The 119,816-nt window shown below is 43.2% G+C and overlaps 1 protein-coding gene across 3 annotated transcripts; it reads right to left on the bottom strand.

The window, feature by feature from the left end:
- Positions 1-33,913: 33,913 nt before the first annotated feature.
- Positions 33,914-118,899, bottom strand: CTDSPL (CTD small phosphatase like). Of its 3 annotated transcripts, XM_082479959.1 has the most exons (9): positions 118,757-118,899; positions 67,854-68,008; positions 60,340-60,372; positions 56,627-56,680; positions 53,416-53,517; positions 48,377-48,433; positions 40,987-41,079; positions 39,187-39,372; positions 33,914-37,247 (listed from the first exon to the last, which is right to left on the bottom strand). In XM_082479959.1, the coding sequence occupies exons 1-9, from the start codon at positions 118,830-118,832 to the stop codon at positions 37,122-37,124; spliced, it is 882 nt and encodes a 293-aa protein (XP_082336085.1). In that variant the 5' UTR covers positions 118,833-118,899; the 3' UTR covers positions 33,914-37,121. The 3 variants fall into 3 exon arrangements, with proteins under 3 accessions (XP_082336085.1, XP_082336086.1, XP_082336087.1); XM_082479960.1 differs by lacking the exon at positions 56,627-56,680 and having other exon boundaries at positions 118,757-118,896; XM_082479961.1 differs by lacking the exons at positions 56,627-56,680; positions 60,340-60,372 and having other exon boundaries at positions 118,757-118,895.
- Between the last annotated feature and the right edge of the window lie 917 nt (positions 118,900-119,816).

Below are 119,816 nucleotides of genomic sequence, written 5' to 3'. Positions count from 1 at the left end.
TGAAGGAGCAAAAGAACAAAAATGGGTGATCCCCTGCCAGGAGGTGTGTTTATTGTTCGTGTTATGAGAGCACGGAGAGACGTGCTGCACTTGGCACCATAAAGCCTGAACACAGATATATCTGAAGGACTGTGGAAGACTGAGTCCATGTGGCCTCACGTACCTACCAGGAGCACATTCAGTAACCTTCAGCTCCCTTTTAGTTCCTCCAGGTACCTTCCAGGCAAGAAGACAAGCAGCAAGGAGAAAAAAAAAGGCACTTTTCGTCTCAATTCCCAGAGAGGTAATTGAAACCTACACAGATTAAAAGCCAGATCCAGGAAGATATTTCAGTGTCTACAGAGGATCTAGACACTTTTCTGAATGGGGTCCTGACTCATCCATGATAAAGTCCATGGCTATCAGGAACTGAAGCCAAAAACCATGATCCCAGTTCAGATCTTTAACCAAAAGGCCTTTCCTTTCCTTTTAATATGACATTTGAAAAGTCCCTATCAAAGAAAAAAACAAATAAAACCTCCTTCCCTCAGCTATCTTTTTTATCTAGGGTTTTTCTTTCCAGCATCAAAACAGGAACAACTTGAAAATAAAGCCAATAAAGATGTTCGTATGGGAGGGAGAATTCGGGGGGTGGTGGTGTATATGAATCATTTTAGCAAAACTGACACTGCTCCCTGTGGAAGGCAGCAGGGGTCTTGCTCGCCTGCTAACAGCGCAGGAAACCGGCAGCTGGCCAGCTGTGAGACACAGCTGGCTCCCTGCTTCTCCCACCATCCCAACCTCTCCAGTTGGAAAAGTTAACCCAAAGGATGCTGAGATTCCTCCAAGCACAGGCAGCTGGGTTGGACAAAACCCTCCGAAAACCACCAACACTCTACTGATTCCCACCCGAACCTCTTTGACTCAAAAATGGGGATTTTGGATCTCGTCTGATCCTGGGGGTCCTTTCTCCATCTCAAACCCTCCCATTAGCACTGGTCTCCACTTTTCTGGGAAATGCTGTCCCTCCCTCCCTCCTTAGTCATTAAACTGGGGGAAGTGTAAAGCACAGAGAAGGTTGGCTGTTTCTTTGGACTCCAGCTTCTTTCAGCTGGTGGCCAAGTTAGAAATAATAGGAATATGACTTATATAATCAGACAGCTCATTTCATTAATGATTTAATGTGGGTTTTTAATCAGATGATCCCATAATTCAACTCCTGCCCAGACACAAAATCCAGTATTTATGGAGTGAAAACCTCCCATCTGTGCTGAAATCAGGAAGGGCAGAAACTTTTCTAATTTAAAAAGGAAAAACAAAAAGGGATGTTAAGAGGCTTGGGTTCACTGTGGGGTTTAATCAGCAGTGCCTGGGTCAGTTCCTATCTAAATCAAACCAGCTTTGCCCAGCGCTAGGTGAAACAAATTGGCAAGAAGCATGAATCAACTGCCTCTGGGGCAACAATTCAATGGGGAAAAAAACTGGTTGTGGGGATGGACGTTTGCTTCCTTGTACACAGCCACAGCTTTGCCTGCAAAAGGGGAAGAGAGACACGAAAGCAGCTGTTGCTCCCCTCTTTGCCTCCACATTAGTAACATGCAACTACCCATCACCCACCTCCAGGGCCAGCTACCTCATTTTCCACCATTTCCAGGGACTCTCACAACCGTGGAAAGACAAGTTCACACCATGAGCATGGGCTGAGAGGCAGCCACTGCGTAGCAAAGATGACTGCTGGCTTGGACCTGCTCTGCTGGGTCATCACCACTTGGTTAAGATAATATAAATTAAACCGCAAAGAGCAAATGCTGCTGTCGGGTGAGGACAGAGAACCTGGAAACCAAATGTCAGTGCCTGGCCTCTTGGCTGAATGTCACCGCCAGGACAACCTGGAGCCTCCAGAGGTAAAAGCAAAGCCTTCCCTAACGCGATCTCGGTAACAAAGCTGGTAGGTGAGGGTGGATGGGTCTCTGCTACACGCGCTGCCAAAATCGCAGCAACACTCCTGCTTGCTAAATGTGATCTCCCTTCCCTCTGCAACCAGCACAGTGTGGGGAAAAGCTTTGCCTTCAGGAAGGACTAGATGACTAATTAAGTGTCAAGGTCACTCCCAAGATTGGTTAATGAATAACAGTTGGGGTGGAAGTGCCAGCAATCACTACTTCATTTTGGTCAACCTGGTACGTGTTGAGAAAGCAGACCTAGGAGGACATTTCTTCAGGCAGACTCAGGCTGTTTGGGTGGGGAGGGAAAACGAGGACTCAGAAGGGGGATAGGAGACAATTTCAAACTCCTGAGGTTCGTTCTGAATTAAGCCTGATTTGGCTTGTCTGGGTTTTGGCGGCAAACTTACTCGGCTGTAGTCGTGGTAATAAAAAAACCCCAGTGAAATGACTAATGCTCTGTACAGCTTCGGGAAAATAGGAAGCAGCTGTGGCTCCAGCCTTTCCAGGCTGAAAGGCCTAATTATTGGGAATACTTGGACTGGCATTAGATGAGGTAAACCAGGGCTGTTGAATTGCTTTCATTGTCTCCATTATAGCTGGGCATCTGGGCCCAAGTAGGTGCCATTTTTTGTTTGCAGAGAGGACAGCAGTTAACTCTTATTTTGCCCAGAGGAATGAAATTCGATGTTGAGTTACCTTGTGTGGCTCATCAGCTACTGCCTGGGACTGTTGCTTTGAACAGTGACTGTCCCTAGCGAGTGAATGCCCAAAAGCACAGCATTCAACCAGTATAAACTGACATTTATTTTCCTGTTGCAGGAGGAGAAAACGAGGCTTTTATATCACATGGAAATGATGGTAGGGAGGTCCAGCAATGGGGTTTGTCTTCTCTCTCATGTTGTCACACACTCAGGAACATAATATCCTCCTCCTTTTTTTTGGCAGGAAGGCAAAGTTTGTATGGTTGAGAGCACATGCGACATACATCTCCATACGTGTGTGTGTGTGTTGGTGACAGCTCCTGTCCTCTTGCACACTCACAGGAAGGGTTGCAATCAGAGAAGCTGAATCGCATCACCCCTGTTGGATGTGCTGGGACTTGATGATGAGGCAGGGGATGGGTTATGTGCTTTGGGGGGTGGCAAAGGAAGAAGTGCAGCATAGCTCACCCTCCTCCTATGGGTTCCGTGAGGTCCAGGTTCAGGAGCTCGGTGTGGCCAGTGTGCCAAGGAGAGGACTCTGCGCAGATGCGCCCGGCTGACCACAGAGAGCACTTTAGTCTTCTTGGAAAGAGCTGTTGCCTGGCAGCTAAAATTACATAAACCAGGCCTTGAAATAAGATGCTATTTCTGATCACGGTGGGCAATTAAATATTGGATCAGCTTATTAGGGAAGCTGGCAGGTTCGCCTTTACTTAATGTCTTTGAAATGAGATGGCTAAATGGCCAGGATGTGCTCTCCGCGTTTGGGTGCTGGAGGGTCCATGACCATGAACCCCTGTCCAGGTCCTGTGCTTTCAGCAAGCTGCGCCTTCCCATCGATTTGGCATTGAAGCAATAACATGGATTGCTCCTCATGCTTCAGGGCTTCACCCAGCCAGGCCCATGGGTCAGAAAAGATCCCCTATCCCTGCTACCAAATCATCTGAGAGGATCATGAAAAGGGTTGAAGGGCTTTTTTAGTCTTCTCCTACGTAGAGATGGATCGAAACTCAAGATGGGGCATTGGACAGGATGAACTAAGATTGTGAAGAAGCTTCTTGTGCACTTTCTCAGGGTCAATAGCTCTGGAGCTAAGAAGGGACTTCACTGGGTTCAGATGGGCAGATTTTTCCTTTCTCCACGAATGGCTGCCAGGGGTCATCAGACCATGTCTTGTCCAAACAGCTACCTGCCGCCACAGGCAGCTGGTCGTTTCTGTTCTTTGTTCATGGGACAGGGGCTGGGATGCTGAGGACTCATATGCTGAAGTCTGTTCAGCGTTAATGTGAGTGAAGACTTAAGGGCCTGGGACAAAGAAGGGAATCGCTGAGATTCCCCTATGGCAGGGGAGTTGGAACTCGATGATCTTCAAGGTCCCTTCCAACCTAAACCATTCTATGATCCTATGATTTTATGTTCTTGATGGCCTCTCAAGATGGAAATGCTCTATACCCCAGGCGAGATATGAATTCCCTGTTCAGTAAATTCAAAGGATGCACAAACCTGGCTCCACCTAGCCAAGTAATTTCTCAGGTCCTGCATGAGCAATAACCAGTTTGCCCTGCCTGACAAAAGCTGACCAGGCTCCTCAGGACCCCCTTGCTGTACTTCTTGAACCCTTCAAATTCACCCCACCTCCAGCCCCTCCCCAGGCACTATCAAGAAGCAGATCTTCAGCTTAGCGTGTCTTCCTATAACCCGTGCCTTCACCCTCTGTTCGTTTCTGGCATCTCTGACTTAGTAGCTTACACACAGTCTTTCCAAGAAACCCATGGATGCTGTGAGCCTTTACCTTCCAGTCCCTTGTGAGCCACATGCAGATGGGCTTTAAATTAATTCTCCAAACCTACCATTGTTCCTTACTTAAAAGAAAGGAGCCCAAGGAAATACCAGATTACTGGGAAATAACCACCTTCCCAGTTGCAACAGCCCTCATTCTGTATCATCTCATCTGTCTCTTCAAATTCCTTAGAGGACATCTGATTTAGAACGGCAGGCAACTCATGATTTATCTTCTCTGATTTTGACTAGTCCCTGCAGCTGCCTCATTTCCACCTGCTGTAAATTCTAGTTCAACACCTCCCTCCATCCAGAAAATCCTGCTCGTCTCTCTGCACCTCTCTCTATGACCTCCTTTGTCCTCCCTATTTATCTCACTGCTGGTAGCTTTCCAGCAGTCTGATCTCCAAGCAGATGGTCTTGGGAAACTGATTTGTGAAACGGATTTTTCCCAAACTGCTGCTATTTCGGAATCCTCCCTCTAAAATTTTAACAACTGACTTTTTCCTGGGAACAGCAGAGCTGTATTGTCCCAGCAAAGTCCTCAACCACGTAAGAACAATGCACTGACAATTAAATCAGAAAGATTTAACTCCCAAGTCATGCGGTCTGAGTTTCCACATTCATCACGCCAGAGGCAGAGCCCGGTGCTCAGCAGTGACTGGCGCTGGGGAAGGGAGAGCAAATCGGCTGACGGCGGAGGCTGGCAGTCCTTGCCTTGGTGTCCTATAGAGAAGGTCAGGGCACCCACGCAGCGCTTGACTGACTGTTTTCCTGGGAAGTCCTTCTTCCCTGGGATGTCTTTGAAAGCAGCAGGCTCTCCCAGGCAGGTAGCATCTCTGCAGGGTGAGGGCAGCTCTATTAGACTGAAAGCTTTCAGCAGCAGCAGAAGAGTCTGAGCTGCAGTAACTTCCCCCTGAGATCAGTCCCAGTGACCGGCAACAAACTCTTTCGGCGCAGAACCACCTCTCCCTCAGGATCCGTGAGAGAAAACAGTGGCAGAAGAGGCTGTTAAAAGCCTTCTGCGTGCAAGCGCCCTGCAGCAGCGTTGCCCCTGGTATGGTGCCAGGTGCATTATTTTCAAATAATAAAATGCAGCTTGGCGCACACCTACTTCAGAGGTATCCATTCCACCTCCGGCTCCTCGTCGTGAGGTTATTGAGTCAGTAACGGTACAGAGCCCTCCCAAGGGAAAGGCGAGCATCTAGTCTGCCAATTCGTTACGAACAAATCTCTCCTTTCTTTCAGCTCTTTCTACCCTGGTGAAAGGGAGAGACCACTGGCTCGAGACCAACACTGAGTCCGAAGGCAGGGCTTCGTGCCACAGTGAGGGCAGGAGGTGCACGTAGAAGGAAAACAAAGCCGGAGCCATTTTAATTCCTCTTCCTGGTTTCCAGGGAAGTGGTTCAGGTTGGAAACGTTCTCAGAAACTAACTTCTAATTACTCACCACCTCCAGGAAAAAAAAAAATTATGATTGTCTCGCGCATCAGCGTTGTAACGGAGCGATATTTAACCTAATGACTGCAGGGAAGTAAAACCAGAGCCGAGACATCATGGAGGAGAGCGCGTGTGTTTGGTCATGGGTACAAAGCTTCCTGAGCCCTGGGGAGCACCTGCACTTCAAAAGCTTATGGGAAGGGTGTGATGGCTGGAAGTTGAGGAGAGACCCTCAAAAGAAGGCATTTTCCCAGCTGAAACTGAGGAAAGCCCACTGCTTCCTATGAGGGTTAAAAGAGCCTGGAGGAAGGCTGGGAGAGGGGGTTAGAGACTGTGATTCAACCACCCTCACTCGGATGTCTCAGTTTTAGGTGCTTAAGTCTGAGGAGGACTCTCGCTGGGTGGTTCCCCTCATCCTGACATTGGGTCTAGGGCAGATCTGGTGATTCTTGGTCAGGAAGGATTACTGTCCCCTCGGCCTATGGGGAAAACCCCTGGGAGGAGAGCCCAGCTTGCCACGCTGCCCTGCACCTCTTTCAGAGCGTGGGAGCTTAGTCTCATCCACCATGCCAGATGTGTCATCATGAGCTGAGATAAATACCACAAACAAACGGCAGTTAAAACCCAAGCACCAGTGCCCACCTGGCCCATCCTTTTCAAAGAACAATTCTAAGAGTTCTGACTTTGGCTACTGCATATAACATCTTTATATTTATTGTAAGAATGCGCGTATGCATATATGTGCACACGTGTGTGTGTGCAAGATAAAGAGCACGTTTTCCATGGTCCACTGTTTCACTAGAGCAGTTGAATAAGCCCTTGCCATCAGGACCTTTGTTTGATGGTGATGGAGCAGGTGTGCTGCTCTGGGTCCACCTCAGACCAGCTGGAGAACTCGTTGCCACAGCATTGACTTCTCAGTGGAAAGAGGCGAGATTAATATTGACTATCAAAAGGAAGAAACCGTTCCAATTTTGCTTCAGTGCAGACCTGCAAACATCACATCAAACTTGGGGAGAGAAACTCAGAACTCCTGGAAAAAAAACAGGTTTACATTTTGGATTCCAAATGAAATGACCCGGACCTAAGCATGGTGCTCCGTAGATACCTGTGTATTTCCATTGCTGGCCCAACAAAATGCAACGGATTTATTCAGGGGGAAGGTTTGTTTCTTGAGCTGCAAAGGAAAGCTCACCCTTTGTGTATGTTGGCTGACACAACTCTGCTGAAAGACACCTAAATTGTGTCAAAATAAGTAGGTAGCAACCAACCCAACCCAGGTTTCCACTGGGACAGGGTGCTAAGCCAAGGTATGAGTTGCCTTGTATTGAGCTTCAAGGTCTTTGAAACAGAGCCAGACCTTCACAAAATCTTCTCTCAAGAGAACACCAGCAAGACAGGCCGTTTTGGTAGCAGTCACCCATACCAGTGTTATCCTCTCGGCTTGCGTTCAGCACCACATACATGGTGTGTTTATCACTGTTTCATCCATCCCTTCCAACCCAGGGTGGGCTGCAAGGTCACTCTGTGTCCTCCTGTGACTTTGTAGGTGCCACACGGTTGTCACCTGTGTCTCCACACTTTAAGTGATTGTTCCTTGAGGAGCACTATCCCACCTTCAAGAGACCCTGTGGTTGTGTCTCCTTCCCAAGATGGCTTTTGGTGGCAATTCTCTGTTGTGGTAGGAAAAGGGTCCAGGTAGACAATGGGGCAAATGGAGATGGGGTGGATTACTGGGAATGAGTGGCAGAGGGACACGGGGCAACAAGGAGGAGTAACTTTGCCCCTGTGGTATCACGTGCTGTATGGTGGATGGTGTTGGTGCATCATGATTTTGTGAGCTAAACCCCATGCTGCCCAGCTCTGGGGCTCCTGCCCAGAATCCCAGAATGGTCAGGGTTGGAAGGGCCCTCTGGAGCTCATCCAGTCCAACCCCCCTGCCAGAGCAGGGGCACCTACAGCAGTTGCACAGGACAGCGTCCAGACAGGTTTTGAATGTCTCCAGTGTGGGAGACTCCACCACCTCTCTGGGCAGCCTGTGCCAGTGCTCTGCCACCCTCACAGGAAAGAAGTTCTTCCTCATGTTAAGATGGAACTTCCTATGTTCAAGTTTGTGCCCGTTACCTCTTGTCCTATCACTGGGCACCACTGAAAAAAAGACTGTTCCCATCCCCCTGGCACCCTCCCTTTAAGTATTTATAAGCATTGATAAGATCCCCCCTCAGCCTTCTTTTCTCTAGACTAAAAAGACCCAATTCCCTCAGCCTTTCAGTCCCCGTGCCCGCCTGAGCACAGCTCTCCACTGACACAGCACAGCAAAGAGCAAAGCCCCAGCCCACGGGGCCGCGTGTCTGGCTCTCACTTGGCATAAAAATTGAAAGCCATCCCACGCAGGACCACAGCATGCGAAGGCGAGAAGAGCGTGCAATCCCCTCTTGGCAGAAATGAAGGCCGGCTTTGAGAGAGGAGCACGTCAGCTGCACATGGACAAAACATCCCTGCAAATCCTGCAAACAGCTTTAGAAAGAGCCATTCATCGGGGTCCGCCTTTTGCACCCAGAGCTGCCAACGGGAGTTTTGTCTGAGCACAGGGAAAGGATTCAGGCATCTGAAAGACTGGGATGGGTGGGATTTGCTCAGACCCTGACACCTATCTCATAGAAAGCACCAAAGTACAATAATTTAGGCTCAAGCACCCTCCCAAAGGGAAGGCGGGTATCTAGATAGTCTCTGTCACCCAAAAAAGAATACGTTTTCCAGTGCTGCCTATTTCTTACCCTGTTCAGCTGTTTTTGTAAGAGCAGTTTTAAATAAAGGGCCATCCAGAAACCTATTCTTTCATCCCAGGGCATGGCAACAGGACATTTTTAGGTGGGAGAGGTCGGCTGCTCTGAATAGCTCATTCCACAGGAACTGCCCAGGATGGAGGTCAACCATGCAATTTAGCAGCCCCTATGTCTCGTGTGTTTGACGTGGATATAAGGTAATAACAAGTTTCGCCGTTACTCTAACCAGCACTGCCTCAGATAAGCACGAACAGGCTCAGATAAAGACAGACAACAAATGGTAGGGTTTCTTTTCTGGTAGGGTTTCTTTTTCAAGCAGAAGTCCTTGGAAATCAAGGCAACTGAAGCAAAGGCACATCATCTGATGTTGGAAATTAACGTTACATCTGAGAGGACTTTTTGGACTGAAGGATACTGAAGACTTAGTGACAATATTCAACCCTTCCTGCATTCTATCTACAGCCAGAATGGGTGGAAATGTATGATCATCCAGGATAAATCATAATTAGGCCCATTTCCAGGGTTGTATTATGTGGAAAGGTAGAGCATGAGAGGAGAGGTTTTAATGAGTCGCAGGAGCATGTATCTCCTTGTGACTGTATGATCCTTTTCTCTGAGGGGCCAACAGAAGCTGAAGTATGTATGTGAGTAAACAAAGAGCTGGAGCAGAGATATTTTGGGTGTGGTGCGTCCACATTGGAGTCCTTCCTTGTGGAGCTGGATATTTCTTACACAGAAAGCCCAACCCATGGATTTGTGTTAGTCCCAGAGCAAATTTCAGAAGGCTGCAAAAGAGCCTATTCCCTGTGACGAAGGATGGACCTTGAGGAGAGGTGGTGGCACCTCTGTTGCCCAGGGGTGGCTAAAACAGAGCTGGGCCAGGTAGCCCAAAGGCTTTCACTGTGCTCCGAGCTCCTCTTCACTGCATGGGGCATTTAAAGGGCTCTGATTCCAAGTGGGCTACCATGTATTTAGCTCTATTGAAATTGATGGAAGGCTTTTGGTCCAGCAGGACCTACCCAGCACAGAGCAAAGCCCCAGCATCTTCCAAGCATGGGGCAGGTGTCTGAGCCGGTCTCCTCCTCGGCTGGGGACGAATGACTGCAGCGTGGATGGTGCTGGAGAAGCAAGCTGCAGGACAGACCCAGCCTGAAGTCACAGAGTCCATGGTACATCTCATAGAATCATAGAATCGTAGAATGGTTTAGGTTGGAAAGGACCTTGAAGATCTTTGAGTTCCAACCCCCCTGCCATAGGCAGGGACACCTCCCACTAGACCAGGTTGCCCAAGGCCACGTCCAACCTGGCCTTGAACACCTCCAGGGATGGGGCCTCAACAACCTCTCTGGGCAACCTGTTCCAGTGCCTTACCACCCTCAGAGTGAAAAACTTCTTCCTAATATTTAATCTGAACCTGCCTTCTTCTGGTTTAAAGCCGTTCCCCCTCGTCCTATCGCTACATGCCCTAGTAAAAAGTCCTTCCCCAGGTCTCCTGTAGGCCCCCTTTAGGTACTGGAAGGCCGCAATAAGATCTCCCCGGAGCCTTCTCTTCTCCAGGCTGAACAGCCTCAACTCTCTCATCTCCTCCATGTCACATGTCCCACACCTCCCCGGGGGCTCCAGAGCAGGAAAGGGAACAACTTCCATACTTAAAGTCCAGAAAACTTGCACAGCTCCACGGAAAAGATCAGGAGACACCATGAGGGTCTTCAGCATCTTTGGCCATGCAAGAGCAGGGATTTATTGTCTCAGCCTAACCACAGCCCCAAGATACGTGGGGAAGGCAGGAGACCAGGGTGACACCACTTGTGGCCACAGCATGAAACCTTTGCTCCCAGCTGGGAGACCTTGGCAACTGTTGCCACAAAGTCCTGCCTAGGACATAACGTCATGAGACCTATGTGACCGCGGGTGGGAAGGGAGTTGGAAGAGGAAAAGGGCAGCCTGTTCGCTCAGGGCGGAAGAGGAGGGGAGGTTCACCTGGCTCTGCTGGAAGGCAGGCGAGGGAAGGAGGTCAGGGCTTTCCTGATCTGCACGACGCTGGCTGGAGGCCAACCATACCTTCCCTTCCACCCAGCATCTCAGCCCACGTAGCGGGGAATGGTGAAACCCCACCGAAAAGGAAGGCCGATGCTCTCTGATTGTCTAATCTCTGTTTCGCAGGCTCTAATCTGCCCATTTAGCAGCGGTGTGTAAAGAGCACCTGGACGGATGATTCACCAGCCAAGTGCTGCTCTTGTGGGGCCAGTTTGCTTCAGCTGCTGTGAAGTTTGTTTACATCTGTGCTAGGGTAGCCTTGAATAAGTGCGAACCTCCCGCAGACGCTAATTCATATCGGTTCCCCTTTGTGTTAAATATTTATGTTGTTAAAAGGCACGCCTAAGGAAAATACTGGCAAGTCAGCCTGCAGCTCAACTCCATTACAACTCAATTTTATCTCGGCGCAATTTGCATCTCAAACGAACAGGCTGAGAAAACACTCGGTACTCATAGAGCAACCCAGCCCAGCAGTTCAGCCATTAGCAGATCTATCGATTAGGTGACAACCAGACCTATCGATGAGAACTTACAATGACTTTTTCTCCCTGCCTGGACCCCTAACGGCGTTGCAAAGGCAGGCGAACCTTAAGCAAATCCCCACAGCAGCAAAGCATAAAACAAACCAGGCCAAACCGAAACGCCGTTAGTTGCTCGTTGCATGAAATCAAAGCCAGCCTGTGCAGAGAGCTGAATGAAAAGCGTGTGTCCTCGGAGCTGATATGGAGCCCAGCCGCGTTCCCGGGGAGCTGAGATAGCTGCTGGTTCCAGCCCCAAAGGGGGCTGATCAGGATGGGCTCATTGCTTTCAGTAAAGACATCCTGGCTTGCACCACATGAGCAATTTTTTTAAAAAAAATATGAAATCTATTAATTTTTTTTTTTTGGCTTGTTTCTTGCTATCCCCCAGAACATGTCATCAAACGGTTCTGGTCTTTGGAAATAAACCCAAGCGGGGTGCAGGGGAGCTGCTTACCTTGCCGGAAAGCGCGCGGTGTCCTCGCAGGTCTCTCTTCTCTGCTGAACCCGGCACTTTTCTCTCCTCTTTGGTGAGCAGAGTTTCGAGGCACTTTTGTTTGCTCTTCTGCTACCTTGTCAGCTCGGGAACAGCAGTGTTCAGTAATTCAATCCTCTACTTAACCGCAGAGACACTCCTACTCGGAGATCACACCCATTCCCAGGCTCACAGAGGGACAAAGAAGGAGCCGGTGTGAGAGTTTCAACCAACTCACTGTTTGCATCAAATATCCTCCAGCCCTGCATTCACCGAGCAGTAATGATTAAGTGCTGCTTTAATTAGAAACCTGTTTTGTCCAGATTTAAAAGGACAGGGGAGGGTGGTTTTTCTCCCCCGCACCCCCCTTTTCTCTACCTCTGCTGGACAAAGCAAGGTGTGGTGCTGCTCAGTGCCACGTTAACACTCGGGCCCCAGAGTCCCAGCTCCAGTCCCCAACTCTGACTCTCCCAAATTTTGGCACCACTGGTCGGAGGTCAGAGGTGCTGGGGGCAGGCACACTGCTCCTGCGCCGGGTCCCCCTGTGAGCCCTGGCTGTGCGCGCGGCCCCGGGCGATGGGGAGCAGGGGTGAGGATTGCCGTCAGGGTTACTGGCTGAAACGGGGACGTAATGGAGCACTGGGGCATGCAACCGGGCTGCCCTCCCAGGAGAAAAGTAATGATAAACCAGAAAACCCCAGCGAAGCTGACAGTGTTTGCCTTGGCCACCTTCTGCAGCAGAAAGCTGTGTCCGTGGGTACTCATTGCAATATCGTTAAGAAAAAAGTGTATGCAAAGGGTGACTGTAATATACAGTTACCCCCTCTGGAAGCTGCCCCAATGCCACTGGCTGTGGGTGACCTGAAGTCAAACCTTGTCTTCTCAGTCCCAACAGCTCCTGCCCAACATCTGCATAGTGCTGCTCGTCGCCGGCGGAGGGAACATCCCTCGCTGGAGAGCAGTGGAGGCACCACTTCTTACCCTGTCGTCACCGGGCAGCTCTGCCTTTGGGGCACCCAGGACTGTGTCCAGCTGGGTTTTGAGTATCTCCAAGGATGGAGGCTGCACAACCTCTCTGGACTGCGAACCATCCAAGTCCTTCCCTTTCTACACATAAAGTTACTCTTGCCATTTCCTTAATTTGTTAGATTAACCCACACAAACTGAAAATAGATATGGATCAGCTTACCAGCTAAATCAGGTATAGGTTTAAACCAACAGTTTCCACAGATCTAGTACATTGACCCCAAGGGACATCTAATGGGAAGAGCACCCAAAATACTCGTGACATCAGCTACAGACCAGTATACCACTAATCACAGATAGCTGCAAATCAGGGCACGGGTTGAACCTGCTCATTCAGTCTGGGTGTGCCCGTATCTGAGAGGAACACTTCAGAGATCTTGGTTTTATGGTTGAAGATGCAAAACTGACTCTTAGCAAGCGATTTATCCCTTAATGTCAGCAGGTTACAGCTCACAAAACCCATAACAGCCTTCACCTTTCATTTCCTCATGCTGAGTGTCTTCCACTCTTGCAGGGAACAGAGGAGCCATGTTTTGTGTCTTTGTCCAGCCCACAGGAGATGGGGACTTGTGGCAGGACCTGCTTTTATCTTTGGAGTCAACCCCAAGCCCAGTGCTGGCTCAGCAGCGCGGGTCGTACACCAGCAGCTCTGGTGGGAAGTGTTAGAAGCCGGGGCGAGGACACCTGGAGACCTCAGAGGGTCACCAAACTCTATCGTGCTTCGGTTCCCCTTTTGCCACATGAAGTCATTAACCCCCGCACCAAGGGTTTCCGTAATCGCTGCTGTGTGTCTGGGTCCTGTTCAGTGCTGATATATGCTGATGTAAACCAGCCCGTTTCCATGGCTGCAGCCACATGAATTTGAGCTCTGGGACGAAGCACATCATTCCTATACCCACAACTTTGGCAATGCTCATCAGCCTCGTGCACAGGTGATGTTTGAGCTGTTTGTCCCCACTCCTTTCTGTCGCCACTGTGAAAAAGTAGTAAATAATTCTGCTGAGCTTTTAAGGAGCCCAAATCTGTAGAAATATATGTAAAGCAGATTAGAACAGCCAATGCTGAGGAAAAAGAAAATGTTTGTCATAAAACATGGGTTCATTTCATGCTGAGCTGTACGTGCTTTTGCTTCCTGCTAATTCTGGTCATGCCGTGGGGTTATAGAGCAGAAAACATTATTTCCAAGCAGTTTAACTCAGTACTGGTGGAAAATAGAATAGCCCGACTTTCATAACTGAAACATGATCTGAGATGTTCCCGTTCCAGCTATTTTTCCCATGCGCACGACCTGATGCACTCACGTTCTGGTCCTAAGCCTTGACTCAGAATTCCCAGAGCTGAAAGACCTTGTGGCTTAAAGGTTTTTTTTCCTGTGTACACATGGCAGATGAGGCTGTTTTCAGTGTCCCAATGCAAGCCTAAGACACTGAAGACATTGTCACAGGTTGATGCTGGGGTAAGTTAGAAGCTGCTAGGAGGAAGACTCTGCCGAAGTTTGGCAGTGTAATGGCCCACATCTGCCTCAGCCTTGAGCGTCCCACATGCCCGTGGACAAAGTTAACATTGTGCATGGGGAAACAGGCTCTGCCAAGGATGTATTTGTAAAATGACACGTTGCAAAGGTATTTCCACCCTGCTTTTGGGTACAGAGCTCCGGGAGGAAGAGGGAAGGGCCAAACCGTGCAGATGAGATAACACGGCAGGGGCCTCACGCTTTGGAAAAGCAAGGGAAGGAGACAAAAAAAAAACCCCACAAGCTGCTCAAGACACCAGTGCAAAGACCCATCACTACTTATGTGAGGTTAAATGTCCTGAATTATAGCAGCCAAAGCATTGCATGAATTTCTGAGAATGTTTCAGGAGAGTTTTCCTTGATCCACAACGAAAGCACGTGATGTTTTACTACACATTCCTCACGTAGCCTCGCTCAGGCTCTGCAAAAATCATTGCTCTGCCCTATAAAATCATCCTACAAAATTTATATAGTGCCTCTTATTTGCAAATTCCTTATGGATCTAATATAGGAGGATTGTAGCCATAACTCACTGCGGTGCTCCTGGATATGGGGATAAAGATGCAAAGCAATATGGATGCACGTATATTGACCATAATACATGCAAGGACCTCACTTATTGGGGCTTATAACTTGCTAAAGCAAAAGGCTCCCCAGAAGTACAACTCAGCCAGCTACAGCATCTAACCTGTGAGCAAGGCGGGGATGACTGGTAGCCGTGAGGGACTGAGCACCAGCCTCAGGATTTGGCCCAGCTGCCTGCAAGGGGGGTTTCGATATGGGAAAATGAACGCAGCTTTGCTCTTTGACCCGACGGGTTTGGACCAGTGGAGGTCGGGGCTTCGTGGGGGTTTTGTAGGGCGGTGCTCTGTGAGCACCAGCTGACCGGGCAGCACAGAGCCGCCTCTTTCAGGTAACAGTGTCCTGGTTAATGGTTAATGGCAGAAAATGGAAATGTCTTGGGACAGGGGAAGGTGCCCCGGCACCGGGAGTGCTCCTGCGCCGCAGTGCCATGGTGCACAGCGGTGCTGCACCGACCGAGACAGCGTCGTCTTGAGCTGCAGGGGGTCGTTGCATCCTCCTCTGGTCGGCTCATGTCAGCCGACAGCTCTCAGCACACAGAGGTGCCTCCATCCTGCAAACGAGCCCTTTTGGCACAGCTCTTGGGCATCGCTGCCCTGGGAGCTGTGCGAACGGCGGGTCTCGGGGCAGCAGGGGCAGGACGGGTCACATCCTCTTCTCCCCATTCAGAAGAAAAGGAGTGGCCTTGGCAAGCCAAGGGCACAAGGGTAAATGCTGATTTTGGGCAGGAATAGCTTCGGCGAGAGCTCTAGAGATGCAGTTTGCCTCCCTGGAGCCAACAGCTTGCAGCAGGTTAAGACAGGAGCAGTTTCTCTGGCACAGTGGTTACAACACTGAGGCAGAAGAAACCTGTACCTGTTGCTCTGATTTATTGGTTGGAAATCTCAGTGTAAAACCCATTTTAAGCCAGCTACACTGAACTGTGAACTGGGCATATGACGCTCATGTTTCCTCAGGCTTATGAGAAAAAGTACAAAAGAAAAGGAGAGAGGGGTCAGAGGTGATGACACCTTGTAGCATCACGGCAAGGTCTGCAGGGCTTCTGGTCAGTCTTGAACCCCTCTTCGATGCCCTAAAACATCTATGTCTATGTCCCATCCTCGAAAGTGGGAGGCACAACTCTAAGTCTCTGCTAGCAGGGAGAAATACCTCAGTGAATATAACAGCACTGGACTATAACAATGGGACGTAACAACACCGATGGAAATGGCCATACCATGCCAGACTTCCCCTGGTCTTTCTGCACGAGCTCTGGCTGCTACTGAAGGCTTTGCAGAGTGATATACTGCAGCATGTTTTCTTTCCAAAAATTACACTGGGGAGAATGTGGAGGAGAATCCTCAGGGATTTCTTCCAGCCTCCCGCTGGTGAAGGACTCCTGCCTTGAAGCAAAAGAGATACCGTCACCTTTTGGAGGTTAATCTGCAACTGGCCCGGGCGCAGGGTGAGCCGGGGAGGTGGCAATCTCCGGGGGTGGCTGGCCGTGCCTGTGTGCACTGCGGGCGTGGGTTGCTCTGCACCTCTCTCCGTTTGCTCTTGCGCTCCGCTGCAGGTGCACTGAGAAAACAGGATAGCCGAGGTGGGACCATGACGTGGCACGGGCAAACAGAAGCTCTGGCTGCCTTCCAGCCGGAGGAGGAATGCAGCAGAGGGCCCCCAGTTCATATCCAGATGTATTCAGACCGTTGTTTTATCTGGGGAGACTTCCAGAAGGACCCGAGTCCCCCAGACCCATCACCCCAAGGTCACCATCAAACCCTACTCTTAATGCTGATGCCGGAGTTTGGGCACCTGATGTTCTTTGGGTTATTGGCTGACTATCTGCTAGGATGAATGAGAGTTAGGCTAGAAAAGCTTAGATTTGCTACTGCTTCAGAAAATTAGCCTGCTTTTCCCAAACGCCAAAAAGCTTTAGGGAAGTGCTTGGTGGCAATGAAGACTCAGCAGGATTTGGCCCTGAAGGCAAAGAGATGGAGAGTCTAATGGGGTGAGCTTTAAGGCAATGTGGTGGACTTCACTGAGTCTAACCAGAGGGGAGTGATGTGCAGGAGAACAAAACTATTGTGTTCCTGAGTGTTTTTCTCATTTTTACATAAGCCACAACCAGCTCGGCTGAGGATCCGGAGTATCAGCTGCTGATTACTGTTATTAAATTACAATCTTCTTCTAGAGATCTTAAATCCTGCTTCAGCCCTTTGCAAAGCAAATGTAGGTGACTTACAGACTTAATGGCAGGGTAAGGCATCATGGGAGACTTGCACTGAGGTGTTTACCTGTCTCATGTCTGTCTTAAGATGGTAGCAGGGATTATCTGTTGCTGTTATAGGGATGATACCAGGGAGTGAGCAGGGATGCAGACGGATAAGGTTTCCCAACCAGTATCACTGCAGGAACTGGGCAGTAAAGACAAAACCAAACCCACATCATCCAAGCACCAGCCTGGCAACTTGATAATGAAGACCAACCTCCTCCTGAGCATCCTGTTGACACCCTGTCCTCAGTCCTCAGCCCTCAGCCATGGCACGGAGCAGATGTTTTCCCTAGGTAGAGCAGCGCGTCTACCTTGAAGAGGAAGACAATGAGGAGAGGAAGATAAAAAACAGAGACGATCAGTAAAAACAAACATGCCCACAAATGGGGTGGTTTTGCAAATTGCTGTACGGATAGTTTAGGAGTTTCACAAAACCTCGGGGGCTCTCTCTCAGCCCTAATGAAAACCTTATGAAACCCAGCAAATTCCAGCGTGCTTTGGTCAGGGTCATCAAGCAGAGCCTCTGCGATTTCCAGCGTCAGCAGAATCCGGCAGAAAGGAGACATTTGGCAGCAGAGGCTGCTCAGGCAGGGGAGGCTCAGCCGCGCCGGCACTGGTTAATGGGTGTGCGAGCTTGGCAAAGGTTATCCCACAGCATCCCCGGGGGCGGTGGAGGAGTAACTGGCTCCTGCCACGGCAGTGACACCCCCTGAGGTCCAGGCTCCTTGGGACTGTCCTTTCATGGGAATCACACTGCCAGCAAAGCGAGATGAGGGATTAATGTCTTGTTTTCACGTGGGAGCTCAAGCGAATGGAGGTTATTTATGCTTTTTTGGCCAAGACTACATAGGATGTCCGCACAAGAACCAGAAAGTCAACTCAGGTCCCCAACAGCTCACCCCCACCCTGCAGGAGAAGTGACCCAGGTTTCTCTCCTGTGCGGTACAAGGCTGGTCCTTCAGTAGCCAGTGAAACCAGCTGGTCCCAATGGTTTTAATGGGAGTTAGGATCGCTGCATGCTGAAAGGTGTAGTTGCAGGACGCACCGGCTTCAGCGGCGAAGGCTGCTGGAGCTCTCACCCTCACTATTTATTTATTTTTAGCATTCAGGCAGACCAGTAGTTTTCACAACTGTGGGAAACCTGATTGCTCGTGTTGGTGACCATACCTGAGTGCTCACAGAATAACTCCATCCTCCCTCCGCAAACTTAATTTTTAACCCGTCTCGTTTCAGTGAACCGGCTGCACGTGTGACTACACATAGTCACTCTGCCAAGGGCTGGGGTGGGGGGGTGAAATCCTGAAGCCCTGCCCTGCTGCCACCGCACACCAGCCTCCCCCACGAAATCAGTGTCGCAGCAGTTGCCAGGCTGCGGTGCCCAGACATGGAGTGTGGGGGACGTCCACGTACCATGTCAGATGGGAACTATGTCCTGGCAGAGGATCTGGATTGTTCTCAGGGACTTTGGGGTTTGCTCCCCAGGTCTTTTTTTTTTTTTTGAAAGAGAGTAAAAATTTCCTCAGGCAGCTGAGCTGATTTTAACCACTCCTGTTGTTCACATCTGCTAAACAGAGCTAATGAAGTTTGAATCTTAGAAGGTGAAGGGATGCGAGGACGAACGCAAGCTGCTGAGCCCCGGCACCTGCAGGCAGAGCCAAGATGTCACCTGCCGGACTCAGGGTACAGCAGGTAGCCGGGGCTGGGACCAGCCTGGTGGCGAGCTATTGTTTGCAGGAATGCAGCCCTGCCCGTGCCAACCAGGAAGGAGTAAGAAAAATCAATCACCCTAAAGGCTGAGAAATTGTCATCCTGCGCTAAATGTCGCCCCTCCCTGTTTTTCATGGTCCCCAAAGGGCGCAGAGCACCCTCTGTGCCTGACGTGGGCGCTTGGTCCATTACCCCCACGCATCAGACCCACTGCCGTGAGCACGAGGAGGGCACAGATACTCATCACTGCCTTGGGTCAGCTGATGAAGGAACATCAGGTGCTTTGCTGCGTGCTGTGTGCACTTCTTCATGTGGCCTATGGCCTTCTGCATGTCATCTCCACCTACCTCTTGTAGACCAGCCCAAGGATCACGCGTAGGAGATGGCACGTAGGGTGGGCTGGGTCAGGGTGGGTTAACTGGGACCCATAGAGCTTCTCTGAGAATGAAAGATGAAGGGCTATTTGAGGGAAACCACTTGTTTTTTGTTACCACAGATGTTTCAATGATTGAAGAATTCATGCAGCCACTTTTTAGGCAACATCACAGGCCAGAGAGTTAAGGTGCCTTATCAGAAATGATTTTCAGAAAGTCAAAGCCAGAGCTGAAACCCAGGTCTCCCGTATCCCCTGTATTACCCACTGGGCCATATGTCACTACCGTGTTGCATTTAGACCTAAAAAGCTGCTACAAGCTTGGGTACCAACAAGAATTGGTGTCCCCCAGCTGCCATCAAGCACTGCGTGACAGGCCGGTGAGGAACGGTGGTGCTCCCCGAAACTCTCTCATTTGCAGGAAGAACCTCACCCTGAGGCTGATACACCCAATTCCTCCCAAGAGCCTTTTGGTGCAAACACCAACACCACCCGCTGTTAACGGGTCAGAGCAATGACACCAATGAGGCACTCACGGGAGCTTGAGCGCCTTTTCCTGGGCAGTTCTGGTTACCGTGTTTGAACACTAAACAAGAAAACCCGCGTTATTTCTGTGTGGGACGGGACTCTTTCTAATACAAGCGAGAGGTCGTGCTCGGAGTATCCTCCTGCTGGTCCCCAACAGAATTTGGCCAGTTTAGTGTTTCTCCTTCCTGTGATTCCTGGCTTTTCTGAACAGTGGCACTCACGTAAAGAGCCCGTTCTGCAAAGGGCACGATTATCTTAGCATTTTTTGGCATGAAGGCGAAGCATTGGAAGTCACAGAACTACGCCCAGGGCTTGGCTTATTTGGATTAAACACATTCTCCAATGGAGCGAATGGGCACCATCACTCTCGGTAGGCGTCCACACAGCTCAACGAGCAGTTCCACTTCTTACCAAAACTGCTCAGGGACAGACCATGATGAGATGGCAGGGTCATCGCTGCGCACGTGATGGCATCGATGTGCACTCAGCCATGGGCTTTCCGACCGTCTTTGCAGGGCTTTTGCCTCGCCTGGAGTCAGAAGCATCGCTCCCTTTGCAAACAGGGAGGAGGAGGAGGGTGATACTGCGGCTCACCAGCTGTGGGGGGAGGAAAGGGCAGGGGCACTCGCCCCTCGAGCAGGTCCTGGGGGTGGATCTGCTGCACCTGCCTTCTGTTTTAGGATGTTTTCTCTCCCCAGAGAGGATCTGGATGAGACCATGAGTCGAGGATCTGGATGAGACGGGGACTCAACTCCTCTTTGCTCAGAGATTTACTGGGGAGGACTTTTCCAGACCACATTCCTTCCACACAGAAATCCAGCTCCAGAAGAGCATTTTGGGAGAGGACCACAAACGATGCCTCCAGGGTTGCATTCCTGGGCTGGTGGATGAATCATTTTTCCAGTCCCACAAGGGAAAAGCCCATCTCTAATGAACTGAAGGGAAGGCCAAGAACTGGGAGGGGATTTGAACAGGACAGACTGGTTTCCGAGTTTCAGGCGGTGGGAGTGAAGCTGAAGGAGAGCAGTTCCCACCAAGCAATGAGTGTGTTTGCACATCTCTGCTGGTGGTGGCAGCTGCTGCCTTTGCCAGGTTTCCTGCTGCACGGGGACGGGGCTCTGGTCACCTGCCTGGGGAGCAAAGGACCTGCCATCTGAAAGGGGCTGCACTTTGCGTGTAGGAAGCGCATGGTCCAGAGTTGCTTTTTTGCATGAACAACTGACAATTTAGAGATTTCAGAGGAACATTTCCACTTTACCCAGAATGTGACGATTATTCAGTAAAAACCCATACCCCAGCTCTCAGCCAAACTCCAAAACGCTTCAAATCTCCGATGATGCAGGCTTGAAGCTATTTCCTTCCATCCCCTTTCTCCTCTCCTTAACCAGCTTTCCCAGCAGGATTATGTTTCCCAAAGACACCTCTAACGCTGCTTCACCAGGGTGCTTTGCACCTCATGCTCCCCAAAAGCAAAGCAGCAGCAGATGAGCATCCTGCCCGGCCATTGGGAGCTTTCACAACACTTGTTTTTGAAGATGAGTCCAGATGAGTTCGTGCCAGAAAATCCCAGATGCAGATGTGTACCTACAGAAACACGCGGTGCCTCATGGTCCCAGAGGCTCTGGGGTGGTCAAGAGAAAGAAGTGTCACCTGCAGCCGTGGTGATGGTGGCAAGGTGCTCGCTTTGTTTGTCCAGGTGAGGGGTGTCCCCACTTACACAAGGGAAATATGAAGGGTGAAGGAACTTGAAGAGGCCACACAACTCATGCCTGGCCATGTTTGGAGTCTGCAGAGTTGTACGTGGCCAGAGTCCGGTGGGTGGATTTGTTGTTCAATACCTCCACTAAAGCGAGTTCACAGCTCCTCCAGTTATCTTGCCTCAGTGTTGAGGAGAGGAGAAGAGAGGAGAGGAGAGGAGAGGAGAGGAGAGGAGAGGAGAGGAGAGGAGAGGAGAGGAGAGGAGAGGAGAGGAGAGGAGAGGAGAGGAGAGGAGAGGAGAGGAGAAGAGAAGAGAAGAGAAGAGAAGAGAAGAGAAGAGAAGAGAAGAGAAGAGAAGAGAAGAGAAGAGAAGAGAAGAGAAGAGAAGAGAAGAGAAGAGAAGAGAAAAGAGAAGAGAAGAGAGAAGAGAAGAGAGAAGAGAAGAGAAGAGAAGAGAAAAGAGAGAAGATTTCAGTTGGAAGGGACCTACAACGATCATCTAGTCCAACTGCACCATGCGCCCTTACAGCTAGGACATAGCTGTATGGTAGTCCTAATACATCGCTGAAATATTCTTTTTTGTTGAAAATTAAGCTGTCTTCTAGACGTGACATAAATATGACATCCTGCTGAAAACTAGGCATTTATCCTGACAACCACCTTCTCTCTCTTCTAGAAGAACCTCTCCGTGAGTGGCTTTTCTATGGGCCACGCTTTCCATACTCTCCCTCCCGTGGCTCTGCCAGCCCACTTTATCTGTAATTTCTGCCTTAGAGCGCACTGGCACTGACCACAGCTCTGATCAAAGTCTCTCTGGCATCCAGTAGAGCAGCAGCAATTATTTCCCAGATTTTACATAACTCTCCTTTTGAACATATTCCTCGAATGAGACTTTTTTTTTTTTTTCCCCTTTCCTTGGCAGTGGTATGTTTTTTTAAACTTGTGGTTGTTTTTCCTTCAGAAGCACGGTGTAAGTGATCCAGACCTTGTCATCCACCGCATCTCCCCACTCTCCCTCTGCAGCATGGCTCCCTATAATGCAGTCTTCTGGTCTTTATTCATATATTTGATCTGCATGGATTTGTCATGCAGGGAGTTCTCCCTGCTCACATCTCTAATTTTAGGAAATCATCATCACCAGGAAAACTCACCTCTACTCCTTGCGGTGTTTGAACCGCAGATCGCTTCTCCATGGCTTCAGAGACCCATCACCTACACCCCTTCTCTGGTTTGCCTGGGATACCATCAGTCTGGTGTGACTGTATCCACAGCCCCACTGACAGCAGCGTAATTTTGCATGGAGCTTCCCTAAAATAACAGTGGTGTTTAAAATAGTGCCTCTCTCTCATCTTTCTCTAGCACAATAATTCGATTCGCTCAAGGCAGTAACCAAAACCATGTGGGAAAGGGTTCTCCCTGGGGCAAAACATATTAAGAAATCATCTTTGGAAAGCCCCACCAAGCTCAGCGAGCTTAAGTAGATGACTTTGAGACAGGAGGGTTTAGTTCTTTCCATGGGGCTTTGGGCATGACTAAAGCAATTTTTGCCCAAATTTCCTGTAAGCAATGCGCTTGGGATCAGGTCGGGGGAGCTGAAGGATGAACAAAGCCACATTACATACCTCCGGGCAGGCAACTAATGGAGGCAAACATCACCTGGAGCCAATAACAGCAGGGAAAACACCAACCTCAAGAGGGTAGGACTTTTTGGCCATTGTCACCCAATGACTTGGGCTGACCGTGATGGAGGAGACTTCTCCCACAACCATTTTCCCCAGGAAAATGCAGCTGGTGTTATTTTTCCCCATCGTACATGTTTTCCAATTCAGACAGCTAGCGTTTTGTTGAAGTACTTCAAAGTTGCTGCCTCTGCTGTAGAACTGCAAGGCAGCTCCAGTATCTGAGAGCTTGCGCTTCCCATCCTCCCACCTACCTTAGCCAGATCAAGCCATTCTCCCCGCCTAGTGTGCCACTCCGCGTGTTTAAATAGAGCATCAGGATAAGCTCTGAGCAGACACGTAGGAAAACAGGACCGTGCCTTCACCTAATTTATAGGCTTGGACTGAGACCATCTAGAGATCAGCATCTCTCTCCACTTTTCCTTGAATAGTGGTTTAGGGTAGCTGCAAGTTAAAATTGACTGTTTAGAGGACAAGCAGAGCTCACCGGGACTGCAGCCTTGTACAGAAAACCCTTGTTTTCCCATAGCTGTGTTTCTTTCCTTACAGTAGCGTAGCTTATTTATAAGAGCCCTTAGATCAGGCTGTTAGAAGATAAAATTAATTAGGCTATAACTGCTGCCCATTTAAGGAAAAAAATGGGAAATAATAATCACCAAACTGTTTTGAACTTTGAGAACGCCATTAAAAAATTTGACATTTTTTCATTGCTCTACAGCTGGCTGTAAAGCAGGAGAGGTGAGCAGAAAGTTCATAGGGATTGATGACTTTGCGATTCGTTTTGATAAAAGATTGGCCTTTAAAAAAGCAACTCGGAGCACTTTCACCCAGCTCTAATTGCCATCGTTATGGAAGAACCAGCTCTCCAGCGCATGGAGAACAGCGATGGGAAGACAGCACAGAAAATCCTGCTCGGCGCCACACCTTTCCTGGCAGGGGTTCTCAGCAGTGCTGTGGCAGGAGGGATCTCTTCTCCTACAGTGAAACCTCTGAGGTCCCTGAATGAAGTTAGAAGTCTCGAGGAGCAAACATGCATCCTCCCTCCACCAGAGCGACCTGCTAGTGCTCACGATGAACTTCTTAGTCCTCTCCTCTTGCAGGACAGATGCCTCCCCACAGCAAGTCTCACCTTAACTCTCATAGAATCATAGAATGGTTTAGGTTGGAAAGGACCTTGAAGATCATCTAGTTCCAACCCCCCTGCCATAGGCAGGGACATCTCTCACTAGACCAGGTTGCCCAAGGCCACGTCCAGCCTGGCCTTGAACACCTCCAGGGATGGGGCCTCAACAACCTCTCTGAGCAACCTGTTCCAGTGCCTCACCACCCTCAAAGTGAAAAACTTCTTCCTAATGTTTAATCTGAACCTGCCCTCTTCCAGTTTAAAGCCGTTCCCCCCCTCGTCCTATCGCTACATGCCCTAGTAAAAAGTCCTTCCCCAGCTCTCCTGTAGGCCCCCTTCAGGTACTGGAAGGCCACAGTAAGATCTCCTCAGAGCCTTCTCTTCTCCAGGCTGAACAGCCCCAACTCTCTGAGCCTTTCAATATCATATTGCATCAAGACAATTTTATAAGCTGATGCTCAATCATGACCTGAGTTCACTCCAGACGTTGCACTGCTGTTCCAGATCACCGGATTCTGCTGAAAACAATTCATCAGGAGCAAGCTCCTACCATGAGGCGAGAGAGGTTTGTAAAGAGAGGTTTGGCCCTGGTGGATGGGCCACCTGGAGGTGATGTGCTGCGTCTGGAGTCAATACCTGTGGGGAAGCAGAGACAGGAGATGGTTTGTGGTTTCATACCAGGATGCAAAGAATTTATTTTGATCAGTGAACCCAAGTTGTTCTAGCACTTGGATGTTACGTGAGCACAGCCTGGGTGACTCAGACTCAGATCCAAACCAAAGCTGACGCAAGGGCAGAATACAGAGACACAAGCAAGATTAGGCTTTTAAGAATACTCTTCCCTCTTCTGTCCTTCAGCTTTACCAAGGCAAAGGCCGCTGCGTTGGATGTGGTCTCTGGTAGCCAGCCTGGCCCCACACCACAGCGAACATTACGGGGGCTGGAGAGGTGTGCCGCAGGGCCGAGAGGGTGATGCTTTCCTATGGAGATGAGGAAGGGTTGGAGGTGTCCTTCCTTCCCCAGCCAGGGTTAGGGGGTTTGGGCCACAAGCCTTTATGGACTGGTAAATCAAACATGCCTCAGTCCAGTAAAGTCTGACAGTATTTCATCACCCACAGCCCTTGCAGCTGCGAGTACCCGGGTGGTGAGTGTGTGGGTTCACAAGGTACCTGGGGGGACAACATTGTGAACCATGGAGTGGGACATAGAGGACCAAGAGCCAATGTCTAAGCTGTGCCACAGGTCACCCATGTGATCTGGGATGGCCTCTCCTCTTCCCTCCTACACTTCCACTTCCCATCTGTAAAATGGGTACGTGTCCCCTCCATGGAGCATTCCCCCTTCTGCCATCACGTTTCTTACAAGGCTGCTGAGGAACATGCAACGGTGACTAGTTTCTTCTGCTCTGAAGATGAAGAGACCTATAAACTACTTTGATTTCTCATCCCACCTACCATCTCGGCAGCTAACCTGTGTTTCGCTTCCCTCTGGGTTAAGTTTCATCGGATCCCGAACCACTTCATTTGCTGGAGCACTTCTATACATTTATCAAACCGCTTGTCTGGCTGGAGGATAAGCTGCCATTCTCTTTAATTACGGAGGTTCATAACGATCTGATTCCTGCTTTACTAATATCAAGCAATAGTTCTCGGGGGATGTCTGCTCTAAAGCTGAAAAAGTTATTAGGGAAGGGAACTTGCTGTTACGACTAATTAGCCGCTTTGCTTTGACACTTTTAACTCTCTCCAGGATGGAGCTGATACCTGTTTCGGTGGTGAGAGCCCTAAAAATGGGTGAGACCATACAAAACCGGTGACTGTACAATCCCGCCTGTCAGAGAGCACATCGAATTCAGTGTTTTAAAAACATACCAAGAAAGCATCAGAGCTGACAACCTGGTTACGAAGAAGTTAAAAGAAGAACTTGATTCTCTGAAAAGCTGAAATTTAGAAAATCTAAAGGAGCCAGAAAAACTGGTTCCCTTTGCTGCCTGTAGCTGACTCACCGCAGGCAGATGAAAAGCATTTATCCCCCAGCTCCCAAAGCTTCGGCTTTCAGGAGAGCCAGAGTGATACGGAATCAAATGAGACGAGGCTGCAGCTTTTACAGAAGATATAAGAAAACATATTAGTTGTAGATTTTTTTTTACCCCACGGACGATGGGAACTCAGCAAATTTCCTTCCTCTCCTTTGGAGGGAAGGTGAGAAGTGCCTCTACCCCAACAGCATCCAAGCAACTGAAATGATTCACAGAGAAACGGGATCTGGGAGAGATCAGAGCCACGTATAACATCAACTTATGATGTTATACGTGTTATGAACACATAACTATGAAGTTATGTGTTACCTGGAGACTGACCTTTTCCCCGGCACGCAGTATTCACTGGAAAGGTCGGGAGACGCCTCTCAAGGAATTTCTCTCCTTTTAATTCATATTCTCCATATTGGCAGGGTTACGGTAATGGAGTTGCGCCTTCATTCTGCATCTCGTGAGGAATATGCAGTCACAGCTAATCTGTTTCTTGGTGCGCAGAGAACATCTTCGTTTTGCTAAGAGGGGTACAGGCGTTATTTGCAGGAGCACCCCCTTTCCCCAGCAGCCCCAGGGCTCCCTGCAGCTGGAGCCTGCCCACGACAGGCCAAGCTGTCACCTAAGAAAAACAGGAATTTGGCCCAGGCGTGGATCCCAGCCTGGGATTTAACTTTTCAAGGCAGCCCCCCCCTCACCACGAGAAGGCAGGAAAACCTGCGGTGCTTATTTAAATCCACAAGAATGACCTTTTCTGCTCTTTGCAAGGGCAGCTTATATTAACAAACACACCGATTCGAGGCTGGAGCTGTGCCTCGTCGAAATATTCGGACAGCTATACAGGGATGAATGAACCTTCAAGTTAAACACAAGCAATTTGCCCTGCGATGCACCATGTTCCCCGGTGAAGCCAGACGGGGTTTGCTTCTCCCGCACGCATCTGGAAAGACCCATCACCATCTCTTGGCCCCACGTTGTCTCATCTTCCCTTCCAGTAGCGCCGTTTCCCTAAATAGAACAATGGTACATGCAAAATAAAAAATATTCTGACTAAGAAGAGCATCTTTGCTCCCCAGAATTAACAGGGACCACGATTGCAAAGGGTTCAGTGCGACTCCCAGTCCAGATGTTTTGCACTTGGAGAATTCAAACAACCAACGCTCAGGTAGATCTGTTCATTCTTCTAAAAGAAAGGGGAACAACCAAGCCAGAAGCAAGCAGCGTGTCCAAGGTAAGCTGGAGGGTTTGTGGCAGGGCTGAGGTGATACCCTGGTTGGATGAATCCTCATCGGCTGCTGGACCTGCAGAGCTCTCCTCCTTCACCGGGAAAGGTGGCCACCCTGTTTCTGGGGACAGCCAGCCAAGAGGTGGGAGATGACATGTGGGAATCGTAGAATCACAGAACAGCCCAGGTTGGAAGAGTCCTCAAAAGATCATCCGGTCCAACGTTTCGTGGGAAGGGGAGCCTAGATGAGGTTATCTACTGCCCTGTTCAATCTCATCTTGAAAACCTCCAGCGATGGTGACTTCACCACGTCCCTGGGGAGGTTGTTCCAGTGATTGGTGGTTCTCACTGTAAAAAACACCTTTCTTATGTCAGGATAAAACCCCTCCCAGTGCAACTTGTACCCATGGCCCCTTGTCTTCAGGATTCCTTATGAAGAGGAAGCCTCTGTCCTCTTTGTAGCCACATTTTAAGTACTGGAATACTTTGAGGTCCACTCTGAGACTTCTCTTCTCCAGGGAGGAAAGACCAAACTCCTTCAGTTTTCCTCACAGGGCAGGTTCTCCAGGTTCTTCCAGGTGGGAAGGAGCACGCAACTGAAACTGCAAAGGGGGCAGAAAGCCAGGGAGATGGGCTGCAAAAGGGGTTTACCGCCTTCTTGCAGCAAACTGAGCACTGGGCAGGTGAAACCAGACGATATACCAATGGGGAGACACAGCCCTGCAAGTGTGGTCCATTCCCTGGCAGATGCTGCCTTTCTGACCTGGCCTCAAACCCTCCCCTCGCCCGACCGCCATCCCCCTCCTCCCCGTGCTGGCTCGGGTCTCGGCTGCGCCGTGGGCATCCGCACTCATGCCGGCGGGGAAGTGGAAGAGGTGTGGGGAGCGATGCCTCATTACACACCTGCCAGTTTGGCATCTGATTTCTTTGTTCTTCCCCCTTCTCCTCCTGGAGACTTTGACATTTGTCCACAGCTCTAGTGATGTACTTCAGCCAAACGCCAAACAAATATAAATGGTGTTGCTTTAGAAAGAAAGAAAAAGGTTAGCATCAAAGCTTTCGGAGGAAAAGAAGGTGTACCACACATCGTTTTGAACTCAACAATTTGAGAAATGGTGATTTCTCTCTCTTTTTCACGCGCTGATCATGCGAGTCTGTGTTTTCATGGAACTAAAAAAAATAAATCAGTAACTAAAACGAACGTCTCAATACTTACCTGTCCTGTATTCAGTTGAGGAGACACCAGTTCCTTTTGCAAAGGAAACTCAGCATTCATTGGGCAAATGAAGACATCGCCACTGAAATACTAAGAGAGATTTTTAGCTGAAGGAAGATGTTATTGGCGGACCTGTGGAGTGCAACCCTGGCAGGACAGACGGCTACCAAAGCTGTGGTGATGCTTTTACTTGAGATAATGTCTTTTAAATTTCCTTTACGGCGCCTTTAAAAGCCAATGCTGCACAGCTGCACCATCTCGTGGTGTGACCAAGCCCTGCACGGCCCAAACCTTTAAAACCCTCTTTGTTTTCACAAGACTTTGATCAGGGATGCATAGAAGCCAAGTGCCCCCACCGCCAGACCATGCTGCAGCTTGGCCCACCGCAGTCCGGCCCCACAATGTCACCCCGGACCTCCCCCAGCTCCCGGCCTCTCTGCCTGCCCATCCTCCTCTCCGGGATGCAACGGTCCAACCATTTCCCAACCCCAACCATCACCATCCCAAATATTTCTTCGCATCCCTCCAGTTATTATTTTGAGATCTATTCAGCCGATGAGAGATCGGGAGTAGTGAGCCATTGTTCATCCGAACCTGCCTCAACTGAGCGACTAAGATGTGTTGCAGAGGATTCAGACGAGATCAAGGCTCCCACGTGCTATTTAGAGAAAATATTAAAAGGAAGATTAAGGGTCACAGAGCTGCGTACCCCCATGAGCAGAGCCAAGGGCAGGACCTCAAATGCTCGGTCTTAGCCCTACTCTTACACAGCACATGGCCCTAAGCTAGACATGGGCTCAGGTCTCGACAAAAATCTCCCCCTCTTCTTCTCATAAATGCATTTGCTCATGAAGGAACAAAATGGCCCAAGACACAAGATATTACACCCCAAAATGTCAGGTGCTGAAAAATTTTACACGTATCTACGGTTCTCAACATCTCATGGTACGACATACAGTAACCAGGACATTAGGTAGATATCAGGAAAAAAAAAAATCCTGAACACATTTATGAAATGATTTTCCTATTAAAAACACATGAAAACACATCAGACTCTCATATTTCTGTGGGCTGACCTGCTAACACGTACTTAATTTTCACCAAACTTCTTCAGCATGTTGCTTACTTACATGCTACAGTCTGAAGACCTAACTCGGAGACATGTGCCAGGAGAAAAGCAGCTTCACATGGTCACCTTGAACCAGTTCAACTCAAGCAAAAGGCAGTTGCCCCGGTTCCCTCCAGTTTACTCTAGGGTATAAATGCTGTTTGACCATAGACTGGTTGTCACTGGTTAACCCAAGACCAGTATCAGGTTTCCTGCTCAAAATCCCCACAGATGGAGGTGCTCACACCAGGCACTGCCACGTGCTACGGAGCCAGATGCCACTGTAGCCTGGGAGAAAATGGAGTGACACGGCTCCTCATCAACACTCAGGCCACCCCTGACCCATGTAACCCAAGGGCAGGTAGGTGAGGAACCAACCTTCTGCTTCATAGGGTGTCCTCCAAGGCAGTACAAGGGATGCTGCACGCAGAGACGCAAACAGAGTTGTATGGGAACCCCCACTGGTCCGCATCATCCATTTTCTCCCAGCACCTTATCCCTCCCATCCCCGAATTCTTCCTCATCTCCAGGCTTCGGTGGCTTTGGAAGCAGCAAGAGTGTTTAATTCAAATCTCAGCAGGTTAACAAAGAAGAACAGGAACAGAACCTGCCTGCCAAATGCACTGCTAGAGGAGGAAGCCCTTGATGCTCAGCAGTCAGGGCTTTAATATTTATTAAAGCCCAGCCATCCCAAAGAGCCGGGACAGGAACGGAATGAGAATTTTTGCCCTGATTCCATCCAGTCTTTGCTTTCCCTCCTCCCCCCCCCCACCCCCATATTTCACCCCCGGAGAATGGGACGGAGGGGAGAGGGGGGTTTCTGGGGGCAGACCTCAACTATATGCATTATCAGACATGGAGAAGATGAAAAAAATAACACAGATAGTTTATTTTCAAACTGAATCAAAGCATGATGAAAAAAAATAATCACAAAGTTACACTGTAAAGAAATTTGGTTTTTATCACAAAAGCTCATTAAAATCTGATAAAGAAAACAACCCATTGTCAAGCCAGTAACTTCTCCAACAACCCTCGGACTCTTCAAGCGCAACATCTATTGAAACGCTGGGAACTCATAGGGGTGTACATTGCATTTGTATGAACAAAACCATCCACCCTCAGTGTCTGGAAGAACAGTGGTTCTCAGAGGGGGTGACAGGTTTCCGGCTTAACGGTGACCCCTCTGTTGGCCTTCAAGTAGCAACAGCCTTGTCCTAGCTGGAGTCTGGCCCGCAACGACGGCTAAGGCTGACGGGGACCAGCTGCCTCTCATTTCTTCGTCCAGCATTTTCCACATCCCGATCAGACGCGTCTCCATCACTAGATTAAAAGGCGGTTGCAAAGCGAAAGGATGGCAGTCGCACGGATAAGAGCGGCGGGAGGTACGATCGCAGCACGGCGTCCACCGAGGTCTGGGGGACACAGCGAAGCTGAAACAGCCAGAACCTCAGAAATTCATTTTGCTGCCGATTTAAGCGATGACCAAATCTAACCTTTTCAAACTGCTTAGGTGGGAAGGTGCGTAATTGCAGATGCGGACCTACTTTTACTGAGTCAAATCAATCTCTATTAAGTCCAAGATGTTAACGTACCTCCTGTGCTTCAGAAATGCCGATTAACGTGGCATCGGGCAATTACAGCACAACCTGCTCCTCAGCACAGCTCCCTTCCCAATAGCACTTGAGAAGGCTTTTAAACAAAACACGCCTGGAAGCTTTTCAAGTTTGAGTTTGCCAACCTGTCCAAACCAATCTATTACCCAAAGCTCATTGATTTTTTTCCAGTAGCTCCAGCAGAACCAACAGAGGAGTCCAGGAGAACTTTGCCTGGTCTCCTGCCAGCGTAGCTGGGTTGGTTGGTAGGAAGTCTGGACGGCGAAGGTCGCTTGCCAGGACAACTGCTGGAGACTGCAGGATCCCCTGGAGCTGTAGCCCACCTGGAAGAGCCCTAGCCCATCTTGCGGGGAATTTCAGAGCGGTTGGCTTTCCTTCTGAGTCAGAACACAAGAAAAAGGGGGGTAAAAAGAAAAAAAAAAAAAAAAAAAAAAAAAAGAGATATCGGAAGGCATATGCATAGAGGTACATTTATAGACTATGGTGTATTCAATTTTGCGAACGCTTTCAATCAGCTAGGATAGAACAACAGTAATCTTTTGCACCACTATAAATGAGCTATTTTATGAATTTTGACATACTCGTTTTACTGAGTGAAAGGCATCTTTATCCTAACTAGCAGCTAAAATGATTGGTAAAACTAAAAAAAAAAAAAAACCAAACCACCGAAAACCCTAAAAAAAAAAAAAAAAAAATAAATCAATCAATCAAAACCCCCAACCCTCCGGTATAAAGTAAAGGCAGTCTAAGTCATTTCAACTGATCACAGGAATAATTAAAAAATATTTTTATTTGCAACTAATGTGCTAACTCGAGCCAGCTGCTTATTCTAACAGGCCTGAGGTTTTCTGCTCATAAAGCCCTAATAATATGTGCCTTTTCCTAGAAAGGAAGGCTCTGCCTAAGTCTTACTGTGTCAGATAAAAAGTCCCAAAATAGACTTTTTAACCAAATAAAGTGTTTTATTCAGATATTCATTTGGATATGGCAGTGATGTTAAGAACAGCCATTCAAGTAGCTGAAGTAAGCCCTTCAAAAGGAGTCACGCAGCTTTGAGACTCGAACAAATTATTGTATGATCTCATCCAAGAGATCTAAATAGCCGGAACATCTGCCAGAGTCGCCACCGATTTCTTTAGCCGAGTTCATCAGCAGTTCATCAGCTCTGTTTGCACAAGCAGGTGCCGGGGCAGGCGACGAGGAGCCCTCTGCGTGACTTAAGGAGAGGAGAGGGGGGGCGGGGGGGGGGGGGGAAGAGAGGGGCGTGATTTTACTAACACGGCTCTGCATTGGCAGGAATAAAGTCCCTGTCAAATTAGGGCAGTGACTATTACTAAAGGAGAAGTGCAGAAATTCTTTTTTTTTTTTTTTCCCAGAGAAGTATTACATGCACAAGTAACTATATTGTTAAAATGTTTTTATTTGTGACAGTAAAGAAACCATTCAATACCTGATTGACAACACTTCTCTCTCCTGAAAACACTCATATGGTATCTGTAGTGTTTCTCAAGTATCGCTGGATTGTTCATTGCATTAAAGTGTAAACAGCTCCATTATTAGAAAAAGAAAAAAAAAAAAAAAGAAAAAAAAAAAGAAAGAAACATTTCCATTGCTTACTCCTCTGTTAAGAAGCTCCCAATAGATCTTTAACAAGAGAGAAAAGAAGTCAGCTGGATTTTTTACAATATAACGTGAAACAGAAACCCGACAGCTGGTTTTGCATAGTTAGCCCAGAGATTTTTAAGCAATTGCCCCACGCAAGTCTCACCTGCCCTCCGCGCCCCACAAAGGCATAACATCACAGCACCTTGGAAATCAGAGGCACAAACTTGTTTTTGTTTTACAAATAGGGCTGTGCGGTACTGTGGTTTATTAGTTTAAAAAGAATCTGTAAAACATAGGATTACGTGTTTGTAAATTATATAGCTACAGATTATTATTATTATTATTTTTTTTTTTTACACTGAAATTTCAAAAGCTGCAACATCAGTACACACCAGTGTCATTTAGATACTTTATTGTCCCCAACCAGTCTAATCAAAATCATGCTGTGATAAAGTGATTGCATACACCGATAACCAAATCTCTTCAGGTGTCGAGCTTCTTCCATGTATAGATTTGCTGTTTAAAAGAGATTAAAGGGCAAAACAAATAGACAAATTCTTCTTCCAAAGCTACCTAAATGAACACAGCAATATTGTACATTCGCTACGATCTTCCATTCCAAACCTGCCACGCTTCCTGGTGGTGAGCGAGTATCCTGCGCACAGCCCTAGTTTACAAATGGCAATTTAATCGTTAACACTTCAGTTGAATTTCAAGAATCTAAGGCATTCTGCCTTACAGCTTAATTTAAAAATACCTATACAGGCAAAAAACCTTTTTTAACCCGACATAAAAAGGACAACAGAACTTCAGGCCAGGCAGCATTTCTTTAGCTGAACCGAATGACCAACCGGAAAAGACTTTTTAATACTTCTATAATATCCAGAAATAGAATTGAAAAACAAGGTTTATAACAGCCCCGGTGAGCCGCATGCATTAACCGCACTTCAAAATATGCAAGAAATTTAGGAAACAAGTATTTTTTTCCTATTTTAATTTTTAAAATCTTGTATTTAAAATACAATCAAATACCCGTATTGCAGATTTTACAAACATTCCACTCATTATCTGACTTTACGGACAGAACTATATTGCTTTGTTAAAATCTAGAAACTAACTATATAGCGTATGTATATTCACGCAAACTAAACACTTGAAATTTCAAGTACGATGACAGTGTCAAAATAAACAACTACGACAGTTTGATCCCTTTGGCCAAATCTGAATGCCCAGGGAAGTCCAAACCTGACCGCAGAGCACTCCAAGTTTTATTTCAATGGGAATGAGCTAAAGAAAAGAAATTAATTTTCTCCAACAGTTATAGAAAACACTTTTAAGATACTGGCAGAGATTAAAACTGTTGTTAATTTTTTTGCCTTTGTGTTGTCAGCAAGTGTCATTTTAACGCTGTACTAAGTGAAAATAAGTTGGTTTTTTTTTTTTTTTTCCTTTTGAAATTTGTGGATCTCAAGAGCCCAAATAAACAATACAGAACAAGTATGGTAGTACAGAACATCATCAAAACCGTTCCTCCGGAAGCTGGTGCAGAAGTTCAGTTGTCCATTATATGCGGATTTTAGAACAATACAAGACACTTCAATAATCAACATTCATTCACAGACTTAAGGCAACTGGTTCATGAAATCGCTGCTTTCATAAATGCAAACTAATGACACGGTTCGTCTCACGTACAACAGGTCACAACCGTTACATGGCAATGTCTCGGTGGGGTTATTTATTGTCTAATTGGAAGATTGTTTGGTCTAATGCTAGCGAGAAAGTCTTTGAATTTTTTCAGCCATTCCTATCATACCTGCACAACTAACTACAACCTGAATACTTCCCTGCAAACCGCATTTGAAGCCGATGAGCTACAAACACAGTTGAAAATACTGCTCAGAGAACAAATTTTTGGCAGCTTACAGTTTCATTACTCTGAAGTCAAATACAAAATTAAACAATCTTAGACTGAAAGTAAACGTTAATGGACTAACCAGAATCCATACGTCTTTTTTTTTTTTTTTTCTTCATTTTTTGAACAACGTAGGTTTGGTTTTGGTGGTTTTTTTTTTATGTTTTTTTTTTTTTTTTTTTTTTAAATTTGACAGTTTTGTCTTTTGTTGTGGCACAGAATTATACAGTACTAAGGTAATGCCAACTGGTAAGAAAAACGAAACGGTGATGCCGTACAGACTCACGAGCGTCACAGGACTGCCTCTACCATCCCTCGCTACGAGACAGAGCGAGCAGCTGGAGCACAGCTGCACTGCAAGGGGGCAAGTCGTCTTTCAGTTTGATACTGCACCTACGACGATCTACTCACTGCCTGCCCTTCTATGAATGAATTTGTTAAGCTGCTTCACCAGTGCTTTAGACAAGGACGACAATCCCAGTCCAGCGCAAAAATTTTTTTCCAAGTCCTCGAGACTTTTCAAGAAAAAACAGAAAAGGCAAAGGGGGTCTAAGTCTTCAGAATTTAGCACTAGGCTAATTAGAAGCACCAACTACTCCATTTAGTTTTCTCTGATGACAGCCAAATGTGGCTGTGATTTTTGCGTTTGTAGATTTCTGGTGCGGAAAATAATTAAAAGGTGACACTGGAAAGGAAAAAAAAAAAAAAAAAAAAAAAAGGTGTGCCTCGCTCTTCAAAGGCTTAAAATATTTAAAAGTTATTCTTTTAAAAGGGCACCAATGACACTGCAGAAGGTGCTAAGCAGGTTCTCAGAGTCAGAGACGAGACTTACTCAACTCCAAAGCCAGAGGACCACTCTTAGTCCTGGCCAGTAACATCTGCCCTTCTAGCACGACTCAATAAAGCTCCCAATCTGTGCCTTGCACCTTGAGGGAGAAGAAAAACAAATCGGAGATGTGGGAAAAATACTTTTTGCATTTTTTTTATGCCAAGAAAGGAGAGGGCTTCATGCCAATTTAAAAAAAAAAAATAAAAAATTTTCCTTTGCAGGTCACCTTTAACTGAGTTCTCCGGTATATCAAATACCATAGGATTAATAGGTAGGGGTGGGTTATGAAGCCTGCATTTTATTTATTGCCCAAGTTTGCAGCTTACAGAAAATGTTTCATAGCACAGGCACAGTGGCAAAAACAGTATAACAGCCGATGGTCAACTCCATTTGGTGAGTATACAGTAGCAGCAATTAAAAGAAAAAAGTACTCCAAACAGCTCAATACAGATCCAGCTTACCCAGATGGGTTGGTTTTTTTTTTTTTTTAAAGAAAAGAATCTTAAACTAATAAATAGATCTCCTCCACATTCTCCCAAGATAACGGTTTTCTAAAAAACAAGAGGCATGGCAGTTGTGCGTAAGCAGAGACAATAGAACTTAATCTGTCTAGAATAAAAGGTGCTTTAGATCTATCAGCCACCTTATTTTCTGAATGCCATCATTCCCTAATATTCAAACAACTGCAGATATGTTCAAAACCGTGCCCAAAATCATATCAGTGAAACAACCATGTAATTAACCCAAATCACCCCTCCCACAAACGCTTAAACCTTCTGAGCATGACAAAATGTAATACATCTTAATGTCACTGTGGAGACAGGAACCCAGCATCTTTGTTTCAACTTTTTCCTTTGTTATATATTACAGTGCTCTATAAAATTTTTTCCTTTTTCCTTTTAAAGCATTTAGACAATACAAGACTAAAAGATGTCTGGAAATACGTCTTATACAAAAATGAATTTTTATCTTAAAATAACATTCAAAAAGGCACTTCATTCTGTAAGAAAAAATTCAGAGTCAGGTCAACTGCTCTAAGCAGGGGGGTAAAATTGTCTGCATAGTGGGAGGGGAAGAAAGGGAGAGAAATTCAACTGCTGAAATACAAGCTTCTTTTTTGGCATGTTTTAAGAAAAGCTGATCCAGTAAAAGATGTCCATTTATGAAATTCATTAAAAGAGTCCCATTTAAAATAGCTTCTTTTTTTTTTTTTTTTTTTCTCCTTTAAAAAAGTAGTCTGAACACATGACCTTAGGAGTCAGGCTTCTGAAGGCTTAATAGCATCACTCATGATTGTCCTTCGTGTCCAATGTAACAGGAAGATCAAGAGTAGCACTTCTGACAGGGGTGACCTCCCCAAAGCTTACATTTGAAAGAGCTGAAAAAGATGGAGACGGCCTCTAGCAACTGCAATCTAGTAGCAGAAGTCAGTCAAAGTTAAGGGCTACCTGTTGCAGAGTTTATGAAGCATACTGTAAACTTCTTCCTCTTTGCTTAGTCCTTCAAAGAAAGGAATAAGATCTAGCAGCTCTGTGTCTGTCATGTCATCAAACCAGGACTGCACAGGCACCTGAAACAAAGCGACCAGTAAATATTACTATGACTTTACGATGTGGAGAAGGGGTGAGTTTTGCCTACGGGGAAGTCCTGTAATACTCATCGCCATCACAGTAAGGCAAATCACATTAAGTAAGTCATTAGCATTCAAGCAGAGTACCAGGTTCAAGTCCAACATCAACCCCAAACCTAACTACAAAACAGTTGGCCTTCCAAAAAGAGTTGACATGTGCCTGACCTTCTCCTGCACATCCAGGTAACCTGCACGAGCCAACATGGAGCAGCTCGATTTGCTTTGCCTCCTTGATACTCAGAATAGACGGGAAGGAAGATGCAGGTTATAAAGCTGTACTGACACTTTATTTACGGGCAAATCTTTTTTTCTCCCCCTCTAAGTATTAAGAGTGTGAGTCACTAAACACAGGCATGCAGCAACAACCCCTTCTGGCACGAGGTTGCGGAGGAAATATTTAAACAGCAACTACAGAACACTTCTCTGATTAATATATAAGACCTTGAGAATGGGTTCAGAAAATAATGCATATAATAAAAATTCTTAAATCTGTGGGCTGGATTCGGGGAAGGAGGTCTGTGTATCTTCACTCTGGAAGTACACTGAGGTCTTTTAAAGACTACCTTGGATCTCATCGCAAGCGCTGCTTTCCGCAGAGACTCGGATATCAGTTAGCTAACAGCACTTTTCTATCCATGATTAAACCACTCTGACAAGGCCCTTAATTTCACCTCCCAAATTTCTACAGCTCATTATTTTCTTGGCAGTGAATTCCGAGATACCAAATGACGATCTGTATCAGGTTTTTAATTTTAACTATGAACATAAAATTAGAGCTACAGCTCCTGGTCATTATAAATAGCAACTTTAAACCATGTGTGGCACCAACCAGAAAAATGTTTTCACCCAATCATTTAGGGCATCACAGTATTAGGATCTGAACTTAAAAGCTGATTGCTGCAAGATAATAGCTCGTGTTAAAAAAAAAAAAAAAAAAAAAAAGAAAAAAGTAAGTAGAGGTAGGACCATGCAAAACAGCGTCCCTACTAAAAATTTCCTACAGTAATTTCAACAGTTCACAAAAAAGGAAGCCTAAAAACATCAAAGAAAGCACTGCACAGCCTGGTTGTTTAAAAGTCAGTATATCTAAGAGGAGTTCCAGCTTGCTACCCTGGCAGCTACAAAACAGATGTGAGCATCTGTACTGATTGCAGCAATGGAGGGAGCAAGTGCCAGACCATTCCATCACAGCTTCTGGAGCAGATACGAAAACACACAGTGAAAATTAGGAGCAATGCACATTTATCTCCCCTGAAGTACCGTCGCCTGCCTTTTGTCCTTATTCCTAAAACTTAATGAACTTGTTAACTAACATTTCTAATTATGAAGTGAGTTATCAAAAAAATACTTGGAGAAGTGTAACACAACAGGATCTTGATTTTTTTTTTTCCTCCCCCTCAGCCACAAATACAGAACTCAGATTGTAACCAGTAAAACATTAATTATCTTGTCTAATAAAATATTTTCATTCACACAGTGAAAAAAGATGGAGCACCCAAAGCAGTTCAAGTAAACCAGCTTTTCTGTAATCACCACTCCAAAGAACAAAAACTATGCTGGAGGGCAGCTTCGCTTTGTAGAGCGAGGTTAGCTACGCAGGGTCTATACCGCTCGCTCGGGATTTCTCAAAACTGGTGGGCTTCATGCCAAAAGCTAAAACCGAAAGCAGATGAACAGTCATGACTATGACACGCTGTCAAGATCAGTTTGCCGTAGTCACCATTCGGCAGTGAATGCTAGAACCTACCTGCAGCCTACGAAAACACAGAAACTAGCACAGTTAGCATTCTAAGAGGGCTGTTTTCTGAATCCTAAAGGCTGGGCAAGGACCAGAACGACAGCGTTACGCTTGAGTACTTCAAATACTAAGAACACTTACTGCATTTTCAGGATGGAAGATGTAAGATGCAGGAGAATTATCTACTATAATAACTTTACTCAGCTCACGTCCCAGTCGACTCAGATCCTTCACATAATTTCCTCGGTGGAAAACACAGGATTCTCTAAAGAGCCTCGCCCTGAACACACCCCAGCGATCCAGTAAGTCGGCTACTGGGTCTGCATACTTAAAAACAGAAGTTAGAAACATGAAGTTAGCAACGTGGAAATAAGGCTAATTCACAGAACCATACAAAGAAGGGGCACAAAGTCGTTTCAGATAAACTGCCCTTTCTTCATTTTCCTCCTGCTCCTTGTTAATTAACGTACATGCCTGCAAACCTGAAGTGATTAATAGACAGAGAACACAAAACTAGGACGGTTATCTTTCTAAGGAAGGCTAACTTGCACGCTAATGTTTTCTGCAATTTATCAATTAGGTTTTATTCTTAGGGCCAACTTGTAGGTACCCCAGAAGGTGATGGATCCAGAGATCTCACCTAACATTCCCATAAAACCAACCAACGCCAACAGAAAATCTATATGAAGCCATTTCCACAGCTGATTCATCTCCATGTGCCTCTGAAAATAAACTGCAATGAAGGCATCTGAGCTTGATGCAGCTTTTTCAAATGATGCCCATGGAGCCACAGAATTAAGAATCTTAAGATTACCAAATTGCATAATTGAGCCATAAAAGATCAGACAAAGATGTTATTAGGAAAAATGCCCATGTACAATACTAGGAAATTCTCATTTTATATATAAGATGATACTTTGAATGAGGCACAGCTTAGATCCCCACCATTGATATAAACCGTCCAAGGAAAGGTATCCAAATAAACCAGACCATGAAATAGGCATGTACTTGAAAATGGCAGTTACAGGTTATTTTTGCAGGACAGGAGTTACTATTTCCTATATTTTAAACTGAGAAACAAAGCTGATGTTGGCATCAAACATCTCTTGACTATGAAAACTGCTAGACACCTAACTGCTCCGTTATTTAGGATTTTCACAATGTGACCGAACAGAACACAGCAAACAGAGTGCAGGGGAGGACCCTCTGGTAAGGCAGCACTGTATCAGATCAAAGAGGGTCCTGCCCCCTTCCACCGTCTCTACATTAGGTCGGAGTACCTTACTATGCTAGAGCATTACTTAGAAACCATCAATATAATTTTACAAACAAGACACCACAATTACAATACATCAAAAGAAGCGAAGAACTTAAGATGTCTACTACTGTAACGTCTACCACAAAACTACCTACGAGGTACTACTGCTACTGGAGACCAGAGGGCACAAAATATTCCCGTTCGCGTTTCAAGCGTTACAGTGTCCGATTTGCTAACTCCAGATTGCAACTGCACCTCGACAGAACAAAAACACGTTCCTAATTTTCATATGCGGTAAATTTCTGAATCACTGGTTGATCATGTAGATAGCGTTAAAATACAGTCTATTTTATTTCATGCCCAGCTTTAATATACTGCTTTACTTGCAGGCTATTTGTTCTAATTTCTCACGATAACCATGGTAACTTGTAAGCCTTTCATATTGGCATTATGAGCAATGCATGGAGGCTACATTATGAGACGAGCCCATATGTGATGGTGTTACCATGGAAACACTTACCCACACACTAGCAGACAAAGTACACACTGTCAGACAAAGAAGCAGAAAAGAAGGGGAAAAATTAAGATAGTACCAACTGTGGAAATAATTATCCATAGAAAACCCAACCAAAAGTCCACAGACCAGCACGGTAAGGGCTAACATGATGAAGAGAGGAACAAACCTTGGCTAGACTGGCTGTGAAGAGTACACATTCAAAGAGCTCTCCCATCCTCTGAAGAAACTCATCCACATGTGGTCGTTTCAATACATAAACCTGGAATGACAATGACTATTTAGGTCAAATGGTGTTGAAGGTAAAAGGAGAGGAAAAAAACCCCAACCCCCGAACACTCCTGTAACACTTGAAGAAACAAAAGTTAGCACGGAAGCAGTTCAAATGAAATGTTGAAAGAAAAAAAAAAAAAAGGGTATACAAGATAAAAGTAGACATGCAATAATGAGAAATTTGAATGCACGGGCTGCCAAGACCCATGCTGATTATGCAATTGCAAATACTGTGCATCTCTGGAGTGATGCTTCTCGAAAAAAATCTCATTAAAGGCAAAGCGAGACACTAGGACTTCTCAAGAAGCAAGGATTTGGGTCTCTCAACTGAAACGATTTTGGTGCTGGTGTCTTCAGTCCTGAAGAGCTTTACAGAAGGAATAAATCTGATGAAACCTCTACGATGACAAGAATTGCACAATGGGGAACTGTTTTCTTCCTGTGGCTAATTCTTTCATTTTTTAAATTCCAGGCGCTAAGTACCGTATCTCACTAGGGATAGTTATCAGTCATCCGGCTCTGCAGAGAGCTTTCACCACAAACCTTCATAGCACCATGCAGAACGTCTAGCCAACGCCGCTTGCAAAATCTGGTGGCAAAGTCTACAGCATCTTCTGCGACCCTGCCATAAAGACGGCGGATACTCAGCGTCTCTCTCCTCTTGAGCAGCTTAGTTTCAGCCGCGCTATCTTGCCTTTTTGCACTGACAACCATCCAGGCAGCTCGGCTGCCTACTGTCAACAACCTGATGAATAGATATTAGAGTCTCCTCCTTGCCTCTCTTTTCAGGGCAAGCAAGACGATTTGCGTTCACAGAAAATACCGAGATAAGTTAACTGCTGCTCAGAAAGCTCACAAGTAGTTCACAATATACTGGGAAGCTGAAGAGGGGAGTCTGCTTGAAAAATATTTATCTGTCTTGTTTGCAGTTAGATTACAAGTTTGAGAGAAAACACTGGCAGCATTTTATCTCCTTCGTTTGGCAAATAATCCTTAATACTGGAAATTTCAAGTGGAGAAGCCTGGCGTAGAACTGAATTCAGGAAGGATTGCCAGACTGATGCAATTTCAGGAATTTGTTTCTCCGATATGGAAAACTAGATTAATTGTATGTATTTTACTAGATTCATATTAATAAAGAGGTAAAAAAAAAAACCATAAGGCACCCAGAGAAAAAGGCTGAAAGAGACAAATATGGAAACGCCAGCTTGAACTGAAGTGTAACAATGAAAGCCTTTAGCAAAAGAAGAAAAAAAAAAAGTTGCATAATAGGGACTTGAAATTGAAAACCTAAACCTGAAAGCAGTGTTTTATTAAAAACATATATGGAGCTGTACTTTAATGACTGACGCAGAAGTGTTAATTACTTTTCCACTTTATGCAGCATATAGCTCATAGGAAGAGCACTTCATCTGCTTTAAGTTATGTCTATGAAGTTTACCTAAACTATTTCTGGCCCCTCAAATTCAAACAATACAGTCAAACTTTGATACAGATAACAATTTACAACCCAGATTTATTTTTTATTTTTCAAAACAACCACAGCAGCACCTAACCAAGCAAATAAATGTGACGCTTCATGAATTAAAGACAGTTAACAGATGTACTTCAACGCTGCTCTCCTTCCAGATAATTAATTACAGCAAAGCTTCCTCTATGTCACTAGGCATAAGCCAAGTAATTTCCTCTCCCGTAACAATGCAATTAATTTTTCACTTAAATCTTACTACACAAAGTTGTTCTGTAGTATTTTCTTTCCAAAGTATACCTTTATAAAAATAGGAAGATGGAGGTAGAAAGACAGTTGCAGTCCCTCTGCCTTTGGGTACCCAGGAAGAGACTGACTCGCCAGTTGTAAGAGGAAAGACAGCAGCATGCGAGTTACTCCTTAACTCTACAGCTCCTAATGAAGTTCTTAATTCTTTAGCCTTATATTACATCCCTACACTTATTTTTGAGGACAGAAAAGGGACACCCCAGAGTCTTACAGCCGTTCTTGGATAGAAAGTGCTGGAATTTAATATTAATTTCCCTTTGAAAACCTCGTGGTTTTCAGCCGCAGCAAAAGAAGTCTCCTCTTTGCTCTCTCTATCCCTACCTATGTCCGTGTCGGTGAAGTATTTCCACTTGGAATGTAATTACAAACTCCAAGCCAAGGATACGAACTTTGCTGCTTGCAACATAACCCACCTCCCCCATAACGAGAGCCTACAGTAAATCAACCCAGCAGCTACAGCCCGAGAGCTCCTTCACCACGGGCTGGCGGGCAGGAGGGGGCTTATAAAAGCAAGTATTTGCAATATGCGCTCTTTTGGCAGTTTGTAGCTCTCCTAATACTGCAACTAGTCAGTATTAGCTGTAAGTACTCCGCATTTTAAGTGGTATCGTCTCCCTTCTGCAGTTTAGATCTCCCGATCCACTACGGAGCGCCCTCAACCTCCTCTACTTGAGTTTCTCTTGCTCTTTTGCTTCAAATCTTACTTATTGGGCTCTGGCCAACAGATTTGCTCCTCACGTTAAATGCCGTATTAATAATAAATGTGATCTCTTAGGATGAGATCTCACCAAATGTTTCCCTTAATTCTCTCCCTCTCTAAAAAGCCCCAACTCCTTCACATTTTTTTTTTTTTAAGTTTTTTTTTTTTTTTGGCAAAACAACCTATTTTAATACTCTGCATGATTATTCCCCTTGAAGTTTTTTTTTGTTGTTGTTGTTTGTTTTTTTTTTGAGAAGTCCTACTTAGATCCTGGAAGCAACTGCAAGTGTACTGGTATCCTGGGCTACAAAATCTTTTTTGGTTTACTTCCCATGAAACGCTTTCTTCAGCTGACAGTGCAGCTCTTTTCTCCTCTTCCTCCTCGCTTGGAATTTTTTCCCCTTTACTTTGTCAGTGGCTGGACTCGCATCTCAATGCCGCATGGTTATTTGTGGCTTGGCTTTTTCCTCCGTTGCCTGATGTCTTCGGTTTAAGGCTCTAGACTAACTGGCTCCTGGCATTTTTCTGAGATTTATATACTGTCTTCAGGGTATTAAAAAAAGAAACCCTCCAGTTTTTCTGTATTGTATGCTCACTAATTTCTTCCTTATCACAGTAAGAATTTAGGGGACTAGAGTCTTTTTTTTTTAATTATTATTATTTAAAATGAACCTTACTCTTAAAATGTTAAGGCACAAATCAGGCACTAGGCATGTTTTCACAGGATTCTGTACTTACAGCTACTGATGTCAGAACACAAGTAATTATCTTTAATTGTTTTCAAGCATTTGGTATTTCCACATACATTTTCTATACCTCAAAGCAGTCTCAACCTAGAAAGGCTCGGTATTTGTAAACCAAAAGAGAAACCCAGCTCAATTTTAATCAATTAAATAGGACACAAAGAGTTGCCTTTCAAAACCAGCTTTACAATAACGACATCTTCAAGTAACGACACAGAAATGTGCCCATGACAACGCAAGCTCCCCGTTCGCGGGCGGGATGCATCTTCTTTACCGTGAGCAGAAAATAACACTCATCCTTGAGCCTCGTCTTTCTGGTTCGCGCAGTTGTGGCTGCCTCCCAGTGCAAGTAACCAAGAATAGGCCAACTAGAAGGGATACAGCCTATCCTGGATTACTTGAACCAGGCCACAGCCTTCCGTAGGAGAATTAAGGAATTTAGTCCTTTATAGGAAGAAAGTTTTTTATTTGAACAGGGTTTTCCCCGACCAATAAAAAAACATTTTGTACATTAAAGTATACATGCTAACACTTTCTTTGCTTTCAACAACTAAAAATAAGCAATTTAATTAAAAGAAAAAACCCAAACACTTAAAAACTTGTTTCACTCGACACACAAACGACATTCAAGAATGAAATGCCAAGTAACACCAAAACAAACTGGCTGTCCTCTTTACGCTTTGACACCGCCAACAAGGCACGGAGGCATTGCAAGCCAATTTGGATAAAAAGCTAAAGGACCACCATACCCTAAAAATCTTTACCCGTTGGGGATTAAAGCTATATTTAACGCACGGTTTCTAATCGGGGGCTTGTGATAGTTCTGCGCTTGTTAAGTGGATAGCACGCTCCAAAAGAAAGGACGTGTTCTTGCAGAAGTTATTTCAAGGGTACCAAACAGGTTGAACATCTTTTCTCCAGCCACTGCTTTCATGCTGCATAGACTTCCTCTAAAGTGCGCTCTCAGTTGCGACACATTCCACTGGATTTCCCCATTTCTCACTTACAATGTGCTAGAGCAGGGGACCAGCTCCGATTTCCTTTTATTCAGAGAAGCAGAGAGAAATGAGAGAACGGACCAGAAGAGTGTCAGCTTGCGTTAGAACTGCCCTTTTGTATCTGTGCCATCGTTTCCAACACAAAGCGTGGGATTCATCTCCCGTAACTTTAGCTGCCCTGTACACGGGCACGGTCTCTGCAGGCGTCTAAGACCCACAACAGAAGGAAAGAGAGGTACCTCCACACACGAGTTATTTCCTTAAAAAACGACAACTCCTTTCTAAAGACAAGGGAAATTAAACTAAAGGAAGATGGGAGAGGGACAAAGGGTGTTGAGAAAAAGCTATTTTATAATCTAGGGAAGCTGGTTTGCCCACGCAGCCTTTAAGATGATGATTTGAATTGTCCTCCCTATAGAAGAACAAGAGTCTCTCTGACCTTTGGATTAGAAATGACATAAGAGAAAATAAATTCCCCAAACTAAAGACAGCCTTTTTTGAATACCTCTGTTGCACAACAAAAACATTACAACATTTACCACGAACAAAACTCGTTAGATAAGTCAGTCTCAAAACTCTTTCAAGCGCAGAGCAATTGAATTTGCCACAGCTTGTAGTTTTGGTATATGAGATCCAAAGAATCTCATGTGATTTCAAATTTCTTCCTGAATGGGCACTTCTGAACTGGCAGAGCTCTCCGTTTGTTTTCCACGGGGCTCAAAGGCAGAGCTCAAGTACATCAATACTCTGTCAGACAATCTCCTGCTCGATAAGATACCAGGCTTACTGGGAAAGCAGGTTGGGATACACGCTATGGACCATGTGGTTCCACAACAATTCACATATCCTGTGATATTTTTAACAGGTGGCATTATTTCCCAATGCCAACGATTAATCTTTGAGTACATAAACTGCTTAAGAAAATGGACAGGCATTACACAGATGACAAATTCTGAGAGGTAAAAATTGCTGATACTTGTTCAGTTTATGCTTTAAATGAATAAAAAATTACAGGTTTGAAGTGGAAACTGGCTGTCAAAGCTCTACAGCCTGTGTTAACACTCAGACTAAGCCAGAACGTCCGCTTTCGCCCTTCAGGTTATCACAGTTAAATAAAAAAGACTGCTGGACGCTGGTACGTTACTCCGCCTGCAGGAGCCCCAGACTGCCTGTTCTGCATACCGTATAAACGACCTTTATTTCAAAGATTACAAACTCCTTACAATTAACTTCATTTCAACCACCCAGATCCAACTCAGATTTTTACCTATTTTAGAGATTAAAAACTTGAAATACAAAGAGATTAAGCAATTTCCTTGAAGATGACTCAGGAGCAAAGCACAGAGACTGACTTCACTTGACCTTCTCCATCAAGAGCATCCTTCCTCCTGTTCACGTTTAGGCTCTGGACAAATCCACTCCCCTTGAACCAGCTGTTTGGGGTTTTTTTTTCCTCCCCACACCCAGTCATCTTGAGTGCCTATCTGCATTACATTTGGTGGTGAATCTGGAAGCCTGCAGCGGGCAACGGAAAAGCAACAGGCTTTTGAAGTGCCTGCCTGTAAAGCCCAAATAGTCTTTTATTCGGTTTTGTTTCAAAATGTAAACATATAATCTTGACAAGCTAAGTGATCACAATCCTAAACCATTTAAAATTGTTAGGCAACCTATTTTATTTCCTTTCAAAAGCATTCAAGAAAGTTTTAGGACAGAAAATGTCTGCATTACAGCACCAAACACAATCAAAGCCCACATCAAACGAAGACAGACAATATCACAATATAAATCTCCCAAAACGTCCCTTACGTGTTTTAAGCATTCAGCTCTGGTGAACATTACAGGTTTCAGTACCCCAGATACTGAATTCTTCTACAGAAAACAGGGACGTTGTAGAAGCTGTCAAACAATCGTCACTTTAAAATATGTTTCAGTCCGCTGACATATTTAGTAATTTTTTATAGAGTGACAATCACATGGATTGTTTCATAACAGGAAATCAAACAAAACCATGAACTGACTTTACGATCTATCAATTGTTCCAAGGTCAAAATGTGAACCTGTTTGTCCAAGTAAAAAAAATCCATATGAAAGACAATATTTAAAAAAATTGAAGTATTTAGAATCACCATTAAATTACACGCAGAGAAGATGTGCCACTCAATAACTGCATTACCTTTAACCTACAACAACCAACAAAAGAAGTTTCAGATCATTTGCAAGATTCCTACACCAGAAAGGCTCAACTTCACATTAACCAGAAAATCCCATCTCCAGCAAGAACTTTAATATATGTCTGAAGAGGAAAATTTACGGCACTGTAATTTATTTCGTTTAACATTTTCAGAAATTACTACTGATTAAAGACACCAAGCTAAGATACATGAAGGGGACTGATTTTCAAATTATGGGTGTTTTGCATTTACTGGAAACCATTTCACAGAGTCTTAAGTGAAGTTCTTAAAGAATAAGACATAAAAATTAGTCTCCTTGCAATTTTGTCCAGACCTTTTAAAGACGCTGAAGTGTATAAAAAAGTCCTATCAGAGGAACTTAAATTACTTACAGAAAGAAAAGAGGACAGAACTTAAAACACAGATGGCCACAAAAACTGAAGAAACGTTTGTTCTTCCTTAATACTTTTATAAAGCTTTGTCATTATGAACTACCAACAGACATTAGAGTCAACTTATGTCCTGTTTGTCTGCGGAGGGAATGAGAAACGCAGTATTCAAATAGGTTTTTCTGGGCCCAGCAATGTTTGAAACCCCATCCTTAGATCCTGTTTGAAAATGTTTTGGAATTGACAGAGAGACAAGTACTGAAGCACCGAGAGAGAGAGAGATTGCGGAGAACTGAAAAAGTTAAAATCGAGACTTAATTGTTAGAAACTACGTACCCGGTCAAACAGGGACAGCTGTCTGGATGGTCCACGCCAGAGCACACAGCTTTTGTATTTTGCAAAAGGAGAAGTTATCGAATGTAAAGCAGCAAATGGAGAAGGATAACGCTCTGGGACACTGAGGACCGTTCCACTACCAGAACAACGCTAAAGGAACACCAGCGCTTACCTGATGTATGGTTCCATCAATTTCAACAGGAACGATGAAATCAGCATTGCTAATTGGCTGGAAGGAATGACAAGGAAATAAATCAACGTTAAAAATACCATCGTTAGAGGTAAAATTTCAGAGGTGTAAAAGAGAAGACTACTTCTCAGGAACAAGTTAATAAGCATTGTTAATTACACAAATCCAGTCTGCACATGTGCCCGTTACACACACAAGTCAGAAGCCTTATGAGGCCACACTCACCAGATACTGCGTTTCCCTCTTCCCTCATCTTATTAAGCTTCATACAACGTAATATGCTTCACTGCCTGAATAACCCCCACTACCAGGATAAAAATCTATTTGGATAACTCTTTCATCGAGTCTGTGTGGATGATGACAAAGAAATTCAGCTATGTGCTTCAATTATTCTGCTCTGGGTCACCAATTAATAATTAATTAAAAATAAAGACAGCAGTAAAAGTAATAGGTAAAGGTCATATTTGAATCGGGAGCTGCAACAAGACAAGTCATACAGTTAAATGATTCTCAAGACGTGATACCTCAAAAGAACATGCTATACCAATCAAATTAATCATGTAAAACTGCATTTCAATTCAAAAGGGAAGAGCAGGCACACCCTGGCCAAGGCCTTGAATCGGTTTTTCCAGCCTGCTGAATACAACTTATTTCTTTACTGGGGGAAACTGCTGGTCAGGTAAAATTGTTTTGGAAAGCAGAAACGTCCTTGTAGGCATAGTCGAATCTTGGCTAGGCAGTAGTAGTGGTAGTTGGGGAACACACTGCTAACAATGTTCACAAGTTCAAATGGACATCAAACTTGGCAGAATCCTTTGGTACGGCTCATGCCTTACGTCCCAGATGAAAAAAAAAAATAAAAAAAAAAAATCATGTAAACATGCGCAGCTGAAGTTTGTAACTCACCCGATGATGTGCAGCTTGGAAATGGCTGAGACACAGAGCTGCCAAATATAGTTTTAACGGGACTGATGAACAGACAATATGCTTCGTGGCTAACTGCCTAAAACGAAGGCTGGGAGTAGTTTGGCTGGTAACTGGTACGGCATAACTAAGGCTGGAAAACATCTTCACTCAGCTCTGTCAGACTTGCACAGACTTTCCCACTTGGTTTTCTGCATCAGCCAACAGACTGATCTCAGGTACCACCGAGGAGGTGCCCCTGAAGAACCTGCGAGACTAGAAACAGTCTTCAAATCCTTTCGGGGGGACGAGAAAGCAGAGAAGCAGCCAAGGGAAAGAGACTGAGAAGCAGAGCACAAACTGCTATGCTTAAACAGGTGCTCTGTGAGAAATGGTACGAAAAGAGAATCCTGCAGTATTAACCTGACAGCATCACTTTGATCCCATTCTCTGGAAAAATGCCTTTCTAATTCCACTGTCAAACGACTTTCCTATGAGGAGAGCAAAGCGACCATAGGAATTTATACGGAGGGCAGCACCCTCTCTGAGGAGTGAAGTCATTAATAAGGAAAATGGTTTGATCTGACGTCTGCAAGTGCTGTGCCAGAGGGCAAGTGAGAAGCTACACTGAATCCACTCATCCTGACCAACCAGTACCGGCAACCAAACCTCCAGAGCAGCCGATGCTGGAAAACTCCATCCTGTTGACGACCACTGTGCTAAAGAATTCCTCAAGTACCCACAGATATGATCTAGATTTTTTTTTTTTTTTTTTTTAAGCTGAAATCAAGCAATTTCCGAGATATATCCCCCTTTCTGCTTCTGAAAAAGACAAGATGGGATGCTCCCATCTGTCACCTGCATGAAGCCCTCAGACAGAGAAGACACTGCAGCATCTCTAATAGCCACCCAACAGGTACACAAAAACGTTCTGAAGCTTCACCTTAAAAGAAACCCAAATGAACTGTCAATAAGACTCAGCCACCAAAGTTTTCAAGTGGGTGCCAGCTCCGTGCATACTTTGAAGAGACTTGCACGCACTTGAAGAATTTATATATGCATGACTCCCTTAAGCAAGGTAAATATTCTGCAGCAGCAGAAAAAGACTAGGTCACTGCAAGCTGCAAAGGTTTTGAAGCCCACTGATAAAAACAGCTATTACTGAACTTTTTCAACAGGAGAAGCACCAACCAGATGTCAGAGAAAACCACATTCTGTTTAGACAACCTAATTTTTGCTAACACATAAAACTCACGCTTAGACTTTGTTACACTAAACAAACTACTCTTAACTGTGTACTTGCTTCCCCCACTTGTATTTTAGGCGCTATGTAGTTTTCTTGTTGGCACAAGCGATAAGGAAGAGAGCTTGGACGGGGGTTCTGTGTTTCATCACGATGGGAAGACAGGAGAAAAGCCTGCAACGCTTTGCTGGATGAAGGTTTCTGGGGTTGCACACGTGAAGCACGTACACGCCTCGAGTGGGAACCGCAGACAGAGCGTGAAAGACGACGATGTATTTCCATTGAAAATCTTTACTTCGATTTGAACTGTTTCTGTTTAATAGAACGCTTCAGTTTTACACGTTCTAAAAAAGTTTCACAGGCAGTTTTGGATATGACTACATTCCAGACTTGCATGTGGTTTAATTCATTTTATATAAAACCGTGTTTACATGTCTTTGATTTAATAATTTATGATTTTTGCTTCTATTATTGTTTTATGATGGGAATGATAACTATAACGTCTATCTATTCCTTTTTTACTCTTGCCAAAGCACCCCAAATTTATTCCTTTAATATGCACTTAACATGAAAGACTAGTACCTCCTTAAAGCCTCAAAAATACGCAGGGGCATAAAAAGACAAGAATTACCTTCCTTCAGATGTTGCTGCTTTCATAAAAGACCACTTTAAATACTCTGCCTCTCTGGTTGTGTTAAAAAAAAAGTTATCTGCATTTGAAATATGAAGCCTATTTCATAACAGAATTATGAATTCTAAAACATCATGTGGTTTAAATAAAGCCTTTTGTACTAAAAATCACAAATTTTATGTATGCTTTTACAGCTTTAAAGTGGGGACTTGCCTGGTAGAGCAGACATGTTTTAAAAGAGACAGCAAAAGTAACTTGATTATTCAGGCAGAGCAGAGTGCATATAGGTACTGAAGCCCCTGGTCTTCTGGGAATCCATCATATTTTCGATGACCACAACAGCCTTAACTTCAGCTGAAGTATCTCCCTTTGTGAAACAAAATCCAGGCGGACCACTGGACAGTGCCAGGCACTAAACAGCTAAAAGCCACTTCCTCCAACACTCGGTCGTCTCTTACACACTCCCATTAACAGGGCTTCACACTAAAATAATGCCATCGTAGCTGTCAGACTCCAATACTGCAGAAATTTCAACGTTTGCCTCACGCTCTTCACAGAAAAGAGGACCAGTTTACTTTTCCTAACACAAAACATTATTCAGTGTTCAAGACTACGTAGAATAACCTTTTGATTTTTCTGAAGTATCTGTTTAACATCATTTAAATACCCATTAAATGTGATCTCAATAAACAGGATGATTAAAATGAGCCCACTGCGAAAGGAGTCTGCAATAAAAGCAAACCTCAATCCTACAAGAAAGGACTTACACTATGTCAACCATCAAACATGTATTTCTTGAAAATGGTTTAAAAAAAAATTAATAACCACCTAAATTGAATCTCATTTTGTTTCAAAAACCCAGAAAAATCACAGTACAAAGTTACCAACAGCACTCAGAAAACAAACTTTTATTTTTACACTTCAGGCAACACTAAGCCTAACACCTCATCTTTTTGATGTAAATTTAGACTTTTCAATTCAGCTTTCCCTTCCTATTTTTGACTTTCATTTAATTAGGGAGGCATGGTCCCTCCCTTCCCAATTCAGCTGTGTTTCCAGCCCCCCTGAAAAATTCTCCAGCGCAAGTTCAGTCTGGGTAGAGAAGCCAAGGATCTGGCACGGAGGTGAAGAGGTTCCTGTACGCCACCACAAATTGTTATACACCATTAGGCACAATAAAGACAGAGCAGAATCTCAATTTCAGTTTGAGGCACAGGAATATTTGTTCTAGTATCTCCATATAAGGTCTTCTTTAAGTCAACAAAGACAGGCCCTTGCCAAATTCTAACCACAACATGAATTATGGTTTGCATATTTAAATGCTGGCAACTAAATATTGCAGGATTAAAACGCTGAGTTTATGCTAGCAGTGAAAAATGGAGTGCAACCAAAACTAGAAGACTATAAAGCTGGTGGTAACTCTTGCCTGCTGCTATTAAGGAAACATACTATTGAGCCTTATAAATTCCCCAGTATCAAAGTATAAAACTAGCAGATGCTTTATCACGCCTGACATTTGCTGAACAGAAATACTACCAGTACTCTGAGCCAATGTAGGTTATTTGTGTTTCTGAATGCTCCTATTCTAACTTTAGCCCTACTTAACAATAGAAAAATACCACTACTTCCACCACATGCTGAATTCTGAAGGGTTATAAAAGTTGCTTCTACAAGATAACTGACTCATCAGCAACAGCTAAATGCCATTTGCTTTCCTGTTGTGAAAGCTAAATACTTAAAAATAGTTACTGCGATGGGGACAGCAGCCTGACACGGAGAACAACCTTCTCCAGCAACAGAGCACAGCAGACACCGGTACCCAAAATCCACTGTTTTAAGGTGCATCTACCCAGCAGAAAGCTACGCTGAGTTCCCATTCCCCTAGACTAACTATGGCACCATTTAAACTTCAAAACCACAACCATATTGTCAGAGCAACAAATTTCGCTCCTGTTAAGATACAGCTCCTTGTGGGAAAAATTACCACACACAGCCGTAAAGTCAATAGCCATTCCAGGCCTCGCCGCCGTGGGTGTGACGTTCTCAGAATCAAAAACCGTAGCAGTGTCTGTGTAACTGCCCTTACAGCTAAATTAGGATGAAAATTCATAGGAGTAACACCGAGAACCACCAGGCACCCTGGGAGAGCCCGTAAGACTCGTTAATGCGTTAAGAGGCTTAACAGTTCCTACAACATTCACTGACAGATTCAAGTCGCGAGAGATCGCTTTTGAATTTACTCACCTTAAATGAACTGTGCACTAAAGTTTCATCTAAATCAATGACCACACACTTCTTCCCATAGTCTGATGCTGTCAGTTCTGGCAGGAGGTATTTAGCTGGTGGCTAAAAACAATAAGAAAAGAGGAAGACAACAACAAAAAAAAGTAAAACTTCGATTGAAGGGGCAACTCTTCTGGCAACATTACTATTCTAGTAGTTACAGGGAACTGAAATACATGACTCGAAGTTGAATCTTTTTCTGGGCTTATGGCAAGTACATGTATGGAAATTAACGGCTCATGGGATACCCATAGTGAATTTTTAGTGATTTTTTTTTTTTTTTTTTTTTTTTTTTTTTTGAAGAGACTTGTTTAGGATGCTCTCCAAAGCATTAGAAATGAAAATGATAAAACACCACCACTAGCTAAAACAAGAAGAGAAAAATAGGACATTTGATACAATGATATCTTTTCCAGTGACCCTCTTCCTAATGCCTCGGGTTTGGATGCTGCTGTTACCCTACTCGGTATCAATGCCCTTTCCAGCCACATCACGCTGAGGGACATTGACACACATCATTCGTTCTTGAAAGATTATTTATTGAAAGATGCTGAAGTGGAGAAACCAACTCTGAAGCAAGGCAGCACTACTAATTTGATGTTCCAGCATGCCTCCACTCTCATTTTTACCACTTTTGAGGGTGCTGACCATGAGCTTTCATGTGACTTACATTCCCAATCAAGGCAGAAAACCTGGAGTACAGAAAGCCCTCCTAAAGCCGGCTCTCCTACAGCACGCTGCCCTTCCTGAAGATGGTACCAATTACATGAATTGACAGTTTTTCTGAAAGCAATGCAGTCACAGTCTCCTGATTGCTCATTCCCCACTGTAACATCCCAACCTGCAATACACTTGTGTTACTTTAGACTTCAGCACTAGATACATCCCGAAATATCAGAAATGGGAGAGAACGTTTCCATTTGGAGCTGAAACACTGCTGCCACTCACTTAAAGGTTTTCTTTTTTTTTTTTTTTTTTGATGAAGGAAAAGGACTAGCTTTGTAGAAAAGTATCAATAGGGAGAAGCTCAACACCGAGAGGAAATTAAATTAATTAAGAATTGGATGCAGAACTCTAACTTCATTCTTTTGCTATCTTTTTATCTCTTCAGACAACGTCGCTCTGGTACGGATGCATCTATGTGGATTTTGTTCTTTCCACCAGCCTTTTGCAGAGGTGCTCGCAGAGACCCGAGGCCACCCCTTTGCAGACAGCGGGTGACAAACAGATGAGTCGGACACTCTCCGAACACCCTACGGCAGCAGGGACGGATGACTTCATTAACCACTGATTGATTTCAGATGTCGTCTTAGGCTGACAGATACCAGCCACTGATGCCAGTGGCTCGTTTAAATGAAGTTAACTAACAAATGAGATGCTGGACTTAAGTAAAAGCATCTTTAGCTAAAGTGTAAGTTACTGGGGGATTTTAGGAGTGCTCACTGAAACTGATTTAGTTCCTTACAATTAACATCAACAACGGTTTCTTCAGCTCCCAAAATGGAAGCTGCCTTGCTTAAGAGCCACTTGTCTTAATACACTTTCTCTCAGCACGCATCTAAATGACCTCCAAGAAAAAACAACCACTGCCTAATGCCTGTAAATGCACATTCATCACAGTGACCTAACCAGACTGAAATTTATAGGACACCCTTTCTAGGTTATATATCTAGGTATATATCACTTCCACAACCCATTTAGAGACAATAATCTTCAGAACTCATGTTCTGATACCGATATCTTGTCTTTGAAGAAGACAAAAAGGTAGGAGCATGCCAAGAAACTTAAAGCATACTTTTTTTTTCCTAAAGAATAGTTCAGTTCATTTTTGTACTCTTAAGGCTGTTAGTTTTTAGTTGGAATTTTTGACTAAGTTCATCTGCACAAACAGTTCAAAGCCAGCAATTTCTTCTGCTATATGAATCCTTTTTCAAACTGAAAATATCTATATATATGGAAAATATACGGAAATAGATATTCTTTCATATAAAAATATGCATATGAAAATACGAGCACTGTTCTATCTCAGATATCTTTGGTTTTAATCTGGAAACTAGTATGCCTGTCATTGGGAAAAGGATGGACATACACCAAAGACTACAAAATGCAGGAACCTTCAACTCTGTGAAGCCGAATTCCTCGACTGCGCGGTGAGGGACAGCCTGTTCCTTCTCACCCACCGGCAGCTCTGCTCTCTCAAAGGCAGCGGCGGGAGAGGAACAAGCTTATCTGCGGTATCTACACAGACATGCTGGTTACCGCTGGAGTTTCTCTCCCTTTTTAGTATTGCCTTGGAAGATAATGTGTAATTATTGACCAAACTTTATCTAGCAAGACTACTCCTCAAGGTTTTTCCTGGGACAAGTCTCCCATTAGGGCCCACCAACCTTCCTACGAGCTTTGGCTTCTTGAATTCAATCTGATCCCGTTTTCAAAGACACCTGGTCCACAGTCCGCACATTAGAAGATTAGAAAAAAATACATTTTCCATTTCAAAATCTGTGTATCTGTTACTCTCAACTTTGAAAACGCATTTGCCAACCGATAATCTAACAGGGACAAGGAAACTATTCTGAAGCTGAAGGCACTACAAGTGGTGAGACTGCTCAACATCTGGTGTTTGGAGCAAGGATGACATTTTTGAGGCTTTAGGAACTTAAAGGATTTGTATGTCGGGTATCAGCCTATTTGTTTTGCCGTTCAAGCTTTCTGGTCTAAAGCAATTTCCACGTGCAAAGAGTAGCAAAGCTTTTAGGCAGAAACAACCATTAGTCAATATTGTATTTTAATTTCCTCACTAATGGAGGCATACGCCAAGAAGAGTCACAATTACCAGATTTCCATCATAGTTAATAGTGAATAGTTATGGATCTTTGATAATTTTTTTTTTTTTTTTTAAAACATAGTAGCTTTAAAGCTATCGAAGATAATTAAGAGCATTTAATTGTGGCTAACAGCAACTCGTATTTACTAGGTAATACTCTCCGACAGACTGCAGGCTTCCACAGAACTCAGCAAAAAAAAATAACAGGGTAGCTCAGCACTGCAAGCCCTAGCTTGGTCTTCAATTCCAACAAGAAATAAAGTGTATACAAGTTAAAGCTTTTAAACTAGTCACTGTTTGGGATTTATGCATTCCAGCCAGGTCTCACGGCTGATCAGCTTAACAGACCTTGTAGTGAACCGACTGCTGCACTGCTTCAGTCCCGTGGAAATAGTATATTCCCTAAGAGAAAAAAAAAAAAAAAAAGGGGGTGGTGGCGGCAAGAAAACAGGACTTTTGGTTGAAGCATAAACAGCTGGTCAACACAAACCTTTCAGAAATTTACTGTATAAAACAATCATAACCTTTCTTCCCTGTAGGCCCATATTTCCCACAGAGACGAGTATCAGAATTAATAAGCCCTTTCTTTGTATACTGGAAGTGTTGTCGAGCGTAAGTGCAGCCCATTAATTCAGCGTTCACGGTGCCTTCAATTCACACTTTTGGTCGCACTCTGCATAGCTAACAGCTTCTCCCAGCGCTTACGCACAGAAATACTCTAATAGAAGATAAATTATTCCCACTTAGAACACAGCTGCCAGAAGATGCCAGCTCTGGTTACGAAACAGGCAGTTCACAAAATTTCTTCTCGGAAAAGATTACTACAAGAAATTGTCTAAATGTAGGCGAGGACAAGTGAAAAAGCAATATCCCAGTGCTAAGATTTAACTTCTGCAGGGATTCTGCAGACTGCTTTTGGTACCACACCTTCATACTGGGATTTTAAATTGAACACACAAAATGGAAACTCCAACTCGTTTCAGCAGGTGCACGAGTACAGCTTTGTATTTCCTCTACCTTTTCATTCTTTTGAATGAAAACAAGTGCTGAAGTCACTATGGGTCTACTCTGATTTCTCTACCATATTCCTTTCCAAACAAAGCTGTGAAAAATCCAGGAAAGCACAGGCCGCCTGAGCTACACTTCCTGTGTTTTTACGTCAGGCCTATCGCAAAACTCCTCAAATTACCATTCTGCCCAACTCTCAGCTGATTTTTTCTACTTTTGTGTTTTCTAGTTTTGGGTTTTTTTTTGTTGTTGGTTTTTTTTTGTTTGTTTTTTTTTCCTCTCTCTAGTTTTGTGTGTTTATCTCAGCTGTAAAAATAAATCATTTTGCAGTATTAGGAAAAAAAATAATCAATGACGCTGCTGTTTAATCTTTGCCTTATCTGGAAACAGTTTCAGAATAGGAGACACAAACAGGATAAAGTTCATCTTTAAAAAAAAAACAAAAAACCAAAGTCACACTGTTTCTATTTTCTGAAGACTCTAACTTGAAGCTGGAATGTTTTTTGCTTAGCGGTTGTCTGTATCAATAAGCGAGTGAAAATTCATGTTAATTCAAGTTTTTAAATTAAGTGCCATTAATACAGGAAAATTCTGATTCAGCAGGAGATATACTGCACTGATACTCCACATATGTGCAGAAAGCAACGGAAGTTTTCAAACAGGTGACCTCAGCAGACTGCCAGATTTTATACACGCATGATGAAGCTCCAGAAAACCTCCTATTTCGACTGGAGGCTTCAACTTGAAAGTTTAACGAGTAGGGAGCGGGCAGTGCGCTTTCCAGAATTCACCAAGGAATTCATTAAACACTGGAAGTGATAACATTTGCAGTGAGCCCCATAAAAAGTAAATGTCCAGCTCGACTGTGACCGAGCTCGCTCTGTGTCTGTTTAGAAGGTTTTTCTCCTGGTATGTGCACTCCATACACTTCGAACAGGCTGTTCCTCAGCCACGACCCCACGAAGCAGAACATGGAGAATTTCTGCCTTAATGGGATTCAACCCACAGTTAAGAGTTGTCACAGGTTGAACCTCTGGGCTCCAGCCCTTGTGAGACTGGCAAAAAGGACCGCTTTAATTTTAGGTGTTTTTCTTTTATAACGTTGGCTTTGCGTCTTCGTTCCTACCACCTTCTCCACAGGCAGCTCACTTCTGCCTTTATTTAGCAGATTACGTACTAACGCTGGCTGGCTTCTGTTTGACCGCGAGCAGCGCTCTGATACGGGGAGAGTAAGTGTCACACAACTGCTCAGGGTGACGGCCGCTTGATGCCACCTGCACGTCCCGCTGGAGGAAGGCATCGGATGGCCCCGGAGAAGAGGAACGGGTGCGTTTAAAGTCACCTGCTCACTGAGAACTCTATGTCATGACTGCAAAGTTAATTTTGCTGCCTTATTAACGGGCTGGGAATATAGATCAGCAAAATTACAGTTGAGCTGCAAATAAAAAATAAAAAAATCCTGAAAAAAAAAAAAACCAAAAACACAAAATCCTCAAAAAACCCAACTTCTTCTTGAATCCTTCATTATCCTACCACTACCCGAACCTAACAGAGCACTGCTTTAACATCAGAAAGAACGTATTCTACCAAAGTATCTCACTCCACGTTTGTACCTGACAAAGCTGGACTCATTTGTTGTTTGAAAATTTTGTTCTGTTTGAATTCTTATTTCGTTAATACTGACACTCACTCTTAGGCAAAATTTTATTCCAGGTCAGAGCACAGCCAGAACATGTTTTACGTTCAAATAACCAGAGCAACTACAGTCACCAAACAGAATCTGGCAGGTATGTAAAAGGAAAAGTAATTTAGAAATCAGTATTTTCATATATCCGAAGTCTTCTATGCCCAGACTTGCATATATTCAAAGTGCATGCATGTATGTGTGTGCATACATACATGCACACGTGCGCAAACATATGCATGAGCCATATTAGAAGTAAATTCCTAATAGAAATAATAGGTAAGCAATAAAGAGTTCTAACTCTTTAACAGTTCTTAAATCCAAGAAAAAGTGGTGAAGGAGGGAAGTGATCTGCACAGTTATAGCAATCTCTTGAGAGCACTGCACTGCAGCACGGACAGGGTTCCTACAGGAGGTCTTGTAATGTTGGGCTACAAGAGAAGGAAGGGAAAGAGTCAAAAAAAAAAAAAAAAAAAAAAAAAAAGGGTATCTTGGGGAATTTTCAGGTCTCTAGGGGCTACCAAATATCTCAAGAAAGAGGGCTGCGTCAGTGACTCCGCACATCAGCACTGCTGTTTCCTGGAAAACTCTGCAATAATGAAGTATTATAAACAGCAAAGGAGGTCAAAAAACCCAACGTATTTCCAGATTTAAAAAGTCTAAATCTTCATCCACATAAAAAACACGTAGAAAAGAGCGATTTTTGACCAAAAAAGGTTAAAGTTAATTTAATTAAAAGCTTCAGTTTAAAGAACTGGGCTTTTTTTTTTTTTCCTTCCTTTTATTTAGTTTTGCAAAATAATTCAGATGCCAAATGGCATTCCAAGTTTAATCCAGGGAAGATAAGCAGAAATATTAAGGCCTATAAAACAACAACTGATACTGAGAGCATCCTCTTGAAGGAGTACAATAACACAGTTATGGTCAATGTACTCTTGTTTTCCTAAAGTGGCTTGTTTCAAACAAATTATGTCTAAGTCTTCTTTTTGAACCGGAATAAAGGGAAAAAAATCAGAGGAAAAGGTTTTTGTAACTGTGTCCCACATCATGATGACGAGACACCTTTTGTCTCTATTAAAATAAGTAACTTCAACTTTCAGACTACTTCACGCATTTTCAAAATGATAAAAATTCAGAAATGAATTTAACTGAGCTGCAAGATGAAAACCCTATAAAACCCAAACCCTTCTTTTAGTTTTTGTACACCACGTGTGGTTCAATTCATCTCTGAGTATACAACACTGCAGACAGAACGTAAAACCCTTTTGTTAACATGCAACACAAAACAGACCTGTTAGACTGCAACATAAGATGAATCAAAGCAAAAGTTATGAAAATTATTAAAAGAAAAAGGGATAAAAATACATACACTTGGTATAGGCATGACCTGCATCTGGTCACCCTGGGGAAAAAGAAAAAAAAAAAATCACTGTAAGGGTAATGGCTTTTAAAGGGTAGAACAAAGGTCTGAAGCAGTAAATGTAGCACTCAAACATTTTAAACCAAAAGTTCAAAGTATTCAAGAAACCAGGGTAAAAAAACCAAAAACAGGATCTTGCATTTTAGTTGCTGAAATGATCTGTTAGTATATCGGCATTTATGATTTTTAGGGGACTGGACTGGTAAAACCCATGCTATGATTAATAAGAGATGATAATAAGAAAGTACCTGTATTTACTGTAACTTTTTCAGCTTTAAGGTCTACTAATGGGTATATTTGTCTGTTTTCACTGCAGCAACAAGAGGCTCAGCCAGACCTTGGTAGCAGGACAGACGCCCACTCCTTGAAGTTGGAATTTCCTTGAGACAACTGCCTCAGCAAAGACAACATTTTTACTTGGGCGACAGCAAAATGTCCGAGAAGGACAGGATGAATGATAAACCAATCCAAGGAATCCCACTTTCTTCACCCAGAAAGAGGCAAGAGTATCAGTGCTCTTCCCATGGTTTCCCTTTTGTACCGTACTTGGGAGAAGGCAAGGCAGTCTTGGCCAACTTGACCTTTTCTTATCATCCTGGGACCTGACGTACGGAGACAGAGACACTTCCAAACGGAGAAGGCTGCTCACGGGGTTGCCAACTCAACATGTAAGACCATTTTGGGAAATAGGAAATGTATTTTCTAATCCTTCTAATCTGTAAAAAACAAGTATTTGCTTTCTGATGGGCACAGCACTTGAGAAAACCCCAGGAAGCCGACCTTTCTAGCACAGACGGTGCTTAGGTAGATGATTTTATTCTTTAATTACTTAGACACCACAGGCTCTGACTACCAGCAGACTATCTATTGAAAGAGCTGTTTTCAACATTGGAACATCCAGCTGAAAAAGCCTTGCGTTCACTTGTTTTGGAGTCTAACACAGTGTTGACACATCATTGACAAATGAAAGTAATTCAATATTAATTTTAAAGTCTGCTCTTTTTATTGCTACAACAGCAGAAATTTTTACTGAAGTTTGACCAGAATGCAGAGGAGCTGATGGAGCAGCTAGAGAGCAGCAACCACCATGAACTGTCAAGAAGTTAGCCCTAGTAAAAAGTACCTGATCTCTATAAAAACAAAACACACAAAAATTGGTAAGAATCCAAATTTTCCTCAAGACAATGGCAAAAAGAGGAGGTGGAAAAGAGTGTAATTCAGCACCTTAATGTCCTGTTAGTGTAATCCCACCTGAAGCTCGTGGGCCATTTCAGAAAGGAGTGGATTTGAGTAGGTGCCAGTCGGATTTGCTGGCCTGAGATCAAATTGTTATCAAGGATATGGTTACGTAGGCAGAGCACAGATTGCGAACCTGTGTTTTGTTTTGTTTTGAAAGACATTCTTTGCATTCACTGGTAGAGAATAAAATACAACTGGAGCTTCTCTTCTCTGTCAACAGATGAAAACAGTATATGAGAGGTAGAGGCATATCCACAGCTACGGTACAAGATTATCTTACTCTTGGACACGAATATAGCTGTGTATCACATCAGGCTTTCCCACAGACTTCAAGAGACACTCACTGCAGCGTAACTTGCTTTCTATTGTGGCAATCTCTTGAAGGAAGAGCTGCACCCCCCGGTATTACTGTTCAGCCTGACTTTCATGGGAGTCCAGAATCCAAGCTGCTAAAAGACATGCCTTACTGTTCACTTTATTTTTCTTGCCGAATTTCTTAAATCAAAAAAAAAAAAAAAAAAAAAAAAAAGAAAACAAGGAAGTTTCCTCTTAGGAAACCTAAAAGTACATATGCAAAAAATCAAAATGGTAATAATGACAACTGGAAAAACAAGCAGAAAGATAAATGCAAGAGTCTGCTGGTAAAGCGTAAGTGTTCAAGAACAGGAGCATGCTTTTTAAAAACAATCCTGCTATGGGAAACTTTCAAAGTGTCCTGCCTCATTTCCTGGTGCCTTGGAACAGGAAGGGAAGTAGGTCATAACGCTATCGTTTGAAATAGATGACAGATGAGTGCATTTGGTGAAGCCTTTCCATGAGCTCCTGATGCTTGTAACAGGACAAAGCCGTTCCTAGAATGCCAAAATTTTCCCACTGTATCACTAAGATAGCCCAGGAACCAATTTGTCCAGCCATTGAAATCATTTTTTTTTTTTCACGGCACAATATATACAGATGAAATGATAAATCCTACCTTTTCCCTTAGCTACGTCATTTTAGTTTGAGAGACACAACATTTTCAGTACCGTGTCCGTTCATGAATGCTGTCTGTCTACGGTTGCGTATGGGATCAATGAGCACCAAGTGACAGACGACACCATTTTCCTTTTTTGAGAACAGTCTGCATTCAAAGATAAGGAGCTGTTTCATTTTAAAGAATAACCCCTTAAAAGAAGCAGCTGATCAAAAGAACAGATTTATCATATTTGCTTCTTTAACACAAAGCTTATACTAGACTGTGATAGGTTCTTTAAAGACAATGATATAGTAGCTATTTGACTCTTTCATTGACTTGAACTATTGAGCTTTGTCTCTTAATATAGAAGACTTTTTGGGGAGGCAAAGAAGGTCAGAATGAGTGGGCAGAGACAGAGGAACCAAACATAGCGATGCAAAAGGGGTTTTTGTTTTCTAGACAGACCTGCCATACCACATGCTGATGGTGACCAACAGAACCAAACACTAGGAACTGTCTTGCTCTGATTAGCTAAGGTTAAGCGGGAGAAAGAGTACTATTATTTACATTAATCTCACTTATCTTCCTCCACACTGGGTAGCGAGACTGGTTTCCATGTCTGTTCGGAAAGCATGTTGTTATTAGACTCCCCATCAGAATCCATGCTCTCGTGGCTCCTCCAGGTTTCTTGTGTGAAGGAGATGCTACTTTTGACTTCAAGAACGTGCTTCCCTACAAGCCGTTTTTCTCACTCTGGTAGACCATATTCTCACTGGACAGAGACGATCCCATCCCTTGCACTTTTAGGTATGTTAGAAATAGAGATCCCTGATGCAGCATCGGCCTGGAGATGACAGCACCATAGAGCAAAGAGCAACGAGGAGTAGGAGACCACTTTTGTAGTGGTCAGGGTTGGTAAGGTGGAAATTCAAGGACTTGACCTTTCTGACTTCATTCCTGTTACCGGGAAAGCAGCGAGGGCAGCTGCTGCCCCAGAATAAACCTTCTTCTAATTCTGTCTTCTTCCCTGTTGACTGGGGATCAAGACCTTCTCCTCTAATCCAAGTGTAAAAAAAGCCTTTCCTCATTCATGCTTTGTCTTGTTAAACACGAGCCATCTGCCCGATTTGTATCTAACTGTGAAACACAAGCAGAGATGAGTCTAGTGGAAGTGGGTTGTAAGTGAAACAGCAAAGTGCCGACAGACTTGTCGGAGCTCCTTCACCCACCATGACTGAAGGTGAAAGGAAGAGAGAGCCACTTTGCATCTAGGTTTTCTCACCTTCCTCTATCTAGATCCCTCCTTGAAGCCTGCCGATGAAATCTGTACCCACAAACACTTCAAAACTCAGGTAACAAACTCACCCCCCAAAAACCCCTTACATCCAGAAGCATGCCCAGAAAATCCTCAAATTGAGTCAAGTTGCTAATTGAAGAACAGAAGTTGAGATTTGAATTTATTTATAAGGAAACAAAAAAAAAAATCCCTCTCCCAACACTCTGGCCCCTAAAAAAAACCCAACAAAACCAAACAAAAACAAACAAAAAAACCCCACTGGCTGGAAGGTCTTGGTGAGCTGCCTGCTGCTGAGGAGGCAGGAAAAATTTAGCAAGGATTTAATGAGGCTGAACATTGTGTGCTCCCAATGACACATCTGGCTCAGCATCCAAGCTGCAGACAGGCTGATATACCCACTGTAATAGATATTACATCTTAGAACACAACTTTGTGCTGCACTAACAAGCTGTTGCATTTTAAGAAAAACAAATACACGATAGTTTCAGTAAATACAAGTTGTTATCGAAAAATGTTGTATTGAAACTTTAGAGACAGAATTACATTCATTACCAGTATTAGAGTCACACTTGGACAAGCAGCTGCTCTGTGAGTAGAAGGTTTAAAAGTGAACTCAATACTTTCAAGAAGTTTTTGGGCTTTTTTTCCCCCTAATGGAATAGAAGTCAGCACTGAAAAACCCCGTTTATTCAAAACCATGCTCAGTTTGGTGTTTCTTCCAATCCTATGAAGAAGTGAGATGACGCTTGACTCGCCAAGCAGAGTCAAGTCCCATCATTCGGTAAAATACTAAATGAAGCACCGATTTCATCTGAAGCACTGATTTCATCTTTTCTAATACAGTGAAATACTAATAAATTAAATCACACGAGACAATTACTCTGAACAAAATTTCAGAACTGTGCTTTCAATTATGTCATCAAATACTCTTCCCTGCTTCCCCTCCTTTACAACAGGTTAGCATTGAAAGAATCGAGACTTCTAATTAGAAGGAAGTTAACTTGTCACATCAAGAATACGCCAGAAGCAACACAGAACACCGAATTCCTGTGAAACCAGCAGAGCTTTCTCTGTTCTGCTCCTTTCCTTTATCACCAGTTTTCATGTATGTCCTGGTTTGAGGTAAAACAGAACCAATTTTGTTCAGTAACTTCGCTTCTTAGCTGGGCCTCTTCTAACTACTGAAATTAACTGCATATTGTGCATATTTTTCATTATTTCTTTTTATTTTATTATTAATATTTCATTAAGGTAGTTTAGTTCCTTCTAAACTCATGAGTCTCTTTTTCCTCCTCTGCCTCTCTCTTTGAAGAGGGGTAGAGGGGAGCATCTGTCAGTCCCATCTGGGGTCCCTCAGGTCCCCAGTAGTGGATTTTGGCCTAAACCACAAAAATGTAACAACTCTACTAAGCAGTAAAGACAGAAGGAAAGTACATGCAAGCCATTTAATACAGTTTCTAATAGTAACTATTTAACATTATTGTGCAATTTTCTTTTTCAGTTTTTGAAGGAAAGGGTCACAACACATGAACTGACTGGTCCATGGTCAGACGTTAACCATGATGTGATAAATAATTAATACAACATACAAAAGGGAACGCAGGTGTAAGCGAGGGACCATTTGAACAGCAGCTCAACAAGATTTAAACTATTCTTAACCTGGCTTTAATTAAACAGCAGAGGAGTTTAAGCAGTGTGTTGTCAGGCTTCTTCTTTCCTAGAAGGTAATTTTTACCTAGAAGGTAATTTTGTCACTCTTGGACATTTAATTTCACCAATTTAGAAACTGAGGCCCACTGTTGCATGTACTTGCCCTCAACTTATCGAGATTCAGAAGCAATAGCGAGACGCTCAGCGTAACTTGGTTAAACCCACCCAGCCCACACAGTTCTGAAACACAGCTCTCCCGGCACAAAGCACTAGCCTGACAGCATAACGATATTCAAACATATCCAAGTCTTCGATGCTGTTTTTCTTTCCTTAAAAGAATTTCCTACTTAAACTAACCATGTTAGCACTGAAAATAAAAACAGCCTATAAAAAACACATACAAAGTTTATTCATCTTCAATATCACAATTAAAATAGAAATGTTACAGACTTATTTGCACTCACGTAAGAGCTACCCAAAAGCTTAGCCATGCTTGATTTCTTCTACAAAGACCTGTACGCATCTGAGTGCATTTTGTTTCGTTTGAAGAAAATGCACTCTTTAATAATTCTTTTTAACATATTCCCTGAACTCTTTTACTCAATTAAGCTGTAGTCTGGTAATGCCGTGAATTCTGTGATTTGTGTCTTGGGTTCACGTACAACTTCAAAACTGCTCACTAAGGTGAGGATGGCAACTTGTGTGAACATACACGCAATCACTCGCTCAAGGCAGAAGATATATTTAGAAAGTAACTAAGCATTTTACAAAATGTAATCTGAAAACTACTGACTCCAGACCATTTAAACTCATGTTTTCTATAGAAAAAAAAAAAAAACAAAAAAAAACAACAAAAAACACACCAAACTGTTCTTTCCTTTAGGTTTTTCTTTCTAATGAACTCCCATTTTCTCTCAGCTGTAATTATGCTGGGAGCCTCACCTCTGCCTCCTTTCCATTCCCCAGCACAGCGGAGAGGGAAATTTTCCTAGTTTCCCATTCCTTTTGTTTCCCAGGTGAACGTGCGCATACACGCTACACGCTACTCAGCTTTCCCTTCAGCACATCCAGCCTAGATTCCCCTCATTTCAGTCAAAATGTACCTTGGCTAGCAAAAGCCATCTAAAAATACACATACGATTCCTCCTCTGGGCAGAGGAATTTTCAGTGCGCTTTACCCCCGTGGGAGCAGTCTGAGAGTGAACTGTTGCCCACGTGTTCTTCGTCTCAGTCACTTCAATTCATTTTCCTTTCCTCTCTGCCACCCAACAGTTCCTCTGCTCTTTCTCCCCAGCTTTTCAGAATTCAAACACAGCCAGCAAAACTCAAACCAAAATAAAAACGGACTGGACAAGGTAGGTAAGAAATCAGCTGCATTAAATATGAAAAATTAGCGTGAAGAGCAGAAGGGTAAAAAGATAGAGATGTCTCCACTTCTGCTATTATCCCCCATCACGGATACACCTATACCTGCAATCCTTTCAAGTCCTGGAAAAATGGGACGGGAATGGTGTTTCAATTAAGAGTACAGCACTAGTGGGGTTTTGAGAGTGCTGAAAAGCAACGTGGTATGGTATGTATTCCTGTGTTTGCTATATTGGACTGAAATTCGTCAGTAACATAACGTGAATTGTCTCAGTGTTATCAGATTTAAAAAGAACATATAAAATTGTGTTGTGGTTTTATGAATATGGCAAAGCAATACAATTACTAGAACTCAATGAAAGTAACGTGCCGCTCTTCCACACAATGTTTTGAAGTGCTACAAGTTTTTATCAATTAATTTGACTTATTGGGTAAACGAGACTTAATAACCTGGAAAACAGCCAAAAGCTGATACCTTTGGACTCGGTGTGCATTAAATATAGGTGTACTCGTTAGAAAAAAGGTCCAAACAATTATGGTTCTCCCCCTTTTTGAACTGGTTTTATGCCACTGAAAACCCTTTCAAAGCGGTTCCACCACGCTCCAGTGAACACAGTTTAGCCTGCCTGTAGTTGGGAAGGAGAACCAAAGCTAGAGACAACTCAGCATCTGAAGTATTACGAGAAGTCCACATTTTTTTAGTGTCTTACTCAGGTTTTAAGTGCCGTTTGCTTATAAAATGTAATGTATAGTGCCAATACCCTTCATGGAAAGGTTAGTTTTAAATTGCAGCTGAATAGACAGTATTGGCAATTCACCATCAAAACAGCAATTTTTTCTGTGACTCATACCACGTTCCCCATGAGGGAAACCTATTAAGACAAACCTTCAGAAGCGCAGAGTCAAACCTTGGTTACAAAAGACCCATATGACAGCAGAATAAGATAAAAGCCTGACCTTCTGAAGTCCTCCATTCTCCTCCACCAAAGGAGGAAGAGCACTGGTGCTATTGGTAGATGGTGGTTCGACATTGTAGTCACGAAAGCAGCAGAATAAGGTGCTAAAGATACTTCGACTCCTCTGCTTCTTCAAGCTGATATTACATTGGGACACTAGAGGAAAAAAAAAATAAAAGAAAAATAAATTCATGTAGTACGGATACAGTTTTCCAGACCACAATGATTGAATTTAAGATGCATAGTTATTACCTCAGAAGTCCTTCTCAAGTCTTAAGATAATCTCACAGAGGTTCTCTGTCATTCTCAGACCCCCTTCCTGCCATTTCAACACATTTTTAACTTGTCAAACACACACAGTGCCGTTAGCCTATCGCTAACCAACCCGGATCGCCGCACAATCAAAGGTGTTGCCAGACTAAGATGTTCCACTGAGCCTTCCTAGAAATATCCAACATAGATACTGTAAATTACATCAAATAACACGCTGCTAAAATAGCCTCTGGACTGATGTAAAATAAAAGAAACGCAATAAATGCATACTAATGCCCGGGCATATTTTCTAGCCAGATAAATGTTCCACACATGATCATGTAAACTCCTGCAAGGGTCAGAAAAAGATGTTTCTGAGGTTCCTCTGCTACTGTTTGACAGCACTGCTGGAGGACAGAAGACACAACGCAGGGGCAGCACTGGGAAGTGCAGCACCGGCCGCGGGAACAAGTCTGGGGAGGGCGTTATTGAACGAAAAGAAAGGTCAGGACTTCTGTTTAACCTGCTTATTTGTTTAAAAGCATTAAAAAAAAAAAAAACCAAACTCAAAACAACACCCCAAAAACCCTGGTAAAAAATGACCTACAGCTCAATGAAAGCAAGTGTAGTGTTTTTAAAGACTAAAAACCATAGATAAAAGCAGCAGTTTGCAGAAAAGAAATGCACATAAGACACCTCATCATCTCCCCAAGATTCAAACTCCCGAAAGTTAGATCTTGAAAATAAAAGTTGGAAAAAAATTTTAGAATGTTTTAAGCAATACTCAATTTGATCACCAAATATTTTAGTGATCTATTGTTAGCTAAAAGTGTGTGTTTCCTACGCCACTGTGCAGCACCCGGCAGATTTAGCACTCTTCCAGGGCAGGGACCCCCTTTTCACCTTGTGCCTTTCACACAGCCCTTTTTTCTTTGATGTTTATCCAGACCACTGCAACATATGGCACCGAACACCATCGATACTCAACTTGTTAACATCAGGCCATACCACAATGAGACAATTGTGCCTCTGCTCTGGTGAAGACCCCACCTGCAGTACTGCATCCAGCTCTGGAGCCCCCAACACAGGAAAGACATGGACCTGTTGGAGCAGCTCCAGAGGAGGCCACAGAGACGATCCAAGGGCTGGAGCACCTCTGCTATGAGGACAGGCTGAGTTGGGGCTGTTCAGCCTGGAGAAGAGAAGGATCCGGGGAGATCTTATTGCGGCCTTCCAGTACCTAAAGGGGCCTACAGGAGAGCTGGGGAAGGACTTTTTACCAGTGCATGTAGTGATAGGACGAGGGGGAATGACTTCGAACTGGAAGATGGTAGATTTAGAATAGATATTAGGAAGAAGTTTTTCACTGTGAGGGTGGTGAGGCACTGGAACAGGTTGCCCAGAGAGGTTGTTGAGGCCCCATCCCTGGAGGTGTTCAAGGCCAGGTTGGACATGGCCTTGGGCAACCTGGTCTGGTGGGAGGTGTCCCTGCCTGTGGCAGGGGGGTTGGAACTCCATGATCTTCAAGGCCCCTTCCAACCTAAACCATTCTATGATTCTATGTGTGTCTTGTAATTAACCACTCACCACAGTCATTCCCCTGAACGCTGTGTAAAGCCCCCAGGACTCCCCTCTGCTGCACCGTCCTACCTGCGCCAGGACCCACCTCCCCTCTCCACACAGCAGAGGAACATCGCAGACTACGGAGATTAACAGCTTCCTCTTCAGAGTCAACAAATGATTTCATTTAAAATACATGCAAACAAGCCCCAGCAAGTTATGAGTTTTTTATTCTTTTTTTCACAGCAGTGCGTCTTAAAGTAGCAAACTTTAAAAAGTGGATTACACCCAGAGAAAAATATGCTGTGAAAGTTGTAGCACCGACTACCTGAAAGGAGGTTGTAGCGAGGTGGGGGTCGGTCTCTCCTCCCAAATATCAAGCTGTAGGACAAGAGGAAATGGCCTCAAATTGCACCAGGGGAGGTTTAGATTGGATATTAGGAAAAATTTCTTCACCAAAAGGGTTATCAAGCACTGGAACAGGCTGCCCAGGGAAGTGGTGGAGTCACCATCCCTGGAGGTATTTAAAAGACGGGTAGGCATGGTGCTGAGGGACATGGTTTAGTGGTGGTGTTGGCAGTGTTAGGTTGATGGTTGGACTCGATGACCTTCAAGGTCCCTTCCAACCTAGACAATTCTATGATTAATGCTGATCTACAAACCACATAGTTTATTTGCATTCTGCATCAGAAGGGACAGAACAGCCTCCCAGCCCAAAGTCAGAGTGTGAGTGAAATTCTTAGTAAGTCCCATTACACACATCAATATGCAATTCCCCATCTTTCCTCCTCTCCTCTCCCTAATAATAGGGAATGGCCACATAGATCTACCTTCCTCCTGGTATTACAAATCTATCAAGGCGATTGGCAACAGAAACACAAATAATACAATTATTAATATATACAGAAAATGTCAGCGAAAGAAAAGTTGTGTGTGAAATGGACCAAAACGCCGCTGGAAGATTTAAGGGATACCATCGCAGTCTGAATTCAGAAGGTGTGCAGGTACACGCGTGTGGCTTTGACAAGAAAGCCTCGTGGTGCAGTTTTTGAGTGAACTTTCAAGCACATTCTGAAAATATAAAGTCTTCTGAGTTTGTAGGGCCAGCATAAGCTAGACATCAATACTTTCTCCTCTCAAAGCACTTCCAAGGTGCCCAGCAGGTCCAACTGTAATATTCTGTTCTCAATATAGTATGTACTTCCATATTTGCCAAAATATTTTTCTGACTTAAGGGAGCGAGCAATGCTCAGATTCAGTTATTAATTGCTACTAAGAGGAAAGCGTACCAGTATCAAAAACTAAATGGGTTTTATAAGCCTTGACCATTTAAGAAGTCTCAGATAACAGAATAAAGTCCAAACTGTGCACAGATTTGTGCGCCTGTGTGTCTAAGGAAGTGTTTCATTACTTTAAAGACACCTGTAAACTGAAACCAACCTAATCACTGCTTTTCAATACTCCAGTTAAACAGAAAACATATGCAAAACTCCAGCCATTGGTGGTATGTGTTACAGTAAAAGGCTCATTCTCAAAACGCCACATTCCGTGTGCAACGAATTTGCAGAAACGTGCGTTTAGAAATCCCCAAAGGGTGCCTGTGCAGCTATGAAGGGCTTTTTCAAAACAGCACTCAAGAAAAATCTGTATCGCAGCCACAAGCAAGTTTGTTGCAGTATCACCCAGGCAAAGGGGACTCCTTTCTGACCTCAAACACTGGAACACGCTAAAATTTGAAGGGGAAGCACAACGCTGGGTGTCCTGTTCCCTACAGCTAGCACCACAGACCTCCCTAATAATTTGGGTTTTTTTTTGTTTTCAGCCTCTAGTTAAAAAATATGACAGCAAATAATGAAATTTGAATGTTTAATATAGAAATGCCATTACACAGCATTTATCATAAGCTTTTGGTTTTCTCCTGGACTTCGTAAGGTCCAAGAACATAACACTAAACTTCGTTCTGCAAACAGTTTTTATGCATAAAATAGTCCTCCCAAAGCCAAGACTGCATTCTGCAGTAAAGTCCAGTTTATATTCTAGGCTGGGACTGAGGCAGGTCTGCAACACAGGATCCAGTTCTCTAAAGTTAATAAAAAGTGAGAGCGTGAAGCAAGAAAAACTAAATACCAAACGTCTGCATCAGAAACCTTGCAGAGTGCTTCTGAGCTTCAGTCTTTGGGAGGTTAATGAATACAAACAGCACGCAAGGCAAACGTTTACCTAAACCACATCGTGTTCGTCCCCAAACCTGGTTAATGCTGGAGACCAGACCACGGATGGCCCGGACATGCAAAGAGCCATGCTAACAGATTAACCGGATGAAATCCCAAATTTTCAACAGAAATTCTGCCCAGTAACATCGACGGCGTCTAAGGGAGAGCAGCGAGAGCAGGGATGCCGCAGGGGCTCCCACGGCTCCAGTTTTATAAAGCTGTGGGGCCGGGAGACACTGGAACTCCTCGTCCCCAATCATCCCTCTGGTCTGTCTGCATCTCGCTGCTCTGAGCCGCTGCTGGGAGCAAACCTCTCAATCCGCTACGAATTACAGCAGCGTTTTTAACTTCATAAATTCCTATCAGCCTCAGCTGCGCAGCACATCAACAGGAACAGCGCAACCACCGAGGAACTAACATTTCTCTCTTTTCTACATAGAAGACTGCAAGAGGCAGTAAACAGCAAAATGGTCTAAATAAACATTCAAAACAGCTCAGACAAAAGCTATTAATTTGTCCAAATTATTTAAGAATTCTTGTTTTCTTTCATCCAATTATATATTTCAAATGGCCACTCACATTCGATTAGCAAAATAGTCATTCTAGGAAAAATATTCCTTCATTCCTTCAATCCCACTGTATTGCCATACATAATACAGTGCTGTTTCAAATAGGTCTTTCCACCAATTTAAATATTATTCACAATTTATTTTTAATAATACGTTATAGAGGCTCTACTGTGACTTAAATGATAATTTTGGATGCAGTAAGGAACACAAGTTCTCCAGTGGCTTTACGTGCCATGCAGTATAAACTGCATACGTAGAACAGATTTAAAGCTCATCTCATTTTGAGCAACGACGAGTGTTGTGCGTCACAGAAAATAGTTTCTCTTTCCTTAGTTACACTGGATCAAACAGAATAGGTCTGCTGTTTGCTACATTTGCTTTTCTTGAAGCACTGACAGTACATACAGGTAACAACTATAACTCTGAAGGTGTAAAGAAGCATTAATATTGAATCATTACCAGAAATTTAGGTATTCTAGACAAAACCCGGTGTTCCTTAAAAGCCTACAGGTAAGTGCAGGCAGTAACGATGCTCGTATGGTAAACTGAATTATCCAAACTGCACGTCTGAGCAGCATCCAGCATATGGAATTTAAAGGACTTTTTCCTTTCCCCCCCTCCATCTTTTGGGAGTTACAGCCTTGATATCTGGAACTGATTATCTATGGCATCCACGGAAGTACTATACCCATTACCTCTATCACCGCTGAATGCTGAAGACAACTTTAAGCGACCTCTTACAATCCTAAGCCCCGTGTACCAAAAAAGCCCCGGCAAAATAACTTCACAATATGAAAGTGCATTATCTGACCATAACCAGCAGATATCTGCAGAAAAGTTGAAGAAAGGAACTACGCAAGGCTGGAGCGATACTTTCCCTTAACACCATCCCAGGTGCATTGTAACTGCAGTTTAAGGACTTCCTTACTTGAAGACATTAATTGCACACATAACAGTCCTCAACTAATTCCTCTTTCATGACTTTGTCCCACCATGTTATGAACCTGCCCCAGCTTTTCGTGCCAAAAGCATCCTGGGGCAAGAAGGTCTGCAGCTCAACCAACAGCTCAGCTGTTTCATAACTCCGGCGATCCTTCTTCCTTACCTTTCTACCTCCTCGAATTCACATTTCTGAGCAGGAGGAGGGGGAGTAGAACCACACAATATCCCAGGATGAAAGGAGAGAGCACCGTGAATTTATACACCCACACAATGCTTTTTTCTCATACTTTTCTAATAATTCCTAATAAATTATTTGCGTTTTACAACAAGTGAGCATCGGGCTAATGTGATTTTTCAGAAGATCTTATTATAACGTCAAGATCTCTTCATTAGTAGGTATTTCAGGCATCACTGCAAATACGAGTGAAGAATTCTTATCTCTTCCCATGCAGAAAAAAAAATCACGCATATCTACACTTAATTTCATCTGCTATTTGCGAAGGCAGACATTCAAAATCATGTTGCCTTTCTACCACTCTTTATAGTTGTTTTTAGTCTATATACACATGCACATATATGCACACACATACATATACATGCACAAGTACACCCCCCTTTCCCTTTCAATTTTTGTCGCCTTATTTCCTTTTCCAAATACCTTAAGACTACCCCGAAGAGCAGACTGCACAGATCCCTTGCGTAATTTCTTCCCCAGGGATCTCACGGAGGTCTGCAAGAGCCTTCAGGGAAGCACTTTCTCAAATTATCTGAATTTCTAAAAGATTATTTGCAGACAGGGTCAGAAACAGGAACACAGCTCTCCCTGCCAGAAGGGAAGTCCCTCTGGTCCAGATTTCCCCCGATTTGAAAGCTCAAAGTCTCACCTATAATTTCCAGATGCCCTCCTGCACTAGTTCTAATGACAAGCCTCACCGCTCGTAACCCGTGTGCTACCTGCTGCCTGCAGGGAAGTTAATTCTTGAATTGCCTGCAAGTTTCTGGAAGTCAAAGATGGTCCAGAGAACTGTGCTTATTGAGGTCTTCTGGCAAGTCCTAACGAACCCACAGCATTACTAAGCCTGGGGAGGGGTTCAAGGAAAGATAAAGGTAAGCTTTAAAATAAATCAGTGCAATCACATAAGCATAAATAGAAGATACCACACTGGGTGGTTATACAAAGAGAACAGGAAGAAAAAAAAAAAAAACCCCAAACCAAACCCCAAACATTACAGGCAAATGTTATAACAGAAATTAAAACAAGAACATGCTGATAGAAGAAATTTACAGCATCTTCTCAAGCCATCCGTTGGAGGCAGAAGGGTTGCACTGCTGTTCTCCCACCAAAATAGTTTCAACAGCAGTACAAGTTACACAGTAAAGAAAAAGCTTTTCCCTCATGGACTGTATTCTAAAAAAGTTTAGTTCAGGGCTTCTCTCATCAGATTTTGCCGTAGTGGTGTGAAATTACAAAAGTAGATTGTTGCACAGCTGTCGCACAAGAAACCCCTCCCTGGGCTGACTGGAGGGCTCCTTACCCAGCCCATCCTTCTGCAGAGCATGAGTGAGCTAATTACCGCTGAATTTTTTCCTAATTAAATGAATGCAATAGCCAGTCCTCTCAAATAATATAAACTGGGTAATGAAGAGCATTTCCGTGTGCTTACAGATGAACTTGCTAAATGCAATAAAATGAACATCTGTGTGTCGTGAGCTCTCTGCTAACAAGTTTGTTTATAATACAAAATGGAAAAACGCAAGTCAGAATAAAGCAGTATTAAACAAAGCTTTTCTTCAAAAGGAAGCGGTTTCGAAATTTATACATGATTAGAGAGATGCAGAATTTCTCAACCTTCTGAAGAGGTTCTATCTGATCTTATTGGAAAAATAAAGGTTTATATCCTACACGACTCAAGCTAGAAACCGTTAAGTAGCAGAAAACCGTCAACTTTGGTTATACGGCTCCTATTTTTGTGATGTATTGACCAGGATAGAAATTATTTTACAATACTTGGTGCCAAATCTGCACGTGATGCCCACACAACTTTGGTTTTCAATGCCATTTCCAGTTTATCATTGAAAGGTTTGCTCTTCCACGTAAGCTTTGCAGAAAATACAGCAATAACAGCACTGTCACATACCTGGAACAACCGCCCACAACTGGTTTAACCTTCAAACAAGTATAACCCAAGCAAATTGCTCTGTTTATATTCAGCATGATATACCCCAGAATTATCTTCATTTCAACTAAAGCTGGCAACCTCTCTCCCCTCCAAAACGTAATTAAATAAACCTAAGGTTTTGGTTTCTCCATTGAAACTATTTATTTGAAGGGAGGGATCCCAGACTAGTTTTAGCAAAAGAAAAATCTTTCCAAAACACTTAACTACCCTCCACCAAACCCTTTCCCATACAGCACGTTAGGGGTCTGCTGTGGATGGAGCTGAGTGCATGGCCAGGGGCCAAGAATTAAAAGCTTAAACACGTTAACACAGATGGGGACATGCGGGAAAAGTAACCAACTAACTTATTTTTTCTTTTGAGATAATCTTTATCTCACTTTAATCTGTCTTTAGTAGGTCACTGCACGTGGATCTGAAAAAAAGTCGATATGACTGATGAACTTTTAGGAATTTTAGGAAAAATTGAGCATTACTGTTACTAACCCATTATTCCATGATGTTTTGGAAAACAAGCTCAGAAGTTGCACCTGTAGGCTAAAATCAAACAGTTACACAAGAACATCTTATCTCATTCAAAAAGAAGTTATCTGGTGAGTATCAGAGCACCACAGTTTGCTTTCCATACCTGTGAAAGTCCTATAAAAATACACTTTCACATAGTACCTAGGACAAAAGGAGAAAAATCATTGGGACAAATGTTGATTCAAGACAGCTAAAGCTGTACCAAGAAAGAAGATCTCTACCTGACCAAACGAAGCTCTGAAACATTTTTGTGGCGGCAGCTTAAAGCAAAAGTTTTTTTCTGCCCTACATAAATTATTTATTAACGTCCTCAAACTGAGTGACTAAAACACCTGCCACTGTTGTTGGATGCTCATTTTTTAAGGATCAAAAAGTAGTGAAATTCTGAAGTCACTTTTTTTAATACACAACTGCGAACTCGGCAGTGCTGTCTCTGTACAGGGCTGTGATGCACCCTGAGACAGAGGTAGTAAATGTTAAATCCAGCAACTGTACACAGAAGCCTCTTAACTGACAAGGAGGGATAAGAAACCATGAAAAGGCTCAAAACAGCACGTAAACCCGACGGATCCCAAGGCAAATTCCAAAACCATAAAGCAGTTGGTACACTTCAGTCAGCACACTGAGGTTCGTTGGACAGACATACACATGATGGTACAACCTCCATATCATATGCGTCAACTTCTCACATGAGCCACGATGTAAACACCTGTGCTGTTTTGCAGTGTTGCAGCATTCCAAAGAATTAGGCGGGCTGCTACTAGGAAATGCTGTGTTAAAGGACACGTATGTGTCAAAGCCCACCTCCACACATTTATTCAGCTCAAAGACTGAAGGCAGATCCACCGCTTCAGGGGCACCCGCATTTCATAATGAAGCTAAAAAATTAAAAAAAAACTCTTTTAACAACATAATTAACCTGCTGAACTACGTTCTGAGTGAAATACATTCAAGTTCAAACTAAACAGCAGAGACTTTGGCCAGCTCCTTTCCCGCTCCAGTGCTTGACAAGCTAAAGAGGGCTACACTGAGACCACTTCCAATTTTGAGAAGCAGCACGTGTAGATCTGTATCTCCAAAGGACTGAAAAGTAGGTCTCCTCGTGATCCAGGAAGAACTAATTAACAGTGAGCACTTTCTTTTTTGTGCCTGTATTGCTTGCCACTGGAACAGCCAGGGACAGGAGATGGATAAGAATATGAAAGAGAAGTTAGGAGATGTCCACCTCCAGCGATACTCCAGTATCTCCCCCAGCAAGACGAGCCAGGGAGCTGCTGTACCTTTGCCTTCTATGTAAAACAGCTGGTGAGCGTTGAAACAGGAGCTGAACGTGCCCAATCCAGCCTTCCCTGGGTTCTCCTCTGAGCTAGAGACGAGCCCGAGCCATGCTCGGTACCGGTCCTGCGCTGGCATCCACCCACCCGCTCAGCACGCGCGTCCCACGAGGGAGCAGTAAGGACCGAGGGCTGGAAGGAACACGGTGCCCTGGTCTGAAAATGCCGACCTGTGCACGCTCGATTCCTTTTCGCCTCGGGCTAAGTAGCTGCTGAAGACACCAAAAAACATGCTACAAGGATATATGACATGTTTTTAATGAGTATATGTATATATGCACATGTATATGCATATACACACAGTTTGTAGTCCACCCTTTTCCTAATATTTTCTTTTTTTTTTTTGAGAAGAGCCACAGCACTTCATACCTTCCAGAGGAACCTTGGGATATAAATTCTCAACACATATATCTGCTTAATAAAATAAATCAAATTAGTAAATAAAATAGATAACTAGCCATACCCCACAGCCACTCTTCCATCAGCAGTCTGGTAGTCTGACACGGTAAGAGGGCTGCCACACGTACAAAGGACCAGAACCACTTTAAGATAAAAAATTAAAAGAAATAACCCCCCCATCTCACTTTCACACCACACACAAGGCAAGGTTGCAGCACTGGCGTTTAGTGTTTGTTGGCAGAAGCGATCCAAGTATTCTTCCGTTTGCTAAAATAAAATATTTCACTTCTGAAGTAAAATTAATGCAATGCAAAAGTGATGCTTCAGAACAGTTTAAGGGCAAAATAAAATACAGCAAATAATGCAGAAGTAGCTCCAGTGCCAAAAGATTAATGCCATTTTTAACTGGATGGAAAACAAAGCTAACTGAACCACGCAGGCAATATTACGGAGACTATTATGCTACAAAATAAACACAACTTTTTTGCAGTGATATGATGGAGCCATCTCTCTGTACCTATAGGGCTTCACCAAATTTAATGTTTTGTTTCCGCCACAGTAATCTATAAATAGTGCAGAAGCACTATCCATAGAATATGATACATTTAAAGCAGTAGCTTTAAATTCACTTAAAAATAATAAATCCATTTTCTGTAAAAAAAAAAACACCAAAAAAATAAAATAAATTAAGAAAGGAAGCATTTCAGAAGCTGCAGCATTTCTCCACTGTTTGAGCCAGGCTCGAGCTGCTCCATCTGGAGGTTTTCCCAGCGCCGAGGTTTGGAGAGGCAGGGGAAGAGGAAATACTGCGCGGTCTGTGCATGCATCGCATTCCTGGCCCAACAAACCGACCTTTCTTCTAGTCAAAGAAAAAAAAAAAAAAAAGAAAAGAAAAAAAAAAAAAAGGCAGACTGCACAAAGTTCACCAGCAGATGTGGGCCGTGAATCCAAACCGGTGTTTTCTGCTGATAAAAAGAATTGGATGCGTTTGCGATGGCGGTGTAACGTCACAGTGGTGTGAAGCTGGATCAGCAAAGCCCAAAGTTTAAGGATGCAAAAAAACCCACGCGATGCTGAGCTCCCGCGCAGCACGCTGCATGGCAGCAGCCACTGCACGTGTGTCAGAAGGTTCATTTTAAGAAGGTCTTGCCAAATGTTAGTAGCGGCTTACAATCAAGCTACGACAGTCGATCAGAACTACGTTTTGTACAACAAAAGAGACCGACTTGCAAAAAAGGGGATTGTTTTGTTTCCATTTTCTGTGCAGCACTGAAGAACGAGGACTCGGTGCTTCAGCCCTAAAGCAGCGAACAGAATTAGTAACCAGAACAGACGTTCGTGTATCTCGGCTCTTTTGAATCGCTCCCAGGTTGGCCTCTTCAATCTTGGAAGATATGTAATAATAATTTATTAAATACTCGGGAGGGAAGGCAAAGGAGAAGCAAAGAAATGGCACCACGAGCAGCCCACGGGGTCAAACCCGGCGGTACCTCAGGGTCTGCCCCGCACGGCCGTACCCTCTGGCATCCGACCAGGGTTAAGAGTCAGAACTGCAACGAAGCAAATGTAAACAAGCGTGTGTTTATAGAGCAAAAATATGTACAGTATCCGATCTGCTCCGCTTCGGATTGTGCTTGCATGGAACGTGGTGGGAAAGGCAGAAAAGAACAACTCGCCCAATGCAGAGTGGCTAAAAATGCGGGAAAAGCGGATAAAAGGGAGCAATGTGCCGCCCTCACACAGCCAAGGCAGCTTAGTCTTCCCCAAACATGGATTTAATTCAAAAGCTGGTATAATAAAATAAAATTCTTTGTGAAAAACAAGCTGGGGAACAGTGCTTCGCAGAACGCGTTTTCGTATCACCCACCGTACGCCTGCACAGACAGACAGACGGATACTGGCGCAGACACATGGCGGCCTCTGCAACCCCAGGCCATGCTCTTCTTCACAACCTGCGCCACCAAATGGGTATGAAGAGCTGTAAAAGCCCCTTTTTCTGTGCTCCACAGGCACCACACAGCGTGTAACTCACCCACCCTCCCTCCCTCCATATTTTACCCAATCAATTAATTTTTCAAGTTGAAGCATGATCCAAACAGAAAGCACATTGCCGGGCACCACACCTACGGTCGGCTCATTTCCTTATCAAGTTTGTTCAGTGCAATAAATAAATAGATGTTTGTTTTTTTTTCCCCCCTCCCCACTGACCAAATTCACAACCTGAGGTTTGGCTCCAAAAACGAAGCTGCAATTCTTTCCACCTCCTGCTGCAGCCAGGTTGACTCAAGCAGGTGATGGGCTTTGGCACTCTTTTTTTGACTTGAAAAGCATCAGGCAAGCGATTCACCAAACCCAAACGTAGAAGAAATTCTTCTACTCTCTTACCCCTCAAAAACACTACTACACCTCCAACCAAAGCCTTACCAAACCTTGCTCATTTGACGAGAATAAGCTTAACTTCTCCTAAATACAGCCGTAAGATGTTCCCATAGAGACGACGACATTCCCAACTGTACTTTTTGCAGCAAACAGTTCGGTAAGACATCAAATCTGAAGCATTAGTCTATTTTTACAAGCTTTCTTAGCTTTTCTCCTAGGAACAGCACTTCAACAGATTCATCTCGCAAAAGTGCCGTTAAAGGGTGCTCCCTTCCAAGGAAGTTTTGTTTCTCCATTTTGCCTTATGAATTTTTCAGTCGCTCCCAGGGGATATTTTGGGACAGGCTACAATTCTCCTTCCTGCTGGGAAATCGCTCATCCAAAGTTTGCTCCCCAAAAGATACATCACTCATAGTAAATATCAAACTAGGATGCCCCCCCCCGCCCCTTTTTTTTTTGTAGCTCCTTGATCGCTTATTTCCAATGACCGCTTACATCTCCCAGCCCACGGCTATTTTGTGGATATTGAGTGCCGTTCTCATAAAACATCCACTCCGCAAGAAAGTCCATGTTTAAAATGATGGTGTTTCCGGTAACACATTTTATAGAACCAAAGCCATTTTTAATCACCTGATTTCTGGAAAAGACTCTGTCTTAATGGAGTAAAGAACATGCATGACTACTTACGAAATAATTTTCTTCTTTCTTTGGAAGAAAAAGAGAAGTTGCCTAACTTCAAAAAGACATTTACTTTAATATAGATGTAGTTATTTGGATCAAGTACTATTTTCCCCTGTTCCTTCCCTGTCATCCCCCCTTTTCTCTATGTTATGAAACCCAGATACAAAGGAAGAAAGAGGAACCCCACTCCTTTGGAAGAGGAAACCTTCTTTAAATCACTGTATCATCTGTGCTTTGGTCATTAACATTATCTAAAAGTCATTGCTGTTTCTAACAACTAAAACCACTCTTGAAATCAAGTTCCAGCCAACATACAGCTAGTATCACTTTAGCAGGTTATTTGAATCCAGTGCTTCTGGGAGCAAAATTAAAACATCAGATTTTGATTACAAACTCAACTCTTTCATCTTTAGTTGCAGGGATTTCTCAAGGAGCAGTCTGTAAGACACTTGAGGCACTTCTATCTGCTTGGAGACAATCCGACTTAGGAATTGTTGCCAAATAATTTCTCCTCTAGCTTTAGTTTCCATGGAATAGATTCTACCCAACCTTAGATTACCCTACATAAATTAATATTTTGAAATACTTGCAATATTTAGGGACATGTAATACAAGCGCATACTACAAAGAGAAAAATGCTTGCAATCTTATTTGCTACTTTTTTTCTTCAAGCTATTGCATCCACCCTCACCAGTTAAGCTAGAAGGAATTTTGATGAATGTAAGTTTTTGGCAAGTTCTACACATATTCAGTAATTATTATTAAACCTAAAGTAATTACGACATCAACCACTGAGTTTTCAATTCCATGGAAGTGCCACCTGCAGAACAGCAGCACTGCCAGGTATCTCTGACGAAAATTGTAAGCTGGAGGTATCTCCCTGTAACAGAGCATCTATTGTTGTACTCCTAAGTAAAGAGGTAATTAAAAACAAAAAACAAACAAAACAACACAAAAGCATTGGCAAATTCTCATTAATAAATTGCTAAAATACCTAGCATCGCCCTGGTGAGGCACGAGTCCTCTCTCTTTGGCTTTCAAACCCCTCTTTCCTGCGGTGTATTTAAAAAGGCTAGCAGGATACAGGCTGTCATTTTTGAAAGACAAGCCTAATGTACTCTCATTAAGTTTAAAACATCTAAATGTCGATCTGAATCCTGATCAACTACAAAAAAAAAAAAAAACAACAAAAACCCACACACCAAAAAAACCCACAAACCCCCACTGTGACTACAGAGAAAGGAACAGCCAAAACCAATATACATCTGACATTACTTAAAAGCGTTTAGGAGTCTGATACAGAGATTTTTATTTCCCCACTGTCTGGGTATGTATGTTGTACCAAAACACAAGGCTGAACTAAATATCAAAATCACCTTTAAGAAAACATTTAATCTACCTCATTCAGCAAGTCCATAATTTATATATATATAAAAAAAAGATAAATGTACTATTTCACATTAAGAATTAAAAAGCCTGAAATGATGACTATCAGCAGCCTACACGGTAATTCAGCCAATGGCAGCAACCCCTGTAACAGCATGGACTGCAAGTACTGCTTAATATTAAGTGTATTTTTCAACCGATCTGAAGAAATAAACTGGAGAACATTAATTCCTAGCTTTTCTGACCTTGTACTTTGGACTCAAGATTATTGTACCCATTCAGCATTCCCAGACCACTGAAAGCTACACATTCCCACCTAGAAATATGATATTCAGAAAGCTAAAACTAGATTAAGAATGAAACAGAAGATACAGGAAACTGCAAGCTTTGTACAAGAAAGTTACTATAGTTTTGGAAAAAAAAAAAAAAAAAAAAAAAAAAGCAGCAAAACTTGCCCAACTTCCAGCAATTCCCTTCTCAAACATAGCCACATTTTATTGCCTGTTTAGAAATTCAGATAATAAAAAATAAAAATAAATTCATTTTTCTTTTTCCGTTAAGCTTAACAAGAGGGGATTTTTAAAAAGCATTTCTGGTGCCTTAAACAAGTACTGCGCTGTCTCTACCAAGCTGACAGTTCAGCTGCAGGCTGGAACAGCTGCAGACATGTTTAATTGCTTCTCCGCATACCCAGAACATCAAGTACTTTTGACCTATTTGAAATATCCTAAACTTTGTTCTAAAAGGAATGCACACAATTTAATACCCGTGCTTTAAACTTCTAACAATCCCGCAAAGCGGAAAGCTAGCCACTTGCTATTTTACATACAAGTCATGAGAAAGCACCATAACTGACCCCTGTATAGTAACTGATGTGATAAATAACCAGTGTCTTCAGGACTACAAGTTTGGAGAAGTTCAAAATAAACTCTTTCCTTAATTTTACAACAAAAAAAAACAACCCAAACAACACAACCCAAACCCAACAAAAAAACAAAACAGTACAGTAACTTTTTGTGTTTGCTGGAGCAAAAAGTGATTAAATTTGTAATTATGCGGATACAGTCTACAAAGCCCACTCCTGTTATCCCCAAACAAAGGCCATATATCGATCTTATCATCGGTAGAATAGAAGAAACTAAGAATAGCACCTGCGCCCATTAACAAAATTTAAACTCTTTCCTAGCTTACTTCTCCAGGATGAGCCTTTGTGCTAATTTTAGGAGATAACCAAGGCGTGATGCAACAGAAATGACTCCGATTTTGCAGCCTGCCCCGGTCCCAGCCTCTCTCAGCCTACGTTCTCGCCCAAGCTGTTTCTGCAGATACTTCCAGATCAGCTGGTTTCTGCCCAATCTGGCAAGAAGAAAAAAAGCTGTTTTCCTTCATTGCCGATGCAGTGGTGAGGGTGAGCAGTTTATTTGGCACGTAATGACACAATACTATCCCCATCGCTTTGCATCCTTTTCTCTCTTGGGATAAAAGAGCCAGACTTCTACCATTTACATTAAACAGATCTTACTGCCCTCTTGTTCTTGGCGCTAAAGAGAGCCAGGTCTTGCCGAGCACTTGCTCTTCATCTCTTTGGGAGGTAGGATCCTCGTCTTATTACCAGCGCTTCTAATAGCAGCGGTCCCAATTAGGCTCAGGGGAGAGCAGCAGCTGATGATCTCATGCAGGAGCCCAAACCAGATGACCGATGCGGTACATTTACAGCACTTAGCTTAGATGGAAATCCCAAGCATACGGACCCATAAATGTTAGATCACGTTAAGTCTGTACGAATACACTCAAACACTTAGAGGGCGATCTTTAGGATTTGCCCCTTCTCCTCTCCCCCAAATAAGCAACTCTGTCCTTACAGAGCCGCAGCCCATCGCTCCTTCCTGGTTATCTCGTGCTCCCTGCGCAGCTCGGATGGACTTGGGCTCTGCCAGTGCACGGTGGAGATGCGGCACCGGCTCTGCCAGCCCGTGTTCACACAACAAATCCCCTGCGAGAACTCCAGCTGAGATGGGAGAGGGGGACGGCAACACCGATTCCTCACCGAAAGCCGGACGGGTGCCGCGGGGACGCCGGCTGCAGCACCTGCAGGGAGAAGAGCCGTGCCTGGGACCAACACACCCGTGTGTTTACCCCAACAGCTTTAAAAACCCCTTTTGGCCCAAATAATAAGTGTTATGTCCTCTGCTCTAACACGGCACGAGCAGTTTTAAAAACTTGCTGCTGGCTGAGCGCTATGGGTTTGGGCAGAGCCTCTCCCTCTGCCCAGCCCCGGCACAGTCAATGCATTACTAAAATCTAAACCGGCTTCTGCAGCTGAGTTCATCTCCTGAAGTGAAAGCAGAGAAGTGTTGTATGCCATCGCATGCCTGCCGCGGAATGACATCGATATCTGGCAGCTCTCCCACTCCTACATACCCACAACGAGGAGGACAAATAGCCGTGTACCGGCGTCATTACCGCCTTGCTTACGTGGTCGTGTTTTTCTTGGGGACACGGGAAAACACAACATCCCCCAACATGATTTTCCCAAACTAAAATTTAACACAAAAAAAAAAAACCCAACCCAAAACAGCACAAATCCGGACTTAAGCCTTGGAATGCTAGGGAGACATTCTGCCTTCTGCTGAAGAACTCCATCCCAGTAATGCGAGTGGAAGGCGGCAAGCATGGGTCCCCTCCCACCGTCCCCCCACGGGCCAGGAACACCAGCCTGACAAAACACACACAGCAAGATCCGCCAAAAAAAAAAAAAATCTCCTGCCAAGCCCCAGGCAGCTGGCGGTGGGAAGTTCCTAGATGGTGATGGGTCTGCACCTTGAGGAGAAGTATTTTTTATTTTTCGTTTTAACGACATCAATATAGTTCCAACGTAATTTCTGCGGATATTCTCCTTGACCTCCTGGTAACTCAGCCATCAGCGCAGCCTTCGCAAAGCCAAGCTGATGAGCGCTTGTAGGGCATCATTTATCTCATTTCTCTACACTAGAGACCACCCTAAAAATGTCAATTTTTGTTTTCCTTCTCTCCACTGTTTATACTGCAAACATTTAAAGTTAGGGGAAAGATCACCCTCCCCCACATCACAGCTTTAGTCCTTCCTGTAAATCAGTGCAGTTGGCCAAGACCAGAAACAATCCATCCAGCTTGCTTATCCCAAAAACACTGAAGAATAACCCCTTCGTTTAATCCTTCTGCTCCTCTCTACCCGTAGCGATGCAACTATTTGCTAACCAAACTGTTAATCTGCATATGCAGAACACAAATGGAAAACACTGTTCACATGAAAACCAAAACGCAACACACAGGTCTAAGGTTTCACATGAGGTTCCTCATCCAGGGTGAATCAGGAACGCTGGACACCAAACGCAACCTCCCGCACCCACACTGAGCTGCCAAGCGCACCCCGTTTTTTATGATTCCTGGGGTCTCCAGAGAGTTCTCCAGGATATGTCGCAAGAAAAAACGCCACAGTACAGAAAGTCTGATGACGGAAGACTATTTGCTCAAAATATTAAGCGTACTCAAAAGACCACAACACAATTCACACGGGAGAGAGCTTACACAAGCAGGGCAAAGCTTCTGCATGGGCTTTCACTGCAGTTTCTTCTCTGATCTCCCTCCTTTTGCCAAGGGTGAAAGTGGAAAGCTTTTGCATACAGAGGGTGCCTTGGACACCAAGTTATGCAATAGTTAAGCAAGTTTTCCCCAAAACTTTTTTTTTTTTTCTCATCTGAGAAAATTCAATTATTTAAAGATCTTGTTTAATCAGCTAGCACACATTTATAAGTGAGACCAAGCACTGAGGAGGCTGTTTCATCTCTTCCTTTAATGAAGGTTAAGCGCAATTTCCAAATACCTTCGACAAGCCACATGTTAAAACATGTTTCACCACCACCCGATAACAACATGAGGCAATTCCAACGCTTGTGCAATGTTTGTGCCTGCTTTCTGGCCACAGCTTTTAAGTTTCCCACCACTATCTTAAGTCTTTTTGTTCAATCCCGAAGATGGGTGTACCTTCATGAATAACGTTAAAAAAAAAAAATATGCAAGGTCTGCTAATCTGTGACATTCCTTCTGCTCTTCTGCTTACGGTACAAACATCTGCATCAGCAGCAGTTTGTGTTTTATGTCACCGGAAAAATCATAACGAGCATTAAGGAATGTGGACGGAGGTGAGTATGTAAAAAAAAAAAGCTACAGATACGTAGTTTCTTCTGCAACTGTGAGTTTTGGGTACTCCCATTCAAAGGAAAAACAATACAAAAAAATCAGGTAATGCCAGAAGGTACTAACTGCTCCAAGTGACAATTGGGGACATCAAACTGAGGTTTCCTTAGAACTTCAGATCAACAGGCAAAAGACAATACTGTATTGTACTTCTTAATAGGATACACGTACTGCAAAGCAAAGAGAAAAAGGTCAATCCCGTCAATTAAGACGACCACAGTTAAAGTCTAAGGAGAACTGGATTCACTTTTCTGCTCCACTCCGAATTTCCTTTGCACAAGTAGCTTTGTACGTTTTGTATCGTGGCTCCTCGTCCATAGAGCAACGTTTTAAACCTCAGGTAAAAAAAAACACCTACAAAATATCTCCTGCTTCATTTTCATTCTTCGGTAAGGCGCACACACAGCCTTTCCCCAGGAGCTTGGGGCTGAATATATATTAAAAATTGAGAGGTGCTCATATAATTTAATAGTAGGGTCTAGAGGAGTACTTAGCTTGTAGCATCCTAACTTTATTCCCTTTTCACAAGTAGCATAAATTCCTGCAATACTATCACGCACTGTTTCATCCAACATATTCCAGAAGGAACATTAACTGTATGTAGGAAACGCTGCTAGATGAGGTCCTTAAGATTTAATTAACAATTTAAGTTATGCCTGCCACAAAATGTAATTGTGGTGTTTGGTTATTACTAATTACAGATATTTTTCCTGTTAATAAACTAATTGTTGCATAAGATTTTAGTAAGGCAATGGAAAAACATATCTTGAGAGCTCTTGTCTGAAAACGCAACGTGGTATTTCTTTCCCTTGAGCCATTTCAGGCAACTGAACGCAGCCTGATCTAGGAATGAGAAAGTACATTGAAAAGTAGAAATGTAAAAGCTCACTAAAGATGACATCACTTGGCCTATACTTCTTGTTTATAGTGATAGGACAGCAGAAAATAATCATAAACATAAGAATCTATTGTATTACATAATGCTAAATAGCTTTAAATGATTTTCCAAATTCCATTCACATGCCGTAGAACAGCTCACAGTCATTTCGCCTGCCTTAATAAACCAACAGTAGGTACATGTATGCAGGAATACATTGCACGCATATGCGCACATCTGGAAAAGCGAGCTCGAAACTGGTGCAAGTAACAAAAATACGTAGCCCAACCCTGTATCCAAACCAGAGAGATAATAATTCTTACACGTGGAGTTTAAAGCAACTTCAATAAATATTCGCTCTATCATTCTAGAAAGCATATTCTAACTAGAATTATAGTGACTTTTTTTAGGAATTGCATTCCAATAATGTTGTATAAATTATTCAATGATCCTACCAGCTTATTTTCAACAAAATTCTGGTTCCTCTTCCCTGAGGAAATTCCGATAGTACTTGCACGCACCACTCCAGCATTAGCAGGAGTTAAGAGTCCTTTGCATTTTTTTTTTTTTTTCTCTATACAGATAATGTATTCTTCAAGTTCATTTCTACTGAGGGGAGAAAAAAGCTTCCAGCTTTGCTTTCCTCATGAATAATACATTAAAAATTTAATGTTAGAGAACAGATCTTATTTTTAAGCCTCCAGAAACAGTATTATATTTGCCCTATTACTTTGAAAAGATCCACGCACACATTTAAATAGGGGTAAACCATAAGCTCCTGTTTTCCATAATTAAGCTGTAACAAAATATTTCACCATTTATCAGACCAATTCTAAAAAATACTGTATAGCTTTACAACTGCCATCAAAAAAGATAATCACTTACCGTATCTGTAATAAGGAGTATAATACATTTTGGTCCATAACTCGGTGCTATAATCTGAAGTGGAACAGATTTTCTCAGCTATTCATGAAAACCGGTTTGTTTACATGAAGGAGACAAGAGAATCCTGATTTTGAGAAGGCATCTACAGTCCACATTACTATTAGACTATGTAAATAAAACCAAATCCCACAAGCAAAACCATTTACAGAAGCAAAAAATTATGTAAGTGAGCAGAGGGAGCAAAATAACTGCCTGTTAAAAAAGGATGAAAACTTCCAGGAAGAGAAGAGTCCTTCTAAGAACAGCAGCCGCATCCATCTCGTGCTGCTTGTTTAAGCCTCGACCCCGCAGACTGACGGCTCCGCTACGGCCTCGGGCTTCTCATTCCTTCTCAGGCTTGTATAAAAATAAACAAATTGCAGAATATGAACCCAGATGTTTCAGAAATCAGAAAGCAAGAGCCCAGTTATACTGCTACCACAGAAGTATTTGGGAGTGTTTGCGTCTGGCGAGCCTGCGTTAGAAGGCAGTATCGCCGAGTTCAAGTCCCTGGAGCCTTCAAGTATCTTTTCCAGGAAGCCACCAGCCAGTTAACGACACTTACGGAACTGGACAAGGTGTCCTTTGAGAACAGCGCACACGCACTGTGATCTGCAGAATAAAGGACAAATGTAACAAACAAACTTTCCTGTCTTCATCTCCACACGTTACCTCTGCTGGAAGGATTAGTAGAATGAAGGAGCGACATCGAGGGCACAATAGTCATTTTTGTTAAGGTGATTGGAGGAAATGTTACAGACTGGACTGTATGGCTGCAATTGCAGGTTTAAGTCAACTTTCAACCCAATTATCCTTTAAAGATATCTTTTAATTTCTTTTCTTTAAGGTGTCACATCCCACTTGAGCTCGGATACTCTGCTCATTACCACAGCAAGAGAGTAGGAAAGGGAGACCGTCATCCCTTACCTACATTTGCTACAAATCCTTTTAAAATTATCATTAAGTTATCGGAATTCAGAGATTCCACCTTGGGTTGGATTTTCAGGCGGCTCTTCACATTCCCTACAGAAAGAGAAATCTAAGGTGCAAGACACGAGAGGCGGTGGCTCCCTGGTGCCTGGTTAGCGTTGAACTGGCTTGTAACCACGGTTTGGTCATCGCTTCCCAGATCAGAGACCAGGGAAGCGAGCTGTAAATTCGCACCACATTTCTAACTGAGCTTTCAAAGGACCATGAGGTCCCGGCAAGGTTCCGGAGACAGCATGACCAAGTCACTCGGCTTCGCCATGTCCAGGAGACAGGCTGGGAGCCTCCTCCTCCAAACCTACAGAGCAGTGAATTCCTTGGGTTATTTCCCCCCCTCCAAGAACTTCTATTTTCCTACTTCTCAACATTCACTTTAGTCTTAAATAATAAAATTCATATGAGGATTTTTTTTTTTTTAACCCAAACCAGAAATGAAGCCCTATTGCTTTCTGAACTGTTAAAACCATGAGAAACCGTGGCTCTGCCCAGCTCCGGCGCTCGGCACAGCTTTGCTCAGCCAGTGACCGCCCCAAACGTCACCGGTGTCCCACCGCAGGAAGCTCCCCCCCCCCCCCCCAGCCGCGGCTGGCATGCAGCTCAGCAAACCACACGGTCTCTGTTTGTCCATCACCCTTTTCCTTTTGGCCGCCGGCTCGGGCTCGTGAGCTCCCCTCCCCTTATACAGGAAACTGGGGCCTCAAGCTTAATCCTGCACATGCAGTTCTCTTCCAGCTACCACTACGAAACATATTTGTCCAGGGAAAAAAAAAAAAAAAAAAAAAAAGCTCTTGCAATCAAATCTTCGGGATTTCAGTCGAGCGCTTCCACCGTGCGGGGCTGGGGAAGTGGGAGCAAAGGCAGGCTTGGGGGAGACGGGTAGGAAGATGGGGAAGATGTGGTTGCAAGCAGAAGAGCTCGGCTACGGCAGCCTGGGAACCCACTGCAGCAGATCAAAGGGGTAAAAGGAGGAAGGAGAAGTCCACAACTTTAATTTTTTTTCCTCTTAGCCTGAAAGCAGTTATGTTTCTCTGCACTAAGGCATCCATCCCCTCTACTGCTCTGCCTGCTCGCTCCATGCCAGACTCTGGACTTTGGCATCAGCCTCTTCCATCCCCAGAACAGCTTTGTTTCCTTCTCAGCCTAAGAGGGTGAATCTCCTTTTCCTCTCTTGGCCATTACAATATCCCCAGGACCACCCTACTATGTTCCAGGGGTAAAAAACCCAACCGAACATGCATCAAATTTCTGTATCTTGAAATATGTCATTTTGTAATGGGGGGGTGGGTGGGTGTGTCTGTCCGTCCCTCCCAGCAGCTTCCTCAATTCCTTCTTCCTGAACTTCATGGCCTAAAATAGAGTAAAAAACCCCTTCCTGTCACCCTTCCCAATTATTTTGGCACTTCCTCAATTACTGACTCTAGGTAAAACTACTATACTACACATAAAGACATCTGCAATTTGCTTAATTGTATACATGGCACTTCAGAAGGGTTGGACTGCTCAGTTCCCAGACTCACCATTGCTTCAGTTGCTGATTAAGATCAGCAGCCAAATCCACTACAATCTCTACTAGATTCAGCCTAAATAATTTTGTAGCATTAAAGATGTAGACAGCACAGCAGCAAATTACTGTTGACTTAAGCACCAAGAGCCTCATCCATCCCTCCAGGTATTTAAAAGATGTGTAGACGTGGTGCTGAGGGACACGGTTTAGCGGTAACTTGGCAGTGCTGGATTAACGGTTGGACTTGATGATTTTAAAGGCCTCTTCCAACCTAAATGATTCTCTGATCAAAAGGAGCTGATGTATCTTCTAACGCCTGTGGTCTGCTGAATAACTCCAGCTACTCACCAAAAGTACCGCAGGGTGTGCAGAGGGCACCACAAAAGAAGGTGTTAGAGCGCTCTCCCTACCATCAGTCCCTCGAGGTATTCTGCAAAAAGCATTTGATACGGCGAAGAGAAAAAGTACTTTCTCAAAAGGGAGGGAAGAAGGGTGACTGCTTTGAGTGACAGCTGAATTGATTTATTGTAGGTTGTTTGACCTGTTGATTCAAGGTGCTTCCAGCGGCACGAATGAACCTGATGCTGCTTTTGAATGCTCATCCTTTATTTTTTGTTCAACTACAGAGATCCCATGGCCATCTATATGTAATGTTTAATACTGTAACAGCAAGAAGAGGTGGGAAGAAAGGAAAAGAAGTGACTATACACAGATTAACTACATGCAGAATTAGCCACACCAACTCATCTTTTCGGTATTAAAAAAAAATGTATGCCATACCAGCACCACCGTGGTTTCTGCTGGCAAACTAACTATGGAAATGTCGCAGTCACATCAGTCACAGAAACTACGGACAGATACATTAATAAATAAAAATCAGGATCCACCCCCAGGATAAAAACAGCTCTCAATTTGTTCAGACTTTCACTGCAGGTCAAATTTTCTAGTCCGATTTCCTTCTCCCTGCTACTTGGAAAGGTCTCAAATCCAAATCCAATGCTCAAAGCTTTACACAGTGGTTCAGAAGAAGTCTTTCCAAAACAGGGTACAGGAGGATGACTTCACTGTTCTTACAAATCAGCTGTCACGTTGGAATGCGTAAACAGGCATATATCTTTTTTTTTTTTTTTTTTTTTTACCGCTGCGTGTCAAATCCAACTACTACAAATACCTCAGGATTTTCTACGGACTAGCAACACAATTAGTTGTCCTTTTTTTCCCCCTCAGTTTGCACAGTGGGTTATTCCACAAAACCTCGAAATAGTCTGATGAAGTCAGACGAAAAACACAGGATATACATTTAGCTCATCCAGTCCCTTTTTATTTTTAGTGGAAACACCCACTATGAGTCTTATTTCAGTATCTGCACATTGAGTATATTCTGCATTGCATCATCCAGGTCATTAATGACGGACCAGCGCCAGACCTAGAACAGACCATGGCACAGTCCCACCTGCCCGACCCCTTCAAAGGCCCTGAACTGTTCAGACATTACACAAAGATCTCTGCACCCATTGACAGCAGTTTATATGCAGACCACATTTTTCTAGTTTAGAGTCCAGAAAGCTTCACTTCAACTCGTGGTAATCGACTAGTTTTTCTTTTTCTTGTTACCAAGTTACACAAATAAGTTTGGTTTCTTTGACATGGTTTGTTTTTGAAAAGAAAAATCTGCTGGATGCTATCGGTTTCCTTGGTTTCTTGCAATATTTCTTACATTTTCCTGCTCCTTTCTGAAAACTGAAATTAGAAATTATGAATAAGGCAGCCTAAGTATTATGTTCATTCTTCTGTTTGTTTTTTTGTTTGGTTGGGTTTTTTTTTAAAGCTTATTTACTCTTCCCAAGGTGTCAAAGGTACCAGCTCACCACTCTGCAGTCATATAGTTTCACACCAGCCACTAAGCATCCAGTGATTTAATTTGCCATCTGGTCTCAATTAAAGTCTTAGCCAAGGACTGATACAAGCTTCCCTTCCCCCATTTTAATAAAATATTTTCGTGTCAGAAGTTGGTAGCTTCCTCTTCCCGCTGAGCGGCAGACCAAATCCTTTGTCTTCCTTTCATTACTACAGTACTCACCGATTCTTTGCATTCCCCACAGCCACTGTTAGGTGCATGTTCTGGCAAGCACAAGGCACAGAACATAAAAAATTAATTACAAAAAAAATTAAAAACAACAACAAAAAGTATCAGAGAAGGAAAAATACTCTTTTATGCTTATCCCTGCTCAAATCACCTCTATTGGAAACTAGGTCAGACTTTCTTCAGGCTTCCTTCCTTCCTTCTTGTGCTGGAGAAACTTATCAAGTGAGTGAGTTTCTATATTTTCTATCCTTCTTTTGAACTGGGACAGTCTGTGCTTGTCTCCACTGTAAAAAATTCTGTTAAACTGCCACCTCATCTTAAGTCCTTTTTTTTCTTTCAGGTTTGTATCTATAAAGAACTCTGAGTCATGTCTCCCACTTCTCCGAGTTTGAGGTTTGCCATCTCGTAGCTCACTGATTTTAATCTCCTTACTCTCTCTCTTCCCTCCTTGAATCCCCTGATGAACACCACTGTTTCACAGTCACCCTTTCCAAGCCACCTTCCACTTCGGTGCTCTTGGTGCCCCCTTACCTGTGATTCAGAGTCACAGCTTTAAGGACCTCTCTCAGTTGCCCTTCCTACACCAAAGCCTGTTTGAACACCAGGAGACGTGCTGGACATGTCCTGCTGTACTCCTTCCCCAAGTGTCTACTTGTAAAAATCCCTTCACCACCATCATCTGTGGTTTGAATCACTCTGTGAGTCTTACACAGCATATAAGGCATGTGCCAACTGCAAGATGCTATCAAGTACTTGAGTGAAAGCACGGTAAGAATAGAAAGACATCCAAGAAAAACCATCTACCAAAATGTGACTGCACTGACATCATCAGCGGCACTCACTTTTACAACCGAATACGCCGAGACACATGTTTTTCATGCGTCACGCCACTACAGCGGCTTTCTGGTGCTACCATTTTACAGTGAGTTTTAATATTTCTAACATTTCACCTCTGTCTTTCTTTCTTCATAACTGAAGTTCAAACATTTAATTACTAGGTCCTAAAGACCCATCACAAGGCTGTTGTGTGCATCACCACTGAACGAGGAGCACTCCTGAAGCTGACTCTGTCCACACAGCTACCGAGCAAGGACAGCGCTGAAGGTACGTTGGTATGATATACCATAGTACGGTGCAGCAGCCTTCAAACAGCAAATGCAAACATTATTTATGTCCTCTGTATCATCTTCACTGCTCCCGTTCACACAAAGTACATCTTAGTCCACCCTACAATACATATATCGGGGAGAGTTGGAGCTGTTCAGCCTGGAGAAGAGAAGGATCCGGGGAGATCTTATTGCGGCCTTCCAGTACCTAAAGGGGCTACAGGAGAGCTGGGGAAGGACTTTTTACTAGGGAATGTAGCGCTAGGACGAGGGAATGGCTTTAAACGGGAAGAGGGCATGTTCAGATTGAAAATTAGGAAGAAGTTTTTCACTTTGAGGGTGGTGAGGCACTGGCCCAGGTTGCCCAGAGAGGTTGTTGAGGCCCCATCCCTGGAGGTGTTCAAGGCCAGGCAGGACGTGGCCTTGGGCAACCTGGTCTAGTGGGAGGTGTCCCTGCCTATGGCAGGGGGGTTGGAACTCCATGATCTTCAAGGCCCCTTCCAACCTAAATCATTCTATGATTCTATGTGCACTGTGAATGTGGACCATAGACTGTCTCTTCCTCCATCCAGCATCTCCAAAGTTCTTATGTGGCTTAAAGAGGTCTCACCTGTCACAGGTGAAGGATTCTGCCCAAACTGACATCCCCTCCTGCATTTTCCTGCCCATTGCAGATCCCCTCCTTTCACAAAGGCAGCTTTTGCCACGTCTGCCGCAACACGTGCATCGCACTGGTCCTTTCTCACCCACCTTAGACCTTTGTAAAAAAATAACTGCAGTAACAAATCTTCATGTCTAGATGAAATATGAAAGTTATTTTGAGAGGTGCACATTAATCTTTAAGGGATGAATCTTACCTTCTTACCAAGACAATTTTAGGTTGTATTTTCAGAGTTTAAGAAGTGACAGAGAGGCAGTAACACCAGAGTGATCTGTAATTCAGCTCAAATCCCCATATAAGCACCTCTCAAGAGGGCATGTTTCCCCTTTTGATCAAACGAGGACCTGACCACAGCCTTTCCTGCCTGAGTGGCAAAGCTGCCCATCTCCCTTTAAGAAAGCTGTCACTGAGACCAATGTCACCAAGACTAACCAAACTGAAATAAAAGTATTTTTGTTTGGCAGTGGTGGGGTGTTAGTGCTTTTTTTGTTTGTTTCTCTGAAGCTTTTTTAAAAATTAATTCTGAACTCAAATGCTTGAGAGTGAGGATTTAAAAAAAAAAAAAAAAAAAAAAAAAAGACCAACAAACCAACCAAGAACCTTTGTGCAATTTTGTACTGTTTCTTAATTCACCTTTGATGACAGTGTGGAGTACTGGTAAAAAAACAGAGGTCCACAGGCTCAGCAGTCAGTGAAACACCAATGCATTGGCTTAAAGTTTTCTGTATAAGCAGAATATAAACCAACCATCAATACTGTAATCAGTATCAAGCATCCTTACAAGAAAAGATGAAAATTATATTGAGGGTGTCCCAAGTTGATTTTTTTTTTTAAACACACTACTTGTGAACAGCATTGTATATGTCCAAATGTTCAATGTAATGGGAAGCTTAAACATTAAGAAATATGAACAGCTACAGAATAAAAGGAATCCAAATAAAAGAGGAAACAGAATGTTCAAGACCAATGATGGTCACAGCTCAGATGGACACCAACAGGTTCCCATCATGCCTCAAGCAATAACCATCGTCGCCATGCAGCACAGCTAACAGAGGAGGTCCCCAAACTTAAAACAACCTCTTGTAACAAGACATGTTTCCACCACTGTGCTCAATCTAGACTATCGTTTGACACACGGGCATGCTTAAATCTGTTCAGCCCTTCTGCATATAATTGGACGCCAAGCAGATGTAGAGAATCGCATTTGTAGTGATGAATGAAATGACTACAGGCACGTTTGTCATGTTTCACGTCAACAGTGACATGTTCATCTATCAGGTTTTCAACATGTACAACCACCTTTCCATCATGAGATGTCTTATTATAGACTCCAGTAAAAGCAACCGCAGCAATTAACAATCTGTTTTGGCACATTTGTCTCTACAGGTAGCTCATAAAGTCAAAAAGAGTGGGAAGAAAAGGATGAATGCTAAGGAAACCCATGGTCATTTATGAAGCCGACGGCAAGAGGTCTGACTCTGTATCCTTCCAGCAGGGACCTGACCGTCCCTTTTTATACAGAATAGGACTGTTACCTTCTTTTAACACAAAGTAGATGCACATTAAGAACACAGGGGTTTTATGCACAGCAATGTAAGAAATAAATATTAACCACACTCCAAACATCCCATTTGCTTCAGGAGAGGAGAAGCCAATCAATGACCAGTGGCAGACCAGGGCGCACAACCGCTGGGACCACGTGCCACATCTCCCTGCCAAGAGAGACCCCAGGTGTTCAAGAACTTTTGAAGCAACTTTCTTGAAATACTTCAGAGTACAGGATTTCCAAATGCTTTTACGCTAAACTTTATGTGGAGCACCGCTAGTAGATAACCTGGTGTCCTCCATTTCTGGGTCAAGTTAGTAATGGAAGAGCATATGCCACTGATGAAAGGCCAGAAGAGAAACAACCATGATCCATTCCACATGAAAGCATGTCTTAAGGGCAAAGCCCTGTGAAGCATAAAAAAAGAAAAAAAAAAAAAAACACAAAAACAAAAACCAAAAACACACAAAAAACCCCAAGGCAAATCCAAACCCCACAACCTTTCTTCCACCTAACACAACCCCTGTTCAATATTATGTCCAGAAAGGAAACCAAACGCACATGAGGAAACGGAGAAGATGAGGCTGCAGCAGCTTGTCAAAGCACCCTGGAAAGATTTTTTTTTTTATTATCAATCTATTTTCCATCTAAGTTAATCACTTAAACCCATGGATAAAACACACATTGATTAGTTGCTATTTTTGCTTTCACGGGGCTATCATTGACAGCAGTTTTACTGAAAAGAGCCCCACAACAAACACTGAAAATAGTAGCAGAGCTGGTGTACAAAATGGTTTTCAGTAACACGTTAAAAATATGCTGTCAAAGATTAACTTCTTGCCTCCAAAAGCAAAGACACTCTTTTAACTGTTAAACGACCAAGCTACAGTTATTAAAGAGACCTGTAGTTACCCATACCAGAGACACACAGCACAGCAGGTTATAAAAGTATGCCAAATACTGCTGGTAAATCAGAAGACTTGTCCCCAAATTAAGTAAAAACTAGCTACGTGGATTATTTTGGTACTAACACTCAGTGTTTTGCAACATTTGGCCAAGATGGAAAAATAATCCACCTCCGTGAACATGAGTTTTACTGTAAATGCTTCAGTTTTGGCCTTGCTATCCCGTAACAGAGAGTGCCAAGTAATTGGCTAATCCACTTTCAGAGATTTTATTTTTATTTTTTTTTTTACTTCTCTTGAATAAACTGCAAAACTACACCCCGCCTTCCCCTGCCATTTCACTGCATGAGAATAAAGACTGTATCTTATGCAGCTTAATGATATGTTAATCTTAAAGCAAAGCACTAATACTGTCACCAAAACAAACTAACAATCAGAAAATGTGCTATTGAGTGTAACAGAGCTGTATGCCCAAATAATGTGAGACACCAAAGCAGTAATTAACACAAATTATTTCATTTGACAGCATTAACAGAATACAAGCGACCTGCTATCATGACAGTTTAAAAAAAAAAAAAAAAAGGGGGAAAGCGTTGGCTTCTTATGGACTAGTTGGTATTATGGCAATAAACCAAAGGACACTGCAAAAGGTAAAGCTGAAGCTAAAGAAAGGATATGTCAGAATTTTATTGGGAGATACAAAAGGAATTTATTTTTTTAAAAGGAATTTTTTTTCTTTGGAGACAGGATTCAGAGGGATTTTTTTAAACGAGGTACAGATTTTCTACAGGAATATCTACTCCGTAATTTTTTTGAATCTTCTGTACTGAAAATTATATTATATAAAGAATAATGTTCATGGTATTCTTATGAAATGCTAGTATAATAATAATAATGAAAAAAACAGAAGTACATGCATTCTTCCTGAGGCTGTGTGAACAGCAGACTGTATGAAGCATTAAACTATTTCACCTCTGCAGGTTCTGTGCGAAAATAAGAAGTTTGGGCAAAAAGCAGTACCTAAAATCCTGTCATCCTACATGTCCTGGCAAAGTTAAACTCAAGCAGCAGAGAAAGGTTATCCCATCCACAACAGTTAAAAAAAATAATAAATAAATACAAAGAACCCCCCACACTAATACCACCAAACCCATCCCTACTTAGCCTTCACAGTTGTTTTCTGTAACCTCAGAAGAGCATTTTGCAAGGGGTAAGTTGTCCCTTGGTGCAATCTTTAACCCCTGCTCTGCCCGCACCGTCGTGCGGATACGACGGTCTGCGGCTGGTTTCTGCAGGGGAGGGAAATCAGGGAGGCACAGAGCTGAATGGAGAGGACTTCAGTCAACTGCAAGTACCGCAGTTCATTGGAGTAAAGATGAGTATTTTGAAGGATACATACTCCAGCCTGACATTCACATCTCTCTCATGACCTGCAGAACTTCCTGGCGATGCGAGATGTAGCTGGCACAGAAAGTAAGAACAGGGAGAAGGAAAGAAGCTTGGAAAAGCACCTCAAACCACCAAGGTCTTCCATGTCACTGTTCTCTCAAAACCCAACCTTCTCCCTCCCTACATGAAGTCCACGTGTATATCACCCTACACTATAATCTCAAATTCTATTTTAAATCATTATACATTTGGGGAAAATAAAAAAAAAAAAAAGAACACTTAACAGGAAGTCTGTAAAAGGTTGTCAGATGGCAATTTATGTAAAAGTAATCCATTATTTTAAGATTCTTGTTCAGGAACACTGAGCTGTTTATGCAGCATTGTGCCGTTTCTGGAGGGAGACTGTAACTACCTGGTACCATTAAAGTCCTCAGTCTAATTTTTGGTAGAGCAGTGACACCAGTGCCCCAAAGTTTCCTCACATTCACACTATACTATATAAGGGCCACTATCATAACTCCTACTCACTGAGGTTATATAGGCTCAGATTCTGCGCGCTTTACAGAAAATCTATCAAACCGCCATGCAACATTGTTGCAGGATATTATGAACTGCCAAGTTTCAATGCAGAGAAAGCTGAATTTTAAAGGCAAAGTATCTAAATTTTAAATCCAGACAAGCTTAAGTTGATTGCAAGATTGAGTATGAATATACACTGCGTAACAGCAGCGAACTACTCAGGAGCGAGACCACTACGTAGTTAGGACCACCTCTGGAGCGAGACCACTACTTAGTTAGGACCACCTCTGTCAAGGACTGAAAAACACATAGAATTGAATAATAATAGTAATAACAACAACTCATTGTTTCCCTTTCCATCTGTGAAAAAGTGAACTGACAGCACTATTACTTTCGCATAAATACATACCCAGAAAAAATAGTTTGTCTCCAACCATAGCTACGCATCTCTGTAGGATGGCCTCACACGAAGTGGATAAGAAAAGCCATGAAGATGGTGGTGTTTTTTTTTTTTTCTTTTCCTTTTTTCTCCTTTTCCCTTCTTTATTTTTGGGGAGTTTTGTTTTGTTTTTGGAAGAAAGCAGATGTTGTTGCCCTATCTGAAATAGGAACCAATGCAGCATTTCTATTAACAACATCTCTTGAGCTTACCTGTTTACAGTGTCCCCAGAGAGATTATACTTTCTAACTGTTCTGGTTTTTACTGGGATGAGCAGACACAAGCACTGTAACGCTGTACAACCGTGCTTCCCATTTACCTACTCTATGCCATAGCTGGCAGCCTAACACTCAACGGTCCCTACCCCAACGTGTTCAAGGTGGAAAGCCACAATTACACGCTCTGCTACAACTGGCAGAGCTCTCTGCCACTCACCATCCCTTCCCATCTTCTCTCTATTGAGAAAATTAACCCAATTAAAAGGGGTGTGCGGGGGGGTGGTGGTGGTGTTAACTTTAGCTCAGACATACAACACTGTGGTGCAACACACAGGCACAAAAGCACTACTGTTCGTCAGCCTGAGTCTGCCTTTGTCTTCAACCTTATCCAAATAATTTTTTTTGATATGTCACTGAACAATTAAGAAAAAAAAACACAACCCAAACTTCCTGGATTAACAGTATGTATTTAGTGAAACACTCAGTAGCTTGGGTACAGTGTCTCAAGAACCAGCATGTCAAATCCTTAACAAGAGATGCTGGGAAATCCAGTACTCCCCTTCAAATGTACTCAACTTCCATTTTCCTAAGTGGCTTAACAATTTTGAGGGGTTTTTTTTTTGACACATAGTATGACTTTGTTGAAAGCAGGATTTTGTTTCTTCTAGAAAATGTCAAAAGCTGCGCATGCACAGTAGGGTAAGGACTTTCAACAGGTGATTATGCTAATCCAAAAAATAGCTTAGATGAGTTTAAAAGAGCGTGACAAAATTGTATTATTCCATGAAGTGAGGAATCTATAGCTCCAGCATCCTCCTACCCTCAGGAAAAAAATACGACCAAGGCAAGAGGGGGAATAGAATGAAGCACTGGTTTAAACTGAAAATCACTACAAAAATAATGGAAGAAAAAGCTCTTTGCAGATTAATTATATTCAAGTGACTAGAGAACTGCTTGAGGAAGAGGAACACGTTGGACAAACAAGCATTTTTTTATTCCTTTGTACATTGATATTAACATTTTAAGCAGATACAGCTACGTAGCGGGAGGTTAAAGAGAAGATGGAGTAAGACTCTTGGAGGTACACAGGAATAGCAGAAGAGGCAACAGATCCAAGTTGCAGCAGGATAAATTCCTCCTAAATATGAGGAATTACAGTGGTCAAACACTGGAAGAGGGCCCCAGACAGGCTGTGAAATCTCCATCCTTGGAGATACTCCCAGCACTGCTACCTGCAGCTGAGTAACAGGTATTCACCTACAGCTTGTGCTCATGTAAACGCATGTAACAACTAACTCCCAGTTATTTAAAGAATTATACACAACTATTTACAACAGCTGAAATACTGCTAACGGGTTGAAAAAAATACCACTTTAAAAAAAAAAAAAAAAGCTTTTCTAACATTAGTTTGCCAGCCTTGTATGAACAATAAGCCTTTTCTTTTAAGTTCTTTTATGTAGCAGAAAATTAAAGCTTAGTATTTTTGTCTCGAACAAACTATATTGCCAAACAAGAAAACCTAAAAAGGAATTGTGTGACATCTGAAAGGTGGTATTTTTTTTTTTTAAATTGACATTTTCATCACACTGAATTCTTTAAAAGCTTTCATCCATCTTCCCTCCAGTTTTATGTTAGCTACCTTATTCTCCTTTTTCTCAGTTTTCTGTTTACCCCAGAAATATCATCAGCCTATCTTCTTTTTCCAGACCCTTAGTATTTAGGCAACCTCAATCCCTTAAATTACTTCCTGGGACATTAATGGTAGAGGGAGAACAAGCAATACCATAGCCTGCCGGTGGAAATAAAGTACCACCTTGCTAACCATTGATCACAGAAAAAGGGTGAAAATCATTAGCATCTCACTAATTGCTAAATGCCTTGTAAATATTTACTGAATTGCAAACTTTTATCATTAATCTCACTGTGTCAAGCTCCAGCAACGAGCTGTATCACAGACCAGCAGCACTGAAATCGCACCACTGAGCATACAGCTGAGCTTACGGAATGATTTAATCTGGTCCTAAAGTAGAATTTCAGAACAGAAGTTTAAAGCTGGCTGTAAATTCTGCCCCCATAACCCCAAACACACAGCAAGTACCCGCGTCAAAATGACTCTCCTTGAACTACAGCTTAAGCTCACACAAACAAGGTTCTGTAGAGGTGCCAAGCCACACATACCTGTGGGATGAGACAAGATTCCAAAATATTACAGCTTTAAGTTCACAAAAGGAGGGAGATGGAAGCCCTGCGAGCAGAGTACCGGTCAGACCCCCCATCCCAGGCACGGCCGTGGAGCTCCAGGAAGGCTCCTCTACCGCTATCCTCTTTCCCTCCACTGATGAGAGCAACCTGAAGCCCAGACCCAAACCACGGGAAGCGTAAGTCAAATGAAATTTATGAAAAAATATGAACAGTTCTAAAGAGCTATGAAAATTTAATTTTGCTATAAGGACAGTAAATTTATGCTTCCTGAATATAAGTGTTAAGAGAAGTATATTAAGTCTTTTAATGGGATACAGACTTTGGACTTCCTTTTTTCCCTTAGCAGTACCCAGGACTATCAGTAAGTCTATGGGATGAATCCACTCAGAATTCCACTCCAAATACTCATGTATGTGTTGTCTCTCCCCTCCCTTCCACAACAGCATCCTTCCATAGCCAGCATTAGCGATCATCCCAGGTGAAGACCCTTCCCATAACAGAGTATCGATTTCCCTTCCACGTTGCAGACTTCAGAAGAGCGGGGAATGACAACTTTCTTACAAAGACTTTCAGTAAATAACACCACAAAGGATCACGATCTTGCAAGTACACTTAATTAAAACCAGACAATTAAAATGGATTTTGTGGAAATGCTGAAGGGTAAGCATATAGAAATGCTGGTGGTACTCACTCGGGAAGCCAGCTGACAGAATCCATCAGGGAAGGACTTAGAAGAAGTGATATTTTATCAAATTCAGTTGCAGCTTTTTGCAGTGGGAGATTCGTTAACATCCTATAGAAACTGTGAAAACTGTCAGAAAGGCCCCTGGAATAATGCAGCCTTTCCATAACCCTCTATATTGTTCTCCTGGCTGCGTAACGGACGGAAGGAGAAGTTTCTCTACAGTGGCAGAACAACAAGCCCCTGCTGATGCGGAGATCAGGTTTGCCTCTATGGAGGAAAGCGGTGTGACTCCAGTGTGACATAAAGCCTCCACAAATCGCAATTTAAATACGTTGGCTAAAGTTTATCAGTGAGCAAGCTACACAATTCTTGTTTGCAACAGGGGAAGGTTTGGTTTTTTTAAATCTCCCTTTTTTTTTTACTAAATTACTGATTAAATCCAGCCAGGTAGTTTGGCGTTGGAAGCTGCAGCACGCTGGAGCACCACGTTCCCTAACGCTGCTCAGAACAGAGGGTTTCAAAGCCCGAGAGCCCGTTTTAACAGCCACCCCCAACACTGCTAAACTTAGAGAAGCAGAACACCACCACCAACCGCTGAATTTTTTTTTTTTTTTTTTTTTTTTTGCCAAGTTTTCCTTCTTCTCCTCCTCTGAAGAGAAGCTAAAGATAAATGGTGGGACTCTGCAACTCCGTATCCCTGGTTACGTTTCAGTGCGGCACATACAGCGTGCGCAGCTGATGACAAAATCATCAAATTAGGATTCTGAACTCCATTCCGCCTGTTTTTGCACACAGCCAAGTGTGGAGGTCAGAGGAAAACTGTGCACGCTTCCTTTACTCTTCATGGAGTCTCCAGGACACGACTCGTGTCAGCTACACCAGTGCCATCAGTTGCAAGTGTCTACGTTTCCTCCACCAACTATTACAACAAACCCACCTTATTTACATGCACACGTGACAAAGCCAGATGCTAATTTTTATTATCAAAGATTATTTCAGGAAAAAAAGGCAACTCAAAACAACGGAAAAAATATTCCAACACATTGAACAAAGTGGGAGACGCCCTGACCTCTAACTTTATCAACCAAAGCAAAGAAAATTGCCCTGTTCCTGAGCACCTGGTAAGGCACAGCAACATTTCTATTTTTTGGCCATGACAACATTTCCAGCGGTGCTAGCAGCAGCTTGAGTATTTGACTGAAAAAGTTCTACCAGATATTTAAATACTGCATTATTTAGAAGTCCTCCAAGCAAGCACCTCTTTCAGTCACACATCTTCAGCTGAGGGACAACAGAACATCTGGACTGACTTCTCCTTAAAAAAGGACCGAAACGCTGCAATTGATACACAGATGGTGTTTGTGAATAAACACAGGTAAAAATAAATACATTAAAAAAAAAAAATCAGCCAGCAGGGAGGGGAGTTATGGATGGGCAGTGAGCACAGCGGGGCCCTGGGACATCTCCTGGCACCTCCTGGCTCCACGCAGGGCAACAATAATTATATGTGGTCCTCCCAGTAATCAAGAAAAGTGGCAGATTTGGCCAAAAGGCGGGTCATGGTCTAGCAGCACGTTGGTATTATTTCCTGTAAGTGTTCCAAGGGCTGCATTTAACCTCTGGGAAGTGATATGAATAGATGGGATGTTTTCCAGAGGGAAGGGTGCTAGGGGTCAGTTTTACCCAAACACTGCCAAAGAAGTATCTTCAGTTTAAGCACCTCAGTCCTTGTTGACATGCTTTAATTTTTTCTAGAATTAAAAAGGGACTTCTCTAGTTAATACTGGCTGCTCCTAGAACACAAATCAAGAATTTAGCATGTTGATTTTCAACTCTATTGCTCAATAATTTTTTACTATTATTTAACATGCAAGAAAACTGTTTACAGAGAAGTTAACCAGCAAAGAAAACACAAGAGTTTATAGGTGTTGTACCACTTAGAGAACTTGAGATTTATTTTGAAAAGTGTTTCTGAATACTGGGTCCAAACAGTAACCTTATCAGATACAGAATAATATTAGGTGTTTATTTTGTTACAGCACAAGACCATCAAACCTCAAATGTTTGGTTGCTTTGTATGATGAAATAGAAAGCAAAACCAAAACTGCTTCCAAAGACATCCGCCTATTGGACTTGGTAGTCATTTCCACAACTGCAACATTTTATCAGCTATTTAACTGAAAATACAAGATACAGATACCCAGACAATCATAGTTGCTGCACGCATATGGTCATAATTAAAGCAAGAAAGGCTGTTTACTCCTGTAAAATCCTTCCTAACAGGCAGCTAGCTATCACCTCATCAGCTATTAAAAGGGTGAAGACTGTGAACCTGTTTTCCAGTCAGAATTATTATCCATTCAAAACCATGTCATTATTACGCAAACCAGAAATCTTTACTGACCTTATCAGCAGAAGAGAATACAAAGCCATTTCATAGAATCGTCTAGGTTGGAAGGGACCTTCAAGATCATCAAGCCCAACCATCAACCTGACACTGCCTAAACCACCACCAACCATGTCCCTCAGCACCACGTCTACCCATCTTTTAAATACCTCCAGGGATGTCAACTCCACCACCTCCCTGGGCAGCCTGTTCCAATGTTTGACAACCCTTTCTGTGAAGAAATTTTTCCTAATATCCAATCTAAACATCCCAATCTAAACAACATGGCATAACTTGAGGCCATGTCCTCTTGTCCTATCACTTGTTACTAGCAAGAAGAGCCTGACCCCCACCTTGCTCCAACCTCCTTTCAGGTAGTTGTAGAGAGCAAGATCTCCCCTCACCCTCCTCTTCTCCAGGCTAAACCACCCCAGTTCCCTCAGCTGCTCCTCATAAAACTTGTGCTCCAGACCTTTCACCAGCTTCACTGCTCTTCTCTGGACACGCTCCAACACCTCAACGTCCTTCTTGTAGTGAGGGGCCCAAAACTGAACACAGTACTCGAGGTGGGGCCTCACCTGTGCCGAGTACAGGACAATCACTACCCTAGTCCTGCTCACCACACTGTTGCTCATACAGGCCAGGATGCTGTTGGCCTTCTTGGCCACCTGAGCACACTGCCGGCTCATATTCAGACGGCTGCCCACCAACACCCCCAGGTCCTTTTCTGCTGGGCAGATTTCCAGCCACTCCGCCTCAATCCTGTAGCACTGCATGGGGTTGGTGTGACCCAAGTGCAGGACCCGGCACTTGGCCTTGTTGAACCTCACACCACTGGTCTCAGTCCATGGATTCAGCCTGTCCAGATCCCTCGGTAGAGCCATCCTACCCTCAAGCAGATCGACACTCCCACCCAACGTGGTATCATCTGCAAACTTGCTGAGGGGGAACTCGATCCCCTCATCCAGGTCATTGATAAAGATATTAAAGAGAATCGGCCCCAATACTGAGCCCTGGGGAACACCACTTGTGACAGGCCACCAACTGGATTGAACTCCATTCACCACCACTCTTTGGGCCCGGCCTTCCAGCCAGTTTTTTACCCAGCGAAGAGTACACCCACCCAAGCCATGAGCAGCCAGCTTCTCCAGGAGAATGCTGTGGGAAACGGTGTCAAAGGCTTTAGTGAAGTCCAGGTAAACAACATCCACAGCTGTTCCCTCATCCACTAAATGGGTCACCTTGTCATAGAAGGAGATCAGGCTAGTCAGGACCTGCCTTTCATGAACCCATGCTGACTGGGCCTGATCACCTGGTTGTCCTGCAAGTGCAACGTAATGACACTCAAGATGATCTGCTCCATAACCTTCCCAGGCACTGAGGTCAGACTGACTGGCCTGTAGTTCCCCAGAACCTCCTTCCGGCCCTTCCTGTGGACGGACGTCACATTTTCTAACCTCCAGTCAGCTGGGACCTCCCGGTTAGCCAGGACTGCTGATAAATGACGGTGAGTGGCTTGGTGAGCAAATCTGCCAGCTCCCTCAGTGCCCTCGGCTGGATCCCATCTGGCCCCGTAGACTTGCGTATGTCTAGGTGCTAGAGAAGGTCACTCACTATTTCCCCATGGATTATGGAGGCTTTGTTCTGCTCCCCACCCCTGTCTACTAGCTCAGGGTGCTCAGGGGACAACTGCTCTTACTCTTAAAGACTGAGGCAAAGATGGCATTAAGTACCTCAGCCTTTTCCCCATCCTTGGTCACTGTGTTTCCATCCCCATCTACTAAAGGACAGAGATTATCCTTAGTCCTCCTTTTTCTTACTTGAAGGCTATCACACAAAGACCACCAACAGTGGAACTTAAGAAGTCATCTTCACTATGAAAAAATTCAGGGGTGGGTTTTTTTTTTTTAGTTTGTTTTGTTTGGTTGTTTTTTTTAAAAGAGCAGCATGTATTGGGCTGACAATTACTTGAAAATAGTTCAAAAATAACACCATAAATTTGGGGGTTTGTTTACCCACCTTGACTCTAACTGGCAATTTAAAGTGGCCAATAGAAACATTTTACTTCAACCTTCACCATTAGCAAAGGAAAAAAAAAATAAATCAAGCATTCTGGCAAGTAGTAGGTGCATTAATGTTTGCTGAAAAAATAATTAATTTCTACCTACGGACTTCTAAAATTACTTAAAGTGAATTCCAACATCCCCCATCCACAGCACTAAGGATAAACAAAACGGGCATTAACCTTACTGTGTTGAATTTAGGACTATCTCAGCCTATTCTGCGACAAGACAGCCCAGTTCGTATTTTATGCTTATCTTTCCTTAGTACCCATTGAAGACATTTCCAAAACAAAACCATTGTTACTTCTATGTTTTAACATAAACACTACTCGAACAAATGCATATCCTTGTACACCAACATCCCCCTTTCAAGGGGTTGGAGTGTGTTTTGTACCAACCGAGTGCCAGGTTACCTTGCTAAAAATCATACTGCCATGCCCCCTGGTCATCATCACAAAGCTGCCTTCTGAGATTTTCATGATTAGTTTCCTTTCCACATCTTATATTGCTGCTGATTTTACTGGGATTTGGTTGGTTGGTTTTGGCTTGTTTGATTATTTTTTTTTTTTTTTTAGGGGGGTGGTTGTTTTTGGTTTTCTTGGTTTTACAAGCACAGGGGAAGTATTTTTTATGTTGCAAAGCTCTAATAAATATTTTTAGCTGTAGATATACAGAGTAATATTTCAGATAGATATTTAATTTCTAGATTGGTATTTTAGATTTAGCTATAGAGATTTTTACATACAAATATTCTTTAGAATTGGAACCGTCTGGTGCAACAGGAATTCACAACCACTGTGGAAATCGTATTTGAACAGAACCACAATAGCATGAGGTCAATGTTAAGATTTGCACTTCAAGGCTTAATCTAGCATATCACAGAGTGCAAACTGAAACGGCTATTTAGGACATTTCCTGAAAAGACACTTTGAAGAGAAATCATAAAGCCAAACCTCCTCCTCATCTTATCTTCTCTTGAGATGTGGTACTGCAGTTACTGAGTGCTACTCTCATCTCATGGACATAGTACCTCACTGACGGATCCAGGGGCACCCGCTCCGCAGGAATCTATCAAAGTTGTTTCTTGCATCTGGGGCAGGTTTTGTCTGGAAGCGCGTTTTTCTCATTTTAATAATATTACGGTTTTATAACATGAGATAGTAACAGTATTTAGTTATTATGTTGAAGATAAACAACTGTTTCATCTAAAGGTATGGAAAATAATCCATCACTACCAAAACAACTGACAAGTGACATTTTAAAAAAAACACTCTGCTCTCAGAGCTCATCTGCCTGCCAGAAAGATGTTAAACAGGTAACTGATAACACAGTGCAGCACTAATAGTACAAGTAAATACAGGAACGAGACCTGAACAGATTCCCTTTTCAAAACTGCCAAGCTGATTTCCAGTTTTGTTCAAATTTTTATTTTTTTCCTGTCATGACATGTTTAAAAAAAAAAAAAAAAAAAACAAACGTGGCAGCAAATTGTAGGGTAACATGTTGGGCACCAACAAGTCTGAAAGACTTACAGAACACCCCAAACCATCATAATAGTAACAGCGAATATCCTTTGGAGTAAGACTCGTTAGTGTGTCTAAGCTGTTAGCATCCTTTCCAGTAGAGACCACACGAATTTGCTGGAGCGTTTCAAATTTCTTATGGGGCAGGAAAAAAAAGGCATTTGAATTTCAGGGCACAGTTTGCATTAGACTGTCAGTTTTATCATGATAATCTGGAGCCAGAAACATTCACGTAGTCAATCCACTCTAAAATGAAGAAGGATGTTTCTTGGGTTTTTTTAGGTTTCACTTTCATTCTCCATTAAACTTCATCATACTTACTTCCTTGACATCTTTAATCTCAACACAAGAGGGAATCTTCCAGAAAGACATGAGATTTTGAAATGCGAGGAAAAAGGAGTCCCACAACTATGTACTCACGGATAAACCCGATTAAACAAATCCACTTAAAATCTCATTCCTTTGTGGATAAGCACAGACCTCTACACAGATGCAAATTGTTTTACAGTTATGTTGTAAACCCCCTCCTTCTGGGACTTTTCAATTTATGTCAATGTGTAATTAGCAAATGAATTGCACTGTAGATTGCATTCAGTACTCTTTCCTTTTTTTTTTTTTCTTTTTTTTTTTTTTTTTTAATTCCCCAACGAACATAACCTCCCCCCTGCCGCTTCCAAAACTCTCAAATCACTTTCAACTTACTGATTCTCATCAAAATCAGCTTCATATCATAAAAACTCATGAGAATTGGCAGGAGGCCATCAAATGACTGGACGGAGGGAATCATCTTACAGCACACAACCCATCACAGGAAAACTACTGGTGAGAGTTCATGATAAATGCAAGTACAGATACTTGCCATGCTCAGCTGGTCCCTACGGAAAGATATTTGCCCCTTCCTTCCCCTACTGACTGATGACACAGAATTCATATGCTGAAATACAGTCAGTACCTTTATAATACTATTTTTCAGTACAGAATACTTTTGTTATAGTAAATGCAAATTGCTGACAGTTAGTCCTGTTTAGAAATTCCCAGATAAACTATTTTGGCAACCATATCTTCAGGGATTACGCAGGTCACCCATACAATGCAAGAGCAAACGTTTCCTTTTCCCCAAATGGGATACTCTGCCTTTAATTCTGAAGCCATGCAGTACTGTGGATACGGCCCGGGCATACTTTATTTTATTGGTTATTTTTCATGCACCTCCTCTCTTTAAATACAGCACAACATTCACTCAAGGTTTTTAACCAATTGTTAGGAAGAAGAAATAAGTACCATGGCTTTAAGAACTAAAGCTCCTATACAACGACGGAGATCCTGCATCAAGATATCTTCCTACATTTTAACAGGGAAGTTGAGAAACATAGAGAATGTCTCCCCTTAACAAGACAGCTATGCCATTTGGGCCAACTTGCCAGGGGCCAAAGTGTCCACGCAGTATGGTCCAGGGTTCCTCATCCCCACACCATCTCACTCCCCAAACATCTACTACAGCTTCTCATCCCAGAATTACCTCTGAACACAGTCACCAGTGCCAACCACCCCTGAGTCCCTTAAACTTCAGCATCATCAGAGCAGCATAAAGAGGCAGCTGTTGCAATCCAGAACCTTACGATGAGAAGAGAAAAAGGCAAGAAAGCAAAATACAGCAAGGGAGGGAATTAAAGAACACCAAAGGTTAAAGCTTCACTCCAAAAATCCCTGTAAAATACATGCTTAAGCTGTTCTTCCTGAAATACTTTGCTTTATTCTGCATTCATCAAATTGTTAATGTGTATCTTTAACCAATTTTAGTTTCAATTTACAAGAAGTCCCATAAGCCTATTTTTTTTTTTTTTCCTCTCCTCAATTTGTAAGGCTTTTGTGAAGGCTTATCGAGATCCTTTATAATCTTAAAAGTTCTTTTCTCTCCAGGTGGTAAACATTAGATCTTTCAAAGAGCTTGGCTGAAGCAAGTATAAATTATTAGGTATCTTCTAGGAACTTGTCACTATTGACCACTCGTTTGCAGAGTACTTCTACCTCAACTATCACTAGGAAAAACTGCCAACGCCACAGTTCATGCAAACCTTAGACTGCAAAATAACTTCAAAACCTACACACCCACCATTCTGAACTTTACCAAAGTTTTCTGATAATTAGATTCCCACTAACCAGATGTAGGTGCATTCATGGGTAACCCATGCAAGTATGTAAACATTCAGGCATGTATATATAAAACAGCTTCTGCAGACAAAAATAAAGCTGCACTGCAAGCAAAATGTTAAATGCATGCTTGGAACAACTTTGTACAAAATTCATACCTTTAAAAAAATTCTTTTACTAACTCCCAGAGGCCAGGAGAGGAGTGCTGTACACCAAGGAGATGACCAAGCATTGCAAATCATCAAATAAACAAGAAAGTTTAAATTTTTACTGCTGATTACAGCAGAAAAGGAAACAGCAAGATTAGTTTTATGGCTAATTCTGCTGGGAATCCTGGAGGACAACTGGGGAAGCAAGAGAGCTGCAGGGGCAGGGCAGAGCACAGCGGTGAATAAAAATCAATATAGCACTTTCTAACAAGAAAATAAGGAGGCTCTGCAACAGCAAACAACCGCCAGAACGGGCTGACCAGTTACTCAGGAGAGATGACTTGACTTTAAACAAAACCACCAATATATATACACTGTAACTTCAGGGTGATGTTCACGAAATATTTGTTTCCTACAAAAGTGTCCTCAATTTTTACAAACATTTTAAGAAGTTACATACACAGTAGGTTTTGACAGTTCAGGCATCCTTCATCTGGGATTGCTCTTCCATACAAAATACAGCCTGTGGTATCTCATTTGCCTCTGTCTGTCAGGCTTTAAATATACTAATAAACATTCAGAAGAGAGTAATAGTTCTTCCTTGAAGAAAGAAATAAGGAAAAGAACTCATTTAAAAAAAACCCCGACATCCTTACAATCCAAGTCTACCATACATTTATTCAGATTTAACTCACAATAAGTTTTCTAGATAATAGAAATCTATTTTCTAGTACAGCCAATCGCTTCTAATAATGGGGCCTTTTTTTTTTTTTTTTTTTTTTTTTTTTTTTTTTTACAAATCATACTTTATTATTTGTACAAAGAAAACAAGATGTGGCACTTTTATGCAAGCGATCATTTTGATAACACACTGCATAAAGTCAAAAGACTTTACGTAGACCCAACACCACGCACTGAACTTGCTCTGCTCATTTGCCTAAGCTGGTATTTTTACTGCTAATATCTATGTTACACAGTAGCAGTCGGTACTGGAAGGACCAGACTGTATAGAACTCACTTTAATTATTTTTTTTTTGTCATATAGCAAACATTCTAGAAATAAAAAAGGCCAAAATTATACCACAGAAGACCACATGGAACATATTTTTACTCTGATCTATTTAGATCCTACTTACGCCTTCCTTATTTGTCACATCGATGTCACTTTTACACCTTAACCTCCCCAAGTGAAAATAAAGCAAGCTCCCAACGAACTCTGGCACAAGCAGAATTCATAGAAGATTAACATTTCCAACGTGAAACTCTTAAAAACATCTCCGGCTACGTTAGAGCACAAAAGACATCCTTCCTCCATGCCTGCCCGCAGCCCCTTACAAAAAGGTCTGGAAGTTCAGCAAAGCATTTAACCCGCTGATACCACATCACCCTGTTTGAGTCTCCTGGCCAGGAAGGTGAGCACTGAAAATACAGCTGATATCAGCATCATTCGATAGAACAGACACATGAAAGACTTCAGAGATGCTGCTGAGCATTTTTGGGAGATTTTCCAGCCAGGTTGCCACTGCTGAGAGGAATCAAATGGTATAGAACCCTCACCAGCAATCCAGATGTGGTCTTTGAACATCTAATAGGTTTTTGAGGTTTAGGATGGATATGAGGAAAAATTTCTTCACCGAAAGGGTTGTCAAGCATTGGACCAGGCTGCCCAGAGAAGTGGTGGAATCACCATCCCTGGAGGTATTTAAAACATGGGTAGACGTGGTGCTGAGGGACATGGTTTAGTGGTGGTTTCGGCAGCGTCAGGTTGATGGTTGGACCTGATGATCTTCAAGGTCCCTTCCAACCTAGACAAATCTATGATTCAGCTCACTCATTAGTTCTCTTATTTCAGCTTGGAAGACTCCTGCCCCTTGCTGGACCTACTTATGAACTGGGCTTCGGGAACACACGCAACCAGCCAACTGGGTGGACAGAGACCCAATCAACTTCATCATGAGAGCATCCACTGCCCGTAGCAGACCCTAAACCTATTCCCTCTCCCACTATCAGCCCTGTATGGGCTCAGCAGCCCTCAAGAGCCAGAACTTCATACTCTCCGCTCTGTCACTTGAATAGGCTGGAGCACTTGGGTAGCTCTCTTCTCCTTCCCAGTCCAGCATACATCCACGTGCCAAGCTTCTCTCCCAGCAAGATACATCCCCCGGGGCAGGGAGGAAGAGAAGGGATAAACCACATCTTCCCCTCCTGATCCACACAGTGGGTAAAAACAAAAAAAAACAAAAAAAAAAAAAGGAAAAATGTAGAAAGTTAGACCTATGTTTGCTTTTCCTATTTTATAAAAAAGAAAAAAAAAAGAAAATGTTAAATATTGTGGAAAGAAACACTTCAAATATAATTCAAAGTAATCCATCCGAAATTCTCCATTGGGTAGGGTTGAGTAAGGGATAAATTTGCTCCCCGACTTAGCATTTCCATATGTAGGATTGCCTGAAACTGGATTTTTAAATGGAAAATGTAATATTGAGCACCAACCACGATGGTTGTTGAGTTGGAAGAGTTGTTGGCAAAATTTAGCAAAAAACAATGGCGCACTTGCTTAGAGTGAATATTTAAGATTCAACATATATAAAAATTGCGGGCTAGATCTAATTTGCAACTATTTTTGTGTTTGAGTGATGACTTTTATGAGACAGTAAACCTCCTAAATTAAGTGCTCCATGACAGAAAAATAAGCTTCCCCACAGTTAAACCTATCTGCCAGGCAAACGGGAACCACGTCTTTCACCAATGCTGACCAAATAAGTGAGTTTCATTTCTCCTAGCTTTCACTTTCTCAGCATTTTAGTTCCTTATCACTTTAAAGAAACAAACACAGACCCGTTATCCAGAGGCTCATTTGTAACATTCAGATTAAATTCTGAAAGATGCAGCGTAGCATCGATCACACCGCATCTTACTGATTATGTCAGAAAATGCTATTTGCATTTCTGAATACTGAATTGACAAAATGTAGGTCGACTTCAGTTTTTTAAAGGCACGTTAAACTTCTGAACACTTTAGTTAAATCACTGACTCGAAAGAAATGAATTTGAGATGACACGTGCTATGAAGAAATGATAATGTTGCAGCTTACAGTCACGGACTGAATATTCGATATTCATGCAAATTATCATTCACGTTACTGCCAGTACACTGCAGCTTGTTAACTGCTACCCTAAATCAAATCCTGGGTTACTACAGGTTACTACAGTCTCCCTGCAACGTAAAACCTACTGTATGGTTACTCTGGTTTCATATAACAACTATGTCATTAGTTAATGATTTAAAATTTCACCCTGTGCGAGCAATTCACATTCCAATGTAGTGCTGGAGTGGTTTCCACATCCTTTTTTTTTTTTTTAAATGCAACTTTAAAGTTAAGATCTGTAGTTAATATTATGAAAATTTGTTGAGACAATGTCTCAGGAACTTTACCTTATGTTCAAATGTTTGAGTACTCTGAATCCTGATGATGTAATGGCAAGAAAGAATAAAGTATTTTCACGTATTTTTAAAATGCTTTTTACTGAAGACACAATTAAAGACACTTATTTTGGCTTTTAACTTGAGATCTTAAGAACTTGTTATTTTAAATGATAATGAATACTGGTCTCATTGCTGTTTCTTCCAATTTTATTTGAAAGAAAGGAAGGCAAAAAAAGTTTGCCCGTTTGTGAAAACTTCCTCGGGGAATTACATAGTTCATTAAAAAAAACTATAAAGGTTTAGGTTCCACTGTGAACCTTTCACAAATAATTTACTGCAGAAGAAAATACACTTCTGCGGGGAAACGAAAACATTCAGTTACTCTAAATAACTGAAAGTAGATGCTCAGCTGACAGACAAATTTTATAGGAGTTAGGAAAGATGTATCTGGAGAGAGAAAACACACCATCGCAGCCTGAAGGATTTGGTTCCTGAAGGAGGACTAGACTATTATTATGCTACTACTTAACTTGGCACACGGAAACTGCCAAGAATTTGCATCGTTTATGAGGATCAAATTAAAGCATGGAGGTAAAAAAGGGAAATTCACTTCTTTGGACTGACTGCCTATTCCCCACCCGTGATCACGCTCTCTACATTACACTCAGTGCAGACTGACCAGCACTGCACTGTCCTTTAGATTTAACTGTATAGATTTTACATTAGAGGTCACTGTTCAACTAATTAGTAAGAATTAATACTTTCCTTATAAAATAAACAGCTGATCTTATCTGTAGAACTGATTCTACAGAGATTCAGATTTTCAGTTTTTCTTTGTAGTTTTTATTTGTATTTTTTCTTAGTCGCTCACATTTATTGCTGATATAACAAATCCCTTTTCACATACGTCTCCGTTTTAATTTCAAGTCTTGTTAATGCTTCCAATTTCCAGAAGTGCCAGATGAACACAACATAGCACATTTCTGTGAAGAACTACTATTTTCATTACTTAAAAAATTAACAGGGAATTAAATTCTCCATGAATTCAGTGCTCAAAATATTTTTAATCACCTATGTATCACTTCCAATTGGGAGAACGTAAGTTTCTATTTCCCAGAACTAATTTAATGACATAGATAGGGACCAAAATCTTCCAGGAGCACGAACACCACAGGCATTTCAGAAGAAACATTACAATAACAATAAAACACGATTGTAGCAACTTTCCATGCTCAGCTTTCATTTTGACAGACAACTAAATACAGTGCACCACCATGTGGCAACATATTAGGCAATGGTTCACGTACCAAGACCTGGGTTTTTTTTTTCCACCTTCGGAATGTTTTACTATTTGTTAAAAAGAAATGTTAACAATTCCATTTTCAGATTAATAAGCTCCTCTTTAACAAGTTGTCACAGCTTCACTTATCTCAAAAAGCTCATTTTTAAAACATCTGGATTAGCAAGAAAGTATTCTGGCATTTTTATTTGCAAAGCACAATATTTACCTACCAACATAACTGCCCCACGACCAGAGAACAGATCTGTTTCTTGCCAGTCACGCTCCCTCGCACAAGAGAAATTTGGCATAAGCATATACTGCACATCAAGCTCCTTTTAAAACATAAATGTATTTAAAAACAATAAATCAAGCTAAACGCTGGACTCACAGCTGATTAAAAGCTTCAAAAAAATCTTGGAAAAAAATCAAACACTTGAAGGTATACACATGCATTATTTAGCAGTTGCTCAGCTATTGTCAAACTGCTTCTCTCCAGCTTAACAAGAAGAAAAAAAAAATGAAAAAATCAATTTTTTCAACGAGAAACACCGCAGAAGGTCCCAAAACCCCTGAGAAAAACACTGATCCCCAAAGCCACTACATGCCACTTAGTACCCTGGAACATCTTTCTGCAGCCAAAGGCTAAACTCGGAGGAAAAAGCAGGTTTTCATTAAACTGAGCAACCCTTGCTCACGCAGTACAGTGTTGTTGTAATTCACTGCATCACAAAATTTCAGCAGATAGGCTCAGGTGATTCCTATATTTGTTAAATAATTAATTCACTATGCCTTAACATGTTTGTTAGCCATTTTGTACCAACACATTCCCTTCAATCTGAATTAGCAGCGAAGACTCACTTTAAACACCAGTCTCCCACTGGGAACCTATCTGTATGCACCATCGCAGCTTCGGGCTCTCTCGTAGCTCACCGGACCTAAAGGCTTTGCTAAAACTGTTAAGAAATCTAACAGAAAATTGGGTGACGCGACGTGCAACCATGCAAGGAAGGTAGGTCGCCCAACGGGTTTTCCCAAGCTCCGTACCTCGAGCAGTGGGCAAAGCCGTGGCGGAAGAGACAGGAGCAAGCAGTGCTCTCCTTCCCGAGCCCAGGATGGACAGACCTGCGATCCTCCTTCTGCAAAAGTTGCTCTGGCATGATTTGAGAGTCTCACCACAGAGTCAATCCTAGCATGCACTTTAACCGCATTTAAAAAAAAAAATACAGAAAAAAAACCCCATGAATCCACCTCCTGTATTAAGATCACGCTGAAGTTTCCTCTCATCTCAAACTCCAACTACCCTCCTTCCAGTCTCCCCCAGCCCACCCCTGCTCACATGCAGCCTGAAAAGCCCCTGCTAAGCAATTAAGACCATCACGATTTTCTGCTGAAGACAAACCAATAGCAAGAACACAATGCACATTATGCAAGTTACTGCATAGTTATGCAAGTTATATGCATATTTTCGCTACGCAGCGTTGCTCACTGCGCCGAGGACTCTGAAGACACTTGTTTGATGTGGATGCTCAACTCTTGTTTTGAGCTGTCAAATTCTCCTCTACTTGTCTCAACTGGCTTTTTTTTCCACTAAAATTTCAACCGGCTGCTAACAATATCGATGAAGCTCTTCCAGTACATACAACAATATAGGTCCTTAAGGCCACAACAACATCTGAGCACAGTATCACATAAGTCTCCTCCAAGCCAGGTCTTAAGAGACATAGCAGGCAGAGCACCAGCACCTTATTTATTTACTGTAGCTACCCCATGCTCAACATTGCCAAAACGGAGGAAAACATCAGAAATCTCTCCAGACAAACAAGGCCTCGCAGTGGAAGTATCACTTCACAAGGGATAGGACTTAGAGAGTTACATAAGCGCTCCTATACCCAACAAAACCACCATTTTTTGTTCAAACACCCCCCAAGTAGATGGCATTTTTTTTTTTTTTTTTTTTAAATCTACCTCAGTACTTCTGCAGTCAGCATTGGCAAGATGAGCAGACCAGGATTTCACGTACAGCCTCTCATTCGAAAAGTAACAGGGAGCAACTTCTCCAATGACACAGGACCCCTCACTATTTACAAGATGAGCCACACAAAAATGAAGCTTTCTGGATACTAAAATCATCAATTTGAAAGGGAAGATACATCAATCTCTCATTTTTAGGAGACCACTCAGAGGTCTATTACGATACCAACATCACCACACACTCTTTATTTCTAATTTCTGTCTTTTCTCCCCCTTTTTACCAGCACTGCCTGTAACAAAGCATAAACTCAACATGCAAATAACTTCCAAAACCCGAGAGCAATCACACCCAACTCCCCAGAACTCGCACCCAGACGCTTACCCATACCTTCCTCATCGCCAGCTGCAAGGACACAACCACTTACAGCCCAAAAACCCACTGAGCTTCCAAAAGGAAACAAGGTGAAGGTCAATCATCAACGTCTAGACTTTTGAGGAGAAGCAGCTCCTCCAGCCAGGCTGGATTCATCTTATTTTGGAGCAAAACACAACCTAAGTGCGACGCCTTACGCAAGCAACAACTATTTATCGACAGAGTAAATAGAGCCCGCTTTTAGAAGGAACCCATGTTTCTTCCTGAGACGCACAAGTCTCCTCCAACAACAAACCTGGAAGCAGCACAGCTTCCTAAATGTGAGGCAGGGAGAAATACAGGAAAGCAGAGAGAAATCAGGAAACCTTTTTTTATTTTTTTTTCTCCCCCCAAAAATGGGGTGGGGGGGTGGGGTGGGGAAATTAAAATCTTTACAGCTGAGATTTCAAAACCTCCCAACACATTCAGCACAGGTATGCTCTCCCCGACACAGGGCAAAGCGACCACCTTACAAAGTTACCTCGCCGACCCTCCGGGAACAAGAACGTTTTATTTAAATAACTGCTGATTACACTCCATATTTAAACACTGTAACAAGTTCTCAGCTGTATCCAGCAAGCAGTTTCAGGGCCCTTCATGCAAATATCATCATCCCACATTAAAAAAAAAAAACAACACCCAACCCCAACAAGCTCTCCTCTATTCCCAGCAGCCTGGAGAGGATTATACGGTCGCTGAAGAATGCAAGTTGCTACTACGTGCGTTTTTAAGCAGACATTTCCAGAAAAAAAAAAAAAAAAACCAAAACACCACCAAACACACACACACAAAAAAAACCCCAAAACCCCAACCCATGGAGAAAGAGAGAAGGCAGCTCACCTTTATCCTGAGCACAGGACAGGATCTCCTCCTCTTTGGGGTTAGTCACCTGGGTGATAATGGACGGGTTGTCCATGGAAACAGAGTGAGATTTCACCTGGCTATTTCCCTCCCGGCGGCAGGTTTGCGTGCGGGGGGGGGGGGGGGGAGGCGGTGGGGGTGTTGTTTGTTTGTTTAAAAAATCAATACGCAGATTTGTATTTAAAAAAAGAAAAAAAAAAACCAACCAACATAACAACAACAAAAATCTCCCAACTCCTCCAGGAACGAAGCCAAGCGGGGGGGGAGGGGGGGGGGGGGAAAGGATGAGGGGGAAGGGGGGGGGGGGGGGAGCACCGCGCACAGGGGCCCCTCCGGTAGCGCTGCCACCGCCGCCGATTCTCCGCGGCAGGACCGGAGGGGGGAGGGGGGGGGTGTAGGCGAATCAACCCCCCCCCCTTAAAAAAATAAAACAAAATAAAATTAAAATAACAATTACTCCAATGCCCCCTTCCGGGAAGCCCTCCGCCGCGCTCCCCCCCGCAGCCGCCGCCGTTGCCGCCGCCTCCCGAGGCGGGGGAAGTGCCGCCGGCCCTCCGCGCCGCCCCGCGCCTCCCCCCGCGGCCGGCCCCCGCCTCAGGCCGCCCCCCGCATCCACCTGAGCCGCCCCGCGGGGCCTCCCCCGACGGCGTCCCCCCGGCACGGCCCCCCGGGCCCTACATACCCCCCCACCCCGCCGCCGCCCTCCGCCTCCTCCTCCGCGCTTATCTCATCCCCGCGCCCCCCACCCCTTCCCGCGGGCAGCGCTGCGGGCTCGGCGGAGCGACGCCGGGCCGCCCCCTCCTCCCCGTCCTCCTCCTCCTCCTCCTCCCCCCTTCCCCGGGTCACGGGCCGCCGCCGTGCGCGGGCGAGGAGGGAAGCGCGGTGCCGAGGGGAGGAAGGGAGGGGAAAGGGGCCGAGCCCAGCCGCGCTGCGCGCCCCGGCCGCCTGCGCTCCCCGCGCTGCGCCACAGCCGCCGCCGTTCCCGGCCCCGCCGCCGCCGCGCTCGCAGTCCTGTCAGCCCGCCCGGCGCGGCCCGCGC

This window comes from Vanellus vanellus, assembly GCF_965231255.1.
Source record: "Vanellus vanellus genome assembly, chromosome: 2".
In the NCBI taxonomy this organism is placed as follows: domain Eukaryota; kingdom Metazoa; phylum Chordata; class Aves; order Charadriiformes; family Charadriidae; genus Vanellus; species Vanellus vanellus.
This window is presented reverse-complemented; position numbering and strand designations above follow the sequence as displayed.

Coding starts and splice junctions, on each gene's coding strand:
- CTDSPL (XM_082479959.1), bottom strand. CDS start 118,832: ATGGACAACCCGTCCATTATCACCCAGGTGACTAACCCCAAAGAGGAG. Junction 56,681..60,339: donor AGGTCATGCCTATACCAAGT/GTATGTATTTTT, acceptor TTTTTCTCTTAG/GGAATATACTATTTCCACGG. Junction 53,518..56,626: donor AGCAGTCGGTTCACTACAAG/GTCTGTTAAGCT, acceptor TATTGTTTTTAG/CCACCAGCTAAATACCTCCT.